The sequence below is a fragment of the Diadema setosum genome, chromosome 5 (genome assembly GCF_964275005.1).
Source record: "Diadema setosum chromosome 5, eeDiaSeto1, whole genome shotgun sequence".
Taxonomy (NCBI): Eukaryota; Metazoa; Echinodermata; class Echinoidea; order Diadematoida; family Diadematidae; genus Diadema; species Diadema setosum.
Window position 1 is genome coordinate 10,402,904 of NC_092689.1, and position 144,179 is coordinate 10,547,082.

At 38.4% G+C, this 144,179-nt stretch overlaps 2 protein-coding genes across 2 annotated transcripts; both read right to left on the reverse strand.

The window, feature by feature from the left end:
* Nucleotides 1–13,087: 13,087 nt before the first annotated feature.
* On the reverse strand, nt 13,088–46,390 carry LOC140229075 (uncharacterized). The gene is made up of 12 exons (XM_072309334.1): nt 46,340–46,390; nt 40,319–40,632; nt 39,818–39,872; nt 35,153–35,232; nt 25,643–25,783; nt 24,264–24,361; nt 21,645–21,786; nt 20,614–20,678; nt 20,028–20,062; nt 16,117–16,161; nt 15,361–15,453; nt 13,088–13,669 (listed from the first exon to the last, which is right to left on the reverse strand). The coding sequence occupies exons 2-12, from the start codon at nt 40,468–40,470 to the stop codon at nt 13,481–13,483; spliced, it is 1,095 nt and encodes a 364-aa protein (XP_072165435.1). The 5' UTR covers nt 40,471–40,632; nt 46,340–46,390; the 3' UTR covers nt 13,088–13,480.
* Nucleotides 46,391–63,267: 16,877 nt separating this feature from the next.
* Nucleotides 63,268–100,947, reverse strand: LOC140229076 (NACHT domain- and WD repeat-containing protein 1-like). Its single transcript, XM_072309335.1, has 22 exons — nt 100,836–100,947; nt 97,329–97,414; nt 90,209–90,325; nt 83,349–83,448; nt 82,444–82,546; nt 80,245–80,396; nt 77,366–78,644; nt 76,369–76,523; nt 75,378–75,539; nt 74,366–74,515; nt 73,361–73,594; nt 71,033–71,628; nt 70,500–70,602; nt 69,939–70,018; nt 68,681–68,951; nt 68,024–68,182; nt 67,075–67,247; nt 66,453–66,596; nt 65,711–65,815; nt 64,899–65,094; nt 64,222–64,443; nt 63,268–63,503 (listed from the first exon to the last, which is right to left on the reverse strand). Exons 1-22 carry the CDS (start codon nt 100,945–100,947, stop codon nt 63,268–63,270), a joined length of 4,935 nt encoding a protein of 1,644 aa, XP_072165436.1.
* Nucleotides 100,948–144,179: the final 43,232 nt, after the last annotated feature.

Below are 144,179 nucleotides of genomic sequence, written 5' to 3' on the forward strand. Positions count from 1 at the left end.
ACCAATCTAGAGTGGAGTCTCAAGGTTGCAACATTTACTTGAACTGGAACTGGGTCTTTATTTCACTCTCTTCCCCCCCCCCCCCTTTTCCTCTCCTCTCCCCTCTTTTTCTCTCTGTCTCCTGTTAGATTATGTTCACCTTTGACGATCCTCCCTATTGCATAATATAAAAGTACATGTTTCATCACCAACAGTTGGGTCCGTATGCTGGCTTTATGCTATGTGCATATGAATAAGGTGACCTCGCACACCAACGCTCAACATACAAACGTTAAAGGCCCGGTCCCACTGCACTTACGGATGCAAAGAGGATGTAAAGCGTACAAAAAATCTTGCCATCCGTTGGAAAACGCTACGAATCCACGGTGTACCCATCGCATACTTGTTTCATCCGCTCTATCCATCGAGCATCCGTCCACTGTGACTTCATCCGCACAAAAAGTTTTAAGCTGCTTCAAACTTTTAGAACGGATGAACTTTCCGCTGTGTACGATGTAAATCCACGACATACGAGCAACAAACGTTGTATGTCCGTGCGGCATCCCTTAAACGTCCGCTGTATCCTCTCTGCATCCTCTGGGCATCCTCGCAACTCACATCCGCTACAGCTAAAAACGGAAAGAGGGAGGAAAGATATGGTACGTGGAACGTCTTTACATCGTCAATAGCACGTTAATAGAAAGGATGTAAGCGTATGCATCTCGTATATAAAGCATTTCGAAAGCACCCCCCCTGCATCCGCTCTGCATCCACTCTGCATCCACTCTGCATCCGCTTTTTCTGCTATGCGTCCGTTTCGCAATTATCTCCGGTAACCCCTTCGGAGCTGTCATCCCCTTCCATCCGCTTTCATCCGCTAGGCTTCCGATGAACATCCGTTTAACATCCCCGCTACATACTACCCACATCCGTTCTATTTCCGTTCTGTTACCGCCAATTTTCGCCAATTTTGTCAATTTCTGGAGCGGATGAAGCCATCCTCAAAATTTTGCTCGTCCGCTGTGTCCTTTCTGCATACGCTTTGGCCCGAATTCACGAAGGTGGTACAAATGAAACCATGGTTTAAACCATGGACAAAAACCATGGAATGCCAAGTGTTGCATGCGATATTTCGCTACGAAATCAGTCATTTCGTCGATGAAATGATTATTTTGTTAAGAAATGACAACTTTTTGTAACTAAATGAACATTTCGTCCACGAAATGATAATTTCGTTAACGAAGCAGTCATTTTGTCGACGAAATGACCAATTTCGTAACGAAATATTCTGTTTGACACTTGGCGCTCCATGGTTTTTGTCCATGGTTTAGACCATGGTTTTGTTTGTACCACCTTCGTGAATTCGGGCCTTTGTGTCCGTCGGCCAGTGGGACCGGGCCTTAAACGGGGTCACACTTTTAGTGTTGACTTGTGCACTTCCAGTAATGCGGCGTTACTGTGCAGTAGGTATGAGCAGAGCACATACTACATAATGTGGTACAGTATGCGGTAACTGCATCTAATTTTCCCTTATTATCATTATTATAGAGGCATTGCTAATTCATAATAGAAATGCATTTTCAGAACTTTGTATTGGTTTTCCCAGTACATGTATGTAACAGTTGCTGGGAGAAATTACAAAACTATGGTAGACTGGAGAAAGAGACAGTGCTCCATGTTTCGCGTGCATGATCAGATAGAGCTTGCCCTGTGCACTGGCACAGCGTTATTGACACATTATTACTGAAATCAAAGGACAAGTCCACCTTCGTATACATGTGAATTGAGTGAATGCAGCAATATTTGAAGAACACATCAGTGAAAGTTTGGGGAAATTTGGACAATTCGTTCAAAAGTTATGGATTTTGAAAGTATCTGCACAGTCACTGCTGGATGAGAAGACTACTAGAGTGTGTGATGTCACATGCGTACAACGATATAAAGAAAATATAAAGAGAATTTCACAAAACGTTACTTTTTTTAAAAAAAGTACACATTTCCTCGACTCGTCACTGATGTATGTTAGGGCATTGCTGCATTCACTCGATCCATATGTCTAGGAAGATGAAATTGTCCTTCGAATAGCACTGCTGCTATTTACAGCTCTATGGGTTAGAGAGAATTCTGTTTATATTTTCTCCTTTTGCTCTGGTCCTTCAACAATAAATGTACAAGTATTTCCCTCCTTGTTGAAATTACACATCTTACTTTCTCTTCAGTCATGACACAGTTTTGACAGCAGACTCCTTGCTTTAAAGAGATTGAGTATCTTGTTTTTATTGTATACATACATTTACATATACATTTATATATATATATATATATATATCATAAAACATGTAATGTATATTTCAGCGAGTACACGTCGAACCATGAAACATGACTATCTAAACTCTGATCACTCTTTTCATGGGAAGGAAGGCTCTTACGGCAATTCAAATGATGAATCATATATATAAATATATATATATACATCAAGCCACTCCCATTAACATGCCAAAAAGGGCAAACTTCATAGGGTCTTTATTGAGTTCACATTAAATAATTTACCGAGGATTTTAGTGTCCACAAAGAACCCAAGGGACATTACATGACGTGACGTGTAATATGAAACACACAATACATAGAGAGAGATTGTGACACATATATATCATACTGGCATTGATTGAACCAATTTTCATGTTAAAAAAATTATAAATACATTCATATGAGCAATATAGTAGTATCTTCTTATATACATGGAAAAAGATAAAATGGATTTTGTACAAGTCTATCTCTCTTGCTACTTCTGAAACTTTATAATCTATTTTTGTTCATAGTGAATATCAGGGCATACATATACTTTTGTTCCTTATTCAAAATATGACAGTACTTTGCGAGGGGGAGGGGGTGGGTGGTCATGCACTGTAAGGGCACAGCAGCTGCCTTTAGAATGAAGCTAATGCTATGGGGAGGAACAGCCTCAAATTCACACACGGGTCAACGGTTACTCAAGATCTGCACAAGACAAATCGGCTAGGTCAGGATTCGGGGGCTCTGCGAGTTCAGTGGAAGCACGGACACCTTGTTATTCTAACGATCATCCAGGTTTTTAAAAAAAAGTATCAAAAATGTGCAGTCCATAAAACAACTGACAATTCTTTTTACCCATTAGACATTACAAAGGAGAAGCAGAAACAGCAAAAAGAAGGCTTTCAATTTCAATAATAAGGCCTGGACAATAATGTACCTAAAGGTCTGGAAAACTTTTGACGCCATAACACTGCACTCTTTCATCTATGTTAACACAGTCCCAGCCGTGCGTACCTGTACAGGCCTGGGGTCGTCATGCTTCACAGCTCAAAGCTCAATTGACTGGGTCGGGCAGCTCGCCACATACAAAATCCTAGCTAAATTTACTGAACCTTTTACTGACTGCTGCACATCAATCAGACCAATTCCCACAACAGACCTGGGACTTGGCACCCTACAATGCCATGAAATGCCTCTCGAGTTATTCAGGCATCTCTCACAACTGGGAAGCAAACACCAACATGCCAATATCAGGGCGGATCCAGGAATTCCGTGAAGAATTAAAAGGGGGGGGGGTGCAGGCGCCCCCATTTTTTTCTTTTTATTTCTTTTGTTTTCACAAAAAAATAAAGAGGGGTCGCATGCCCAGTGTGCCCCCCCTGAATATACATTGTACTATGAGAACCCATCCCTCAGTTGGCAATTTTTGTCATTGGGGTCATTTCTTGTGTCTAGTACATTAATACACAAGGTCATTTCAAACACAATACAGCATTACTATTCCTGGTAACACAGAACTGCACACATTATTTTCCTCACCTACACGCCGAATACATACATACACACATACATACATACATACACAAATACATAAATATACAGTATACATTTCTCTCAGAAGCTGCAGATAAACAGTACTCCACATGTACATTAAAAAAAATGTATACACTTTTGCAGTATAATATGATACAGGTCAGACTTAAAAACCAATTATGACAGTCTACTGACAAAGCTTGAAGATGAAATGAGGTGATAGCTATACGACGTGTCAAACTTGACATCACACACTACAGAGCAAAGGAGTCATTTTACACCTGACTTATGGACTAATAATTAGATAAAAGACAACACACATATAACATGTAGACACTGGTTAACCCATCCAAGTCCATGGCCTAAAAACACTATTGACATTGTGCACAAATAAGTTGCTTGCAGTCAGTAACAGGATTGGCCAATAATATTACAGCATATGGTATACAAATCTATTACACATCATGTGCATTACATGTACATATAGCTTGTATTGCATTGCATTTGCATACATCAGTTTTCTACAAAGCTCTTGAGAGGCTGGTATTATCTTTCTTTCTTCTTTAATTCAGAACATAGCGCTGAAAATGGCGCACAAGATGCGCTTCATTTGATTTGTTTTTTTTTTTCCAGTTTGGCATTCAACAACATTGATTCTAAGATTGTGCTTTCTGGACTTGTGATTCTGTTCTGAGCATATTTTGATTGCAGTTAAAGGGAAGGTAAACCCAAAGAACAATGTGGATTGAGTGAACGCAGCAACATTAGTAGAACACATTAGTGAAAGTTTGAGGAAAATCGGACAATCGATGCAAAAGTTATGAATTTTTAAAGTTTTGGTGTTGGAACCGCTGGAGGAGGAGACTACTAGAGGATATGACGTATGAGTGGACAACAATACAAAGAAAATATAAAGGAAATTCAACAAAAATTCACTTTTCTAGAATTATGAAAGAGCAATGGACCAACCGCTTTCAGAAAGCAGGGGGAATAATTGCTACCCTTAACATATGTCAACATCAAGTTGATGGAATTTGTAATTTTCATGAAAAAATGGATTTTTGCAGAATTTTCTTTATATTTTCTTGGTATTGTTGTCCACTCATACGTCATAACCTCTAGTAGTCTCCTCATCCAGCGGTTCCAACATCAAAACTTTAAAAATTCATAACTTTTGCATCGATTGTCCAATTTTCTTCAAACTTTCACTGATGTGTTCTACTAATGTTGTTGCTTTCACTCAATCCACATTGCTCTGGGGTTTATCTTCCCTTGAAGCTTTTTTTCCCCTCTCTCATTGGCATTTTCATTAAACAACTGATAACATTGACATACACATTTGCATATTGGACATTTTTTTTGTTGTTGTAAACAAATCACCACTTATAATCATTTCCCACCATATATTGTCACTGTCCAAAGGTAAAATGATGCACCACCACACTCGCCATTACAGCTTAACAGCTGGTCAAAAAATATAGAAAAACAAATTAACAGCAAAACCCAGGAAATATTTTGCACAAATCACATAGAAGTGCTGCAAGCACAGAGACCAACGACTATTATCAACAACAATGCATTCTATATATTGTGACAATATCCACACATTCACTTATTTGTTGTACTCCAAACCTCAAAATGCCTGAAGTCACTATTTCCCAATTAGTCAAAATACTGATCAACTATTCCTCCACAACCACTACAACATTTCTGCTACAACTGCAACTAACAACGTTGCATGAAACTCTTCTTGTTTCTCTCATACAGTGGCTGGTACATTTTGTATGCCTGCACGGGCTACTCTGCCACATAATCTGTGATCTGTGACTCTGCAACTAAAGAAACACCTTTGGCACACAACACAATGGAAGACTCGGTAGCAAAATGTATAATCAGAAGAATTTCTGTTTTTGAAGAAAATAAAGACAGAAAGAGGACAAAAACTTCACTCTGTACAATGTGGTGAGAGATCACACAGCACCAATGATATATCTGCATAATTCACTTCTTTCAAAAAAGAAAAATGCAAGAAGTGGCACGCCTTGAAAGTTCTCGGTCACTCGCATGCATGCATGAAGGGATGAGACTTCTCACTTGGTTTGGCTCACTTGTATTTAAAAGCATACATATGATCAACTTTGAGTACCAGATGGATGATCAGTATTCTAAAGAAGGGTAGGTAGGGAAGCGTAGACCAAAAGCAACGGATCATTGACAGCAATTCATAGTGCTTGGTCTCTTTTACATTGGAACAGTGATCTAATATTACACTGTACTTCATTTCTGCACTAATCAGTTGAAAGGAACTGCTGGACCAAAAGGGGCTCCAGCCAAGAAGGGGGGGGGGGGGGGGGCACTCAATGCTATAGGTTTCTGCACATTGAAATGGATCTGGTGGGAGCATATGGACAAAGGTGTTCAGTGGGCATCATCCACTGATAATTGTACATGCCATTAGAAAGCTATTGATTCTCATACTCTGATGATTCCAGCACCAAGCGCCCATAGACGTAAAGGATCATTAAAAATAAAAAGAAGCAAAATGGAGATAGATCCAATGAGTTTTGCTTTCCTTTTGTTTGCATTGTTTAGCCTTGAGACCAGTCTTTGGCACTATTGATTGGCACTTTCACACAAACACTATTTTGAGAACTATGTCTGGGTGACTTCAGTCACACCAGGGAGGTGTCTCATCTCCCTGGTCACACATAGCCAGCACACAATGCTCCTCAAGGCAACAGGTCACGACAGATTAACCACCACTTACGATCTGAGTCGACAGAGAGAATTTTCCCCTCCAAACTCCCCGAGATTCTCCAAAGTTAGCATTGCTCCTGCCCTTTGATGAGGTGCAGTCAGTCACACGTTTCTCCAGGGAGGTGAGTGTCTCACCTCCCTGGTTTCTCACATCACATGATTTCTGTCATACCAGGCATGGGTGACATACGACCTAGAAATAATGCCGAGATTTATGTGCTAGATCTCAGAGGTCCTAAATCTTCATTAGAGAGCAGAACTGAATTGGTCTCAACGGAGAAATGGAAACAAACAAGCAAGCACAAAATGCACACATTTGAAAGCAAGCCAAGATCACCAGTCAAGCTTGTCCAATAGAGGCCTAAAGGTGTGTTCATGAGGATGGTGATTCACAGCATTCTTACAGCATCACATATCTGTTTTTAGAAAGATTAGAAAACACACACACACAATGCTCAATGCTTTCTACTGCATGTCCACAACAGTTAACCTCGCTGATTGCCAGATCACACCAGCATTTGAAAATCACATGAACTCATGACATTACCTAGATAACTACGGTAACTTAATATTGAGGTAGAACTCAAGTCGTGACAATGGAAGATGAGCTGTGGCACAATGTCAAATTAAACACATACTGCACTCTCCCACAAGCACATGAAATAGCGACTCTCTTGCGGATACTTCCTAATCCATTTCTGCAATCAGCAGTATATCATGAAACTCTTGCTTTGTTTGCCGCTTTCCAAGCAAAATGCCTTATGTCATTATGTGACCTTGAACAACGCCTTATGTCATTATGTGACCTTGAACAATGCCTTATGTCATTATGTGACCTTGCACGATTTATGGTATCATTCCATTCACACTTTTGATTTATGCTTGACTTTTTGTCATTTATACACACTTACAGGAAACATCACGCTCCTCTGCTGCCCCCAAGTATATGTCACTTTCACTGGATTGAAATGAAAAGCAATTCAGACTGCTTTTCCAAAATCTGACAGAAAACAAAAATGTCGAGTGTCAACTAAAAGAAGTGGATGACCTCTTTAACCCGTTGAGGACCAGTCCCGAGTACACTCAGGTAGGTGTCTACGGGAAATGCATGTTGTAGCAAAATCAGCCCGTCCTGAACGGGTTAATGCTCACAATGTATTAAAAACAATTAATGTCACCTAAAGGGCACAGTCGCTGCCTTAGTGGCAATTGCAAAATCCCATTAATCATATCTTTGAAGAACCACAACCAAGAACACATGCAGATGTATTTTTGCAACGAACAGTCACATTTTTTTAGATAAGAGTGTGTATAATACAGTGTGTACGTCGCAAGCTGTGTATACAACATACACACACACACACACACAAATAAAAAGTTTTCAAGACACAAAAAAAAACAAACAAACTTTACAATCCTTATACGGCTTTTTGCGATGGCAATACTTTCATTCTTTGCTGTGATGCTAAATAAGATCAGTGATTGTCATTGCAATCATTGCAATTTATATCAACTGTTGTGGTAGCACAAAATTTGCAAAAATCATTGTAATTTTTGCAGAGGTTAATTGGTAAAATGAACATTTGAGCGAGTGTCGATAGGGTTTTGGAGAGGCAGTTACTCTGTGAAGGCTGGTGCATTTTGTGTGTATGGCAGGGCTACCAATATTCATCCACCAAAATTTGAGGGATTCCAAAAGCCATCAGGGATATACTCGTGTGTTACATGCCACTCCATTGACACAAATAATCCAACAAAACAAGGAGATTTTGATATTCTCTTTTCTCGACGCGAAGATAAATATTGAAGTTTTCCGGTAGTTTTCTGCAGAATCAGGAAGACTTGGCTGCTCTCTGCCTTTGCAATGGACTCTCTATTCCTGTAGTCTCTTTCTGACTTGCAATATTTTGATGCCAATATATTTTTGTCTTTCAAGCACTCTACACATTTCTCAACACCTTTTTTTTTTTTTTTTTACAAAACACACCACCCACTGTGCCTTTGCACTGTACTTCAGACGACGGCAATAATAAAAAGGGAACAAACAATTGGCTGGAAATCGATAATCCTGTATCACAGGAAACTTGCAAAAGAATTCATCAAAAGAGAGGGGTTGATTCTTTGTGTGTGTGTGTGTGTGTGTGTGTGTGTTTGTTACATTGCTGACCTATGCAGGTTTCAGATTTGTCAAAGTGAGTCTTGTCATATGGAAATTCCCACAGTGGTCATCCTTCAACACATCCAAATAATTAGTTGACCTTCTTACCACAGAATATGAGGCCCACACAATCACGGTTTTTACAAACTAGTAACATCAGCATAGTAGCGTGTACATGTGCCGTCTTGGCGTCGTACTTCACAAATTTTTTGGCAGACTGGATTCTATCATATACTTCTTGCGAGAGCATGAGCATAGTCGTTGGTATTAGCAGGTGTGATCTGAGGCTTTGCTTTCATATTAACACATGAAAGATGAGGTCACATGAATGTTCGGATGAGAAATAAGCATAGGTTTGACATATTCATATCTCAAAAATTCTGTCTTAAAAGTAGTGGGCATGCAACACAAGAACTGAGGATTTGTGGCTTAAGAAAATGGCTGCATAATAAATGCTTCTCTTGAAAGCCTAAGTATAGTCGTCTGTATTTGCAAGTATGATCCGAAGCTCAATTTGCTTTTGTATCATCACATAAAGGAAATCACCTGCTGCGTGCACACGTATGCTCAGACGAGAAATAAGCAGATTGTTTTGCATTTTCACATCTAGCATATTCTGTCTTTAAAAACACACATTCTGTAGTGAAAAACACACAAACTGAGAATTTGTGGACTACCAACATGACTGCATAATGTCTTGAGTGGAGGCTATCAGCAGCTCATTGGAGTGGCAGGGAATAACGTAAATCTCTCAACTTTTGTCTCCATAGCAGTGGGTACCACACAAACTTGAGTATATGTGGGTTAATAACATGGCTTCAAAACGCCTTGAGTGGAGGCTATCTGCAGCTCATTGGGGTGGCGGGTTATTAACCGACATCTTGCAACTTCCTTTACAATCAAAACAGTGGGCAACACACAAGCTGCGGCTTATCAAGAGGAACCGTCAAGGACACTGATTGTTTACCTATTAAGCTCCACTGTACAGCACCACCACCACCGGCAACACACACAGCTTCAGATACACTGCACTGACTTTGTTTTGCCCATTCCAAAGTTTGCACATGCAGAACTAAAAATGTAGAGAAGACTTCAGTATGGAGGATGGAGCATGCATTTGAGGGAGGCTGTTCTCTCTCGCAGATTAAAACTGGTGAGGATTGGACATGGTGGTATTGCACTACAGAGGGTAGAATTGATGGTCTGATTGTCTGCTTACCAAGCAGCAAGAAAATAATTAAGATTCGTCATTAATTCTACAATCACCTTAAAATTCTTTCTAGCGCTGACCTCAAGATTCTCTCATCCTATAGTAGTGAATATGAAAATTACCAGAGTACATGATTAATGAACGACTGTACAGTCTGAACCCATAACTCTCCCTTTCAATGAATATCAAAATCAGTAGAATACATGATTTAAGCACTACAACTTAAAAGGCTCTCCCTCCCTATCCCTTCCTCTCTTGTAGCTACAGAGTGTACTACAGTGTTGTCATTCATGCGAGAATCTGTCACTCCATTGTACTGTATGCCATTCTCTATTTGGCATAGACTGTAGTGCTCAGGCTTTCGACAGAATGATGTGGATAGCACCTTTGGGGTGGCAGCATTAAAATCTTGATGGGAACTGCTTCAACAATTTGCATAAGCCATATTACATGGCCTGCATGCCAACCCAGGCAATCATTTTTGGTGAACGGGGTAGTCAAGTATGAATATTGTAAAAGGCAATGCCTTCATTCAGACCAGAAAGGTATGTGAAATCATTAAATAAACATCAGATATTGTGACCTTAATCAAAATTGTATTTTCAGATGCCTACACAAATGTCCACACGACATGAAAGTACAGGTAGTTATACTCCAGAAATTCCACATCCCATTCACACTCGCAATCTTTGACACATCTTCTGTGCAAGCGCTCTAATGTGAGTGCGAACACACCCTCAGTCTTTCTGGGAAAGGTTTCCCTGGGTGTGCTTCTCTGAGTCATGTTGAGGGCGGGGCCCAGCAGTGAGGTACATCACTAAAGACCCCTCTACCACATAGTGTGCAGAAAAGAGCAATCTACCCCTGGTCTGATCCCGTCGCCATAACAACCACACTCTAGCTCTCACACTTGATCTCATTGTAGTGAGAAAAAAAATGCACAAGTGCTTTAGGGTAATCCTTAACCACAAAACTTAAAGTTGTACATCACTATTGTAAACAGGGACTGCTCCTTAAATCTTTCTTTTTTAAACGCACATTTTCATTAAATACAATCTTACGGCAGTATAAATATATATCACTCCAAATTTTAAACTATAATATAGGACAAAAGACACTCTCTTTAACAGGCAACACCAGACAGAATGCAGTTTTACTGCTATGAATAAAAACATCAAGATTTATGAATGTGCACAGAATATCAAATTTGTACTGTAAAATTTGCATGAAACTGATTTGTCTATTCTCATGCCTTAAGAACAGGGGCGGACGACAGCTGCAACATTTAGTTTTGTTTCTCTTCATCAAGACTTTTTAAAATTTATATTTAAATTATACTCTACCACTTCTGTCTGCATCATTGCTTCACAAAATCAGCTGCTCCGTACGATTATCATCTCTGTGTCAATCAACTTGCCTTAAATGCTATAAGAAAAATGTATAACAGTGGCCTACTTGATTTTGAGGTTAGTCTTTTACCAAGAACACAATCAGCTACCTTACAACATTTTTACTGTCACCACTGAAAGCTTTTGTTCTGGGAAATCACCATCAAAGTATTGCCAAACTTCCCTATTCTTTTCCATTTTGTCTGTCACCCGTACGTAAAGAAGATTCATGGTATGCTAACAATTCAGATATGGACATATCACAGCTGCTGTAGGGCTTTATACATATCTTTTGTTTTTCTTTTCATTTGAAAAAACAAAACAAAACATCATACAAGCTCTGTATATCCAAAAAGTTTGGTACATTTGCTTTTAACACAATTGGAAGGAAGCCTTTCAAAGCTTGTTGTACAGAGTCACACAAGATTGAGAGGTACTGGTAAGTCTCTCTAAAACCGTTATTTCATTTGCGAAGACACACCAGATATCTAACGAAGAGTCCTGCCCATGAATCCAAGAGGAGAACTGGTGTGACTGTTATGAGAAGGAGAGAAAAGAGGAAATCTGATGCACGTTCAAGGAGCTTGAGATCATTGCTCGACCAGTTTCCAAGATCAACATCTTGAAGATATTTCGACAGGAAGCACAATTTGCTCTATAGTTGATAGACAATGTACACATTGTGATACCTTTTCACAAGGAACAATCATGAAATATCTTTGTCATAGAATATGACTATATAACTGAGATTACATAATCTCAGCCTCGGCGAGGAGCCTACTGCTGCAATTCACATTTTGTTTAGATCTACATAGTGTTTTTTTAATCCGTTTTATTTTTGGCACGTTTTGCTTTTTGGTGGGGAGAGATTGACTTTGATGCATACGGAATCAAACCAGTACATTAGACCGCATGAATGAAAGTATGGATGGAAATAAGAAAGTATGCTGTTCAAAGTGTTGAATGAATCAATGATATAATGAATGTGAGTTAATGAATAGATGAATGATATGATGTACATGAGTTTATGAATAGATAAATGACATAAAGAATGGATGAGGGATGGTTCAATCTCTCCCATCCTGATATAAAGTACTAGGGAGTGAGTTTTCCTCACCAGTTCAGGACTTTCAATCATTTTGAGGAACACCATTACAGTCACACAGTTGGAATGTACTTCACCGAAGTTTTTTCTTCTTTTTTTTTTTAATCCTTAGTAAGGAATTTGCTGTTGTTGTTGTCTACAATGAGCTTTTCTGCAAGCTTTTTTTTTACTTTCCCATTTCTTCTCTTTGCACAATTGTATTGCTGTAAAGGATGAACAGATTTGATTCTAGCTAGTTTCTCAAGCTAGTGGAACAGGTATGCTACAGGTCACGACATGCAGGTGCAAGGAAGAAAGAAAACTCGATACATTAATCATTTTCCCACTCCAGCAGCTACACTGCAACAAAATTGTAGCACCATTTCTGTGTTCTTTTTTATGGTTTTCATTTTATGAAACAATCGTTAAAATCTATCGTTAAAATCTACCACAGCAAAGCTGCTCAAAAGAACCATGTAGATGTAGATGAAAGTTCTTCATTCTGTTGTTTCACGTCCATTTGATGAACACCATCGCATACAAACCAGCATTTTGTCTTTATTCTTCATGCCAGAGCCTGGGCTACTCTGGTAAGCTAACGAGTCAAGGACATTAGACCATGTATTGCTCCTCAACACTAGGACACTTGTACTTTCCCCATCTCACCACTTCTTTCTGGTGGTGCCGTATCGTAAAACTTTGTAGCTGAACAATCATGGTACTATGCTGTCACAGATAAGGAATTCTCGCTCCATCCTGATCCACTTGCTGCAACAAGCGCTTGCCAAGGCGTGGTCCTGTTGGGGCATTCCTATGGTGATCATCTACCAGGTCAGTTGTGACCGAAGGAGGATCGTCCCATCTGCCTCCGGACGATCCATACATTTGGCGGAGGAAGCACTGCCCACTTAATATGCCACTGAGAGATTCTCCACAGCCAGGGAAGGAGGGACTCCAACCGAGCTCAACAAGCTGAAATCAGCTGTCTGACACATGTATGACCTCCAACAGTTGCGTGCGCCCCAGTGTGTGCTGGAGACCCGAGGTCATGCCCTGAGATGAAAGAACGCCCGCCATGGTTACGCCGACACTGGGAGTCCGTTAACGGGGGGTGGCTCCGCTTCCTCCTTGATGATGGGCATCCTGGGAAAAGACTGGGACCGTCTGGCAGGGCTCCGGCTGGCGTGCTGGATGGAGTTCTGCGGGTCTGGCCCTGAGGGGTAGAGCCTTCTGTAGGGGTGCGTGGGACTGAAGGTCGACGAGAACGACTGCGGGAGGTAACGAGAAACAAATACATAAATCATACTGTTCCAATCTATGAATGAATGTTCCAGAAAACAATCGGGGAAAATAAATGGGGGAAATTATGTAACTTGTCAAAAAGTATCATCACATGTCATCCGCTGCAATCTGGTTAAACTCCGGCTTCTACTGTAAGATTGCTGAATGCATTCTTTTGATGGTGAACGTCGGAAGGGGTTTGGCGGCAAAGGCTCAAAAATATATACCGGCTACGTTACTCGAAAAGATTGTGATAAAAAGATGGACACAACATTTACAGCCTTGTACTTGCTGCTTTCAACATCTGCTCCATCTCAAAAGGATAATGTGCCAACGCTGAGAGTAAACTACTTTCATCAAGTTCATCCCATTTGTTATGTTTCCATATGTAGCAGTTTCCTAGCAACAAGAATTCTGGTGATTCATGTCGGCTGACTAAAAGCCGTTGCTGACACAACAGGAAGGAAGGGAAACATCATCATGCAGTCATATCTGTCAAGATGTAGTCATAAATGTCTCCTTTTCTCCTTCTTCCTTCACATCCCCCTTATTATCGCCTACCTGATCCGTCGACATTCATTTTCCCCAAAGCTATACACCAGGGGGGTGTTTCATCAACGTTTGTCGGCGCTGACAACTTGAATCACCATAGTAACAGTCAGTGACCAGAGCATCTCAGCGAATCAAAACCAAGGATTTTGCTGAAATTGGTCAGCGCCGACAAGCGTTGATGAAACACCCCCCTGGAAGCTCTTTCAGACACTTCACCCGACCTTCCACTTTTCGCCGTCCGAGATCACAAGCCTAAAACCTGATCATGACATTTTCATTGTTTGTTTGTTTTCATTTTCCATCTGACAGGATGGCGGGATAGCCCATAATCAACTGCACTAGCTGGTCTTCCATGGGGTCTAGTTGTGAGCACTTGGGGCAATTATGCACCCGACTGTACTCAGCTTTTATCAAGAGTTAAATGTAGTGACCTTCGACATCGACCTTACCCAGTACCCTATAACTCCTCACAAAAAGCACAAAAACCCACTAAATTTCAATGGCTGTATTCAATTCAATTATATTCGATTCAATGTGTTTATTCATTTCATTTTCTGATAAAACAATACAACAGCACTAAATTTTACAATACAACACAATCATAATCAATTATTTCACTTATAATAATTGTGAAAATGGAAAAAAAAAAATTGAATAAAGCCAAACAGGTCTTTTAAAGTAAGTTCCCTTAAAAAAGTGTATACACAAAATAATTGACACAATAAATACAAAATGTAGTATCTCCTTACACAAATGTCACTGAATCCTACCAATACGAGTATAAATCCCTTTAGTATTGTAACTGTAGCATTTCACAGTTCATAATTTGACACTGACCTTAGGTCTTTTCGTTAGAGTGAAAATGTCAACCTCTTTTGCTATATCAATATGAATGTAATATTCTCTGTCATATCTATACTTACACTGTATTTCAAAACATTAGAACAGGGTAACAACAGCATTTCACTTTGACATTCTTCAGACCAATGCAAAATCAAATCAATGAAGAACCGCTTGAGCATTCGATAGTTTACTGTTGCAAAAAAAAAAAATGCTGTTGAATGTCTATGACCTTGACCATTATGGTAATGTGTGTACTGTGCTACTGCACTAATGTCAAACTCACGCTGTAGTCTGTCACGAGATCGCCGTCGGGGTCTCTGTCCACGGGGTGAAACACTATCAGTAGAGTTAGGATCGGCACAATGATTTTGAAGAACTGACGGGAGGCAAGAAAGCAGGGGCAAAACACAAGATCATGTTCAACTCTTTGTAACAATGATTATTTTTTTTTTCTAATTAATTAGTAAAGCAATAATATTAATTTGATGCAGGGCTGCCAAACTTCTCCAGGTTTACCCCCTAGAAAGTCACCAAATTTTTTTGTTGTTGTTAAGGCCTCTATAATTGATGAACAGTATACCCCCCTCCAAAAAAAAAAATAATAATAATAAAATAGATAGATAGATAAACAGATATACAAAACATATTTTGAAGGATAAACATTTTCATTCATACATGTATCAAGCATACTTAATCAAATTTATCAAAAGCACTAAATATTGTTTAAAAAAAACATACACACAAAACAGCTCTGCTGATGGTAAGCTGTATGCAATGTCTGGTGTGTATTTCTGACCAAACTGCAAGTAACTCTTCAATGAATACATGTATATGTATAATGGATTCTTCAATCATTTCATGACCATAACCTGATTTTGCCATTGACATTATATACAGGATACTTGATATGGGTATGACAGGGTGAGGGTTAGGCCTCTGGCCTGGCATGGCCCCTAGAGGGCGCTCATACCTAAATGGACACATGCTGTGGGGAGATGTACATGTATGTAAAATATTGCATCACACACATTCTACTCACCATTAGTACCAGGTAGACTATACTGTACGACACGTTGCTGTCATGCTGTGGTACAAGAATTAGTGGGGAAAAAGATGAAAACGTTGTAAGCACGACATTAAAAAATTTTGGATCACCATTATTCAATTGCACGGTGTGCATTGTAGTATTTGTACATTATTATGTACATTCCATGTACATTCATTCATCCATGTACACTTATGTCGGCTATAACTGGGGGGGGGGGGGGGGCTTCCATGGTGAACTAGAAATGTCGCTTTGGCGACTGGTATGCCTCCGCCATAATGCATGATTTTCCCAATAGGTCTAGATAGTACATGTGGACACTGTGTGATTACATTTTCACAAAATTGACAAAATATTGGAATGACAAGTTTGTCACAAATGTGTTAAATGTTCACCTTCCTTGACGTAGGTTTAATTGGAAGAATAGGAGAGCATGTATCTAGGGATTTAAGGACTTTAACTTGACTTTGAACCATTCATACATTTAGGCATTTAGTAATTTTCAAGGTACAGGTGTGGAGAAAAAGTGCAATTTCTGAATTGAATAGTAAATTGTTACCATTTTCATCTGGCCCTTGACCCTAAAATTCATGAGATAATTACTTTCAGGCAGAACATGCATAATATGTACTAAGTTTCAAGGTAACTTGAGCCACTTCCGAGATATGGAAGAAAAAGTTAGTTCAGCACTTTCAATTGATCTTTGACCTTTTGACCTTTGACAAAAAGAGAAAAAAAAAACTTTCCAGAGAATTTCTATTAGGTTACACACGCATACACCAAGTGTAAAAAAATAACCCTGCTGGCATTGCATAAATATGAGGGTAATAGTAAAATTTTGAAGTGTTGCACTTGACCTTTGACCCCTGACCTTTGACCCCACGAACCCTACATTCTCTAGATAATCACTTCCAGTCAGTACATGTATATACTATGTTCCATGAAGATACCTTGAACAATTTTCCAAGGTACAGAGAAAAAAAAAAGAAGTTTTAATATTTCTACGTGACCTTTTGACCTTTGACCTTTAACCTCATGACCCAAACTTTCACCAGAGAATCTTAATTGGGTAATACATGTATACACAAAGTTCCAAGAAAATATCTTCAGGCATTCAATAGATATGGTGGAAATAGTGAAATTTTATGTATTTGACCCTGACCTTTTGACCTTTGACCTCATGACCCAAACTTTCAGCAGAGAATCTTAACTGGGTAATACATGTATACACTAAGTTTCAAGAAAATATCTTCAGGCATTCAATAGATATGGTAGAAATAGTGAAATTTTATGTATTTGACCCTGACCTTTTGACCTTTGACCTTTGACCTCATGACCCAAACTTTCACCAGAGAATCTTAATTGGGTAATACATGTATACACTAAGTTTCAAGAAAATATCTTCAGGCATTCAATAGATATGGTGGAAATAGTGAAATTTTATGTATTTGACCTTGACCTTTTGACCTTTGACCTTGAGCATGTGCACCCAAAAGTTGATAGGCACAACTTCACCCCCTAATACACATACATGCCAAGTTTCATTAGAATACCTCAACAGGTTTCGATAGTTACCTTGTCCACAAAATTCATTACGGACGGACGGAAGGACGGACGGACGGACGGACGGACGGAAGGACGGACGGACAACCCGAAAACATAATGCCTCTGGCACCACTTCGTGGCGGAGGCATAAAAAAAAAGAAGATGATTCAATGGGTTGTGCAATGAGTCATGTGCATTACTGTTAGTGGATTTCTACTATTATAAAGCATACTTGGCAGCCCCCCCCCCCCCCCCAATTATGGCTGAAAAACACATAAACGTAAAAACAAAACAAAACAAAACAAAACAGCACCCAGATCGAACCAGACTAGAGAACAATAGTGACTTTAGAGCCTTGGTTTTCAACGTAAATGGGAAGAGCTCATCTTCTTGTAATTGGCAAGTGACATGGCAAATTTAGAATAAACCCTGGTGACCTCAAAATTCCCCTGCCCTGGGATCCTACCATATCGCTCTCCCTCTCTCTCCAGTGATTTGTGGTCTCTTAATTTTGTTGACAGAACAAATAGCGATTAAAAAACCCCACTACCTGAGGGGTGCTAGTAATAAGGAATGAGCAGCCATTCTGTCATTCAACCAAACAGACATGTCTGCAATGATTGAGGCACACAACTGATAACGGATAGTTCCCAAAGGTGAATAATCAGTTGAAAGTCTCTGTTAAAAGACCTCAACAAAAAGACATATTGAGAGCAATTTGCTCTGAAAGTTGTTTATCTTTTTGAATTTAGAGGCCTGGTAGTGTGGGCGTCTGTGTAAATGGGAGGGTTTGTTTGACTGAATCAATCTTTATTTGTCAATCTGCCAATCTGACAGAGAAACATGAACATGAATCTTCAAAATTGCACTGCCTTTCTACAAATAAGTTATGAATCTAACAATTAAGAGGTGTATTAAATATATTGGGGGGGGGGGGATTTTTCCCCAATAAATTATATTAATTTCTGGTCGGTTTTCTTCTGTTTGCATTTGTTAAATCAAGAGGTGTATAAAAATTCTGCAAACCAGAAACAAATACTTGCGTACAAACATACACATACAAGTACATATGAAGCTCACACACAAGATGATTTTTCATTATCATCTTATTGTACTCTACCTTATACCTGAAATTAATCTTAACTAGAAATGTCGCTATGGCGACTGATGCCTCCGCCATAATGCATGATTCGCCCAATAGGTGTATAGTGCAATATCTTCACAATGTGTGATGACAGTGTCACATAACTGGCAAAGCACTGAAATGACAGGTTTGTCAGAAATATCTTGAATGTTCGCTTTCCTTGAACTAGGTTTGCTATAATTGTCTAAGAGGGCAGGTACATGTATTTGGGGAATTGAGGATTTTTACTTGACTTCTGACTGACCCTTTTATAAGTTTATGCATTGAGTAATTTTCAAGGTATGAAGAAAGAGTGTAATTACAGTATAAAATAATTTTTTTTTTTTTTTTTTTGCATTAAAACCTGGCGGAGGCATAAAAATCAATAGTACACAGATACAGCACTAAACCATAAAATCTTGGACCACATGGACTACAGTTGTTCCATGCTCCCGATAAGTACAGGATTGATACTGACTGATACCGAATCTCTGTCCTTGGGATGGAGGTCAACGAAGAGGCAATCCATGTCAATTTACATGTATGACTAAAATCTATCTCATACAATCTAAAGAAACTCACATAGTCAGGGTTCACAGCATTTAAAGAAAACAAAATTCCCTGATTTTACCCTGATGAAGTATCAAATGTCCATGATAACTATTTCAACTCATTTCCAGTTTCACATCCAATTTTCATCCAGTTTCATCCAATGTCATCCCATGGATGTTGTTTTGATATGCAACAAAATATAACAGAGTCTTACTGACTACTTTCAATTTTTGGGCCAATCAAAATCCCCTGACTTTTACCTAATTTGAGGCATTTTTATCAAATTCCCTGACTTTTTCCCGACTTGAAAAGAGTAAAATGATTCTCCCTGATTTTCCTGATGGGCTGGGAACCCTGATAGTTCTACATACCAGAAACAACAGTTATCACAGCATAGCACAAACAAAACATGTTCTTTCATCGTCATGTCATGGTGCTCATAGCAGAGTGCAATATAACATCTTGAAGGACTCTGTTATATAACAGTTATGAAAATAATGGCCTTCTGCTTCTGAAACTGCTTCACGGCTGACCTTTGAGAAACTCATATTGTGCTCTGTGACATACATTTTTTAACCTTGATACAAAATTCTACTGCAAGCTGATATACATTTACTGCTAGGTTGTTCGGCATCATTAGACAATAAAATGTACAATAAAACCTCTATTAGCATGATTTACTCACGTAGACATCACTACATTTCAGAAGCCCGTCCATACCTGCAACAAAAAGAGAATGGGAAAATGGAAAACTTTTTTAACACCCTGCTGTACTAGAAATACCAAAGCCACAGATCTCAAAACCAGTACTCAACCTGCAGATTACAACTAATGACTGACTCTATACTATGACAGTTCTACAAACCACAGACAGTTCCATTTCAATATGACAAGAAAACTACAATAAGCTGTTGCAAAATTGCATGTTTTGACAAAAGAGCAAAGTTGGTGTGCCACTTGGTAACAAATGATAAAATCTAGCGATAATTGTAGCTAATGTTGAAATGAAAAATACTGTGTTCATATGATAGTGGTCTGTTTTTGTTTTTCTTTTTCTTTTCTGGTGTAAATTTAGGAGAGAGAAGTATAGGAGGAGGGGATGGGTTGGGGAAACAGCATCCAAAAATAGCCAAACTTGAAAGAGTACAAATGATCATGAAACAACAACTGTAATAAAGAAGTTTATCTATTGGATAGCTCATAGCACACCAATAAAAAAAAAATCAGCAACCAAAATATAACGGTTCAGGCTCTTAGCTGGTAATACTTACTTCCGAGCATATAGCTGTCGTAGATCAGCGTTGCTATCGATGACAGTTCAAAGGCAATTATAATGCTGTGTGAATGTGAAAGGCAGTGGGATGAAAGGTGGTTAGACTATGGTGGGCGAAGGTGAAGGATTTATCATAACTGGCCTCTGTTCTCGGAACACTGGGCCCCATTTCATGAAAAGCTGATATGATAGCAACTCTTGCTGGAATGGCAATTGTCATGGTAATGACAAGAATCCAGCTTCCTGATTGGCTGTTGCTATTGGAAGTTGCCATTCCGGCAAGAGTTGCCATCCTAACTTCTTTTATGAAATGGGGCCCTGAGAAATTTGTCTGAATCAAATCCAGGGCATCTGAGGACAAAAGCAACCAGCTTGCTTGCCACCAATGGGCGATATTATCGGCAAGGTAGTTCTGAAGCACTGACACAATTAGAAACATTGCGGTGACTCATAACCACTAAATGAACTTTCCTGATTTTAAAGAACATGGGTGTCTTCCTATCCCTTAGCACATATTCTGACCAAAAACTTCTTTCTATTCCTTCATGAATGTAGTCTGCCATCATGTACACTTTGAAGTTTGTATTGTTACATTGTACATGTGCTTGCATGTCTGGTATCTAAACCTGTCCACTCTAGCAAATTCTGCACTGGCAGACTGATGTACATGTATGTTTAAAACTGTAATACTCATGGTTTTTGTGTACCATCAAATCACAAACTATTAAACATAATTCTTCCATAATTGTGAAATGCGTTTGTATATATTCTTTCCTTTCACTCAAGAGAAAACCAATTACCAATAGCTTTATACAAACGTAGTCTGTTGGGCCTCCTTCCGGGCAGTATTCCCAAGATGCCTTTGACATTGTTCACACACAAGCTACTAAAAGTAGTATGAAGGTCAAATTGATTGTGTATTTCTCTCTTTTTGGGGTGGGGGGGGGGTGGGAGGAAACCACTTATTCTCCCCTCTATTAGCATCAAAACTGAAAGTCCTAACAGGAAAAAAGATCGATGTTACTGTACCTCCATAAATCTCTCTTCTGCTTCCGTCTCGTACTCCTGAGCGTCGTGACCTCGTTGAGTTTCTTGGTGATGTAGATGCCGCAGCACATGAACATCTGGACAAGCACGCACTCCATTGCAGACAGCATCACCCAAAAAGGGTCTGAAATTCATCACAGGAGAGTAAAGTTTCATAAGTACAACAGATATCTGTTGATCCATCATATCTCTGAAATAACATTTCTGTGTCTTGGTCTCTTTTTTTTAATGGTAATGCATTCATGCAATATACTTGTTAGCATTTCATGAGGTAGAGTAAAAAAAAAAAAATTCATTCTGTATATTGGAAACCACTTGTCATTCATATATCATTTTCAAAAGCCCCTGAAATGCAAACTGATTACTTGATTCTCGAATTTGAAACACATTGTAGAAGATCAGCGTTCCTGTTTTCTCTTCAAACTGGCAAACATATGCAAAATGTCTTTTTGATTTAATCACTTTGTGCAAATTTGTAACGAATTAAACCACTTCCATCTCATTTTTCTCCAATATAAGGCCTGCATTGACAACTTAATGAAGAAAAAGCAATAATAATCTGTGGCAAAATTACGCCCAGGACTTGACAGCTTAATTAGGCAATGTACATGTATATGTTCCTGTCTATCTGTATCTATGTGGAAAACCGCTAAAGGCAATAACAGAAGATTGAGTGCTAGTACTCCATACTGCTCGTGTACTACACGTATGTACAAGTACGCTGACAAACAGACATGTACAAGAGTGTTGTCTTCAGTTGAAACAGTTGCCATTTGCATGGTTGACTGTTATAGGTTGAAGGCTCAGAAGAGCACAAACATACATAATGTGCAAGAATCACATGCTGTATGACTTTTTATTTACATATATGTGACCCGCTACAACAAAAGGATCCGAAAGTCCGGGGAGGACAATTTTCTGAAAGTTGCATGACATTATTCCCTTACTCTTCTACTTTAATTTCATATATAAAACACAACTCATAAAAGTACTTAGTTGCGGAGATAGTGATGGTTTTATTAGCGCATTTCAAGTGGTTGAGGAAATCAGAGTTTTGAGAAAAACCTCCTTCAAAATTTTCCTTCCGACACTATCATGATCAAGGGGAGGTGAGACAGTTTCAACTCTTGACAATAGAAGGTATGCTCCTAGCAACACCCGCGATGTTCATTCAAGCTTAGCGCCAGTGGTCTACGCACGACCAATCAGTAATCAGGATGTCACACATTGACCAATAAGATCACTCCCTCATTGCTAGGGGCGGAGTCTAGTTGCGGCGTTAAATCCAAATCTTCAGACACGTTTCTGTTACGTTGAAAGTCGGAAAATCATGGCCCAGAAAAATGCTGATTTCTTGCCTTTCCTTTAATCATTTAGCTTCGAAATTTCGGCAGATGATAGACAAAACATTAGAGTACAGATTTATGCCAAAAACAGAAATCCGATTGTACCATCCAATTGCTCTTTGAGATGGGACATAATATCATATTGGTGTACCAAAGCTCAACACTAACTTTTTCTTTGAGTGGACCAGCAATGAACTTTGCTGGCCCGATTGGGCCATCAACACATTGTATCTTTCCTAAAGAAGTGGTGGCCCGGCTGTATTTCTGGTGGCCCAGGGCCACTGGGATACCAGTAATGTCGAGCCCTGTGTATACATAATATCTAGATCAACTACATTAATGCTGAGAAGTTAAAGGGACTGTACAGTACTGGTTGAGGTGGGGATTCATGTTTTGAACATTCCTAAGTGAGATAATGAGATACCTCTTATGAAATATGAAAGAGTATGTAATTTTAAGAAGGATTCAACGTTTATTTGATGAAAATTGGTTTTTAAATGGCCGAAATATCCAAAAAAGTGATAATAATAAAAGACTACAGGCCACGCCTTTTATTAGGATCTCTTTGTTTTACCATGTTTTTGGATATCTCAGCCATTTCAAAACCGATTTTCATCAAATAAACTTTTGATACCCCTTCGAATTGCATGCTCTTTGACATTTCATAGAGTGGTTACAGAATTTCTCGCAAAACGTTAAAAGCTAAATCCTCACCTCGGCCAGAACTGTCCACACCCTTTAACATTAGTTTTAATCAGACCATACTGCACAAACACGCAATATGTTCAAAGTTTAATACAAGAGTGCTCTACGACATGCCTCAACATGGATGCCACACATGGACGGTGTCATTGATAAATCCCCCATACCATGAACAGTTCACGACTATCTGGGATTTAGACTGCTTTATCAGGTACATACTGGCTTGTTGTGTAAATAGTCTTATCAGTTGACCTGGGTAACTATGAATAGCTCATATGTGAACTGATGCTGTGCCTATGAACAATGTCCACATAATTGAGATTATGATTTCCAGGAAAAGACTGATTATAAAAAACAGCCCCTCCCCCCCCCCCCCCCCCCCCCCCACAAAGAGAAAAAACAGAAAAGAATTGGGAAGACCAGTTAAACCTTGTAAGAAAACATTTACATACAGAGTAGGGACTTCCACTTGTTTGTAGTGGTTGATCTGGATGAAATTTATAAGAAAAACCATCCAGATTTATAACTGAAAGATATCCACAAGGATACAAACCTCCACAGGTATTTGACAGTGACTTCGTAAATATAATGCCAGCAACCGTGACAGCAAGAAAATATAGACCAAACAGCAGTAGTACTGGTAGGACAACTCTAAATGGAAAGATACAAGAATGTAAATATGAAAATAAAAATGTAAATATTATTCTAAGAACATACATATCCCTCACTTGAGTACGATTTTATGTGTAAAATGTACCAATGATGTGGAATCATAACTGATTTGATTGGTTTGACTGGGTTTCCTCATCATGGTAGGTAGATGAAGTACATTTATAGTGTTATGTGTGATCACAACACAATGAAGGCAAGTATACAAATCCAATGTGTATCACACACAATTATTCACAATGCATTACATATAAGAGAGCTCCTGCTTAAACAAAATCTTGATGTGCTTGCACCACTTTCATAGATTGAAAATTACATAATGACGCTAAATGAGGGTGATAGACGAATCAAAATTCAATTCAATTCAATTTATTTTCATATTTCTCAATGGTGGAATGTACATCAAATATAATAAAATGAATTGAATCATAATATCCGGCTTGGATGCACAGTAAATTAATGTAAACATAATATAAAAAATAGCGATCAATCTTCATAGGTTTGGCTCTATGTATAACGCTAAAGAAATATGATGGAACCTACTGTGATTCACAAAATGTGATTGTCAACTCTGTGTGACATAGCTGTTTGAGCAGCTTGCCATGCGGTTTGTACACAAAAATTCATCAATTCGATGTCTATTTTTCTCCGCAGAAAATTTTCTTCAGACCTGTTCTCATTACGTAACAGGAGTAATATATGTGCAACGGTGGGTCCGGGAATTCCGTACAGGGGGCGCCAACAGTATTTCTGGTGCTACTTCAGGGTTTCATTTCATTTTTTTTTTTCTTTTCATTTCTTTTGTTTTAACAAAAAATAAAGGGGAGGGGGTGCACGCCCAATGCGCCTTCCTCTGGATCCGCCACTGATGTGTTTGTATGTCCTCCTTAATGGTAATGGATAAGTTTTAACCTGTCAATCAGTTGCAATACTGTCTGTGCTCACATATTTGTGAAAAATAGAAATTAGTAAAATTGTGTGTACAAAACAAATGTAGAAGTGCTCAACACACTATAGATCACACAGTTGCCAATTTGTCTTACTCTCCAAACTTTTATAACTCATGACTTTTTGTCTGCTGTCTCCTTTTCTCCCAAAATTTTAATCTAATTCTTCTTTTTTTTTTACTTTGATAATTATGACACTACTTGTTTGATTTTTCTATTATCCTACACAAAAAAAAATCATGATATCAAGATGGAATTTCCCTTGAAGTCTTTCAAACAGTCTGATCCAGGAGGGAATGATGTGGTGTGTACTCACAGCTTATTGAGGTACTCCTTCCTCAGTAGACGCATTGAGCGGGCAAGATAGAAGTGGCAGACCATGACCAGCTGGGTCATCTTCAGGAACTGAGTGGCCAGCTCCATCCATGGGTAGCTCATGAACAGCCAGTGGAACATTCTGAAACATAGTACAGCAAATATGGGGGAAAATTTTCGTTATTTGTTTCAACGAGCCGAAAAGAAACAAACAAAATGAATCACATGATAAAAACAAAACATGAAGAAAATGAACACACACACAAACACATTAATCACACCAAGGAGGTATACCTCCTTGATCACACACATCTCACACACATCAGTTACACAATCATCATAAAAGCATGCGTGTGATTTGGGGTAGCAAATACATACCCTTAACCTACAGCTTCACCTCTCCTATCCGGCCTCCCTTATCAAAATCAGGATCCCTCTATTATCTGGATGCGATCTTGCCGTGATTTTGTTTGTTTGTTTGTTTTTTTTGTTTGTTTTTGGTTGTTGGTTTTTTTTTTGGGGGGGGGGTGTTTTGTTGGGGCTTTTTTTCTATCTAATGATCACAGGAAAAGGGGGGATTTCAAGCTCAAGCAAAATTCTTACACAAACTCACATTAATTCAGGGTATGGTACATGAGATCGTTCTACGGCAGCTGCATGTACGTACACTAAACATCAAGTCTCCCATATCCGGCCAAATCCTTTATCCGGATTGGCACCGGTCATAACATGTCCGGATAGGAGAGGTTGGACTGTACACACAGGAATCTGCATACAGCCATCTGCAATCTCCTCCTCAAAAAAGACACATGCCCCTTTAATTTTCATGAAATTCTACTTTCAGATTGCTCAATTTTGACCATAAATCCCTACATAAAGGCTGTATGGCCCAATCAGTTTTGATGATTAATTTTGTTATTGGAGGGTAAATGTGGGCAGTTTCTCTGCTCATGCGATTGACTATCACTTTCTACTTTTGTATAGTTTAATATGGAGCACAGATTATGCACTTGCTATGAAGCACTATATATCAAGACAATTATAAATCAGTTTTGATGTTTTTGCTTTGACAGAAACTGAGTATAATTTCTCTGCTTATTACTCACGACCGACTCTCACTTCCCACACCTTTTTAATACAAATTCATATGCAGCATAGATTATTCATTAACAATGAATGTCAACACGGCTCTAATAAGAGATACATACATGTTTACCAAAATGCTAAATAAAGACTACAAACACTTGTTGAAATTTGTTAAAAACAGGATGGATGCTGGTGGGTGTAACAATACATTTTGAAAACTTTGTAAAGGATCTTGTAAGTGTGAATACATGTATCGATCCCTTGTATGACCATTACCATGTTTGTTGGGTTCTTCAGTATTAATTCCTACCTACCAAGATCCTGGTTTTAAAAGACTGTAGTTACTTTTTTTTTCCCCCTTGCCTAGGGAGATGAGATATTCTGGAAGATCTGACTTTCCAAACAAAATCTCACCTGAACGCATTAATACAATTCACATACATAGTCATTATGAGCTAAAATCAAAATTTTTAGTTGAGACTCCCACCAAAATGCCAAAATTACATCATAAATGACAGCTCATGTGTTTGACTACCAGAATACATACAATGAAATGTAGAAAAACACAAATATCAATGTGAAAAACAGGAAATATAATCATACCTGATCATGATCAGAAGACTTAGATCAGTATACATATGTACCTCTGTAAAACATTACTGGGTAAAATTAGAACTGCTGAATTCTCACGGTAACACGGTAACAAAAATTTTTCCCAAGAAAATATCTGACCACAAAAATCCCTAAATGCATGATTTGCAAATCTGCATCTGTGCACATGCTTTGATTATTAAAAACATGGTACTATAGTATTCAGTAGGTGTTTTTCTCCCCTTCCTGTTTTTGTTTTCATAAATTTCACTTCACAGGATGCAGAATATATGTCAGGATGCACAGTGTGCAAACCAAGTAAAAAAAGAATTCTGGATCTACTCTTTCATCTTTTCATTTCCTCTGAACTTTAAGAAAAAAAAAACATAATGAGAGATTACAAACTCTTTTTAGAATAAGAATACCAACTCACAAATGTGAGTAAGAAAATCATGGGTACCAGTCATGAATATATTCTTTCATCTTGCCATTTCCTCTAAACTTAAAAAAAAAGCAGAATATAAACTCTTTTTAGAATAAGGATACTAACTCATGAAGGTGAGTAATAATACCATGGGTACCAGTCATGAATGTCTCACAGGAGGAGGAAGAACTGACTGACTCTAGAAATCAAATCTGCACATGTCATGTTCAATTTGTTATGCTTTATTCTCTGGTATTCCCCAGGAATGGAATGCTTGCGGTCTGTAGTTATTTGAGTCTGAGGAACACAAACATCCTCATTGGCAGGTGCCTTGACTCCAGTGCTTCTACCGCCACCCCCCCCCCCCCCCTTTGAAGAGAATACATCAAATAAAATATCTACTGGGATGTACGTTATGGGAGTGGCAACTCTTCGTAATAGAATGCAAACAAATGTTTGAGTTCAAAGAGTTACAATAGGATGTCTACAAACATTCCACTACACTTATAAGTCATGCTCGCCACTGCTCTAGTTGCAAGAAGCAGTTTGGAGATGAAAAACGCATTGAATTATGATCTTCATCTCACCATAAAATCTTAGAAATGCTTGAACTAATTTAGAATAATTTAAGGAAGAATTCAATATTATAAACAGCTTCTTTGTAATGCACACATCGAAATAAAATGAAAATTAGGTCCTCTTAAAATGAATAAAAACCTTATATTTTTCTATGATATGCACATTTGAGCATGTTAGGAGGGATCAAGTACTTTGCTAAAGCCTGTTCCAGCATGCTTTTGAACTTTTTGCTGTTAAAATTGACAGTTTTACACTGAATTTTGATTTGCTGCTCCAAGTCAAGGCAAACACACATTGCAAGAGAGAGCAAACTGCAGCAGGGGGAAGTCTTTCCTGATGTGAGAGCACTAATCCCAACTACTGATACTCTCCTTTGTCAAAGCACATGGGTAACACAGTGTCTGCAGTTAAACGTAGAACTTCTCGGCAGTTGCCAACCATGACTTCAAGGAGAGCAGTACAATGTACATGATTGTCTCTCCCTCTCTACAATGTACAATGTAACACCTCCCTATTGAAACCCTGTGGGCATGCAATGACTGATGCACTGTCAGGCAAGCCTTAGGCAAGCTTTCTGGTAGCCTGTGACATTTTTTTCTCCTCATGGTATGCACAGAATTTCAAGGTAAATCTAGTCTAATGAGCACTACTGCACAAACTTGGCAACATCTTCAGAAGATGCTGCCTGGCATGAAAGACTGAATACAGTTTGTACGTGGTGGACACAAGTGGCCCTAAGTGCTCTATCAGTAATCAATCACCTACAACTACAAGTACAGTACATGTATATAATACTGGGGAATGTTTCACTGAGAGGTGCCACAGTTGCAGTTGCTGCAGTAACGATATTCAAACACTCATAACTGATTAGTTGCTTCCATGACGCTGCTGCACTATACAGTGACAGCAATGATTGTTTCAGTTTACCAGGTATTATCATGGCAAATCTCTAAATTGGACCCCTAGCCACAGAACGATTGCCAAATTAAGGAATGACACTGCTTGCATTTCTTATCTCCGCCAAGGAGGTTACGTTTTTTTTTTTTTTTTTTCAGTGCCGCTTTGTTTCTTTGTCTGTCTGTCTATCTGTTTGGAAAAAAAAAATGTGAACGGATTTGGATGAAACTTCCAAAGGTGAAAAAAAAAGCACTTTCAATAAGTTATACAATGAGCCAGGTGCATTGTTATGTCAGTGCATAAATTTTTGTTTTGCTAGGCACTCTTGAAGCCCCCAGTTAGAAATTACCATAAAAAAAAAAGCAGTATCCAAACTGACGCATGCATTTCTTGCCCAATTTGCACTGTAGGCTGGGGTTTCCCCAGGCTTGAAATGACACAAGAGCTGGTATTCAGCAGACATTCAGAGAGGAATGATGGGGATACCTGCTTCATACTAAACCCACAAAGTAAGATGAGTAGGAAATTGGATGATGAGCACAACCCTGTACACATGCCAGATAATATCAGTACCAGAAATCATGTTTCCTGGAACTATGATACCTCCCAGGACACACAACACAATTATAATGTACACCTTGTCTAATGTTTGCGCAATGACAACACAAACCCGAGCTTTGTCCCAGGTAACCATTTTATACTGAAAACAGGGCAATACATAGAGTATATCCTACATAATACAATATACAGAGTATATCCTACATAAATGTACAAAATTTTCTACGATCAAATATAAGTTTTGGTTGAGATGGGGATTCAGATTTTAACTTTTTGCTAGACAATTACAAACCAATTATGAAAACATTAAAGAGCATACAATTCTAAAGGAATTCAAGGTTTATTTAATGAAAATAAGTTACAAACTGACTGAGATATCCAAAAAGAAGGAGGTCCCATTTCAAAACCAATTTTCATCAAATAAATTCTGAAGTCCTCTTCAAATTGTATGCTCTTTAATATTTATTACTAATGAACTACATCAGGTGTAAAACAGTGAAGCAAAGAACACCTGGGACACTGCAGAAACACTATGAAGGATGTATCCTACATGCTTACTCTATAGGCCCTACATTTATGTCATCACCAGCAACAGACAGGTCATACAAAGTGGTGTTCAAAGTTTATGTAAACTTCCTCCACGGAGAAAAAACCATAGCAACCTAATATCTTCATCAAGGTTTGAACACACTGCATGTGACACAATGTGGGGCCTGCTAAATCTGGCTGCACGAATGTGCAAAATGTACACAATATGCAAAACTTTGTCATGTACAATTGCAAGATCAGGTGAATTGAGTAAGTTATCCTAATTCCTAGGTACACATATGATGCATTTTAGCCAAAAATAGCTTAAGATCTGATCGTATTGTTGTGGCCTAATAGTTCAGTTTGTTTTGGGTTGTTGTTGTTTTTTTTTTCTGCTAAAAGAAAAGAGAAATGCACAAGCTACTCTCAGAATTCACCACTGCATGGATCTTCCACCTAATACAAGGATGCCTCAATTTAAATCTAGACCCATTTTCACGTTCATAAACATTGTGCCCAGTATTAAATATCTCCTGTGTTTTGTTTTCCAAGTTCACATGGTGGACATGCTGGTCTCTCCCTTTGTGGCACAAATATGTTCACGTGTACTGCATGTGGGAGACACACCCGATAACAGATAACCTTTGCACCCATATTTTAAGTATGCTATGCAAGCGTTATGGACATAGGCATTCAAGGTATGAATGCACAATTTTGCACTCTGGTATCGTCAGATACCAAAATCACAGCAATATTATGGATGAGGAAGGTGAATCGAATGCTGCACCTGAACTACGTAGGAAGTTAGTGTCTAACCACAATCCATGGAATTTTCTCTTTTGTTATACTTGCAGTTGCATAGATGTAGGGCCAGTGACATGTCTCGTTATGTTTCCTGTACCCCATACAGGATTTGTGCTTTATTTTCTCAAGGCAGACTTGCTGAATTTTAACATTTACATTTCTGTAACATATAAACATATCATAGAGCCAGCTTCATTTGATACTGTCCTTGAATTTCTATAAATCTGTATGATTAAATAACTATGATGGAAATACTTAGCACTGACGTTGCCAAGTTTAGCACCTTTCAGTATTTGTTAGCTGACTTTAGCAACTGAAGATTCCGTACACAATGGCCTATTGTTGCTTGGAAAGTACAGCAATATTACTATCATTTCCACAACTTTCTACATAATGTAAAATAGATTACTGCATGTTTATTTTTATCAGTCATAAGTTATGTTTATTTGAAAGCCTACATGTATAAGACTTTACCAAGAGACTTGTGTGTCACAGAAATAATTATGACATAGTTACCTCTTTCAAATAATGAAATTATATATTCTATACGAAAACAATAAAAACAGCTCGCATAAAACTATTCTAAAAAGCCAATGGGCCGTGTCAGGCGGTTTCGGGTAGTTCAGTTACTTTAATGGGTTAAAAGGCACTGACAGACAGATACTGTATTTTCAATATAAACAAATTTTGTATTCTCTCTGGAAAGGTAACCCAAAGCAACCTCATACATGTAACTTGCCTGGGCTGCAACTTAGACTTCCCTCACCTAGCAACAGCGTAATGTACACAAAACAAATGCAAGCTGCAGAGGAAGACAATACAAACTGGTAGGCAAGAAGAATAGTCCTTCAGTGGAAACTTTACATAATTTCTGTTGTATTACCTTTATGGATTCTTGCTAGAACTACAAAAAGATGCAGAAATGTCCCATCAGCAAACCTTGTCAATCTTAAGAAAAATCACTCTAGAACTATTTGAAGAAAATTTCTCATGCAGTATGCAGCAGATGGAACTGGTGAGTAGGTTCTCAGAATATCCCTAGAGCTACAATGTTGAATACAATTTCAGTGGTGACATTTAAAAATCACAAAAGTAAATACAAGTCAAATCCAAAAAAGGAAACATAGAATATTATCAACCTTAAAAAGAAAAAAAACATTCTTTTTTTTTTTCAGGTGGCCAGTTCATGCCGCTAAAACTTTTTAATTTAAAATTTTGGTGGCTCTAAAAAAAGGCAAATGTAATTAACCATTTTGAATCTTAGTTGCCCGATCTGACCACCAAAAGAGAGTACTTTTTTTTTTTTTATTTGGTTTCCCAACATCAACATTAATGTTGAGCTCTGATGTCAAGAATATGTTTTGTCATGTCTCCCTCAACGCAAAAAGTACTGTCTGTGCCAAAATATTTAGGAAAATGAAAATTTGTTAAATTTTGTACACAAAACAAATGGAGTTACACTCAACACCTAAGTCACACAGATTTGCCAATTTCAACTTCCTCTCTATACTATATCTGTTCATAACCTTTTTGTGTGTCTAATTTTTCCCCCACAAAATTTCACTGATCTGCATAGATTCTGATTTTTCTGTTTTTATAAAAAGCAACACAAAGTCAGGATGGACTTTACCCTTTAAAAGCAATGGCTGAATGAAGAATCAAAATGCATTCAATCTACTATTGACATCGAATACAAGGAACAAAAACACGGGCATAATGTCTGTGAACTAAGATGTTAAAATGGGTCAGAGTACTGGGGATCAAAGTCTCTATGGCAGTCAGTACCCTCGGCTTCGAGCAGCACACCTTGGTCGCATGACACATGTAAACTATCATTTCAAAAAGCAAACAAAACAAAAATATCACACTGATCTAGTCTCTCCTTCAGTCACAAGTATAGAAAAGCAGATGGAGACATTTAAAGCACTACATTGTGTACCTCGACCAAACACTGTCTTCAAGCAAAAAGACTGCCATTTTGTCAAATATTGCATATCACTTTTAAAGGGGGAAGATTATATCAATTGTGGAGTCAGCTATGAACTACTTACACAGAAAGATTCGGTGAAACACCTCAAGAAAAGAGGACAGACCCTATAGTTTTGTTTCCTTCCAATTTTCCTCAATGCCAATGGAAAGATATGTGCAGGATCACCAAATGAAAAGATTGAAAATATAAAGCACTTTCTGTGGTTTTACATTGCACATGGAGCAATGCTTCAAGGACACTTTTGGTCAGCTTTCGTTCGATAGCAGAGGCAGTATAGAAACAAAAGACATCCGTGCACATGTGCCACTTTGATGTTTGACTGTGACATACATATGATTTCCTTCAAAACTGAGACAAAGGATATCATCTGTACATCACTTTCCGGTCACAATCATGATCTCTTAACCCGTTGAGGATGAGTCTCGTGGATACTCGGGCAGGAGTCTATGGGAAATGCGTGTCGTAGCAAATCAGCCCGTCCTCAACGGGCTAAACTGCAAACAGCAGGATACCAAGCATATATAACCACACAGTATGCCTGGTATCTGAATAAATATACAATGTAGTTGTTTTCCAAACACCCCCCCCCCCCAAAAAAAAAAAAACAAAAAAAAACAAAAAAAAACAACCAACAATAATGGATGTTGATCTACCAAAATAACTGGACTGTGAAACAACTTTAAGAGAAAAAAACTCACTTGCGTCACAAAGTGTAAATAGTAGGAGGCTCTAGAGTAAATACAAAGTTCTGTAGTGAGAGGCCCTACTTCCACCTAGACGTGATCCCAAACTTAGCTTTGATGTTTTGAGACAGAACGACAGAAAAGGAAAAGCCAGGACACAAAAAATATTACAGATTTTCCTCAAAATATTAAACTTGTCAGCTTTGTTTGTCTTTTCCAGCAATAATTGCTTGGCAAATTAATACCCTAAAACTTTCAGGCAAAACAAAGGGCACAACCTGCACTGAGAACCACAACATAATGATAAAAGTTCACAGAGTTCATATATTGAATGTTGGGTTTTCAGTTATCAGCTAACACACTCAATGATGCTGCTTGTTCAACTTGATAGCTGTGTGGTAAAATGAGAATAGCATGCAGCCAGATTCTTCTACCACTCCTTCAGGATATCAGAAAATGTGTCTTTGTCATTCCGCACAACATATTACTTCCTGTATAGACCTTTTAATGTTTTTCTCTGTGACAGATATAGATGATCAGGGTATCTACTACATAATTTACTTAAGCCTGAAGGGAAAGTGGGCCATGTCAGAAAACATTGGCAAAACATTCTAATATGTATCCATTGCACGCAAGGAATGCACTTTATCTCTAACATTCTGTGTTTCTGACAATTACAATACTTCCCAGCCATGGCAAAAAGGAGTGAAACGTTGTTTCTATCTGACTTAATTTATATTTTGTCTTGTTGTTGTTGTTTTTAAATAGGATTTTAGCATGCTCTCCTTGACATCACCACGTTTTAAGCAGAAACACTAGTCTTATCTCTGCCCAACTGTCATAAACCATGTTCTGATGTCAATATAAAGGGAAGATAAAGTTGCCCGTCTATTCAGAAGGGCATTCTATCACTCGCTTGTATCAGCCAAAGTACGGCAGACTGTTACACCAACGCAGTAACAAGGAGCACCATGGTATTTACCCTGAACGGAAACACAGAGCACAAGGTGTCTAGCATATGGGTTTTAGAGTATCAACTATTTGACAATCGCCAGATATTTCAAGAACGTAATACTTCACAAGTTGAGCTTCTGCAACAATTTGAGGAAGAATTTGCACTTGAGTATCGCAGCATTGAAATAAAATGAGGAACAGACGTCATTTCCTTCACAAGAGAAAAACTTACCACATAACCACATTCAAGACAATAAACATAATTATCATTTGTTGCCATAGACAGTAGGTTTACAAATTGCTGATATCAAGAATATCAGTCAAAATGCAAACTTTGCGAAAATGAAAACATAAGACAAGCAAAATTTATATGGTGTACACAGTATGAGGGACATATTATATGAAATATATGCTTACATCACCAGGCATTCCACTGCTGCTAGCGAGAAGACGGCAACCTGGTGATATCGTCTCCCAATGTCAATCAACTTCGCCACCTAGTTTGGATAAGGGAAAACAAGATAAAACACATATGCATGTAGATCACCAAGAGTTTCACTGAAGTACAAATGTCTGTATAGATTCTTTGTCAAGAAATCACTAAATCTTTAGTACAATACCAGTAGCAAAGTGTTACACATAGGTTGCTGTTCTTAAAGGACACATCACTTGATAACATACACGTGTCACTGGTCCATGCTTGCGCTGATCTGAATGCACTACATCGTGTATCACATAATTTCAGGTGCCTATCTAGCTATACTGTCTGCTTGGGAAAGGCTTTTATACCAACTCCTGTGTAATTTAAGTCACAGGACAGGCCCATGGTACCCTGTCGATACATGTAGATGTGATCAAGCCAATAAAAAATGTTCCATGAAGAGAAACAAAGCACAGCTTGTGAGAGGAAATTCAGGAAATTCAAGGAATATACATTTGTACTGATCAAACTGCACTTTTATCTGAATTTTTACATGGTACACCCCACTCTATGAATTAGTGGATTAAAAAAACAACAGCAGAAAACAGACAAAGAAAAGACAGCAGCTGCCACAAAGAAAGTCAAGTACAGTATAAAGATAAACATCCAGGTGAAAATCAAAGGTGACAACAGAAAAATTCACAACCTTCAAGAGTGCAGTCAACTTTAACCCATAAGTTTGTTACATTATGAGTAAATTGTCCTCAAAACATCTATACACTGATCTTATACAAGCACAATTATGCAACTACTAGTAATAATGGATTTCTCCCTCATTTGAAATCAGCCCGCCTGCCTGCTGTGCACTCTACAATCACACCCAAAAGATAATCATTACTGCCATGAATTCAGCTCCATTTGGACACAAAATGTACTCGTGAGATATAATGATAGATGTGAAAGGGTTCACAGGAAATGCGTGACTCATGTCAAGAGATGGAATCCCCAGATTTAACCACACTTATTGAGGAGGAGGTTACTGGATGCTGGTGATTAACTCTTTCGAGTCCCAAGGACAACATTTTTATGTACAATATCAATATGAAAATAAGTTGACGGTTCTCAAAAGCTTAACATATCCATAATGAAAGAAAGGTGATCTAATATAAACAGTATATTTTTTTTTTGGGGGGGGGGGAGGGGGGGGTTTGAAGAGAACAACCTTACACATCTTACATAACTTTTAATATTCCCTGATGTAAACACATTGGCTTGGGAGGAGGTTGCTTGATTCTGGTCATTAAGATTCTGGTCATTAAGATGGTCCTGAAGATGACATTTTTTTTTTTTTAATACACAATATCAATATGAAAATATGGTCCTCATAATGAAAGAAAAATTTGTTGATGATATACATTTTTTTTCTGGGGGAGGTAAAGAGAAAATAACACCTTACACAACTTTGTTTAATGCAGCATTTTTTTTTTTTTTTTATAAATGCAATTTCAAAAGGCTTTACATAACAGAAAGCAAAACTGAAACAAGTACTGATGTGATACAATTTGTTGCACTACGTATGGATGCCTACAGATATATGAATCACTGAGTATGTTTCATACTACAAACTACTGTATACTCGTGACACATAACTAGACATCGATCACAACAGTTCACACCTTATTGCTGTTATCGCAAAATTTGTTAAAATACCCTCCCCCCTGGTGCGCCAAGTCTGTAATTAATCCCAGGATTTCTCGGCTGACTGACTAATGATACTGGCGAACGGAACATGCGGAAGGACAGAGACGGCCCGGTTTCCTCGATCCTCTGAAATGCCAACTGGATTTCCCCTAAACGTTTCCTTCAACTGCCATCAACCCCTAACTACAAGGCTACACTCCTGGCATTTGAATTCAAAAACTATATAAGATCTAGTGTGCATTGTATGGTAGGGAACGCATACACCCCTCCTGGGGTTTTTGCGGACATGTCTTGTCTAGATTTCACGCTCATTGTGACGTGACCTTCGCTCAAGAGTTCAAATCATATCTTGTAAAAAGAAAAAAGAACAACAAGTCCCATCCATGGTTACACAGGTTTTGTAAATAAATGCTTTGAAGAAAGGCTTGGCACGCTAACAATGTTCCATTATGACAAACGGTACGTAGTGTACAGTATAATAACCTGCACCAATGTTGTTCATAACGAGAAAGTGAGATTGTGAGCAAGAGAGTGAGATTGTGAGCGGGTTCACCGGATGTGGGGGTGGGGGGGGGGTAGGGTGTCTTGTTCCCTTCTGTTTGATGTGTTTCTTTTCCTTTTTTGCATACAGAATTATTTCTTTTCATTCGTTAAAATAGTGACAATGTGGAATTTAGGTTGTTAATATGCAATTTGTGTTATCTTGTCACTAATTAATTTGTACATTATTTATATGAAAAAGAAAGTAAAATAAAAGAATTGAAAAAACAACAAAAAAAAAGTGCTCTCTCACTGCTCAGCAGGGTTTCACACACATTTATAATGAAATGTTACTTTAGCCGGAAATGACTTGGTCTTGGCACAAGAGCATGTTTCATTTTTATAACACAATGCACCCCCCCCCCCCAAACACACACGCAAGCACACACACACACACATAAACATATCTACAGAATAGCTACACTGCGCAAGTACAAACAATATTGCCTATATGCTTCAGTCCCAAACAATACTGTTCATATCACAACTTTCCATTTTCCACATAGTTTTGTAATTGCCAACCCGAGAAAACCTTCCTAAAACTTTCCATTGCACAGTATAAATAAACTAACTCTGGAAAACAGGCCAGGTCAATGACAACTGAAAGTGTGTTTTAAATGTTTAGATATCTTATCTCCAACTCAATTTACCATAAAATGGCCATCATCTGGACATAATCTCCTTCTACCTTTGACCCACTTTGTAGGGATGCAGACAAATCTAGAGCAGAGTGTAATAACCTCTTCTTAAATTAATTTCTCATGGCAGGGATCAACACCGGTACCCTTCCTGTGAATCTATTCAAACTTTGATCATGTTTTGAAGAGTCTTTTAATAGTGTATCATATACACACGTAGCCACAGCTGTCAAGTCCTTATAAAAATCTTACACCATGGCAAATGAAACAAACATTGAAGTAAATCAAGCATATTTGTCAGGGCTCGACACTGTTCTCTGGTGGGCCAATAAAATCTTTAGATTTGAAATTTTGGTGGCAAAAAAAAATGTATTTGCCTAAAATAATAGGAAACATAACAATCCACTTTGAATCGAAGTTGCCCGATTGGCCTCCATTGGGCCCAATCGAGCCAATAAAATCTACAGATTTTAAATTTTGGAGGCCCAAAAAGAAATATATTTGCTTGGGTCCTGTTTCGTAAAACTTAATATCAGTAACAACTGCCACATTTCTGTGACAAATTTGCTCTCAGTCAATCAGATGCAAGTATTTCAGTAGCTTCATAACTATCTAACTTGTTATTGATAACAAGTTTTATGAAACAGAGCCCAGATATAATAAGAAACACAACAATCCATTTTGTAATATAAGTTGTCCTATCGGGCCACCAAAAGATAATCTTGTTGGAAATTTGGTGACCCAACATCAATTTTTAATGACCCTGGGCCACAGGCCACCACTGATGTCGAGCCCTGTTTGTATCCCCAATGACTTTGCTACACCCCGCGTTCACATTGGTCCCCGCGACGCGGGGACAGCCACTAGAGATCTTATCTTTTTTACGACTGACCGTTCACATTGGTATCTCATCTGTCCCCGAGCTGTGGGGGCATTTTGGGGCTTGGAGCGAGCTCTGCCACTTGAATCCAGGCATAGCGCATGCGTACATTTGATGACCACAGCTGGACGCTATCAATTGCGCCCCAAGGTCACTCTCCCCTCCAAATCTTGTCCCCGTACCCGACTTGCTTCGCGGGGACGAGGGGACAAGTCCCAGCGAGCGTTCACATTATGGTTTTTGAGGAGAAAGTCCCACAGCTCGGGACTTTCCCCGCGTCACGGGGACCAATGTGAACGCGGGGACAGGCACAGTAAAGTATTATGTAATCTGGGCCTCAATGCAACTGGGTCTCCATGTATGAAAAGTAACAGTAGAGTGATGTAATAGTGGAAATTTTCACAGCGTTGAAATTTTCATACATTTCATGCAACCAGAAACTAACGCGTAAATTTGAAAAACCACACGAATATGTTTGCTTGCCATACTTTCTAGTTGATGATGTCTTGATTCCGCAGAATTAAAAACACGTGAAACTCATATTACCTAGTTCAGTGTGAAATATTACTCACACAAAAATATCCCCTTTTACAGTAGGGCCTACATATTTGGTATGGCTCAATCTACCAAGTTTCACTACACTTTATCTGTATTAAGATTTTATCATTTGTTTCCCTTTGGAATATACATAGGTGTGTACTGAAATGCAAAAAAAAAACAAAAACAACAAACAAACAAACAACCTGAAAGCACTTCTCCAATTTTCACATTATTGTTGATCTAAATTCCTCCAAAAAAGAGAGCATGATCTTCTGAGAGACTTCTCATATTTTCCAGAGATGATCATATCACATCTTTTATCTCCACATAACTTTGTGTCCGAGTATTATATGAATACTCACCCTCACTAAGCACAATACGCCCATGATGACTACGACCAGCGACAGAATGCCATTTCTGAAACAGAGAATACAGCGAAATATTGCGGATATTTTAGTGTGACAGATTGGGAGGCAGGATATATTTCATGCATTTTATACTTGTTTATACATCAACAACATTAAATGAAACAAACAACAGAAATTTACACAGCATTGCCTATACCGATACAGATTGAGGGATGTTTTGCAAGAATAATTAGCAGCAAGCTCTTTGGAGGGGAACAATGTTACTTGCTTTCGAAAGCCTCAGGCAATCTTGGGCAATCTTTGGCAATACCGAAGGTAACACTTTTGTATTATTAAAGGAAAGAATGCACAAGATTTTTAAATATTTGCAAGCGATCATAAACAGGTCTGTAGCAGAGATAAAGCACACTCCCCGCTTTTAGCAGAAAATCTATTTGAACAATGTCAGTCAGAAACTTCATTGGCACAGGATTGTGTAGTCTGATGTTTCCATACCTGGCACAGGCCAGACGATCAAATTGACAGATGCACCCGAGCACCGCGACATCCACGGTTTTCGTGCTATTGTTGGCCATCACTGTCATCGCAGAGACAGCCTCGGTTACCAGCGGTTTGAAGACCTCCATGAAGTCTGACTGGGTTACCATGGCAACAAACTCTGGTTCCTAATCTCTCGTTCCGACTGGTGGGCAAAACTCCAGCTTAAACCCTTGGCTCCTTTCTTCTCTGGTTGTGCTCATTTGCGAGGACAATGCACAAGGCTTGGATGAAGGAACGCTGGACATACTGTGTGGCTACATCTTGAAAATCTACATACTGTATGCAATATGGAAATGAGAGAGAGAGGAAAAAAACAAGATACACAATTTTACCAGAATACACATCAAATAGGCTCATTATCGCTCTTTATAATCACTGTCCCATAAAGATACTGCATTGCACTGGTGTGCCAGTTTTATTCAAGGAAGCTGCCACAAATATCTGACAACTCGTTTTACTAAGTATGTGTACACTTGAGTACACCTTCTTGTATTACCCTTAACTCAAGTTTGTCCACATTTGGGTTGAAAATTGCCTGTTCCAAGATACATTGTGCATCTTACAATCCAAACAGATGCATGTACATGTGTACAGCATACATCTATTGCACTCTCGTCAAATCTGAACTCAGAACATACACATTGTACATGTACGTGTATTTCATCAGTCTTTTCAAGAAAAACTCCTTGAATCAATCTAGCCAGCCTCTGAGGTTTAAAGAAAGGTGACAAGTGTTTGAATGACGAAGACAAGTGTTAATTTCCCCCGTTACATACACCCTCTTTAAACAAACACTGTCATAGATAGCACTTGGCACGGCGCCCAGGAGACTTTCAACCCAACCACGATCTCTGGCGAAGAAAATATTGATGTAATCTTTAATAACTCTTTATTTACTGGCATAACGCTTGTGTTTAACTTCTCAATGCTTACACGTAAGTTGTGCCTTAAAGTACACAACTAATTTTATCATCAGAGCACCAATTGTGTGTTTGACAAGCTCCTGTCACTGACAGGTTTTAATGAATACATGTACCTGTGTCTCACACACGAGAATCCCATCCAGTCTACAAAGTACATACCGTACACATTTCTATCAAGTACCCATGCACAATTACAAGTAGGTCCTAGTATTACTGGTACAGTACTTGTACTACAAACACACAATGTTCAGTATGCATTTTCACCTTTGAAATTGTAAAGTAATTGATGTTAGTTATCAATGACCGGTGGAGTTTTAGAATTGTAATTACAGATCTTCACTTCTTTGGATTACGCACAACGTACCATTTCCTCGGGTGGAAGGTAAAGGAAATAATCCTTTGGGAAGCTGATCCCTGAGATTGTAAAAAGGTTTATATGCACGACTTATACACAGTACAAGCTATCAAGAACTGGGAATTGTCTTTTTTTTCTGTTGTGTGCTGTAAAGTACAGATGGTAATTTACAGTACTATGTTATGGTTGGTACAGCTGTAGGTCTTAGCATGTTTACAAATAGAGGATCTGCTAACTTTTCTGAAATTATTCTTTTCCCAGGAATGATATGTCCAATCATAACTTACTGGTACTTACAATGGAAAATCACTCAGCCATTACTGCCGTGCAATGCTCCTCATGTGACATGAAACATCACAACATCACTACTGGTGATATTAGAGGGGCGCTGATTTTCTTGAACAACACATGTGACAGTTACAGATGGACAATGAATGTGACACATACATGTACTGCACATCCTAAACAAACAGTTCAGCAAATTCTTACTGTAGAATTTTATCATGAATGGCAATATCTGCCCCCCCCCCCCCCGTCAGCTTGTAGTACACGCACAAGTACCACAGGTGTACAGTAACGTACATTGTACATGTACTACTTTACAGCTTGCTCAGCAACATTGACATCAACAGATAACAAGACTGTAGAGACGGCTGAATTTTTCCAGGTCCCTACAATGTACAGTAGGACACCTGACCGACATTCAAACCAAAACAGTAACTTACGGGAATCTGTTGCCTTGATATTCTCTCAGTACACCAAAAAAAGCAAAACAAACAAACAAACAAATCACAAAACAAAACAAAACTCCACTGCAACAACAACAGTAACAAACACAGATTAAAAATCAAGATTGAAGAACTACACATACATTGTAAACAGCCTTCGGTCTGAGGGATTTGGTGAATATCAACTTTTAGCACAAACAGTAGCTTGTACTACAAGTACATACAAAATTTGTAGTCTTAAAAAAAAAAAATCTCATGTGTCCAAGGAGCAATAAAATTGTACTTGCAAAAATTGTACTACATACGTAGGTCTTGGACAGGGAAATATGATACAGGATGCTGCCAGCTATACCAGCTAAATTCCTCACTGTGTACAATACTTTATGAAAATGTAAGATTAATTGAATACAGAATATTTCTCTTTATTATCTTTAGAAGGGGATCTTAACCCATTGAGGACGAGTCCAGAGTACACTTGGACAGGTGTCTCAGATAGAAAATGCATGTTTTAGCAAAATCAGTCCATCATCAATGGGTTAAAAATTAAGAATAATTGACTTAATCTTTCTCATACACAAGTACCATTAAACACTCATAATGTTTTGTACATGTTCACATCAACATGCAGTGTATGTACATCATGTACCACCTATGAACTATCATCCCCCCCCCCATCCCCCATCCCCCCCCCCCCCCCCCCCCCCCCGGCTAAAATACACCGTACACCTGAAAGAAAAGCCAGTCCAACTGGTAAGATGGAGGTGGAAGAAACAAATTATACTAACTACAGTGTAGTACTGCAGAACAAGACAGACACAAGGAAAATTACTACAAATACACTGATGCACAGAACATGTACAACTGTACAAGGCATTTCTTTCTACCAACAGCGGTTCCAGATTGCAATGTGCCTTGAGTCACCGTGAAGTGCAGCGCGGTACATCCCAAGCCATGTGATTGTATTGTACGTGCAATGAATGCAGTCCTTTGTACATAATTTACATTTTGATGGGTAGCCTGGGAATTCAGGGGATAAATGTCATCATGAGCAGACTGCCAAGCACTTCATGCAATGCAATACAAGAACATTCCTGTTAAAAAGATCACTGTACATAGGTGCATCCCATTACGTATTTTGTGCTCTTTTGAGCAGAACGCTAAATTGCATTTATAAACACACATTGTTGCTATTGGTAATCACAGCAGAATTTATAAATCACGTGGAGATTCAGAGTTAATAGTGGAGATTTTCAAGAGTGTGACCTTTCAACTCCAACAGATCTTGTTTTTTATGTAGGACATCATTAAGTTACCGTAGTGTGCTACAATGTGTTTCCGGTCATATAGTAATGTTACTTGTACAGAGGGAGGTACTGTAGTCATTTAAGTACATCCTCGAGTTATGCCAACTTTATGCACAAACCAGGTTTATCATCGCGACAGAAATATCAACTCTAATAAGATTCAATTGAAAAATACAATGCAAAATAAAACCCTACACAACATGCAATATGATAATACAACCCATGATCTTCCTATTTTATTAATCCTGCAGCTAACAGGGCTTGCTGAAATCTACCATGAAGTTACAGATCAAACCAAAACAAACACTGTAGTGTACTGTACAATTTCTGGTTGACATTAAGTACCGGTACACTTGTATTGGTATTAAACCACTGTGATGTTGCTATTAGACAAGTCTTTCTTTATATCTCACACAAATAACAAACTCTTTTGAAGTAATCAAAGCAGAAATCCTATTCGTATATCATACAAAACTGTAAGATATGCTTAGTATTCAGTACAAGATACAATGTACACTTGTAGATCTACAAGTTGTACATTTAGTGCAGTACATACTGTACACTAGGTACAAAATGTGTAGATTCATCATGAAAAAACATGTCAAAGAATTATTACTGTACATGTACAATGTATGTGAAATTACAGACTTTAACCGTAGAAACTAGAATTTCCTGTAACAATGGCCAAATCTCACTAGCCTGTGCTGATGAGAACTTTAAGCTGCAGATTTGAAGGCAGTACAGTTATGTACAGTATCCTTTGTGGTTCGAGTCATTTTCCCAGCTACTAAAATGTACAGTAGTGCAAAACACTATGCACAATGTATACATGCAGTTCAATGATGATGGACTCTACAGACAAACAAATCAACGCCGGCAAAAACATGAGCTCCTTGGTGGAGGTTATAGAGTGTAACATGTCAGCATTCATGACTTGTGTAGTAGAGTATGCACTGACATTGACATCGTGTAGTGAGGCTCCATTAGGTTTACAACAAAAGTCATACTGTACATGCCAACAGAAGCACTCTGCTTCCATTCCATTGGCCTAGTGTCTGTGTGTTCCATACCCCATTCCCTGCAATAACCAAGTCAGTGGCTGCAGTTGCATTATGCAAAGCTACGCGTAGTTTACTTCCCAATGACTTCCACAAGTTTGAGCAGACGGTCACACTACAGACAAACTACATACCAATATGCGTAGTTTCAGTGATAAGAAACTATCTATACCTTCAGTCTCTCCCAGGAAAAAAAGAAAAAAAAAAGCAAAAGCAGAACACACACAGCATTCAAAATAATGCACAAAATGCGTAAACAACATGAATAAATCTATTATGGCATCTCAAACTTTTTGATGTTTCAGCCGCAAATCTGTTCACACTGCCCCTCCCCCCCCCCCCTAAAAAAAAAAAAGTGCATGGTTAATTTTGTAAGAAGTGAGAAACTTCCCAGTGTTTGCACAAATTTTCGCGAGAACAACAAATCAACAAATCAGAAAATACCCATTGCACTCTAATACAACAATAACAAATCTAGTTAACGAATGTATTCCATGTATTTGAGGAAAAACTTGTGCACACCATGCACCCGGTCTATATTTCATGCCCAGAATGGTTATGGAGAGCTGTTGACCTGTAATTAAAATGACTGATGATTTTATCTACAACCATTTCAGAACCCTATCAATTAGGTACAAAGTATGCAGAATAGTTTAAAGAGCAAGAATAGGGTCTAGGCTACTGTAAAAGTGGACATTTCCGCACGAGTAATTTTTCGCGCTTGGCTGGGTTACATGAATTTTGCATGGTCTTAATTTTGCAGAATCAGGACATTAATTACAGGAAGGTATTACATGCAAAAATATTCACAAGCTTTTATTTTCGCACTGGAAGCGCGAAACGTGTGAAAAATTTCCACATTGGGAAAATTTTCACTTCTACCGACTGGAAAGTATAGGCTAGAGACAGAGTATTAGTAGATCCATCACTAGTACAGAAAAATCTGTCTGTCCGGAAGAGTGTTTTTATCATTTTTAAACATTTACGGCTCTCAAAGGGGATTCCATGGTAAGGCAGACGCAGTCTCCGCGGAACATATCCCTGACAAGATACAGACCACCCCTTCGGTCAACTGGAGTTTACCTTGAACATACCCAGTCAGGTACAACTAACAAATAATAGACAGTCCGAGCCTATATTAATCTGTGTTCATCATTTACTAGCAGTAAATAAAGCACTCTCTGGTAATCAAGAGCCAAGTAGGCCTATTATATGAGAAGTATCATGGTTTAAGTCTGCGCTCCACGTCATATCCATGCACTGCTGTCCATGCCATATAATTTATTCGTTTTAATTTTAGACTGGTTAGGAATTATGGTGACACAGCACAGCTCAGGCCACTGCACAGTAGCTGTACAGACTTTGTTCATTCATTCATTCATGGTTGCACGTAGTATATATCATATGGCGAGGGGAGAGACACCGGCGTGGCAGAATGCATGCATGCATGCATGGTGACATTTCATGACTGGACCGCTGTGCCCTGGAGATAGGTAAGCTCAGGTGGTCAGATTACTATGCTAAAAACAATTACTGAATTAGAATATAGAAAATTCATAATTTCACGATAATAAATAGCTTCTAGACGACTATCTCGTTGATACTCACTAGTGAAATCTACGTTGGTTTTTTCCTACGGTAATAGTTTAGATGGCAGACGTGTCTGGAACCACCACGGGTACAGAACAAGTAAATTTACATCTGTAGCTTCTACTGTTGTACTAGGCTGACTAGGTCGACAGTCTGTTGGCAGGATCAAGAAAGCTCCCGATCAAGAACCCAGAGACACGCAGGCCAGGTGCAATTTGTCTCAAGTGGCAATTCCTCGACAAACGGGCAAAACAACAGCCTGTTTCTTTGCGATCGTATGGCACTTTTCCGCGATTCCAATCGCTGCTCCGCCGCTGCTAAACACACGACTGTATCACTATCAGTGTGTGTGTTTTGTAAACAGTATTGTTGCGCATGCGTGTTACAGACTGGTGGGCTTCATGCATGCAGTAGTAGAGAAGATGCCGCCTCCAGCCTACTCACTGGCGCCGCGCCGGCCGGCAAATTATATATCCATGTAGATTATTATCTCAAAACTATGGCATGGCATATATGGCCCATTTATAGACTATAAAAAATCACAAATGTCACGTATTGCAAAAGAAAGCTTACAAGAAACACAAATATGGCTGTTTTCATGGTCTCAGTATTTTGATAAAGGATAATCTTTTCCTGGATTCACAAACAAAGCTTAATGACAAACAATAATTCATCAGAATCAGATTATGTAATCTATGTATATATTAAAATGAATGAAGATATATACACTGTGTAGGCCTTACATTAAGGCTTCTGATTTGAATTCATTCTTGCTGCAGTATCATATCCCATGATGCTAAGGTTCTATTCATCTAGACTGATTTGACAACCTTATTAATAATCATCGTTTATTTAGTAAGTAAGTGTCATGCAATCTTGCATTTTACATAGTGTGGGATTTTAATGTTCAAACTGGTCATTTATAGATGGTTTTGATATGGTACTAATATTGAAAAGTATTAAGCTAGCCTATATAATTAATCGAAAACCTCGGGATTCTGTGCATCAAACAACATATTCGGCACACTTTGAAATCATACGATTTTGTAACAGGTAAATTTGATTTTAACGCTGTTTGTCAACAATAGTGGTAGGCAGCTCGTTGATATTCGTAGAAGTTTTGATTGAAACATTTTGAGAACGAAAGATTTGGAAATGATTCTCAGATTGGCTGCCTCACTTAATTTATAATGTTGTTGATTATGCTTATAAGACATTAAGACATTAATTAAAGTTGACTCGTTCAATAACTGTTTATCGGATGTTCAGTACCTCATTGTCATAAGTCTCAGTCTCTTTCTTCGGGGCATTATAGTAAATGATGAAAATGATTTTCTAGACCCTCACTACCAGATGGATGGAAAAACGGGAACTCAAACTCGATATGTTTCAAGGGCCGGAGACCGGGTTGGGGGGGGGGGGGCTGCAACTGCATAATAGGGGGTGTCATCCTGCCCATGATTATCGTGGCTAACTATCATACTATATATTAAACACTGATTAATTTTGTGTTTTTCTGACCTCGACACAGTACAGGGCGGTAATTTGTCAATCAGTTGCAAAGTTTTGTTTTCATAGGTCAACTGCATGCTCAATAGCTCTGAAATTATCAGTGTTTTCTGACACCGCACTATATATAAAGGTTTAACGGTATATGAGCATGTGAGGTAATAGGGTTACAGCTTCTAATTTAGAGAATAACCCATGGTGTGATATCGATTATAAAATTGTTACAGTGTCTTACCATTTGAACTCACAGTTCATTCGTCTAGATTAGGCTGTTTGCACATGAACCACCCAAAAAGAAATATGGCGTAGGAAATGGGATAACGTAAAAATCGCTGGTTACTGTGAAGTTAAACCATACATCAGTGGCGGATCCAGGGAGCCCACCGGGCGTCCCCCTTTAATTTTTCTTAAAACAAAAGAAATAAAAAGAAAGTAAAATAAAAGGGGCGCTTGCAAATTGATTGGGAGCCATCCCACCCTTTTTTTTTGTGTGTTGTTGTTGTTCTTTTTTTTATCAAATCATGATATTGAAGTTAGGGAAGTGAATTTTGCAATAAGAAAAATGAAAAAAAAAGAAAGAAAGTGGGGTTAAGATTTGATAAGAAATGAATTCGTGAAGAATTGGGAAAAGTTTTTATAAGAAATGAAATTGTGAAGAATATTGTCCACCTAGGCCTGGGAACATTATAGCCTATATAGCGCTTTTAGATAGTGGAATTATTGTCCCATGATCAGACTGGTTAACCTTAAAGGAAATCATTTTATTTTGATTTACGTCGACAAATCAGCATTAAGTCCCGTGATGTAATGAGTGTTGGACTCATGAATGGAACTGAAATAAGGAAATAAGAATCGTCATTACGAAGATTCGTTAGTATAGTTCTAAAGTGAAACAAGGATCATTGTTCAAAAGATTCGTTAGTCCGAAAATGAAAAAAAAAAGTTTCGATGTTGCGAAGTAGGTATAATGATCTAGGCATTTAATGACATTGTTCAACGTAAAGAACACATAATATTTAAACGTATAGAGGCCTAAATGAACTTACTGTATAGTTCTTGAACATTACAGCGATGCATGCATGAACATAATGGCCCGAATTCACGAAGGTAGTATTAATGAAACCATGGTTTAAACCATGGACAAAAACCATGGAGCGCCAAGTGTCGCATGGAATATTTCGTTACGAAATCAGTCATTTCGTCGGTGAAATTATTATTTTGTAACGAAATGACAACATTTTGTAACTAAATGAACATTTCGTCCACGAAATGATAATTTCGTTATGAAAACGATTGGTCAACGAAATGACCAATTTCATAATGAAATATTCCGTGCGACACTTGGTGCTCCATGGTTTTTGTCCATGGTTTAAACCATGGTTTTATTTGTACCACCTTCGTGAATTCGGGCCTATGTGACACACACGAAATGTCGGATAACTTGTCTATTGTGGCCACCTGTATATAAAGACCACTTTTTTTTTTCGTTTCCCTTGCAAGTGGCTGTCATAAACGGTGACATGACATTTTGTGCTCCTGCGACAAAAATTATTGCTCCGGTCTTATTTTCTCCAAGGACTTAGGGTTAGGGTTGTGATATACAGTTTTAGGTCTAGTTTGATGTGAGGATTAGGATTAGGGTTTGGGTTATGTTTGTGGGTACCATTTACCAATTACGTTTGGCGTAGCTTGCAGATATTTCATGGGAGCAATATTGTCGCAGGAGCAAATGTCGGGGAACCGTTATAAACAGGTTTGACTGTATTTGACAATGCTGCAATATGGGTTTATGATTAGTAGAGCCTACAAGCGATAAGCAATATTAATTTTTGATGAGATTCCCCCCTCCCCTCGCGCAATACTTATACTTATCATATACTTAGCATAATTTGTGTAGATTTGGCACAATTTAAGTCAACACAGCAGCAACTTCAACAACAGCATCAAATCATAATCATCATTGTTGACGTCACCATCTATCATCTCTATCATCATCAATAGTTTGCTTTGAACAGAGCAACTGTCGACATCTGAAGTTTCAAATAAGGTTTCACTTTAATTCCTCAGCAAATGTGGTCGTCTTTGAAGTGAAGAAAAAAAAAATTTTTTTTCCGGGGGGTTGTTTGTTTGTTTGTTTGCTTGTTTGTTTGTTTGTTTGTTTGTTTGTTTGTTTGTTTGTTTATTTGTTTGCTTGTTTGTTTGTTTGTTTGGTTTTTGTTTGGTTTAATCCCCATCAGATGAAAAGGTAGAATTCTCACCATGTTCACTATACCCAATAGCCCCGGTCGCACATAGTTACGAAAAATATGACACAGATGATTACATTAATGGAAACTCAAAGAGGGAGGGCAGCAAGACATCGACTGGTTCGCATGACACTTTAGAATACCCACATCTAATAGGCATACTGCCGTATCAAAAAACTTTCTTATTGCCATGATGGTATATGAAACCTCTCACAGTGCTTTTGAATTGCAACAATTAAATTAACTCTTCGGGCTTACATGCATTTTTATTTAATTGATGGACAATAACGGACCTCATCCCCTATACATTACAGCCATTCAATGTTTGACATAGATCTATAATTGGGATATCAATTCCTCAGCTTGCAGGTGTCTTTCTTACTTAAAGCAAGTTATAAGTGGAAACTGAAAAAAAAAAAAAAACTTGTTTTCGATCAAAGGCTTTCGGGCATGTATATTCCAGATTTCAGATTCTGGATTCAATTCTGTCGGGTGATGTTCGTTATTCCGAAGGTTGATTATTCGAAAATGAAATATGGTTCGTAATTCCGAAGGTCCGTTCTTTCGAAACGCACAAAATCCTTATATAGATGTTCGTTAATCCGAAAATGAAGTAGGGTTCAATAAACCGAACGTTCGTGGCTTTATTCGGAAGATTCGTTAATCCGAAAATTAACATAAAGTTCGTTATTCCGAAGGCTTGTTAATCTGAAAAAATCATAAAAAAGATTCGTTAATCTGACAAAAAAAAACCCAACACACAACAACAACAACAACAACAGAGAGAAAGAAAAAAAAAATGATGCGTACCAACGAACCTCCGGAATGACAACCATTGGAATAACAGATCTTTTCGTTTGTTTTTTGTTTGTAACAAACTTTCAGAAGGGCAAACCGCATTTCAATTTCGGAATACCGAATCTTTGGAATAAGGCACCTTATTTTATTTTTCTGAATAACGAACCTACGGAAAAACGAAACGTCGGAATAGCGAAAATTTAAAAAGAATCGACGAACTGGGACTGCCAATACACCCGAAAGGATTTGGTTTAGTTGCAGTTACCTGTAGTGTGTACGGCCAAGTTTTTAAAGAAGTCAATACATGCCAATCCGCTACCATGGTTTGACGAGTCTGGCAGTGTGCACTGTAAATCTAGGTTTCCTTCTTGCAATTTTCATGATAAAGTTTGTCTTAGACAGAAACTCTTACAGCAACATACTCAAGATTTGTCTGATTCAGCTAATGTGCACAAAACAAAAAGCTGGAACGATCTTGAGGACAAACTTATAAGTGTATGTATTATTCCTCTCATTGAAAGCACTACGCACAATGGACGACAGAGATCTGTTGGCCATCCATGTCAAAAATATTGTCTCTATGACAGTGTAGTCTCCCCATCCCCTCTCTCTTTTAGCCTAGCTAAATGGACGTAAGCTACAAATACACAAATATCAGTACTCTTGAATAAATGAAACTGAGGCTGTCACACATCATGCTTTAGTTGTATTGCAGGGATATGTATTAAAAAGAAGCTTGATTGTAAAACCATTCCGAGCTTTTGAAATAATAATGGTAACAACAACAACGACGACGACGACAACATTAACAATAATAATAATAATAATAATAATAATAATAATAATAATAATAATAATAATAATAATAATAACAATAATAATGATAATAATAATGATAATGATACTACTACTACTACTACTACTACTACTACTACTACTACTAATAATAATAATAATAATAATAATAATAACAATAAGTACTGCATTTGTAATGCGCAATCGATCTGGTGGCTTATTCTGGGTCGCAGAGGGACATTATAAAGCGAATTAATATTTGTAAATAAAATGAAAGTGGAGAGGGCAAAAAAAAAAAAATGAGAAGAGATAGAAATAAGAATACACAATCCAGCAGTATATTCAACCATAACAATATGACTTCAGATGTTTTTAAAATGTTTTAATGGATCTGCTGATCGAATCCTCAGTGGAAGAGAAATCCAGAGAGACGGGGCTGCAGAAATAAAAGTGTTTTTTTTTTTCTCCAAGAGTCAAAATTGTTCTTTTAACTGTTAATTGTTTACCATTGCAAGAGCGGAGATTTTTGCCAGAACATGATTATTTTGAGACCAGGTGTTGCAAATATTTTGGAGCCGAAGAATGTATTACTACTTTTCATGTGTGCAGAAGAATCTTAAACTCCATCCTTTTGGACACTTATAGAAGCCAGAGAAGAAACTTGATTTTCACTAGGGGGGGGGGGGGGGAGAGAAATGACTTGGTATTTTGAAAATATGTTTGAATAGCTGCTTACCTGTCCGCTAATCTGGTTTCCAGACCCTTTAATTGCCAACATTAGCTCTTCCCATACAGGTACAGCTTGACCATACAAGTCAAGCTGTTTTCTGCTTTCGTCGTTTGAGGGCGTTAATATTCTGAGAGGCAAAATTAGGATGCGATCAAGGCAGATGGTCGGGTGGGGGGGGGGGGGGCATTTCAGGAAGCATTTTGGTCAGATATTTTTCTGACAAATTGACAAAATGCTTCATGAAATGCCCCACAGGAAGCCACACTACCTCTCCCCTTTCTTCTGTTAACTCATCATTTGACTTATATACTATGCTGGTACCTTCCATGCCCGTATTTCTGTATGGCTGTCGACCTGCAGTGTAGCTACACATGGGCCAGGCTGCCACGCAGTATATGCCATACATATTTTCAGGAGCATAACAAATTTGGGAATAAAGAAACAAGGGCATTGCCAGGGTCAGGCTGATTTCTCTGTCATTGCCATGCAATTGTAAATGTTTACAATGATTTTATTATGCATGTAGTATATTAAACTGCACTATTGTATTGCTCATTTGTCATTTGGTTACATTTCGTTTAAATGTGTCACATCGATGTTGTTTGTTTTGATTTGATTTGAGAAGCAGAATAAATACGAACAAACAAACAAACAAATGAGATGTCTTGTCTCTTGAACAGAAGAGAATGAGAAAGAGGCAGAAGAGAACTAGAAATGTCGCTTTGGCGACTGGTATGCCTCCGCCATAATGCATGATTTTCCCAATAGGTATAGATAGTACATGTAGACAATGTGCGATTACATTTTCACAAAATTGGCAAAATATTGATATGACAAGTTTGTCACAAATGTGTTGAATGTTCACCTTCCTTGACCTAGGTTTAATTGGATGAATAGGAGAGCATGTATCTAGGGATTTAAGGACTTTAACTCGACTTTGACCCATTCATACATTTAGGCATTGAGTAATTTTCAAGGTACAGGTGTGGAGAAAAAGTGCAATTTCTGAATTGAATAGTAAATTGTTACCATTTTCATCTGGCCCTTGACCCTAAAATTCATAAGATAATCACTTTCAGGTAGAACATGCATAATATGTACTAAGTTTCAAGATAACTTGAGCCACTTCCGAGATATGGAGAAAAAGTTAGTTCAGCACTTTCACTTGATCTTTGACCTTTTGACCTTTGAGGCAAAAAAAAGAAGAAAAAAAAATTCTAGAGAATTTCTATTAGGTTACACATGTATGCATACACCAAGTGTAAAAAAAAATAAATAACCCTGCTGGCATTGCATGATAGGAGGGAAATAGTAAAATTTTGAAGTGTTGCACTTGACCTTTGACCCCTGACCTTTGACCCCATGAACCCTACATTCTCTAGATAATCACTTCCAGTCAGTATATGTATATACTATGTTCCATGAAGATACCTTGAACAATTTTCCAAGGTATGGAGAAAAAAAAAGAAGTTTTAATATTTTTACTTGACCTTTTGACCTTTGACCTTTGACCTCAGGACCCAAACTTTCACCAGAGAATCTTAATTGGGTAATACATGTATACACTAAGTTTCAAGAAAATATCTTCAGGCATTCAATAGATATGGTGGAAATAGTGAAATTTTATGTATTTGACCCTGACCTTTTGACCTTTGACCTTTGACCTCATGACCCAAACTTTCACCAGAGAATTTTAATTGGGTAATACATGTACACACTAAGTTTCAAGAAAATATCTTCAGGCATTCAATAGATATGGTGGAAATAGTGAAGTTTTATGTATTTGACCTTGATCTTTTGACCTTTGACCTTGAGCATGTGCACCCAAAAGTTGATAGGCACAACTTCACCCCCTAATACACATACATGCCAAGTTTCATTAGGATACCTCAACAGGTTTTGATAGTTACCTTGTCCACAAAATTCATTACGGACGGACGGAAGGACGGACGGATGGACGGACGGAAGAACGGACGGACGGACGGACGGACAACCCGAAAACATAATGCCTCCGGCACCACTTCGTGGCGGAGGCATAAAAAGAAGAAAAACATAAGAAGGAAGAAGAGAATTGGAAGAGAAGGAAGAAGAAGAAGAAAAGGAAAATAACACTACTGTGTTAGCAGCACAATGGGCAATGATTAGATACAGAAAAACTCATGTCAATGTAATATAATTTCTGAGGCAAAAATGCATTTCCTCACTGAGAGACTTTCTTGCAATAAAAGGAAAAGAATTGCAACAACGTGAGACACATTTTTGTTGTTAATGTTGTCTTCATGGAAATTCACTCACTGAAATAAATGTTACTTTAAAGGACAAGTTCACCTTTATTAACATAAGGATTGAGATAATGTAGCAATATTAGTAGAACACATCATTGAAAGTTTGAGGAAAATCGGACAATCCGTTCAAAAGTTGTGAATTTTTGAAGTTTTTGTGGAGTCACCGCTGGATGAGAAGACTACTGCAGTGTATGATGTCACATGCATACAACAATATAAGGAAAATATAAAGAGAATTTCACAAAATTTCATCTTTTGAAAAAAGTACACATTCCCTTGGCTCGTTACTGACATAACGTTATGGGTAATATTATTCCCATTGCTTTTAGAAAAAGGCAAGTCAAGTGCTCTTTTATTATGCGAAAAAAAGTGAAAATATGTTGAATTTTCTTTACATTTTCTTTATACTGTTGTACTCATATGATATCACGAGCCTTAGTAGTCTCCTCATCCAGCGGTTCCAACACAAAAGATTTAAAAATTCATAACTTTTGCATCGATTGTCCAATTTTCCTAAAACTTTCACTGATGTGTTCTACTAATATTGCTGCATTCTCTCAATCCTTATGTTAATGAAGGTGAACTTGTCCTTTAAGCTTAAAAATTACAACACCTTGGCTGTAAAGCACTCTTTTCTCTGAAATGCATAAATATTTTCAGTGGATCAAAATTAATGCACTAAGGATATATTTCCCATATCATGTGTGCATGTATCTATAAATCTCTCTTCCTATCATTCTCTTTCTCTCTCTTTATATATATATATGTATATATATTCATTCATATATATTACACACACATATATAATCAAGTGCACATACAGGTGTATATAATATGCAGTTGTATTATATATGTATGTGTATATGAATATATATTTATATTTATATAAATACACACATATATAATATTGTAGCTACAATATTTACAAGAAAAAAAATTATTAAATAGAAATTAAATGAATACAAAGCAGTTGTGGATATACAAGAAATGAATATCTCATCTTCTTCTGCATGTAGCATAGGTTCTTTTTAATGATTTATTCTGATACATCAGTTGCCACAAAGAGTCACACATTTAAAAAGATAAGCCAAATACACAATATTAATGGAGATATTTTTGACCGTGATTTTTTTTTTTCTCTCATAAGACTCGTACATATTACTCCATACACATATCGTTTAGTGAAGAAGTATATTACATCAAAGTATGTGATCACATACACTTAATATGATTAGCGACACGAGTACTGTACTAAACAATGATATCTGAACAAGTATGTACAATGACATCCCATTGGTAGTGAAAACTGCATGCAGGGTACGATCCATGCATCGGATGCGTTAGCATAGTAGTTGTTGAGATCATGTGGTGTACCGGAGTCCATTTGACCTACGAATGATGACCTGGATATAAAGTGTAGAGATATACGTTTTGTTTTGTTTTGTTTTGGTTTCTTTTCTTTTTTTTCACAAGAAGGGGGAGGGGGTCATTTTCATGACTGCCCGCTGCCCCCTGAACCATGACCATTGAGGATGAATAATGAGCTCCAAAATAGTCTTCACACTGAAAATACTACCATAACTTACGATAGAGAAATGTACAATACTAATCAAGATCAAGACCAGACCAAAAAAAAAAAAAAAAATTCTCTCCTCTTTCATTGGTTGTTTCATGGCAGGTGACTCTCAACAACTGAACAATCCCTAAATTGGCAACAACATCAACAATAACAAAAATAATACATGTAAACAAAATGGAAAAAAAAAGACGAAGAAGAATGACATATTACAGTCTATGTACAGTATAAAGATTGCATCAGGAAGAGATATGGTAAGGTGCATACTGCGTAATACCAGTTGAAAAATTAATTAACTTAAAAATCAGGAGCTGATCCGCATTGTACATTAGTTATCCTACAGAGTACTATTGATTGAATTGTGTGACTCCACAGGTTATTTCCCTTTGATTGGCATCTATATTACTCTTTTATTTTATCATACATTGCAAACACTTTACACTAGTTACACATACAGCGGGTAGAGATATGGCTTTGGAAAGGAAGTTCAGAAGATTATGTACTTGTACTTTATGAAACGCAATAGACATGCAGGATTGTATCCTACCACAGTTGATTAATCAATTTCGGTGACTGAATTTAATCAAACATATCATTTCTATTCATCTGTAGGTCTGCTAATCTAGATGCAAAAAGCCTGAAGGTTGATTAGTGTGCACTAAACAGCAAACAACATTCAAACAAAATTTTGCATTTGGAACAAACAAAAATCATCAAAATATATGTTCACTTCTTTTGTTTTCTTAGCAGCAAATATAAAGTATAAAAATAAGTCAAGTTTGAGTTGAAGATCTGTTCAGTATACACTCACAGATATGAAATATATTACCATCATTTATTAAGCAACATCAAAATACACTGTATCCAAGATAATTGTAATAGACATGAACTTGGCAATCAATACTCAAGTGCATTTAGTACAAAGGTTTCGTTTTAATCACATGCATCTAAATTGTCTTATTTGTCCACAGTACAAACTCACATAATATATGCACAATCAGTGCAGTTTTGATACAAATATGGTTGCTTTACACTCAAATAATTAAAACTGCACATCTGTTTTGATACTGAAATGAGTACAGTGAAATAATTGGTACACAAACACCATCAGAGTGAGCGAGAAAAGGAAAAAAAAGATATTGCACAATCCTTGTCGTAATTTCACCAAACAATTTGCAGGGAAACACGTCAAGAGTATCAGCCATTCCAGAATAGCGCGGCGGTAAGTTAACTTCAAGACAACCATACACACTCATATTAATATTTCTTCAACTCCTGTCATTTTAAATATAAAAATACGTCTGTAGGTAACACAAGTTGTCAATCCATGAGAGGTTCTTAAAGCAAATATTCCCCTCTCGACATTTGTCCATGGAACTAATTTGGTGACTTCTCATATATTTATATATATATATGCCAAGCTCTTGATGTACACAAAGATGTACACATAATTCCCACATGTAGATATAGCAGCCAAAATGGAACATCCACATTTACACGCATAGCTGTCATGAGTATAAGCAGCTATCTAGACAAATGACACCGGGCCTATGTAACTGATTTGAAATCACCTGTTGTTCCACCTGTCCACAACGCATGCTTTCAATTTTACGAGTGTATCCAACAGTTTTTCGTTCGGAGCACGTACATGTACGTCCTCTGATGTGATCTGTCATCTGATGTGGTGATGCTACCCAGATATCTCCAGCACATGCACATACAAAACTTGAAAATGTACTCTGTGATGACTCTCACTGTGGTGCGAACATCATCTACACACACACAACCCTCATGGAATGTGTTCCGAACATTTTTAGTTTTACTATATCCGTCATATGCCTATTAGAATAGAACATAATCCTGCCTGAGTTGGCTGCCTTCTGGTAAAACAGCAAAGAGGCTTGTGCCGCCTTCAAGCTTCTGCTCATATCTTCTATGGGTGTTTTTCTCTCATCATTACCAAACTGGCAATAAAAAAAAACAGAAACTTCAAATTTGAAAAGAAATTGAATAGAGGGACGGGGACCCACATACTACATGGGTAATCCCGCATCTACCACAGGTGAATTCATGTATTAGACTGACCAGTGCTACATCAAATAAGTAACAACATCACATAGTAAGATATAATATTGCCTGTATGAATCTTGGATCATGATCCATACACATTGTTCAAATTCATGGTATAATTACGCTCATAAAATAACCATAGAAAAAAGGAAAAAGAACAATGGTCTTACAGTCCATTGTATATGATTTTTCTGCATGATTATTTACAATTGGGGTAGATTTCTCGCATGTATCCACTAAAAAAACGATTGTTATCTCAACTTGGGCGAAGAAAAACACTGTACAATTACCTCTGATGAATATTCTTTTACACGATAATGTAAACGGCATGACAAAAAACATAACATACGAAAAAGATCGCTGCACATTACTCTGTCTTCTTGGCTTGTGTCCACCATTGAGCGAAGTTGCACACGTTGAACATGGAATGTCTCACGAAGAAAAAAAAAAAAAAAATCTTGTGGCATTACACCATAAAAATCCATTCATCTTAAATGTAACAAAGGTCTTATGCTTCCGTATCACCAATAAAACCGTTGATAAATTCCAAACACAGGTATATGCCTCACACCCTTGATATATATATATAAAAAAAAGAAGAAAACAACAAGTGAGGACGATGGCAAACCCAGTCACATCTGAAATGAGATACATTCAACCCATTTACTTCCAAATATTGCAACTCTTAAAGTGGCTTTTACATGGCATGCATAATTTTCGCAACCTGATGGGTTATTTGTAAACCTGATTACATGGTACTGAGGAGCATCGCGGCAAAGTTGCAAATGAGAAACATGATCATTGGCACTCACTCTTTTGTTACTTAATTTTCCCTCAAGAGGAGATGTCAAATGCTAAACATGATGAACACTTCCTTCAAAACATAGGAAGGCTGTCTTGCTCTGTGATTAAATTTGTTGTTTATTTTCCTATTGTGTGACTGATTTTACCGTGAGTTTGACACAAGTGTTCCACTCCTGCCTAGCACTGAGTAGCGTATGTTTGTGAATTCTTTTTAATTGCATTTCACTGCCATGTCTTTTGCTAGATGCGATTGTCTATCTTCTAGTTAAGGAGGGAAGATTTGCTTCCACTTTTTCATTATTTTTCTTTTAAACAACTGATGATAAGCATGAAAATATTAAAAGGAATAATGGTCATTGAGAACGTTGAGAAGTATGGCTCGTAAAAGTGTCATGCGCACCATCTGTATTCATTCGATTCTAAGGTATATGTGAGTGATTTTGTAGAGTTCAAAATACAACACACGGCATAAAGAGTGCTTGCAAAAGAAAGGAAGGATTGAATAAATGTTGGCAAAATGGGCAACCAACTCCTAGCTCCGTACACTAATCACACATGCATTGATAATTTGTTGCATCATTACCCCTAGACTTGTGAAATTCGAGACACCAGGTACCAACAAGGCAAGTTTTTTTTTTGCAGTAATACTTTCAAACTTCCAGCAATATTGCACAGTTATGAGGGATGAACATTAAAAAGAAAAAAAAAAAACTGTTAAAAAATACAGAAGAAAGAAGACAATATGAAAAAAGCAAATGGAAGAGGTAGTCTTTGTTGCTATTAAGTAGACATAACCACATAATATCAAGCTGCAGTGGTGCTGTGTTCTGCATTATCTATGATCCTTACCGCTATTTCTTGCCCCTGTAATTTTTTTTGTGAGACGTGAATTTTGGGCTAACATGTCACCAAATGTACAAATGACAAATAGTTCACGTATGTCATGATGCAGAAATAGCAAAAATTGCACAGCTTCTTTGCCAACTACGAGGTACTGTTTTGCGAGAACAATTAACCAGTAAGAAGCCACTACGCTCCTCGGTGCAATCCACACACTTGCAATGTTGCACAATGGAATATTCTCCCTGACACCAGTTTGTCTCTCTCATTGCAAATTTAAAAAGCGCTGAAGCTTCGAGGGCATCGCTCATGGTGCATCTCTTTGCACAAAATAATCATTTAAAAAATGAAGCCTTTCCGTACTTCTATCCATTCATCATATTAATGGCATTTCTATTGAAGCTCTTTACTGACTACTGATAACTGGTGTTCATAAATATAGGATACATTCATGGGAACAAAGAGCACATTCATAGCTCACATGACACACCAATGATAATTATATTTGTTACCCATACACGTTTCCAAGTTCAAATAAATTCACAAGTTGAACATTTTTGTTAAGTATGTCACTCCAGGTAGTTCACACGAAACTTCTCTCTCTCTCTCTCTATCTTTCATATTTCATTTCATATGAAATGTTAAATTAAAAAAAAAAAAAGAGAAGAAGCAATAATTGATATATTGCATGTCATCTTGAAAGGAATCTCTCCGTAACTTTGCTTTATCAACAAACGTTTTTCCCCCACACACTGATATCTTAACCAGTCGAGGACGAGTGGATGTTGCTATAACATATACTGCCCATAGACAACTGCTTGAGTATACTCGGGACTAGTCTTCAACGGGTTTATTAGAGTGTGGGGCTTCCGTATGGGCACATATTCCAACATTTTGACAGCACCTGCCCACGAGTTCAGCTTCCGCATCAGCAGATCGAAAGATGCGGAGCATTGTTGAAACACTTCATCTAAAACAGCGCCGAGATGGCCCATACATACAAATTCAAATCAACACAGGGTCTTCCTTCAGGCTGCGTGCTGGGGTGCTTGCATCAGCACATGTCATCAACGGGATATTTTCTCGCGTTCTCGAAAGCGAGGCAAATTTCAGATTGGCAAGAGGAATGCAAATGTCTTGAGGAGAAACAAAGATTGCACAGAAATATTGCCAATGAAGGTGCATAGTTTACAGACACGTGTCCATCATTTCCAAGCTGGTCTTTTCTGTCAAACATCTATCAAGTTTAGGTATATTGTTATTTATCATTTTTCAGCATTACTACATTCATCCCTCCCCCCCCCCCCCCCATATTTTTAGGTCTGGTGTCGAATGCCTGTGAAATCTGACACAAGAATTCTGGCAGCAAAAGGATACAGAATGATATTGGTACTGCTATCTAAATCTGCTGATGTACTTTACAACTACAAATGTGGAAACTAACTTCCGATAATTTTTGTTTTTTTACTGTGCTGGGCTACTTTCTGTGAACTTTGCATGTTCTTAATTATGTGAATGACAGAGGTTTTGTACATGATGTAGTACATATGAAAACCTACTTTGTGTGTGACTATCTTTGCAGCGGTTCTGCGGAGTGGGAACTTTGCCTAAAATTTTAATGCTGAAAAATAGGTCATGTTCATAGAGCAGTGAAACTTTGAAGCAGCAGCAGCGATCACCTCTCGTGGTTTAATAGCAAGGTGATCGCATACTTTACCCTGGATTTCACACCTATTTCAGTGACAGCGGCTGCTTGAGAAGGTACAGTCCGACCTCTATTATCAGGCCCTCTCTCATCCCGACTTCTCTATGATCTGGATGCCTCAAAGCAGTGAAGGCCAGAGAAAAAGTGACTTTAAACACAATTAAAACTCCTACAAAACTCACAGAATTTACCTTTGATATTCCCTACAGAAACATGTGATGAATTTTACAGTAAGATGTTTCGATTTCATGACTATGATTTTAAGTAGACAAGCATAAATTACGATTTTGTTGCAGTGTGCACTACCTGCGTAGCTACTAGTAGATTGGCAGCCTACTTTTACTTATTGTTTCTTCCATATCCAAATAGTTCATCAGGATGGGAGGCGGTTCCAACATATGGCCGGATAACAGAGGTTGGACTGTAGATGGCTAAGTTAGTATTGCATGTAGTGTGCTTTTGTAAACCCTGGTTCTATCTCTCCATGTTGTATCAATGCATGCACACTGGCATGGCAGCACTATTGACCTAGATCATGCATGACTTATTTATCACAATAACCCTCTGACAGATGTTGAGAGTACAGTAAGCCCCTAATAACAAAATTAAATGCACATCGTCGATGTAGGGCAATTTGTCAATCAGTTGCAAATTAAATGCAGCTGTCATGAAAAACATGACAAGTCAGCTAAGAGATATATCTCAGCATTCACCTCTCTGATGACAGGGTAAGCTGACACTTTGTCAGGCTTGCAACTGATCACAACATTGGCAGCAAGCTCCCCCTCCCTCAAAAAAAAAAAAAAAAAAAAAAAAAAGGAGAAAGAAATCAAATGATGTTTTGCATTCTGGGATTATGAAAACGTCACTGACAAAAACAAGCCACTGGGAGGCTAAACATATTTGAGTTAATGGATCAAATGACACCAAAAAAAAAGTGTAACCAGACAATGACAGCTCAGAAAAAGTCCACCAATATCAGCCCTAAACATCACAGTTCGTCCATCTAAAATGTTTGCATTGCCCCTTCTCTATACACATGATACTAAGTCCTTGTTTCTCGTTTTCTAGTTTTTCTTCTACCTTCACAGGCACTGAGCATGTCATCCTTTCTACAAGCCCACAGACAATCAGCCTTGTGAATTGCAACACGCATCCTGCAATTGTGTGGTATTGCTGCTCTTATAAAATAAAAAGGACAACTGCATATTTTGCAGATGCTTCAGTTTCTATTGTTGATTCCAAAACCACTGTGACATCAAACTCACCATTCAAGTTTTGCTTCCATTACCATGTATTTTTACCACTGTACCATCCTGCCATAAAAAGGAATCACACTTGCATTGTCGAGTACTACAAGTACGGCATTCATGTTCTGCCCTATGAAATCTGGCAGTTCCCTACTTCTCCATTCAGCCTGGTAAAGGATTAACACGTAAAATCTTGACAATGCCTTGAATTGAACAATCATCAATTCACAGTGAAATGATGCACGTTCCCCTTCGACGACTCAAAGTCTCACAGTGAGTTCAAGCTACCAACGCTTGTTCATCCCCTCTGGGAGCGGTGGGGGTGGCAAGAGGGCCGGCTATACGATGCGACACACCCCTGACCGCTTGTTGCGCTTCATCTTGCCCGTGGAGCCGTTGCTGGAGCTGTTGTCCGAGTAGCTCTGGTTGCGCCCCTTCTGGTTGTTGGCCGCCTTGATTCGGTTGGTGTCCGGCGCTGAGCTGGTGGACTTGCGGCCCACGGCGGGCATGTGTACGGAGGTCTGCTTGTGGAGGAGGGGTGGGTGGGGCTTGATTGGCAGAACTGTCTGGGACTCTGTAGGGGAAGTAGTAAGAAAACTGTATTACAACTCTGTGGTGGACCTCCTCAAAGCCTAAAGAAAAACCACCTCACTATACTCATGTTTTTACTGTCACAATGAAATCAAGACATCTATGTGCTTCTTTTAATTACAAAAATGAAATTCAAATGCTTTGAAAGACATACATCATATATAAATCTCTAAATATTTTGGTAGTACAGAAAAAAGAAAGTATTTTTGACAGAGGTCACTGACAGCCATCCAACCAGAATTTTAGGCTTGTTGAAGAGAGGTAAAAGTCAACGGGGAGAAACAAAGAATTAAATCAATTCAAGCTAAAAGGCAAGACGTTGAGCACTAACTCAAAAAGCCCATTCAAAATCCCTCCCAACTGCATGGCGTGCACAGCATTGGTCAGCTGTGCTTAACATACTGTAAAGCAATAAATTCCAAGGTGCATTAAACTTTTCCCAATTTGCAAGGAGCCGAGTAAAATGCATATTAAATATTATAGTCTACACAATGCATTGAATACCAGCATAATGCTGTACACCATCATGGTCAGCAATTCGTGAAAGTTACGTGCCACAAAAAAGGGCGTTGGCTCCAATTCAGTGTCTCGCACTGTACGTTTCTGGTTTCACAGTATAAAGACAGTGACTGATGCAGCAAGTCTTCTTGAGACACGCAAAATACAAATATTCCACGACCACTTGGTCACTCTTCACTGACCTTCTTTGAGGTCAATGTCCACCTGGCTCTGGCTCTTGATGTCCGAGGCGGGGCTGTTGTGGAGGCAGAGCAGCGGGGTGTTGCCCCCCTCCACCAGCTGCAGGACGATGAAGCTGGCGTCGAAGGACATGTCCAGTCCGGCCACCGCCTGCCTGATGTGGAAGGAGGTGATGAGGACCCCAGTCTGCACCAGCCACACCCGTATCGTCCCATCGTGGGAACCTGCCAAACAACGATACATAAAATTACATACAGTACACTCCCATTACAACAAACATGGTTAAAAAACAAAACTCTTGTTGCAATAAGGTGAAAATTAAGGGCCTCAAAATTACTGTGTTTATTATATGTACATACACTTTTTTTGTTCGGCTGTACGGAAATTTGATATGATGAAAGAAAAGAAATTTTTGCACAAGTGATTTTTCACACTCTGCTGCGGAAATGAAAACATTAAATAGTGCTTCAAATAACAAGCAAAAATATTTGTGTACTCTTATTCTTTCGCTAGTTCCCGGTTGAGCGAAATGCACAAAAAAAGATTAATCGCTTTTACAGTATCACATTTCCAAAACTAGAAAAAGAATAATTTCAAACATTGAGATACCCCCTTCCCTAGCCCCCGCCCCTTCAATTTCACCCCTCTGCTCCCCCTCCCCCTTCTCCTCTTTGCCCACCTGACACACAAATGCTGCCATCGCTGGTCATCTTGCAGCAGGTGACGATGCCCGTGTGTCCCTGCAGCGTCTTCTCAATCTCCCCCGTTGACATGTTCCACACTATGAGGGTGGAGTCCTCCGAGCCCGATATCACGTGCCGGTTGTGATCCGCCGTTGTCACGCACGTGACCTTGTCGTCATGGCCCGCCAAAATCTGTTCCACCAGCAAAAAAGAAGAAGAAAAAAAGATTAGATAAGAGTCTTGTTCATTAGTATGGAATTTTTTTTTTTTTTTTAATGGAAAAGATTACTATGTGGGAGATATGATATGATGCTAATGTTTACCATCTTTTGTAGACATCTACTTGATAGACAAATGACTTTTAATACACAATAACCTCCATCAACAACAAATTTCTGTTTCTTCTTTCTTTAACTTTCTTTTCTTTCTAATTTGTTCTTTTCTTCCATTTTTGCTTTCGCACCCTATGTGGTTGTTAGCTTTGTAATGCTTTTTTTCTTTCTTTTTTACGAGGGACCTATATATTTAACATACTGCAGCTGAATGTCTTCAAGGCTTCTATAGGAGGCTCTGGAACCATCCCTTGTAGGTGGTTTTAGAACCTGATGGGATCAGATTGCCTTTCTCATATTTTGTCTGTTTATACTGAGCTGAAAGACTGCTTAGGGCTTCTTGAGAAGACTTCAGAAACCAACTAGTAAAATGGGGTATTAATCAACTGCAGCCTAAAGGGCTGCTTGGTAGGGACATCTATCATTAGAAACATTACGGAAGAGTTCCGTGCTCTGCATAGCCGGCTGCACTGTACCTGGGTCAGTTTCCCCGTCTTGGTCTCCCAGATCTTCAGGGACATGTCCTCTGACCCCGTGATGGTGAACTGACCGTCCCTCGTCACCGTCACACATGTGATGACCTGTGGTGCCACAACAGGGGGAAGGAAACAAAGAAAAACGTTGACTGGTCAATCGAGGTCACTCGAGGAGCGTTTGCTGGCTGGCTTGTGTGCATTCTGAACTGTCATCCTACAATATTTCAGACGTAATCTTTCTGCAAATACCACCAGCCCATATCCCTATGAGTTTCTAAAATCCCCAAAGACTTTCTGCAGACCCACCAGGTTTCAGCCAGTAATGAGTTATATAAAACATAGGACTAAATAAACCATCCTAGATACAAACACTGACTCAACAAATGGTCTGGTGGAAATGTGGAATCTAACAGATGACAAACTGTTCTAACCGGTGGAACATACAATGTAAATTGGACAACTAACAAACGGTCCTACGACAATCACAATAAAACTGTCATGGGCACTTGACTATGCTTTCTCTTGCAAAGTAATTTCCTATTGCATCTTTATGAAACAATGTACTGATAGCATACTTGCTCAATCAAGCCATTTTTTACATTTACTTTGCCAAAGTTGTATGAAGGATATGAAAGCTCATTACCCACTCTTAAAAGTTCAGGTAGTATATCAATCCTATCATGACTTCCTGAGGCGGTTTTGACAGAATTAAATCATCATCATGCCTCAAATGGTCACTCACTTGCACATGGTTGATGGTCTTCACAGACTCCCCACTGCCCGTCGTCCAGATCTTCATCAGCTCGTTGCGGTCACCGCTGATGGCGTAGGTGTCGTCCGGCGTCAGAATGACCATGGCCGAAGGACCCATGCAGGACAGGAGCACCTGGTCAGAGAAGAAGAGACGACAAGTGTATGCTCCGTTCTTGCACCCCGTAAAAATGTGAAAATTCATTTTGTATCAATTGCAAGACAGCAAGACACTATGGGATCCTGTCTTTAAATAAAAGATGATGTTCGAGATCAATGCTTGTGAATAAAGGGAGGGCATGGACACGATAATCAAGTCCATGCGTAACCTTGATTTTCCAACATTGAACATTGGTGCTTGTATGTTGGGTCTAGGTTTATCTAGCATTCTCTGGCCTAGGACAACTGATTTCCAATTAATCTAGATGCCTCAAGCTAAGATTTGCAATTTTTGGTCTTTCATGCAGGCAGTCATCGAATAGAGATTGCAGGTTGTGGGGCCCACATGAACAGGTTATACCGTCAAAGATGGGCAAGCACAATTATTGACTGTCTGCCTTCTGACTGACAAGCTTATTCCCTTGGAACTACAAACTCTCATCATGAAGACCTACCTCACCGGTGGCAGCTACCCACAGCTTCATGTAGTTGCTGAAGTCGGCGGAGAGGATCCGCTTGCTGTCCGACGTGATGAGAACGGAGGAGATTGCGTCCTCATGTTCGGTGAACGTGACGACGACCACGCCACTGTCCGTGCTCCACACATTGACGGTGCCATCCTCAGAGCCTGTAAATCAAGGCCAGAGTACTTCTAAATTCAGATTATTCAACAGTTTATAGAATGAAGCATGTGTATTCTGCTGACTATCATTCCCAGCAAATGTTCTTGTCCCATGAAATTGAGATGCTTTTATTTTTTAGACTTCTATGACCTCAACACAAAATATAAATAGAACTGGTAGCAACAAAATGTCACAACTGTTTTTCTACTTTAATATCTATATCCAATCCTTCTCCACCTCATAAAATATCCTCCTCTACCCTCAGTCCTAAAATCATTATCATTGATGCAATTGTCAAACTCATGCTCCCAGTCCTGATCTAAACCAATACTTCAACGATGGCAATCACTATCCTCACCATCATCGTCACCATCACCTTTGCCACCATCACCATCACTGTCATCATCATCATCAGCATCATTATCATTGTCATCTTCGTCATCACCATTATCATCACCATTATCATCATCATTACCATCATCATCATCACCACCACTCATCATCACTACCATCATCATCATCACCACATCCTCATCATCATCACTGCCATCATCACCATTATCATCATCATCATCATCACTACCATCATCATCATCACCACCATCATCCTCATCATCATCACTGCCATCATCGCCACCATCATCATCATCACCTCACCAATATATATCATCATCATCATATCAACACTACCATCATCTTCATCACCGTCATCTTTATCATCATCGCCATTATCACCGTCATCATCATTACTAATAGCATCAATATCATCATGATCTCTCACCTGAAACAGCAAAGCTGCCATTGTCTGCCATGGCAACGCATGAAATTGGTTTAGTGTGGTCACTGAAGGCATGGATGATCTGGCAGAGGTCAATGTTCCACAGTTTCAGGCTGAAGTCGGCCGATCCTGTGATGGCGAAGTTTGCATCCTTTGACATGGCTGAAATGACCAAAATCAAAGACAAAGAAAATCAGTAAGTCTGACATTTGTGAGTTCTCACTGGGTATTCCTGGATAGACATGTCCCATTGACAGTGAAGATGGCTCTGGAAATGAAATGAAGACCAGAAATTATATTGTTGTCTAAGTTTTGATGAAGCAAAATATTAATACATAATACATTACTGCTCAGCAGCAACTGCACGTATGTGTGCTTTATTTTGAAGGTTAGGAGTCAATAATTCTAGAATAAGCAAAGATATAGTCTCATATACAGAAATCAATTACCAGAATGTGTTACATGATTATCTTATCCCAAAACGTGTAATCTTGACAAATGTTGCTTATTATAATCAATGTCATTAATAGATTTCCCCTGATTTGTGAAGATATTATTAGTATCTAACCTTCTAAACCCAAAACTTTCTGTACCCATCTCATCACAGGCATAATCCCTAAGACCCTCAAGTCTGTATTAAAGGAACTATGGCCCACTTACCTATACAGGTGACCTTGTCTGTGTGTGCCGACTTGCCCTCCCCTTCTTTCGCCTTGGGCTTGGGCAGCAGCCACACCCTGACGTTGCCGTCTGCCGAAGCGGTCACCAAGAAGTGACCGTTCGGGGTGATGGTCACCCGTCGGATGGGGGCCGAGTGACCGGTCAGCGTCTGCAGGAGCTCCTGGGAGCGGATGTTGTAGACGTAGACGACCTGCTCCGACGTGGCCACTCCGGCATACAGGCCCTCGGGGCAGAGACAGATGTCAACAATCTGGGGAGGGGGTGGGGGCAGGGTGGACCAGAGGGGTGATGGGGAAGGGAGGGATAGAGAAGTTGGTACAAATATCTTGTGATTTGTCTCTAACAAATTCATACTTCTGTCTTCTTTGTGAAATGTCTCTCTTAAAAAGGCATCACCACTTTGAAATATTCATTGGAATTAAAACAAATACATACTTTGCATTGCATACAGAAATACATCAAAGTTGTCACATGCTTACTGCATAACAAAAAAAAAACTGTAGGCCTATGGATATTTCTTGATTACATTAAAGGGACTGTACAGTACTGGTTGTGGTGGGATTCATGTTTTGAACATTCCTAAGTGAGATAATGAGAAACCTCTTATGAAATATGAAAGAGCATGTAATTTTAAGAAGGATTCAATGTTTATTTGATGAAAATTGGTTTTCAAATGGCTGAGATATCCAAAAAAGTGATAATAATAAAAGGCGACAGGCCACGCTTTTATTAGGATATCTTTGTTTCACCTTGTTTTTGGATATCTAAGCCATTTCAAAACTGATTTTCATCAAATAAACTTTTGATACCCCTTAGAATTGCATGCTCTTTGACATCTCATAGAGTGGTTTCTGAATATCTCGCAAAACATTAAATGCTAAATCCTCACCTCAACCAGAACTGTACACACCCTTTAAAGGCAAATTACTTCATCAACTGTATTAAGGGATCTCTCCATTAATGTATAAAGCTGTCCACAATTCAATGCTTTGAGAAAGAGTAGTCTGTCATACATCTTAACAGCTATCAAATCTGATATAACTTATCTTTTTCTCTGAGAGGGTGATTTTTTTTTTTTCCTGCAAATAACCACAGGGCATTTGTTTCCTCTTGATATTTGTTTGACCTCATTGCAATGTCAGGTAAATGCCAAATCTACACACCTCATATACATGTTTATCCACAGTGTCAACATACTGAAGTAAATGAAGTACACACAAAAATGGCTCACACCAACCTTTCCTTTGTGACCCTCCAGTGGGTGGACAAATGTTCCCGTCACCAAGCAAGACAGGTTCAACCGGGAATCTTCGTACGCTGTAGGGCACAAAAAAGAAGATCATAATAATTATGAAATAATATAAATTGGGGAATATTTCATGATGATAAAAGCTATATCATAATATCTCCTATCATTTCACTTTTACTGCTTCATGGTGAAGACAGACTATGAATCTAAATTATCACAAATCTGTCTTGATCACTTAATTCTTTCCTCACCTTGGACAGAGCACAATATTCACACTGCATAGTAGTTACCCTTTTGATCAACAGTGTGCACACAGAATGACTTTGTGAAGCCTACTAAACATTGTTTCTAAGGGCATTGCTAGGGGGAAGAAACAGATATCACAAGGTTTTGGTGACAGAAAGAAACTAGCACACATGTCAATAGTTGTAACAGGCAAGCAGATCTCTCACAGATAGTAACAAAGCCGGATAGGGGAGTGAGCCATGTGTATACACGAGTAATGAAAATACGATGTAGGATGTAGGGATGGTGAGACATGGCACTTACCCCTCAGGAAGAACATGTCGTCCCCAGATAAGGCCATTTGAGACATGACCCCTCCTTGACCTTCAATCACGTTCAGCTGTGAGAAATCCCGTAGACTCCACATCTGGGGGTAAGGGGTGGAACAGAGAAACAACCCTTTAGAACCAATCACACCCTCTTCATGTACTTGTTTTCTAATGAAATGAAAAAAAAAAACAAACCTCACTGTCTTCTAAACTGCCCTTTCTATTTCTCATGTGTCCCTCCACTAGCAAGCTTGTGAAGACTGACATTTGTCCTAAAACGAGCTGTTTTTATGAGAATTTTAAATCTTATGTATGTCCTCTTTTGCAGCAGGAAGCTGTATATCAGCACAAAATATACATTTACAAGTGTGTATGATTTTGTTTGATGATTATACAGTACTAATGCATTGACTGAGTATGGAGTGAAATATGTCCCTGCAGCTATGGAAATGGAAAGCATTGTTTCCCCCATCAAGACAATTCAACTTTCTGTTTTTCAACCAGAGAGAAAGAAAGATGTTAACCTACCCGCACTTTGCAGTCTGCCGAAGCAGCAATGAGGATATCGCTGTACTTGTTGGATGTGACTGCCACGACTGAGTCCATTGATCCGGTAAGACTCCACACGAGCTCACCATCCTCTATGTTGAACACCCTCACCATCCCATCCAGCGTGCCGCTGACTACCCGTTGGCAATCCGGCGTCATGGCAACGCAGGAGATGGCGCCCTCGTGCTTCTGGATCGTCTTGAGGAGCTTGCCGCCGTCTGCTGTCCAGAGCTTCAGGGTCTTGTCCGCTGATCCCGTCACGATGATGCGGTCGTCCTTGGAGACAGCGATGCAGGTCACGTCCTCCCCATGGATGGCCTTGCAGGACCAAAGCTTCTCGCTGGAGGCCAGCTTGTAGCAGGCTAGCGTCCTGTCGTTGGTCGTGACGAAGATCTGCTGGTTGTCATATGACACTGCCATCTTGACAATCTCGCTGCCGCACTGGACCGTGGAGATGAGAGAGTCGTGTTGGGTGGGCAACCAGGAGGTAAGTGGAACCAGCAAGGGGCGAGTGAACTGGTCACACCATTCCATGGCCTGGGTCACCAGTGAGTCCAAGTCACGTGGATATTGACCTATCAAATGAAGGGTATATGCAAGGTCAAGTGTTCTTTTCGTAAGCAACTACAGTGCACATAAAGCATTCCCAAATTTGCCTGGCATATGATAGATGTCACAACTTGGTGATAACAGAAAAGTTGGATGAAAACAAAAGTTTTGAGAGAATTTGTAGTCTTTTACCACAGTGACAAAATAACTACTGCCATCAAAATGGATTTTATCTTCATCACCTACCCAAACTTCAATGACTGGTTTTCAGCACAGTATAACAAAACAACTACTGCCGTCAAAATGGATTTCATCTTCATCACCTTCATCTTCATCACCTACCCAAACTTAAATTACTGGTTCAACGTCATGACATTGGCTCATTACATTTGAAGCCTGAACTTATTGATGCTGCACCACTCTAGATGAACTCAACATAGAGTTAGTACATGTCAATAAAGAGTTGTGGAATACGGAACCAATCAGAAGACAATACAATGTTTCACTTGAAACACTTTTAATACAAATATTGGCATACAGTTTCCGATAGCCAGTTACATTCACAAGAACATAATTAACTTTTACAGTGGAAACGCCACTTCTCGATGTCATTCAATAGTACTGGAGTGTCCTATTTCATCACAAGAGGAAGTACAAAGAGAGAAATATTGATGTACATCATGTCGAGTTGCAAGGAAAGAGAGATTTCCGCCAAGCGAGATGTTTGGCCCATAAAAAAAGACAATATCAGAGTCAACATGACTCTTTCTGGAAGCTGACTTCAGAATGATAGCAGTTCAGTACAGGGAACAAATGTGCTGACTTGCTGACTTGAAATTTCCAAATTTGTTAAGCAAAAATAATGACAAAATGAATGAAACTTGGGATCCAGTGATGAGGAGATGTGACTTATTTTAAGAATGAAAATGAAATCTGTTTTAATTATGAAACAAAGGTACAGATATAATGTCATCAATCTAGAGTGTTTAGACAAACTAATGCGACAAACAAAGTGGTAAGACCACTCTTATTACATAAACTGCAAAAACAATGAATTTAGGATGTCTTTAATTTTGCGGAAAGTCAAACGGATTGAACAGGCACTTTCAACAACTCACTGCTGCCAGGGCAATTACCCTCTTTGGCAACAGATACTTTGGTATAAGGTAACTGGTATTAAAAAGCAAGTTCAGTCATGCTACAGAAATAGTAAATGCAGAAAAAAACAACTACAAACAACATACCAGTTGATAGCACTAAAATATAAGCTAAGTACCTCAGTGAAAGAAAGGGATAAGTGTCTGGGCATAAAAAGGATTAATCAGCTTTATGTCCTATTGTTTGTAATGTCATCTGTTTTTGTTATCTGTGTCTTAATATAGAAGTGTTAAAAGAACAAAACCTTGACTCGATAGCTCAACTTAAAGTGATGATGACCTGGGGATTTGAGAGCTGCTTTCATGCTAGCATACTGTAAAAGTGGATATTTTTGTGTGACTAATTTTTCGCGCTTGTTCGGGTAAGAAGAGTTTTGCATGTTTTTTATTCCGCAGAATCACGATGCACAGGAGTATATGGCTAGCAAAAATATTTGTGTGCTTTTATTTTCGCGGTAGTTTCTGGTTGCGCGAAATGCGCGAAAACTTCAACACTGCGAAAATTTCCACTTTTACAGTACCTGAGTAAAGGGTGAAGATGAAACGGAAGGGTGTGGGGGAGGAGGGGAGGGTGTATAGAAAGAGGAATGGGTCACACTACCTTTGAGTGGAAGGAGCCGCCCGATTAGCTCCGCCGCTAGCTGAAGCGGATCAGCCATCAGCGCCTCCGCTGACTTGGCCAGCGCCGCAAAGACCAGGTCTATCTCCAGGTCCAGGACCAGGCAGCGGATGGTGGCCAGCTCCTGCAGCACGTGATGGACAGACGAGGCGTGCGTCTTGGCCAGCAGGTATTCAAAGTTGCAGACCACCGAGGACTTGAGGGTCTTCAAGTCGCCTGGAATTTACCAGCACAAAAATGCATGCATGGGGTCAGGGCCAGAGCAGGGTCAAATGTTTTTATTGTGTGACTGGTGGCTGGCAAACAAGCGTGTTCTCATGCTAATATTTTGCCTCCCTCTAAATGATTTCAGATGGATGACTACATTGGCAATAATGATGATAACGACAATTATGATGGTGTAAATCAAACTCTGTGGTTATTTCTGAGTAGGACCACATCCCTCCTCAAAACAAACATGCAGGTTAAATTCATCTTTGTGATAGCTACAAGCTGCATAGCCCCTTGAAGATTAGAAAAAGAAATCATTCCTTCCACCTAAATACATTTACCTCCCATCAACACTCTCAATGGTATTGTTCCCCTTTGTCATTATGTACGATATGAAACTATATCATTTTTACTTTCTAGCTTCTCCATTTAGTATTGATACAAGTCAGATCATAAATCAAATGTCATTTGCCTTGTTGCTGTGGTTTTCTGGTCATAAGCACGTATGAGCTTATAGTGACAGAAATGATGCTGAACATTTCTTTTGGTCAATGAATGCAAGCAATATCAACTTGCCCTCTCACATGATTCCAACACATAATTACAAGTGTAGGTACACTAATTGTATCTATCCTAAGATCATTCAAGAAGCATTTCTAACACTGAAGGACCAAACACGCCACACGCTGTAGCTAGCCCCTCCTAATGAGCAAAAAAATCCATATGAGCAATTTGTAGCTCTCCACCAGCACAATCAATGAGGGTGCAATGACGTACCTGCATTCGCCAGGTGGTACCACAGCTCACTCAGTCGGCGCAGGTTGTACTGTGTCTTGCCGTACAGCAGGGGCTGCAGCGAGATGTACCGGCACCCATCCACCTCTTCTGAATCTTCCATCTTCCTGTCCTCCCTCTCCCATTTCTTTCCTGTAAGGGGGATGATACCACCGGTGTCAAGGGGAATTAGGGGGACTTATGATTCTATTTAAAGTACCTACACATGCATGGCAGACTGGAATACGTGGCACAGTGCACTTTGTTACAACAAACACGGTTGTCAAAATCACGGTTAACAAAATTCCACGTACAACGAAATTAAAATTCAGGCCTCAATATTATCCACTCCATCTTCTTTTATTGTCAGTTTGTTTGGTTATGATGAAATTGCGATATAACAAAAGAAAACAGCCGGTCCCGAGGACTTTGTTATAATGGGAGTCCACTGTATACGTGTTGTAGATATATTGAAGGTATCATGTCATTCTACATGATTTATGAGTAGAAAGAGAAATATGAGCATAAACAGGATGTCGAAAGTTTACTTCACACATTAATGTAAAGCCGACACCTGTTAGCGAAACTGCTTTCCCACCATGCATGATTCTTGTTTGCTCCTTACAAGCTACACGATGTAACTCTCATGTATACAAGTAGGGGATTAACCAAAATACTATTATGTTGCATGGTTATACTCCATTACGATCTCCTCGGACCTTGCCACACTTGGTGATAATGTAAAAATTAACACCATACTTTGATGCTGATGGTTTCAGGACCTGAAAAAAAAAGACACTTTTTGTATTCGAAATGTAAATTCACATCTCCATAATCCTGTCTCTTCTCTTTTCATGCTAACACATTTCCTCAGAACTCCAGCCTGTGTAGTGTCTGATCAAGGCTCTTGGACATATAAATACACGAGTTGAGCATTGTGAATGGGAAGCTGTAAACAACAAAGGAAGGATCTTTTGTATTCCATGTCAGACTAGAGGAGGGGGTTATGTTGTACCTTTTGTCCAGGTCTCCAGGAAAAGACTGGCAAGGTGTTTGTGTGCCTTGATGCTCTCTGAGTTGGAGCTAAGGTAGCGTTGCTGGGCAACCTTCTGTATCACGGAACTGGACCAGCTCATGAGTGTCTTGTTGTCAAGGTTACGAATGGCTATCAGTGGACCTGGATGGAGCAACAAAAAAAAAAAAAAATCAAAGACATCAAAATCATAAATTCACTCTGCAAACATCCAGAGATATGCACTTATACAATACAAAATGAAAATACATCTTCTTTCTCAAATCTGATGAATTCTTAAAGTGGAGATATCTAAGTTATAACAAGAAACTGCAAATTGAAGTATGATATTTAAGTGTCTCCAAGTCAATATCTGTTACATATTCTCTAAGAATGAGTACATTATGGTTAACACTCATGCTCAGTAATTTCAAATTGCTTCCATTTTTCCTACTGACAGAAGAAAAACAATCATCCAGCATTTACAAGTCTCAAATTTTCCCTCGATGAGTTGACATAACCATTAAACTAACCCTTGGGATGCCATCCCCCCCCCCCCACACACACACACAAAAGTTGTCATCAAACAAATACAGATAAAGAGAAGTAGATTGTTCTGTAACTATGCAACATTAAGCTATGCGTGATCATAAGGAATGATGTTAATTGTCAGAGTGATTATGATGGCCATTTAAGATGATGGCAACTACAAAAAAAAACCCAACAACAACACAACAACCAAAAAAAAAAAAAAACCAACAACACACAAACAAACAAACAAACAAACAAACACCCCCTTAATACCCACATCCAAAACAGCAAGTAGTCCATGGCAAATGAATCTTATCAATCACAGGAACATTTAATGATGAAAATTTGTAGTTTGTATTATGTTGAGAGGAATGTGTGCTACACTTTCGTGTCATCACTTTCTGATCTTGGTGTGATTTGAGACATGAGGTTTTTGATTGTTTAATTTTTTTTTCTGACTGACCAAGGTCGATCCTGATGTTGATCCAGACCCTGTGTGGGAACCGGAGGACCCGGGGCAAGGTGTGGGGATAGACCAGGGCCAGGAGCTCATCGTCACATGAGAGGAGGTCCATCAGTTCGGCTTCCGTCAGGCCGTAGCGGGCCGCAGACAGGTACCTGGATAGGTAGGGCAGGGAAGGGAGGCAACTGACTATCGCATCACTTTGCATGGAATGCCGTCTCTCTTTCCCAGTTACATCTGATGGCAGCGTCACCTTTGATAAGAAACTGTTCTTACTGCTCACTTTTGTATTGCTTCAATTAGATTTCTCCTCCTTTTTAGAACCAGTGATACCGCTGGTTAAATAAAATGATTATGTTTTTCATAAATTTTTCACTTTTGCAATTATTCCTGTTTGCTTTTCAATAATCATAAGAAATCGTGGCTCTGAGTGGAAATGACAGATTTTTGAGTTTTATGCAGTCATGATAGAAGAAGTTTTTGCCTGAGGGTAACACCCGACTCTCACATTCTGAACTGAAAATGAGGAGCAGTGCCCTTTTCTGGACAACCTTGCATTCATTTCAATTATCAGAGCTACTACGAACTCAAAGCAAGCAAAAAGGATAGAAACTCATAAGAATAAAGACATAAAAAATGAACAACCTTAATAGCAAGGTGTGCCAGAGAGGGACAACATTACTCTATACACCATACTGTATATTTCATGAGTGTAATATTTCATGAATTGAGACCGGTACCATAATAACTCGAACTCTGAACTTGTGATCGAGAATCACAGTGCAGGGATTTGAAATATTTATTATCCCTTTACGGGAGAAAAGTTACTGTTTCCCCCACCCCCCCATGGTGACAATATTTTTTAAAGAGTCGTTAATAAAAAAAAAAAATATCGGTCAACTTGCAGAATTGGCACAAATAAAAAAAACACCATGAACTATACCATGTGTGCTGTAGTTGACTTTGAAAAACCTGATTAAAAAAGTGAAGCACTGACCTTAAAATTCGAGAGGTGACCTCAGGGCCATTTCTCTCTTCAACATGTTGGAGCAGAATGCTGGCTGCATCCACAGGGGAGGAGATGGGGTCTTTCCCGTTCCCGGACGGGTTGATGAATTGAGTTTCCCGGCAGAGGAGCTTGGCAAAGATGGGCAGTGGATGCCTGGCGCCCGCCCTTGTCACAATCTTGACTTGCTCAGGAACGAGGAGCCGGCTGTTGTCAGTGAGAAAGAGCCTCACCATCTCGGAGAGCTCGCGGTCGTTGAGCGACGTGACGCGGATCAGGTTCGCCTCGTCTGCGATGCGCTCTCGAAACAGCTTTAACGCCGGGCTGTCGGTGAGGGCGATGACGATCGTCGTTGATGCTTGAAAGTTTGTCGGCAGCCAGTCTAGATTATCGCCTTCGAGCTCCTCGACAAATTCTGCTGGGAAATCCAGCACAATGCACAGTGGTCGGTTGGGGGAGGGCAGTTTGTCAATCAAGTTCTTGAAGTACGGGATGAGCTTCTCCAAGTCTTGCGGAATGTCGCCAAATTTACTCTTCTTGGGTTTGTACACCTCATATACCTGGTGGCACACCGATTCCAGCATGTCACGCACAGTTCTACAGGTAGTGGTGGCCCCAAGGAATCTTGGCACAACAATGACAGAGTCCCCTAACCATGTGGGCATCATCTTGACAATCTGGGACGTGACCACCGTCTTGCCGCTCCCTGGTTCACCGTGCAATAAGATGGCATTGTGCGCTTTGTCCGACTTCCCCTGTGCTTGTTTAACAAGTCTCTCAACCTGGTTCACGACCGAGTCGCGTGACACAAACCTCTTGGTGTAGCTATCGGCCACTTGCAGGTGGGACAGGACCTCGCTGGTCAGGCCCGCCCCCTCCTGCATCTGAAGGTTTGACTTCTCCTTGACCACAAACTTGTCCACGAGCTCCTTGACCTTTGTGGTGAACTGCCCGCAGAACTCCTTTAAGTACTGTTCGTGCTCCTCGCAGGTGGCAGGGTCGATGCCGTTGGCCATCCAGGGGATGCAAAACTTGAGGATGTTTTCCTCTGGCAGCATCGAGGGAATCTTCGTGTCCTTCAGTGCCTTGATGCGCTCCTGGGCCTTCTTGTAGATCTTTGGACGGTTGGGTTTGCGGATGTCGACGTAGTTGTGCATCTCCAGCGACTCCACGTTCTGCGGGAGGTCCTCGAAGGAGCGGTACATGCAGATGCATCGCTCGGCGGAGCCCTCAGTCTGGTACACAGCACTGGTCAACTCATTCTCAAGGGCTGAGCACAAAGATCAGAGAAATAATTCATGCATAATAATCTTATCTCCATGAGGACATATTAAGCGTATTTGTAGCATGTGAGAGGAATAGAATACTGGATGGTTTATTTTTATGCCCACTATTTCCGCAAGTACCCCTGGACCAATGCGCATTAAAGGACAAGTTCACCCTCATTAACATATGGATTGAGAGAATGTAGCAATATTAGTAGAACACATCGGTGAAAGTTTGGGGAAAATCCGACAATCCATTCAGGAGTTATGAATTTTTAAAGCATCTGCGCAATCACTGCTGAATGAGGAGACTACTACAGTGTATGATGTCACATGCGTATAACGGTATAAGGAAAATAAAAAGAGAATTTCATAAAACTTTTTTTTTTGAATAAAGTGCACATTTCTTCGACTCGTTACTGACATATGTTAAGGGAAATATTATTCCCCTTGCCTTCTGAAAGAGAGAAGTCGAGTGTTCTTTTGTTATGTAAGAAAATTGAAAAATATGTTGAATTTTCTTTATACTTTCTTTATATCGTTGTACTCATGTGACATCACGAGCTATAGTAGTCTTCTCATCCAGCCGTGACTGAGCAGAAACTTCAAAAATTCATAACTTTTGAACGGATTGTCCGATTTTCCTCAAACTCTCAGTGATGTGCTCTACTAATATTGCTGCATTCACTCAACCCACATGTCTATGAAGGTGAACTTGTCCTTTAATTTGTAAGCTAGTGCGTTTACCCCAAAGAGTACAGATCATTATTTTGTTTTCTTCTCACAATGTGCAAATAAATGAAATGAAAATGACATGAAAAACCAGCAGATTTACACACTGAGTTAAAGGGTGACAAGTCTATTCAATAGACCTTTAAGCCTTCAATAAATCTTACATTGTTTATTGAAAATAAAATACAAAAATGTTTAAACATACTTTAGATTTTGTAGAATAAATTTAACACAGCAAAGTTTCTACAAAAGTTATTCGAAAAAAAAAAAAAAACAATTTAACTCTAATATGTTACCCCTTCACTTTTGTGTCCTAAGACATATCCTTTGTTTACCTGCACATTTCTTAACCCAAGTGACAAAGTAGTTCTGACAAAATACAACATGGTAGGAAAATAATAGGAGACTCACAGCCATTTGACAGGCAGAAGATATATAACTACCTTGGCCGTGTAATTATGTTTTCATCTACTTCGTTCTTACTTCACTTTTACTTCAACCTACTTCACTTCTATTACAAAATGTATGCAAGCATATAGGCAAACACAAATATCATTTTGAGGCATCTGTAGGTTGTTTCAAGAGATAATCTACATGTAGGAGCAATAAAAACTGACAGATTATCGACTGTTCTGGCATTTGTCAGATATTCAAAATTCTCTAGCTGCTCCCTTTAAAGTCTTTCTCAAGTAAAGGAAATATTAGTAAACTTTCCCTTTCACCAGCATTGTTCCTAAGAACCACACGGTATTTACACACTGACTGTATACAAATTTACGGTTCTGGTTTTTAAATGGCTACAAGGTCCTGCCTAGAAACATCCAGGGATGGACTTTGGACTTGAGACTTTGAACTCTTGAGACATTGGCCAACCTGACATGTGGTATTTGTGGAGCTGTTCCTCATTGAGGAGTCCTTCGTCGTGGACGTACTCCGCACACTGCTGGAGGATCTCCAGCAACGCATCGTGGGCCTTCTTCCACTTCAGCAGGTCCTTCTCGTTGAGTTCTTTGTTCTCTGGGCTCCTGACAATCGTAGAATATACAAATAATGAATGTTTATGAGCGCAATGAACAGAATATTTCATGAGGTGAAAGATGAAATGATCCATTCAATGAGGCGCAGCCGAGTGGAATGGATCGAACATTTCATCTTTCACCTCATGAAATATTCTGTCCATTGCACGAATGAGAAACATTCCCTATTTGTTTTATATAATGCCTAAAATAGATCCTTGTCGTCTGATGTTTTATTAATCTAGAAACAAGAGGGAATCTGAGATCGAGAGAATGCTCACTGAGTGCTCTACGCTAGCGTGCTGTATCATAGCATAACCTTACACACTGCAAACACAAGCATTTTACATGCCTAGTGTGCCAGGCTCTCGGCATGTGTGCAATGGAGCTAATCGTATGGATCCAAGATTGCACAGTAAATGGAGCCACAATTGCACGGATGATGATGTCATAGTGAAATGGGCTAAATGATCAATGTCAAACAACCAATCAAATGACAAGGATCTACTAAGGCATTATATAAATTGTGATAATGATGATGAAAAAAATTTGTGTTAATGTTGATTAAAGGGGTCGTATAGTTTTGGTTGAGACCTACATTGTACTTTCAGGTTTCTAACGTTTTTTTGGTGAGATAATGAGAAATCTCTTATAGAATATGAAAGAGCATGTAATTCTATGAGGAATTCAAAGTTTATTTGATGAAAATTGGTTTTGAAATGGCTGAGATATCCAAAAAAGAGCGATTCTAATAATGTGTGGGACCCACACTTTATCACGATCACTTTGTTTTACTTTGTTTTTGGATGTTTCTGTCATTCCAAGCCCGATTTCCAACAAGTAAACTTTGAATTCCTCTTAGAATGGTATGCTCTGTACTATATCACGAGTGTTTTCTTTGTATCTCGCAAAAAGTTAAAAGCTCATTTCTCATCTCCACCAATACTGTACCATCCCTTTAACTTTAATATGAAAACAGAACAAAATAATGATAAAAAGAAACATAATTGCAGCTACAACACTACAATAACAATAACAGTAATGATGATAATAATAATAATCATCATCATCGTCATATTTATAATGACAATATTGATGAATGTCACCACCATTATGAGTGATGATGGCTCAATAATAAATCAAGTGTGTAATTCAACACCATCACAATGATGCATGATAAACCATTAGAAAAACACTCTTAAGGTGTCATCTATTGATAATTTGATACATTCATGTATTTGTACAGTAAACATAGAGGAGCAGTAACTGTGTACACACAGGCAGACAAATGTATCTTTTACATCGTATATTTATATAACAATAGTACATGTACATTTATGTGAAAAGATCTGATGGCATACAGCTTGAATAGCTTGAAACTAAAAGTAAGACTGTGGGGATATGAATTTAGATACATTATTAGATACCAGCAATTCGAAACATAGGAAAATGCACAATGCTCAATAAATTTTTATTACCGGTACACATAAAGATGAGTACATGTATGTAGCGATGATATGAAACATGAGTATGGCACTCAAGATTTCCATGTGTACGGGAATGCAGTTGTTTTCTTCTTCTTTGAGGACATGTAGTTAGTGAAGACTAAGTAATTCAAGTGAGTTTCAAAGATGTGAAAGTGTTATAAAATAGAATGGACACATACGTTGTACATATGTTGCCGACTCAGCAGTGATCTCACAAAACTGGTGCTGGACGTATCATGGACTCATTGACGAGCATCACTCATATTCACATAGCCTGCCCACCAATGCTTTAAAGATATCACACATAAACTCAAGAGGATTAAATAATTGTAAATGCATTTGCAATCACTTTCCCCACATACATACACACAGGCTTATTTCTATTTCCATTATACCCACTTCACAAAGTCACACAGCCTGACAAAATATCGTTTAAACTGCACAGACGTAGCGCACTCATTCTCCCATTCTTGTGTTTTTCTCCTTCCTTTGTTTCTGCTACAAAAAAGGTCACGTGGGCACTAGTTGCCCTCGCGAAAGAACACTCGACCGAGATTCGGTGCACTCACGAGTCGTAGTAGTATTTGAGTTTGGACGAGATTGGCTGAAGTACGTAGACCTGTTCCACTCCATCTCCTTCCTGGACGTACCACTCGTCCAAGACGTTGATATCTTGGAGGAAAATAGAGATATAGATTACAAATAACCTGCATTCAACATCTCACGTCTGATTGGAGTAAGGGCTGAACCCGTTTTTTTAAATGCCATCCATACATCCTTCAAATTTATGACAGGAGGACAGGTGATAGACTGTACCCAATGTTGGAGATTGACATTTTTAGAAAATTACAGGGTGTTCATTGAATTTCCAATCTACTCGGTAGGAATGCAAAAGGTATCTTCCAAGTTCCTTTCTGGAGGCCACTGTGTAATTTGACATAGTTGTGTACATTTTCCTTGGAAGTTGTTTCTTCAAACCAACATGACATAATTTCTGTTCAATACTTCCATTGCTGTTTTGCTCTCACAGGCTGCATGCACACAGTTTGTTAGTGTTCGTAGTAGCTCCCCTTTTGTAAATGCCTTCAAAATGTTCATGACATTTTTTTTTTTTTTGTGAAATTGTTCATTATTTCCATCATAAAAGTTTTTCAATCAATGTATTTCTCTGTTATGCACAAAGAAAGCAAAAGGTTTTCTGACTTTTGAAAGCCATTTCATTCAATCACATTAGGCATTCACCTTCAATTTGCCCTCCTAAAAACATGTAGGCCTACCTGTTTAAAAGATTTGAAACATACCCTACTTAATCACACTGCAAACACTGACAATTCTCTTGGTGGGGGTCAAGGGTCAGTTTAATATCTCCCCCCCCCCCCACCCCCATGCCCCTCCTCTCCCGCCAAGTGATGAGGTAAATGAGGCATGATATTCAACATCCCAGTTGTATATATATATATGCCATGGTCCTCACCTTTTCCAGCCTCAAATGCACAGTCCCTTATGTGGCTGAACTCTGTCGCGTCTATCCTCGAGGGCAGTACATAGTCTCCGTACTTGTTGCCGATGATTGACTGGGGAAAGAGGACATAAGGAGCAACATATTATATATTATGGGAAACTCATCAGTGGCAGCAGCCTTATAATTTCACACACTTGTGAAGTGTTTTTGTCTCCCTTGTTAATTGCATAGTACTTTGAAATTTACACATGAGGCGCGGTCAGACCGGCAAAAGATCGAGAAGTTTAAGATCGCAAGGTTTGGGCCATTGGTACGCGCGCAAGCAAGAGTGCGCCATCCGATGGCTAGTGATTGTGATGTAACAATGCCCATCTGTACATGACAATGGCCTCGCGCTTAGGAGGCACCGCCCGCAAACAGATCGAGAAGTTTCGCGGGAAGTTTGTGGTCACACTGGCAAAACTTCGAGATCTTAAAGATCACGATCTTAAACTTCGCGATCTTTTGCCACTCTGACCACGCCTATGCACATATTTTCTTTAAAATTTCGTATTTCATTCATAGATGGAACAAAAAAAATGAATGAATGAATGTACATACATCATTTTGATTTTTGTGAAACTGTGATGTTTTTGCTTTCAAGAGGCAGATTTGCTGCAATTTGGATCATGGAATTATTTGACAACCAGCACCTTGCAAACACTCGCACTTTCAATGCTCAATTGTACCTTCACAGATTTTAATAGTCAATATCTACTTGTAGTAACAGCAAACTGTCAGATCACACACAGTGTTCCTGCCAGTTTTGATATTGATTTTCTTTCTTCTTTTGTTGTTGTTGTTCTGTCACTGTCATTGGTAATTGTAATGATAAAAGACCAAAGAGTTATTGATTATTGGTTATGAGAGGAATAAGCTAAACAAACAACATCCGCAAGCTACATTGATACACAGACATGAAGTACATTGTACACTGTAGTAGTCCTGCAATATTTCAGACATACCTTGTAGTGAGGATGTTTCTATACATTTCATGCAAGTTTGCCATTAATCAAAAGTCAGGGCATTGTTGATGCTTTGAAGGAAAAATAATGTATTATGCAGCAGTCTGTTTCACAGGCTAGTCTTGTGAAAGTAATGAAAAAGATATAAAGACTTGCAAAAGGACGATGCCCTGACCATAAAAATTTGCAAATGATCTGAAAACAGGGAGTGAGTTATCCTCATGGAGTTTTACTACCAAGACTTTAATGAGTTTATAGCTGGTTAGAAAATATTAAGGGGAAATTCAGTCCAACTATAGTTCTAAGTCTGTTAAGAAAGAGTAAAATATTACAAGTTCAATGGTAAAATTTTGATCAAAATCAGGTGAAAAATAACGAAATTACGGCATTTTGAAGTTTCGCTAATTTTTCAGGAAACAGTTCTGTTGGTCAACATTAACATGCAAATGGAAAGTGAGCATGCCATACCCTCACATCTTGTCATATACAATTGTAGTTTGTACATACAATTGTGAAATTTTCATTAAAATACAATTATGCTTGAGGCTCAAATCATGGTACACGTACATTGTGTATATCCAATCAATAACCATTCTGAAGTTATACAACCAGTAATAACATCATTTTTCATACTTAAACGACAGAAACATTGCATTTTCGTCATTTTGTACAGGATCAATGGAAAACTGTGAGGTTATGACGTGGTTAGCTCACTCATCTGCATATTCATATCCACTGTACAAAAACTGTTTTGCAGAAATTAGCAAAACTTCAAAACGTCATAACTTCCTTATTATTCAGGCAATTTCAGTCAAATTTCTACCGTTGCACTTGCATGATTTTACTCTTTTTTATCAGACCAACATATATTTGGACTGAATTTTGCCTTTAAGCATGTTACAATACATTTATGGGTATCTAATGAACTCATAAACATCTTCTACACTGATCCCCCTCATGCCTGCCTTGAATCACATAAATCATGGCATAATATACGATGTCTCTACTGCTGCATAAATTTTTCACCATTTCCTTAAAACCGTCCATTATACTAATACAAAACCTTGATTCCAGATGTCCAGCTAACAGCTCACAGATTACTTTAAAATTGTAAAGGCGAGGCCATTAAAGCCATGTGGCACGACTTGTATTTTTGTTTTTCTTTAGTATGCACTGACTTCAATACCCGACAGGATATACAGTGTACACCTCATCATTCACATGCCTTAAAGTACTTTTGTTGAGAAGCAGAAGGTGAAATGAAGGGAAATGAAAAGAAAGCTACTTTATGAAATGCATTAAAGGACAAGTTCACCTTCATAGACATTTGGATTGAGTGAATGCAGCAATATTAATAGAACACATCAGCAAGAGTTTGAGGAAAATTGGACAATCCGTTTAAAAGTCATGAATTATTGAAGTTTTTGCTTAGTCACTGCTGGATGCGAAGACTACTACAGCTTGTGATGTCACATGAGTACAATGATATAAAGAAAGTATAAGGAAAATTAAAGATATTTTCACTTTTCTCGCATACTATAAGAACACTTGACTTCCCTCTTTCAGAAGGCAAGGGGGAATAATATTTCCCTTAACATACGTCAGTGACAAGTCAGAGAAATGTGCACCTTTTTGAAAAAGTAAAATTTTATGAAATTCTCTTTATATTTTCTTTGTATCCTTGTACGCATGTGACATCATACACTCTAGTACGTAGTCTTCTCATCCACCAGTGACTATGCAGATACTTTAAAAATTCATAACTTTTAAACGGATTGTCCGATTTTCCCCAAACTTTCACAGATGTGTTCTACAAATATTGCTGCATTCACTCAATCTAGATGTATATGAAGGTGGACTTGTCCTTTAATGAAGATTATAACTAGGAAGGACATAAAAAAAACCACACAAAAACTAAGCATGAGAATCAGCTTCCCTTCCTGCCTCAAATGCACACGTCATATTTAACGGTGCAATGTAAAGTACAGTATATAATAAGTGTGGGGAAACTATCCAAGTTTCGTCTTTGGTTTAAAAAAAAAGTCTTGATAAATACATCTTGTAGTGGATATATGTCATGGGTCAGCTAGCATGACAATCCATCGGTCAGTCTGCCCCATACCCTGATCAGAATTGTCTGAATTACAATTTCTCGCAGATAAAGAAGGTGCAACCCATCCACGGCAATTTTGATACGAGAATCTGCCAAACTTTCTCTCACATATTCAGTTGGCAGTTTTAGGAGAACATGTTGTCCTTCATCGGGTTTTATGTAGTTTCGCTTGCCGCAAACAGCCAGAGTGAGGTGTGTCATTAGCAAAACCAAACCTACGACTTAAGGAGCATGTCTTGCACTGCAATGTCATGTACCATGAACACAAATATATGCAATTAAGGAGCAAATGCTTGGAGTAAGTAGATCAAGAACAATGGCATTAAAGGGAAATTTCAGTGCAGTTGAAAGTTAGTCTGAAAAGAAGGAGCAAAATTTTCTTAGCACAGCAATATAAACTTGATCAAAATTGGCTGAAAAATAAGGCAGTTTTGAAACTTTGAAAATCCACTAATCTTTTTCTAAATGTTATAACAGTCAATGTGAATGTGCAAATGGCGAAAAGATGATGTCATCCCCTCACATTTTGCCATAACGTTTGTCGATAAAATTTTGAAATTGTTAGCTTTTCATTCAAATGCGACTATGCCCCAGTCTCAAATCCTGATATATCTGACTGATCATTATTTTAAAGTAGAATGTTCAGCATAGAACAACATTATGTTTTACACTACTATAACCAAAAAATTAGATTTTCATTATTTTTTGTACACAGTCAATGGAAAATTATGAGGTAATGACATCATCAGCTCACTCATTTACAAGTGCATGTATTCATTTCAATTGCTCAAGAACCGTTACTTTTAGGCCACTTTTTGACCAAATTTCGTTGTTGTGCTTGTCATAATATTCTTCCTTGTCAAACTAACTTCCACCTGGCCAGGAATTCCCATTTAATGGAATGACAAAGCTGCAGTTAAAAAGAAGAAGTAACATATTCAGTCTTTAAAGAATGTGTGATAATACAAAATTCTTAACATTTTTAATGTGTGAGTCACAAGGGCTACACTTCTTTTGAGAAAACATGTAACATGTTGGCTTTCTCATTAAAAAAAAAAAAAATGTACACACTGTCATTGGTGCAGTAATATATTATGGGAAACTCTACTTTTGTATCAGTGGAACTGGAACTTTTTTTTTTGTGGGGGGGGGGGGGAGTGATTGCTGTGAAGCCAATAAAAAGATTCACATGTCAGTACATGTGGATGTCAGCAGACGAGGCTACACTGCATGAAAACATGTCGGGAGGAGACAAATAAAGAACGAAGAAGAAGACATAGCCCACAACCTCTTTGCGTGGGTACCCATCAATTTCCTGCATCTCTACCTGCTTCTTCATTTTTTTTTTTTTTTTATAGTGTTCTCTCCACGTAATTACATGCCCGAAGTGAAGCTGAGTGGACCGCAAGAATGAATACGCGGACATCTGTTACTGAAAATGCGACGGAAGAGAACGCATCACCCACCATCAACGTATGGACGACATGCTACAAATCAAAAAAAAAAAAGGGTCAGGAGAGATGTCTCATGTTTTTACATCTCGCAGCCTGCTGTCTCCTCTCCTAAACTGCTCAGGATTGGCAAGGGCCATTTTGCATACTCCTGACAATAAGGTTGGGTGCATGAATTTTCATCCCCCCCCCCAAGTTCTGTTCATCTCCTTGACATCTTTGAGATGGGGAATCGCGACCTTGAGGGTGGCCATTAAGTTAAGTCGTCCCCTGACATATAGGTATGGCGTACATGATGTACATGCATACAAACATTTATCCAACGTATGTTGCATACCGGTACTAACTCTAACCTAGAAGCGTTAACATACACTGTACTGTTTCCATCTGCATTTACAGCGTATTGTTAATGCTTCAGTACCATGTGATGTTTACAAAAAAAGAAAGAAAAGAAGTGGTACGAGAGATCAAATAAATCTGCATGTTTTTTACAACAGGAAGGTGTCCTATCATATTACATGGGTCTCCTGATCGGATCAATAAAAGATATAAGTTTATATTTTGTCATATCAAAGACAAAGGTTTAAGACAGACTATTAAACAAAACATAATTATATTGACCTTGCTTACATCTACTGTATGAAGGAACTTACTGCAGGGTGACTGCGTGTGGCAGTGTACTACAATGTGTTGGTCCCCATTTCTTCATGCTGTAGTTTTCATGATGTGAATTAATCATCATAATTGAAGCCTAAAATAACTTGTTTTGCATTTTCTGGTTTGTTTGAGGTGTTTTTTCCGTCGTGTTTTGCATTAAGTTCAGTTTACGCATGTTGTACATATTACGGTACTATATGTGACCGTGCATCACAAAACGAACAAAAAGTCGCACACACTGATTTTCTGTGAGGACTGAAAATAGGTGAAATGGGTCAACCTAGCCGATCTTGACTTTTTCATATTTTCTGAAAGAGCAAGTCTTCTTCTACATAATGCTAAAATTTGGGATCATAAAATGGGCAGGAAAGTGTGCTTGTTAGCAGTTTATCTCGAACAATTTTTTGGTAGAATAGTGTGATTAGGTGTGTCTTTAGAGTCCCCTTTTCATTTCTTAAAAACCTTATTCACACTCCTCACTTTCAACTCTAATAACTTTTGAAAGGATAATGCTACTGCTTTGAAAGTTGGCATTAATTACGGACAGAATGTGTTAATAAGGCATGCTCAATTTCAGTTTAATCTGATAATCCCTTCATTGTTGTTACTCTGGTGGTCTACATCCTGTTTTTTGTCCCATTCATTGTACAGCCAGCACGGCTTGGTAAAGATTTAGCGCTTGAATATACATGAGCCTCTTTTCTCAGTTCACACTTTTCCTGAGTGTGTGCTTTCTTTCCAATATTTAGATAGGTTAGGAGAGTCCATTTGATTTGAGTTACACATCATTTTAAAGCTTAAAGTCTGCTCTTTCAGAATATGCTCTTAGCTAAAATTTCATGTTTGGTGACTTTCTGTTCGTTTTGTGATGCAGGGTCACATATGATTATTATTGTCTATGGACAGCAATCATTTGCAGAGAAATCTATGATTAATTTCCTTCTCTGTACCCATTGATGACGTCACATCTGAATGCATGCTGTTTGTTTTTCATCATATGAAGGATGTTAGCTTCATGAATAGTATGTGTACTGGCTTTACAGGTAAACAGACAAATAATTAATGAAATGACTGTAGGGCAAGGCTGAACAAATAATTATCACGAATGAAAACAAACCATCAATAGCTTTCAGGACTCTTAAAAAAAAAAAAAAAAAAAAACCTGACCACAAATTGAAGAGTGTGATTATTCAGCATCTAAATTGTAACTTATTTGTATTTTATGACTGATGATATATTTTCAATTATCCAGCATTACATTTCCTGTTTTTCTCTCCTTGCCGGATATAATTTCACTCAGTTTTCTCTCCAACATCCTCCAACATTGACTCTTCTTCCATCTCTTCTATCTCCATATGCTCCCTGCTCTCATTGTCTTCTTTCTTTCTTCTTTCTAAATCTCAAGGCCCACTTCAGAAAGATGTCTAAAATTATGGCAAGTCGCACAATAAAAAAGTGTCGTTGCCACAGCAACAGTTGAAAGGCTTGCATCAGATAGCCTGTTTTCCTGCCGACTGCGATGATGACGGCAATCATAGCAACTCACAATAATTGCAGACATCTTCGGGTAAATGGGCCTCCGACTAAAACCGATCACTTTATATCACCCACACACATCCCTCGTGCCCCACCCACGCCCGGCCTTACCACAAAGAACGGTCCAAGGGACATCTTGTGCGCATCGCTGATTTCCTGGATGCGCAGTCCGGCCATCTCGTGGTCATTGGTGGACGTGTTGGACGGTCCCTGGTGCATGTCCACCAACTGGTCAGCACAAACAAGAAGAGGGGAGGGAAAAAAAGAACAAAATTAGGAGACCATCTTACAGGGTTGATATCAAGGACAGCCATGATGAAAAATGATGACAGATGCAAAACACAAGTTCCTGATTACCCGGTTGCAGCATTAACCTTGAAGAGTATTAGATAACTGTGTTCTGCAGTGTATGTCATCTTCAGCCTACGTAGATCACCAGGTGGAGCTTCTTCATAAATCCAAGCTTGGGACAAGCTTGTGTAGGCAGGCAATTGCAAGCTGGTCGTAATCTCCACAAGCTTGCCTGCTAACAAATGCCAGATGCAACACTTTGTTGCAAGCTGACAGGCTCGGTGAAACCTGCAATTTTACATCAAAATTTCATCTACACATCAGACATTTGGTTTTGAAATGAACAAAATCCCCTTTTACAAAGTGCACAGCAATACGATGTATAATTTGCATTGAGAGTATTAAAAGGAACACACTCTGAGCTCATTGTTATGCATAAATTTGCAGAGTTCAAAAACTTCCTGTAATTTTACTGCTTATGAGCAATGCTCGCTCATTACACCTGTTTCAGTAGCTTGTTACATTTGCACTGCTTACTAAAACACAAACATTGATTATAATACAAACCAAGATCACACCCTGAAAGAGGTGAAGATGTGGCGTAGCAGGTACTGCACACATAGAAATTTTCACACAAGTTACTTTTGGTGCTTTGTCAAGTACGATGAATTTTCATATGCACTTTTGATTTTGTGGATTCAAAATATGAATTCACAATATATGTATGCAATGAGCAAAAAGAATTGCGTGCTTTTATTTTTGTATTACAGTTTCATGTCGCATGAATTTTCCACACTGCAAATATGTTCAACTTTTACAGTAATTTGCCATTGACCAGGCTATCCCCCTGCATGCTATGCATGTGATCTACTTTTGAATATCTGTGGAATAGCAAAGTTTGGCAAGTCTTGTACAACCCACAATTTCCCCAGCTCATGGCATCCAGATCTAAGATTAGCATAAAAAGCGAGAGCTTCAGAAACAGCACTCAATCAAGTAGAGTACTGTTTGTCAGCCCTAAATGGTAAGCCTCTCTACTTTAATATGCAATGTCTGTCTTTCTACATACTTTATCAACCTACCGTCCTGATTAGGGACTAGAAACACAATTGATCGATGGCAGGTTCATACAAAAGTGATCTGGGCGCTCAAAGTAAACGTCATGAATATGGTGACTGTGATTTATGAAGCCATAGCAAGGATACACAAATAGTTCATCATTCACGGCAGATGGCACATGTCCCATCTAACGTTCACTGAAATGATTAAATCACGTAACTCAATCAGATTTTGCTTCCTTTTTCTTCAATACCAAATCAGAATATTTCTAATTTTTCATATATTGCGCAGTTAGGGTAGCAACGATCTAATGCAAAAATCCTGTGCAATTTTGCTTTCTTTTTTTGCCTTATAACTATCATCAATACACTATAGTAATCACTGAAATGCAACTCTAAGAATTTGATTTTGCACACGAAGCTCAAATGAAGCACAGTAGTATTGATGTACATGTGATAAAACTGTAGCCCTCTTGAATCTTCAGAAAGCTCTGACATTCAATGATAGTCCCACAGGCAACAGAATACACATGCCTAAAGCACGCATGTTAAAAAATAATAATAAACAATTGCTCTATGAGTTTATTTTTGCATGCAGCAAAGTCATGCAGCTGCATGTTTATAGAACATTCACGCACACAATCGTGTAATGTACAGGAATAACAGCTCATAGTTTTTTGGTAATGGCTAATCCATTAAGAGCAGTTCGCTCTTTATCTCATTTTCGCCATGTCTCCCTAGCACTCGCCCACTGATTCATTACGCACTTGCCGCAGAAGACTGCCTATATGATGTTAATTTCACACGCTTCTGCATACCAATCAATTAAGGATGTGTTCGTTCGTGCTTGTTGCTCGCACTTCAGGCTGAAAATGATTGAGTGCCAGAATGGCGCTATTGATTCATTCTTGATATAACATAGGCTGACAGCAAAAGTTGGGATTTTAAAGGTATTGTCACAATTTTTGCAAGCTCCCGAGACATCCACATGGATTTTACACACACACAAATACTTTCAGGTTGCCTGTAAAGGTCCTGTTTACCTATGGGAGCAGTGATTCTCCTTTTAAAAACCCTTTCTTAAATTGCTGTCTGTTAAATACGACGTTCATCTCACAAAAATGTTTCACCATCACAATCACCAAACTTAAATGTTTTACACATTCACTGTGGGCAATTCAGACTATTCCTGCTTTAAAGTGGCAATGATATTTGTCTTGCTCCGTAATGTGCCAATCAAGTTCAATGATAACACTGATAGCATGCAATAACACTATGCATGACAAATGAGCTCATTATATCATGAGCATAATTTTCTCACTGAGGTAGATTAAGACTGGGATGATGTTTTTAATATGTGTCGGTGATGATTAACCCGCTGAGGACGAGTCCCGAGTATACTCGGGCAGGTGTCTATGGGGAATGTGTGCTGTAGCAAATTCAGTCCGTCCTCGACGGGTTAATCACTTCAGCCATCTTTGGCACCTGGATGAACTTGGCACTGAAATAAAAAGCATGACAGCACCAAGCACTATCACCCTTGGGGCAGGCTGAGGGGCTTCAAGGTTGTATATCAAATCTCTTTTGCAAACATCGACGAAAGTTTGCACGGTTGAAAAATACAATGTAATGTCTCTCAACATTGTCTATCAAATCCTATAGAAATGCACAACAGAGTTTGAAAAAAAAAAAAAAAACCCTATGTCAATAAAAAAGAGCTAACTTTTGTACCAAAAAATGATGGCAAGATTTTTTTTTTATTTATTCATTTATTTATCTATCTATCTATCTATCTATCTATCTATCTATCTATCTATCTATTCATTTATCTTTTTTTTTGGGAGGGGGTCCAAATACATAATTTGTATATCAAGTGGAAAACCAATTGTATTGTTCCCTCCTTCCCATCATCAAGAAGTTTCTAGCTCTTAATATTATTCTGAGGAAAAGTCTGAACTTACTTATCTCAACAATACACCAGCCTGTGAAAGGAATTTAAGTTTCAAGGTTGCAAAAAGGGACATACATACTTTAACCCTGCCTCTGCAAATGTTGACTATGCTATGTACAGTACCACAGTATTCTTACACTTAATTTAATAGTCACGGATGGGTTAAACGATGAGTTGCCTTTCCCTGACAGAGGATTGACTTTGCATGATCACCTTGTAATAAAACTTGCTGCATGATGCGCACTGTTCCCACTCACTTCATCACCAAATCATGATCAGGTACATGTATGTATGGCTTTGTTTAGCCATAAAACATTTACTTGTTTGTTATTCTTCCATGCCCCCTGGCAGGGCCGTTCAAGAATAAAATTCATTGTCATTGTCATTGTCATTGTATGTGAGAAATAAACCACCAAAGCCTGATAAATCACTCAATATAGGTTTCCCACTTATATGATGTTATGAAGGATCCCAGATTCTGAGCTTTCTACGGGCATGATTATCAGTGTCATTTCAAATAAATTAGTCCATTGAGGATGGGCTGATTTTGTTACAACTCACATTTCCAACAGACACCTGCACAAGTATACTCGGGACTAGTCTTCAACAAGTTAAAACTACCACAGCAATGACCAGAAAACCTTGGGACAAGTTTTGAGAAAATAGACTTTGAAGTTCAGAAGCAGGAGATATATAGATAGAGTAGGATATCAAACTTCTGGTTTCTGAACACTTCTTGATTAGCTTTTTAGAGCTAAAATTTACCTTAGATGTAAACAAATATGTGTGCAAGTGTTTGACTAGGGTCAGTGTTTCAAAAACATTCTGTGTTAAATCTGATGCAAAAATACTGAAAAAAAGTCCCTGATCCCATTAAAGGCATAATTTATCATTTGTAGATGAAACAAAAACTCAGTTTCAGTGCTTAAAAATAGTTCTAAAATGTAAGTTAGGGGTAGAAACAACCAATGTAAAAATTTGAATGAGTATAATTAATGTTAAGTATTGTTAAATGTACAAAATGTGAACAATAGTTTAAAAGTTTCTAGACTGAACCATCTGCAGTTATGGTTTACTGAGAAAAATTGAGTTTTCTCCTTATATTTTAGGATTTGTTGCAAGATTTCTACATGGTAGGAATTTTTGTGATACAACTGACCTGCACATAGTATGCATTAAATGTGATAATTCAAAAATTTTAAAAATTACTGCTCCCAAAGGCAAACTGTACCTTTAAGGTTTGAAAATCAACCCTGCCTATGGAGGCCACAGGCAAATGGAAGTAATTTTGAGACAGCACAGAAAAAATGTGTCATATTACAGGCATGAATAACCCTGACCCAGTACTGTGAGTAGTTCATACTGGTTGCCATGGATTTCTTTATTCATTCTTGCATGAAGTTGCAAAATACTTCACACTCCTGGAGATTTTTCCATTAAAATTTTGAAGCTCGAAAGATATAAGCAATGTGTTTTTGTCCTGTTTTTCTGGGTCATTTCTTGTTTTTATTTGACACAAAGTAATCCTGAAGCAATGAATCAAAAAAAAAGTCTGTATTTTGCTCAGAGTCTGCCTGACAAAAAAAAAATTGCACACCGAGGAGTGAGATAATTGAAAGTAATTTTCAGAAACAAGCGAAACATTTCCCAGTATCGGCCACATTAAACTTCAACCGCATAATGTGAGAAGTTCACGCTCATTGCCTGAGAATTTCTCACTCCCTCTTCCACACAGTTGAACAACAAAATTCATTTATGATCATACTGGAATCCTGAAGCTCAAAACAAATGAGAAAACCTCATTTCTTTGGCAGGTTTTCTGGGTCTTTTCTCTCTTCCTCTTTTTAACAAGGTATAACATATTGGAAATGAATATAAACAACTGCTGTTGCCACGGTCTACCCAACAATTTTGCCTTTGGAAAAGAGCAAGGCGACTGAAAAAGTCACTGAGGTCATTTATACGGAAACGAGTGGTATAACCAGTATGCTGAATTTTGATTGAATGTTGTTAAATTGTTCAGTTCACGCCGGTTGCAACATTTTTTCTCATTTCCTTGTTTCATGCATAATGCTGCAATTGTATTCCATGTATTTTAATAATGACATCACACATCCAAGTCACAAACCCTTGAACTTATTCTGTATTCTATGCCCAATGCTTTTTCGCTACAGCTACTGGTATTTTCTTTGAATGCTATGCTAATACCCTATATCACAAAAGACCCACAAAAAGTTTTTCAAATTGGAAATTTTAGTTACGGTCAAATTCTGAAAAAGGAAGTACTATGCTCTGAAAAGATTATATATGACTAGATAAGATTGGATGTTCATAATCCATCAAAGCAAATGACACAAACATATGCATGGATGAAGGTTACTTTGGATAAAAAGAGCTCTAACTGGAGTTCAGGGTCTGCTCAGATGCACAAGGTCATCCATTATTGTGTGTGGAACAACAAGGGGATTTAAACTCAAAGGCAACCACTTTGAAGGGATGATCAGATTAATGTAAGATTCGGTATACTCATTAACAACATTTCATTCATGATCTTGACTTAAAGCTACCAAAAGCTGTATAATCAAAAATTCTGTAAGCCTTTTCAGGCACACTTTCAAACAATTCAAAGGTGGAAAATGGAGAAAAACAACTTGAGACAAAAAAATACATCAGTCTAAAAAAAAAATAAAAAAAAATTAAAGACACCATTTATACGTCACCTGATACATTCAAATTTTGAGTTTTGATAGAAAGAAAGGGCAGCTCCTGTATGCCAGAAAACATCAAAATAACAAAATAATTTGAGGTGCTCCAAACTGATTTTTTTTTTTCAGGCCTACTAGAAAATTAATCATTGCGATGGATATCATTTTCATCATCGATGTTCATGGGTCTTTCTGCTTCTCCAGAGGTGACAGAGAACCACCACTGTACTGTCTTGCCCAATGATGTGAGCTACGAAAGGGGACTATTGTGAGTCTGCTGTAATGATGCTTACTCTACTGTTGAAGAGTTTGTTTGCAAAAACCGATAAGTCCATTTTTGAAGATTTTGAAGTACGGTTCCTGTCATAAAGTACAAAATAATACCTTTAAAATGATATATTGGTCACTACATATAAAGGTACATTTTTGAAGTTATGGTCAAAAGAAGCAAATTTTTTTTTTATTATTCTCTTTATTTTTCTTGACCTTTAATCGCAAATATCTCCCTTTGGCAAATATGGACTTATCGGTTTTTGCAAACAAACTCTTCTGTTGTTACTCAGTGGTTCATTTCAGCTCCATGGATAGAATATATGCTTTAGAAAGTGTGTTTCCTTAGGTTGAAAATAATAAATGAATTAAACATTCCAAGAATCATAACTTAATGATATGTCCAAAATGTACACCTCATACAAAACGAGTATGGTCCTATGACATACAATTATGACAATGAAACTGTAATGAAAAATAAACAATGTAAATTATCAGAATTCTTTCACCCCACTAGCGATGTACTTCATACTGCGCGAAACATTTAGAGTAGAGTGCTCAGTGTCAACGAAGAAATACTGACGTCAATGGGTCGGGTAATGAACGCACTCGGCATGATCATTGTCGGCCAATTTGCATATCAGACCAACAAATGGCCTCTGGAGGGAATTCTGCCGGGAAACAAGATACTGAGCGGTTTTCCGAGAATACAATCAAACAAATACTCGACAATGGATTCCCAGCAATATTCCTAAAATGCAAATTTCCGAGGAAAAGAGGAAGTTAGAATGAGATATAGAGAAAGAAAGAAAGAAAAAAAAAGAAGACCAAACAAACCACAGTAATAGGTTTTAATTGCACAGTTGCAAGAAGAGTAAGGACAGGAAATTTATGAAGTAGGATATCATGTGTGGCTTCTGTAGGAAAAATTTGAAAAAATGAAATTGTCTACTTACCTGGAAGTCGAGACCATACTGCTGACAAAATCTTTGCAATTCTGGAACGGCATCACGAAGGAGTGTCAGCCTCTCCTGTATGGTATCTGTAGAGGTCAAAATAAGAATAAGAGCAGAAAAACTTGGAGCATCGATGCCACACACAATAAAAGAAATAAAAAAGAAAACAATGAAAGAGTACTTCAACTGCAGCACCCCTTCCCCCGCAACAGGCAACGGTTGAGGATAACATCACAAAATGTAATTTTGAATTCCAACTTTCATTTCAAGTTGTCATTTTTGAAATCCCTGAAATTATGCTTTGAAGATTGTAAGCAGGCTGCAATTTTCTCTGACAAGTTATCTCATGAAATGAAAAAAAAAAAACATCCAAAAACTTATATTACAAACACTTGTTCACATCACTAGTACAAAATAAGCTTAGACTTTAAACTGCTTGAAGACAACACTTGATCTAAATCACTTTTTTTTTTCCCTGAACAATCTTTAATCAATGCAGTTCCTGAATTAAGTATTAATGGTGCCTTTCTTCAAATTCTTCAACAACAAAAAAACAACCACAAAAAAACCCCCACAAAAACCAAAGGGGGAGACAACTAGACACAAAGACGATATCAACAGCAACACTGTGAAGATAGTACCCTCGTTGCACTCACAGGGTTAGGCTGGCAAACAATAACTGATCTCTTTTCAGCAGACATGCAGTGGTGCCACACTCCAGCTTGATTAGATTGGAAATATACATGTAATTGTTGTCATGGGATTTGGGTCATGTTCCTGGAATAGCAGCCAAATTATAGGAAAATATACAGACAGCATTGTTCTTCAGCATACCATGCACATACACACACACAGACAAACACACAAACATACACACATGCACACACGCAAACGACAACTCAAGCTTGACTTTGTACAGAAAGAGAAAGCAGCAAGATGAGAATGCTGGAACTGACGGAGAAACAGAAATATGGAAATACATAGAGTGAAAGTGAAAGAAAAAGTGACAGAGACAAGGGCTGCGTTTATCAACTTTCCCACGTTTCAACACATGTCAATCCCACTATCAGAACGCGTTTGCAAATGCCTTTCGGATCGTGTTTCTCGAGTTGTTGCATTCATCAACTCTGTCGTGAGTCAATTGGGAGGTCTTGTCACTGCGCAGCTCCATTGCGCAGTTTGACCCGAGGAGTGGAGATGTGTAGTTGACAGTGGCTGGTGAGGGCAGGTCCCAGCTATAAACGCGTTTCAAAAAGACTTTGTGTTTATCATCTCTCCAGAAATGAGCTCCTAATGCCATAATCAAAACAGCTTTGTAAAAATCAACTCCCTGAAAAATGTGAAGCGAGTTGATAAATGCACCAAAGAAAGAGAATAATAAGAAGGAAGGAAGGAAGGAATAGAAGAAAACAGATTTTTGTGCTCCATTTCTATTTACGGTGCTGCAATCATTGGATTTTTGCATGTAGAAACCAATGGAGGAGACAACACAGTCTGACTGCAGAGTAGAAATTCTGGGATCACGAGAAGACATACAATGTACAACGGACGATGACAACAGAAGAGAGATGGACAGAGAGAGAGGGGAGAGAAAGAAGAGAGAGAGAGAGAAGGGAGAGAGGGATAGAAAGAGAGGAGAAAGAGAGAGAAGAAAATGAAGAAAAAAGGGGGATGAAGGGAGAAGGGGTAAACAGCTGTTATAAAATGGCAGCAGAAATCCCAAGTCTTCCTGGAGGCGACAAGGAGTGAAGAGTCACAAAGGATGGGATCTTCAGATGCTGGTGATAAAAAGAAACATATTTAAAAGAGATAACGAGGGAAAGATGAAGGTGAAGTTAGACTACCAGCCACTGCCCTGACAGCAAACCATCCCAGCTTGTCAGTGAGGCACCGTTTAGCCAGCAGCGAGATCAGACCAGGCTGCGACATCACTCGACATCCACCATCCTATCAAAGATGGCGAGATTCTAAACCTGCTCATCCAGAAATCTTCCTCCATACAATGCACATCAATCCATTAAGCTCACTCCGGATTATTGAACACAATGATATCACAATTGAGCAAGAACAAGCAGCAAACATGCACACAAACAAACAAACAAACATAAGCATTACAAAAACTAAAGAGAATTGCTTCAAAAGCCAGAAATACAGTTCAAAAGAAGAATACAGGAATATTACATGCAGCCATATTGGAAAGATACCATATAGATGAATACACTAAAAAAGAAAGAAAAAGAGAAAAAGAACAGAAAAAACACCTCAAGGAAATGTTACATTGACAGCTCAAAAGAAGAATGTGAATCTATTGTATTATATTAAAACAAAATGAAAGATAAACATAGAAAAGATGATAATCCTCCAAAAAGCCAGAAAGAAAGCACCAGGGAATTTTTAGGATGATACCACATTTGGAGACATCATGAGAGATATAATACATGATTATGTCATATGAAAATCCTTTAAAATCTTTACACAGACCAAGACCTATCAGGGACACAAATGTTTCAGGCTCTGCTCTGCAGTGGCAATGATTTGGCACTTTCCACTACCATGAAGTTTCATCTTCCAATGAGAGAATGTTTGGTGCTATGCTTTGTCAACACCCATAACCAATCCCCACATTTGTTGATTATATGCCTCAAAACGGGCTAAAAATAATCTCATCGAAAAGACAGAAAGTCATGATTGATGGCATGCAATTAAACAAATGTCCACTTACACAGACCTCAGACTGAGAAATTGAAATGCAGTTTGATGTGGACATTGCCAATAAAATCCATAAGTTTCCTCAAAAACAAAACAGCTGCTAGCACACAAGCACACGTAGCGGTGTGTGTGCCACCACTAGCTTTTTGTCCAATTCACATCAATTAATTCGTGTTGTATGCTACACTTAAGGAAATTTATACTCTTAAAGAAGTTCATCACCTGAAAGAAGTTTATACTATTCATTGCAGGACAGGTGAAAGTTCAGACTTGAAACTTCATTTTAAACACTGCAATATTTTTGTCCAACAGTCTGAAAGTCCCCTCTCCCATTGTCATTTTACTCTTCTTGATTAAACTGACCACCAGAATCTGCAACAGCTAGACTGACCCATGAATAAGTGAATGAAAACTCATTACCTCCGGCACCCCTTGGGATAGTGTCAAAAATTTAAAACTAAACAAGACACCCTGAGCATCCCTGCTGAAAATCCCACGCAGATCAAAAGCCTACTTTAGATAATTATGATATTGAAAAATTTAAACTCTGTTTATTTTATTTAACATCCCTGGGGAAGGGTGCCAATTAAGGGTTCTATCCCTGCTAAGAAAAAAGAAAGGTGTCAAATTAAAGCCAACAAACCCACCGAAAAAAATTCTGCAATATACAGACAAAAAAAAAAAAAATGACCAAAAAAAAAACCCTCCAAAAGGAATGACTAATCTAATTGACTATAAATAAAAATATAAAGTTGGTACAATTACATGTATATGATATACCACTTGGTCACTACTCACCTGACTTGCAGCAGCTGAGAATGACCTTGACTACCTTTGAGGTCAAAGGTGGCAGGCTGGTCAGCCGGCCAGTGAAGATGTTGTCCATCTCTTTTGCCTTTGACAGCGTCATTTGGTCGGGGCCAAATCGGCTGCCTGACTAGCTCCGCATGAATAAACAGTCCGTGAGAGGTCTAGAAGTGCCGAGGTCACCGAGTCTACTCGTGTGGCAGTAAAGCTGCTCCCTTTTATTTTTTTTTTTGGAACAAAATGTGATCATATGAGGATATCCTTGGAGAAATGCAAATTTGAGACCTGTGCGTAATCCTCAAAACAAGCAAGAAGCCGAGTGCCAAGATTGATCCTCTTGTTGGTTTCGTGAAATCTTAACATGCTCGCGTGATGCACGAGACGGTGTATCATGTGACTCTGCCTGCGATGTCTACGATCTCTCGGATGCGTCCAAAGAGGGCGCCCATTTGGCCGAATCTCCACATGTGAACTCGTCTCCGGGTGTCACATGTCCTACGTCCATGGATGAAAGGTTGTTGGCGTCCGCAGGACAGGGGTCAAAGCGTCGCACGCACGTAATCCAAATATCCAACAGCATTCGATCTTCCTGCCAAGATGCAGAAATATTGACTCCCTCCAAGTTTAGCAGAAGAGGCTCGAAAAAATTCCTTTTATTCCTGGTAGAGAATCTGCTCTTGCATGTAAGCAGCCAAGAACTTATTCCCCGAGTTGAGCCTTGGTCCGGGTCAAACAGCTCCAAATATTTGTCTTCATATGATCCAATTATTTCCTGGGAGCAGGGCTCAGTCAGTACACGTAACGCATCTCTCCTCCATCCAACTGTTGATAATGAGAACTTGGCTGCAGATGCTCTCCGCAGAATACTACCGTGCTGCCGTCCCGCGAGGCCGTCCACAACATCGCAGGCTCATCGACGCGCGCCCGGCAAATTATCTCGGCAGGTCGGGCGGCTGCGGCAATTTGGTCGTGTGTGCGTTGGAGCCTGCAAGAATGGGAAGGACAAAAAATCAATCCATTAGTGCTCTTAATACTGGCGAAGTGGATTCCAATGAGTACCTGCCAAAGTATGAAAAGATGGAGACTGGATGGACGACAACAAGTACTCAAAGAGATAATGATGTCCGTGACACCAGGCCCTCATTAAGCATTTTATCACTCTTACAAAACATCACATGCTAAAGGCATTCAGTATTTGCTGGAAGACAACATCTCGGGTGTAACTGCGCCAAAATATCGAACACACACACACACAAAATACGCTAAATGAAGAGCGTGGGGACCGGGAGAACCATCCGTTGTTTCTTGATCAAGTAAATGAAGCCTACATGGACGTGGACATCCTCACGTCAGGCCCTCAGAAGGAGATGAATCGGGGAAGAGCAAGGGAGAGAGGAACTAGTAGTCCATCTCCATCAAGTATTCATCGACACAAGTAATTGCCTTGCAGAATTGCGTGAGGCTGAGGCCATAAATCCTGTCCCCCGGAATGATGTCCACGAGGGGATGCAATGATGACAGTTAATGACAGATAACCTTTGCACGAACAAACTTTTTTTTTTTTCACCCTCATCCTCCCTCTAAAAAAAAAAAAGAAAAGATGAATCAGACAAAGAAAGGAAATCTAAGACAGTATGGGCTACTCTACATTTACATATTAAGGTCCCTACAGCAATAATAACCCTTACCTCCTACCCTCACGAGTGCATATAAATATATGTGTGTTTTCATCTGCTGTCTGAAAACAAGTTTGTCGCCATGGCGATTGAGAGAGTTGCACAAATTAATTGCGCTAGTGTCCGCCAAATTGTGTGCGCATTGTGCTGATACGGACCTGTGCAAGTCTTTTTATGGGCAGCACAATAGCACACAGCTATTTGATACCTAATGGTTGTGTACGCTATATGTATGGTCATGTGTGTGCATATTTAAATGTACAATGTATGTATGTGTGTGGGTGGGTGTGTATGTATGTGAGTCCATGTGTGGCCTTTATTTGCTAAGCAGCCAACGCAATATTACGTCATAGATGCTGGTGAATGAAGCAAAAAACAACAACAACAACAACAACAACAACAACAACAACAACAACAACAGAAAATGCTCTCCACACTCATCGAAAGACCTATGCAAAACTGAATCGGCATAAAGAAATTAATATGACATAACAACTCTTTTCCAAATCACTCCCAACTATTCAAATTGAAACACTTTCTTAAAGACCTTTTGAAAATCGGGAATTATTATTTAGGCTATCTGTTTCTAAACTCACTGTATCAGTGACGTTGACATGGTAACAAATTTTTCAGCAACAAGACGTTCCAGAATGAAGAAATGTGCTTCTGCCGGAGCGTGTAATACAAGTACATGTCTTTTCATCCGTCAAACAACAATGACAAAATATATCCCTGTAATGTTTGTTTGTGCAAGTCACAGCAGGCTAGCAGAAAGGAAATAGGAAGGAGCCTATGATGTACATCCAAGTCTCAAAAAAGGCAAAAGAAATCAGTGCATGTGACGCAATAAGATAAGGAAAAGACGACACCGGGTAATCGTTTGCAACATCAAATGAAAACATGAAAGTGATAATTTTTGGTTATGTTAGCTGCACTAATTCATCCATGTTCACAATGCTCATAATTTTTGCCGCATTCTGCTTTCCTTGAATACAGAGAAAATCAATACTTTTCTGCCTGAATTCAGGATAAATCAGGTTTACCATGATACTTCCACATTTTTGCACTAACATTGTACAAACTCTGGCAGGAAAAGAAAATCACCAACAATAACATGACCACATAATTTTAGATATTCTCATTAAAAAAAAAAAACCCACTTAAGATTCAAATATTTTGGATAATCTTGATATCATTCTGATTTATAAGGAAACACTTGACTTTTAAAACAATTTTTTTTTTGACATCATTGACTTTCCCCTTATGCAACTATTCTCAGTGAATGACATGTGTGACTTATTCAAATATAAAATGTTTACTCTAAAAGACTAGCAATCTGTGAAATGTTCATATTTCCAAAATGTGACTAATACAAACTTATGTGACTCTTTTCTTTGGCCTGAAATAAAATAGCATATCACATTAAAAGTGACAATGCAACACACCTGCATGATTGGACATTATTTTCCCACATGCTAAAGAAATCAAACGATAGTAGTACCTCATTTATCCGGCCACATCGCGAACGGTCGGCCTCCGGATAATCAATATACATGTATACTTAATATAAGGTTATCAAAAAGTACTTGTACTGGAAATCTCCAATTCAATTCTAAATAAACATTCAGCAGTCTTGCACAGTCTTGATATGATCCATTTTAATTTGAGTAAAAAAAAAAAAAAAACGATATAATTTTTTTACATTGTATCTGTGTTTAACATTATTTTCTTATTTTCTTTAGCCCTTTTTTACACTGTAAATCATCCTCAATCTTGCATGCTGTCCATTACAGCCTTTTAGCTGCAATGGACAGCAATGATCTACTGTATTGCATGGATGAGGATACTTGTGGCTCAAAATAAAATGCAATAATGCCCTTCTACTTCTGAGTAAATCTATGCCTCAATGAGTGTCTCCCTTTTCTTCGAAAACAGGTTTGATATGTTCATGAAAATAACTACAGATATGCCTCTAAGTACAGCGGAGATGTATTAGTGGGTTGGTGTCTAAAACGCCAACCTTCTAAAAAGGCAAAGAAGTTACAACTTTCTGATTCTAAATAGCCAATGTAAATATATCTTCCTCTCTTTTGATGATTAAAGAACAGAACAGAAGGGGGAAAAAAAAAAACTTGCATGTAGTCTTATAACTCCCTGATTCTTTTATTTTTACATAATACTGAGAAAAAAAAACCCACAAGGAAAACATGGCTAATGATTATCAGATGGTTCATTTATGCTGCATACCCTCACAAATTCTTGCTCTCATAATTTCTTACATCCTGCATATTAAACAGTGTGGTGGTGGTTAATTCAGGTGTAAATAATTGATTTGCTAGTCAGAACATAATTTGTTGGAAGTCTGTAATGAAATGGGGGCCCTGTCATTACATTGTCACGTCTCATTGATCCAGTACACGAACATTGTGTACGTGCACGCATAGTTGAATCTGTTGGCCACAAATCAGCATCGTGAATTGCAACTGAGCAAGAACTCAGCTCCATGTTTTTGCATCATTATGACTTTCAAGGAAATTAATGTCCAGCTTGACTGCTTAAATCACCGGGAGAAGTCGGGCTGCATTGCTACCTTGGATGACACAAAATGCTGAAAACTGGACAGCTTCCTTTTTTTCACGTATTTTTTGAAGTATACAAGATGTAAATCCAGAAACAACAAACATGCATGCAGTCACTATGGCAACTACAAGACAACATACATGTACATGCCTGCATGCATACTTCCTTCCTTATACCAACATATTCCTACACACACACACACACACACACACACACACACACCTGTATATGCACATACATACATACATAATATATACATATATACATATATGCATATATGCATATATACATATACATATATACATATATACATATATACATTACATACATGTATATACATATATACATATAAACATCCAATATACGCATGTACCAGTACATAATGACGTGTTATGTCACTGCATGTTTCACCGGAAGATTCATCAATACTTAGACTGCAGATCTTTCCTAATGTCTGTCACCCTCTGTGATTTCAGTTTTCATACGCATGATCAAAATGCGTCATTTGAATCATGATTTTAGTGATGTATCATTAGACTTGTGATTCAAATTTACACTCTTGGTACACGTGAAATGAGCCTTACATACAAATGACAATCGTTTCAACTTAAATCGATGCAGTGACATCACATCCAATCATCTTGCGGCAGACAATCCTCTATCCTCAAACCATGCTTTCCTCACTTCTCAAATTGTTTCCTGCTGGTTTCGACAGATACCGGTAACTCTGCCAAGTTGGTAGGTACCAGTGCATTTGCCGCAATCATGAAACGCGGACTTTCCCATTCCGCAAGCACTCACGGCCAAATCTCTGGCACAGGCAGTGAGGCAGGGGGAAAAAAAAAAAAAAAAGATGACACTTTGTTTTCCGGTCAAGTGCCAGAAACTGGGTTTGAAAGTACATTGTATTCTACGTTCTAAATCACTACAATAAAAATACAATATAAGGTTACAAGTCAGGAAAATAATAACAAAAGCGGGATCCTACATGTGATGTAACAGCAAAGGGTATATCAGTTGACTGGAAGAGGCAGCATTTCTTCTTCTTTTTTTCACATAAAACAGTTGTAAACAACAATTCACCCCTACATACAAACATAATTAAAGTTCATTAGCAAGTGACACAAAACAAATTTCTTGCCTGAAGTTGGTGCTAAATTCTCAAAACAGCCAACAAAGGGAATAATGGCAAATGCTCCATTGCAGGAGGCTGCAGGCCAAATTTGACATTTAATTCTGTGCACAAAGTTTCAGAATTTGCCTTAGATTTGCTCAATAACCGCCATTAACGTGCCCTCATTCGCTGAGTCAGCTTGAAAAATTTGATTACCTCGAAAATACAATTAAGATGCCCTACATGTGCATTTAATACATTTTGTCTGCCTACATACTCTTTTTCTCTTTCTTGCTCTTAATTCCTTCCCCCTCTCTTGCTCTCTGGTTTTTTTTTTTTTTCAAAGCTATTTCTTGGAATAATGATCTCTGTACATCCCACCATCACTGTCTTAAAGGGAAAGTTCATTCTGATGTCATGTAGCTTTGTATGAAAAATAGAAACAATCCGAGAAGTATACTGTAGACCAGCAAAAATTTGGAAAAGAAAATATCCTGGACACATTAAACAAGTTATGAAATGTTACAAGTTTAGTGCAAAACAAGACAAATTGGCAACTCTAAGTGTCTTGGTGTTGAGCAGGTCTCCATAATTTCTTTTTCCTTTTTTCGTTTTTTACAGACCCATTCTTGGTATAAAGCTAGAGAGCAATACATTTTTGTGTGTTGTCCTCAGCAGATACTATCCATCTGTGAACAAATATTTGAGAAAAGATGAAAATAAGAGAATTTTTATGTATGAAACAAAAAGGAAAGATGCTCAACAGCAGTACTATAAAATCTGCCAAAATCTCCTTCTATAAACTAGCACAAAATACATAAGTTTTGCAGTATGCACTTGATTTTCTTCATTCATTCACTAATCTGCTTCTCTGACTTTTCTACTTCAAGATCCAAGATTTTTTATTGTCTGATAATACAGAAAATCACATTCCACAGGCAAAAGAAAGGAAAAAGTAGCATACTGACAAAAACATTAATATGCAAATGACCGATAAAGGTCACATAGACGATATTATACATATATGTCTCTTTATATCAGACAGCTATACAGAATGTAGTGATTAAAATCCTCAGTAAACTTGTATCTAATACATGTATTTCATTTTCAAATTTAATACCAACTTGTCAACTTGCTCTTGGTGCCCCCCCCCCATGTTTCCCTAGATATCTAAAGAGGAAATAGACAAAAGGGACAAGATGTGAAGGTAAGAAAAGATGCAGCAAGGGAAAAGAAGAAAAGGCTGAGAGCAGTGACGGGAGGGGGGGGGGGGAAGGAGTGGTATGGAGGAAGAGCAAGGAGTGGCTGACTGTTGACCTGTTGAGGATGAGTCCCAAGTATACTCAGGTAAGTGTCTATGGGAAATGTGTGTTGTAGCAACATCAGCCCATCCTCAGCGGGTTAAAAATGTTCATACCTTATCAGGCAACACAATGCTAGGTTGGTCTTGCTCCTTAACTCAAATCCTACTGGATTCTGAAAGTCCCGTAGATTATGCACAACTCGGATCCATCTGGTCTGGGGCTACGAGTTGATGTTGTCGTAACATGGAGAGGAAGGGAGGTAGTCATGGCAACCGCCTCCAAGGAATGACAATCTCCATCTTCATCTAGAAAGTCAATGCTGCCATGTATCACCATTCAAGGGTGCTGTAAGATCCTCTCACACACAAAGGTACGGATGCATAAGGGTCCTACGACCTTTGTTGTATACCATCAGCTCTATGCAATGCCATGGTCTGAAACCCCCTGTGCTCCACATTATTCTGAGACTGCAATGCATGAGAACTTCTTGAAAACATTCAACCTTTTAGAGCCATGTGCTTTTTACAGAGGTGTTTGTGCTAGAAATGCTGTACACTAAAGTCGTGAAGAAAATTGTGGGGCTTCATTGCGACGTAAATACGTGTGAGGAATGGAATCGCATGGGATGCTTTCCATGCACTGCAACATGGCATATTGCAATTTAGGATGTATTGGTTTGTGTGTGGTTGTGCGTTTGAGCAAATTTCAAAATGCATGAGGAAATATTGTCTATGCAAGGAAGCCTTCTAAATTCAGGATGATGCTCATTGTCGACAAACATGGTACCAGCATTTACATAAAGTTTTGTAACTAATATGCAATCATTTCATTTTTAGCATGATGTCCACAATGGTTCTGAGTGTACAACATTTTTTAAGGTCAACATTTTATAGGTCATACAATAGCATTTCCATCTAAAACTAGCCTTCTTCCAGATTATTTATGGTTCTAAGTCTGTTACTGATGTTTTTCCACTGAGCAATGCATAATCACTGAACAAGGCAGAACACTATTCAAAGAGTGGAAATCTACATTATAGAAGGCTGTAGATGGTGTAAACCAAAACAGGGATGAAAAAAAAAATGGAATAATTACACCAACTTCCTCTATAACAACCAAACTTCAGTCATAAAAAGGTATTAAGATTTGTCATTCAGGTCCTTTAATCTCCTACAGATGGGACAAAGTGAGAATATCTCTTGCAATACCAGGGGAAATCTATAAAATAATGCATGTTTTTTTCTTTAACCCTTTGGGTGCTTTGAGTGTCAACAGGCAAAGAAAACCTCATACCATCATACACACTGTTCAAAGTGTCTGGCATGGAAAGGGTTAACAGCATGGCAGTATGATAGGATGTTGAACTGGCCTGTCAGCAGTTAGATTGGTTCCTTTGATGCCCTTAAAATCCACTCAGCATTTGTGATACAAACAGATCGATCTTATAAAATCCATGCATGTTTACCAATCAGCAAGAGAGTGCAAGCAAAGCAATACATACAGCAAAACAAACAACAAAAAGGCTGTCAATCAAGTCACATCATCATGACATATTCATATATCATAGTGTTACATCAAATGTGAATAAAATCCAGCAAAAAAAAAAAAAAGAAAGAACATAATCATCACTGGAAAACACTCAATTCAGATGAAATACAATAAACTAGATATTAATATATTGATTGAGATCAATAATGGGGGACAGGAGGGAGGGAATTCCATTCATGAATAAATGCAACATAAGTTTTGTTTTAGCATTTCATGGTGGAAGACCATGATATTCATCAGAACTCAATGTGTTACATTATATCACCACGCAAAATATTGCCAGATGAATATTACACAACAGCACAAAATAAACAGCATGAAATTTGGTAGTGATTTAAATACAAAATAATTCAAATCATCTGCTGTGAAGCAAAAAAAAAAAAAGAAGCTATGATACTTACAATTATAAAGACGTGTCTTAACCTACTTTCTTTTTTTCTGTGGGAGTTGATTTGAACAGCATGTTAGTCACTAGACATGCATTCTGCAAATGTTTGACGGGAACGTGCGGGAATTAATCTTGAAGATTGCGGGGAAGTATGACGAGGACAACAGCATGTTTTGCAGGAATTCTCCTTGAAAGCTCCTCTGCGGATTCCCCACGGCAAAGGGGAAAAAAGTCGAAGATATCCCCGCGGGAAATGACAACTAATAAGGGCAACACTTGAGGATCTGAGAAAATACTCCAAATTGCAGCACGCATTTCTCCTTCGTATCGCCCGCCTTGTGCTCGATATGAAGTTCACAGTGTCCCTGACATTCCTGGAGGATTTGTCGATCTCTACTTATCTTCAGGCTAATATCACGACTGTTATTTCTAATCAGAGCCTCGCATCAAAAACCATTAATCGTCCCAATTCCACACATGCATCATTTATAGACACTGCCAGGCTTTTGATAGACAGTCGCATTTCTCACGGAATTACTTCGCAGACAGAAGTGATTATGAAATAATACACCTTCTCCTCTTGCGAGGAGCTTGTAAGTTGACAGCACTGAAAATTCTTACGATGGTCGTAAATAAAGCAAAGCTATCGACAGCACATGGAGACACGATCTTGCCACAGATTAATTTACATTGCATGAACAGCGTCTTAGGTAAGCAGGGCTGAGAAAAAAAAAAATAGTATGCTTCTGATTTCTATCCAGCGTTTCCTGAGAGAATTAGTCCTTGGCTGACTGATGACAGAGCACCAATACAATGGAGACGAGGAATGAAAAATAAAATGAAGCCCAAGAACCGAACGTGACTTGAATTTGAGGTCACGGCATGAAAAAACCTTGCCCTTACCGAGTATTTCAGCAATGGCGGCTCTCATAATACTTCTCAAGTTTAAACCACCACTGTGTGTTATATAAATGTGCCAAATCTGATCAGATTTTGGTGGGACTGTTCTCACGAAGAGGCGGGCTAATCCAAATAGGTAAATTGCCCGGGGTTAGCATGACAGATAAAGCACAAAATCCGTAAAAGTGACTTGACTTATTACAAGACCTTTGCAGAGAGAGATGGATGAATACAGCGATAATTCTTTTTTTTCCATGTTACAGCAAACATTTCGAAAGCATTTTGAAAGCATTTGAAAACAAATTGCTCTATGGAAATCATGGCATTTTTTTTCTTTCTTTTTTTTTCTGTTGTGGTGATTATCATTTTCCAACCACACAGTTTACCACTAGTCAGCTTATTCTAGTGAATATGGAGATAAACAGAGTACCACAGAGTATTCATAACTTAAATTTAGGGGCAAAACATATAGATGCGTATTTGCCCTGTATATATTTCCCTTCCTTCTTTCATTCTTTTTCTTTTTAAATGACAGTTTTGCTGCAACTTCTGTCCACTTGAAATGATTCAATTACAAATTGCGCAGTTTTCTCCAGCTCCATTCGAGATGCCACGCCAGAATTGTGTCAAGGAGGCACATGTATGCAAAACAGCAGTGCTGGAAATGTCAAATTGATGCCCAAGAGAGGGACACTTTTTTTTTTCTATTGGCACGTCCACAATATGACTGCGTCCACGTCGTAACTGTCCCGACGCGTGTAATTTATCTCTCGGTTTATCAAGGCAAACCTCACAAGGGTATGTGTCGTTACAACACACATCCTTCTATGCTCGACGACTGCCTCATTAATTAATCTGATTGTCATTTGCAGTTAAATCAGAATTGGTTTTTGTGGGTCATCACTTTTACTATTACCATTACTGTCATTACTTTCTTCATATCAAATTATTATTATCATTGATTGTACAATGGATATTACTGGATTTGTGATATTGTCCTCAATTATCATAACAGCATGGAATGTGTAACATTCTAAATGAAATGTGAGAAAAAAATGTCATGCTTCATTGCCAGACATAAAACAGACAGACAAACAAGGACAAAAAAAAAAAAAAATCAGCCCCTACATAATTCATCTACCTAAGATATGAACATGGCAAATCATCATACATGAATGTATTTTTGTTATCCTTACAGTACACCAAACTCTTCTCTCTCTCAATATGTTTTGTGTTGATTGTCTGTTAAAGATTTGATACCAGCTTATTAAATTATGTTGTGATTTGAATGTACTTGATGTCTCCCTTCATTTTACATTGTTTCCCTTTTTGTTTCTGTGTTTTTATTGCTTTGCTGCATGACCCGCCATTACACAATACTAGGTGTCATAACCTGTTAGCTTTTTGAAGTACAGCAAAGAAAATATAGGCGAGACAAAAAGGGGTTACCCTGGTAATTAGCAAAAGTGCATATATTACAAATACAAACTCAGTCGGTACGGTTCATTTGGAAATGGCACTTGCATTGCGGCATTCTCAACAGCACCCATCACCCTGCATCACAAGCTCATTTGTTTTCCCAGTGATCGGCAGATTATTAACCCTTTGAAGATGGAATTGAGTTCATCATTGTAAATCCCCATGGAAACGGTCCTGAGTACACAATTAGAATGGACCCCTGGAGGGTTATAGAAGTACAGCCATGCAAAAAAAAAAAAATAAATAAATAGTAATAATGATAAATAAAATAAGTGAATAAGAATATGAAGGCTGTAGCTCCGAGAAGTCTGCACTCCATTCACGTGCTCTGATGTCAAACTTTCAAAAGCCAAAAATACAAACAAAGAATGATTTTCCTGTATGTCTGTGCACAAGGAATGATTGATCATCAGGTTTTTCAAAATCTGGCATGTAGCATGACTGAATTCAGTGACATTCTAACTTCACAATATTTGGCCATCAGCCAACAACCAAACAACAAACAAACAAATCTGAAGCACAAGATGATAATCACCATGTCAGACAATTGATGACTAAAGATAGAGTGGAGGTTCCAAATTTGAAGACGGTCTGGAAGACTTCTGCATGCGTAGATTTTTTTTTTTTCACTCTTTCATGCTGTAAATCTTACTATGAGATGGTGGGACGATCGTGACAGGTCCCTAGGTTTCGTGTGATACACCTGATGATGCAATTCTCCCTATCGCACATATATAGCTGACATTATATATATACATATATATATATATATATATATATATATATATATATATATATATATATAGTTGATATCAGGTGAGATGTCACCTCGCAATAACGATAACAAAAAATTGCTGAACTTTGCTGACTCAGCTGTATGATGGTATATGAACATATGAAAAAGCATATGCAGCATGACAAAAGGTTTTGATACTTCTGTTGTCATTATCAAGAGATCTACAAACAATTATAACCATGCTTCTTTTTCATTGTGTTTTTACTTTTTGAATGGTTTATTTGAAACAGCTGTCTATAAAGAGATTATAGAATATGGTAATTGTCTTTTGTAGATTTTCACTAATTTGAAGGTATTAGCATTAAATCATTTTAAATCTTTATCATTTATAGTTCCATGTTTCAACAGCTGAGAGTCTGGAAGCGCTTAGGGTCATGCAACTCAGATTATGTAAAATTGGAACTGAAACTGTGCCTTTAAAGGGATCGTACAGTTTTGGTTGAGACCTAACTTCTCTTTTCTAACATTTTTTTTTTTTTGGTAAAATAATGAAAAACTTCCCATGAAATATGAATCAGCATGTAATTCCAAGAGGAATTGCTGAGAAATCCAAAACAGAGCGATCGTAATAAAAGGTGGGACCCACCTTTTATTAGGATTGCTTTGTTTTTGTTACTTTGTTTTTTCAATGTCTCAGCCATTTCAAAACCGATTTTCATCAAATAAACATTTAATTCCTCTTAGGATGGCATGCTCTGTATTATTCCATTAGTGGTTTCTTGGTATCTCACAAAAAGTTAAAAGCCCAATCCTCATCTCCACCAATACCATACCATCCCTTTAAATGACAGGATTGGAGACAATGTTAACAGTGTCAAGAGGTCTTCTGGCACACAAAACCAATGGTGTCAGTAAAACCTTCAAAATTATATTTAATCAAGCCTGTCACACTTCCTGCCTACCTCTTATCTTTACAATGTAATTGCTCCTACCCTGGAACACACCTATCAGGTTTCCAATTCACTAGACCTTGAATTTCATGAAGTATGTGTTTATCTATTAAACAACACGCAATAGAAAGTGTCTAGACATAAGAGGACAAGTACCTTCAAACGATATTAAAGGGTTCATACTATCTAAACTAATTCAACAGATAAATCTTTTCCAAAGTTAATGAGACAACATGCGTGAATGGTCACGAGTGTGATGGTACCAGATTTTGCACAAGGTGAAAGATATAGGCGCTCTAGTCAACGAGATGAGTTGTATAGTGTGCATCATTTTTCACTTAATGCGAAATCCTGTTCCACTGCACGAGTAAAGATCATACACTATTTGTTTTATACAACACCTCGAATGTCAACAGATGTGGTCCACACAGATTCTTGAATTTAGCACAGAAATTGGCAACCATTTTTTTGTGAAAGATGAATGAGTAGCCGCACAGTCACAGTCACTGTACATATGTACGCAAACCTGATTAGTTGAAGTTGTTTACAAAATTGAGTGACAAAAGTATGCGCTTCTAAGCAAGCGTGTAATTGTTGAGTGTGCGCGGCAAATGTTTGTTTACTGTGACATCAGAGCCGTGCGATGGAACAAAAACTAAAAGTCAATCGTGAGTTTAACAAGGGAGTCAATGGAAATGGGTGACGTCAGCCATGCGCTATCCATTTTTGCTCAGACAAAATTGCACGGCTGACAGCCACAGTGTGCTATGGAACTTTTAACTAAATGTCACATGATGGGCAATCAACAAATCTGATGGCTACATTCTTTTTTCTAATAGGTGTTGTATAAAGTTCCATATTAGTAGATCAAGTCCATTAAAAGTTTTGAAGAGTCACCTCTCTGCTTGGTCCTTTCAACAGTCTTACTCCAAGATGGACGTACTGAAAGTCTCATAAATAAAAAAAAAAAAAAAAAAAACAAACCTGCACTGTCAACAGCCCAGACATCTTTTATGGTTTCTCTGCTGTAAAGCCATGATCTACACGTAATCAAACCCATTTCTGGGAGAGTTAGGGAAAAACCCATCTGAAAATGCATATTGTTTGCACTGACCCAAACTCAAGGGGTAATACACATTCTTATATTAAAACTATAATAATATCTATTGATCAGGAATAGAAGAAAACCGTTCAAATGGAAAGTACTATCCCCCCCCCCCCCCCGGAAAAAAAGAAAGAGAGAAAACAACAACAACAGGGAATAATGTGCAATGCCTAGGTTGCAACGTGTGACTTTTTGTGCATCTGCTCCCTGGCCCAGTATAATTTACCGCACAAATGGTGGAACAATACACACAAGTGTTTCCGGTTATTGCGATGTAAGTGTATGTACTGTAAAACACGATATTTTAGCGGCATGAAATTTTTTGCAAATTGGAGCCGACGGCCTTTTTCACGGAATGAAATTATCACAAAGTGCCTCTGGCATTCAATGCATATAGTGTAGACGAGAGCCTTCGCATGCATTTTAATTTCATGAATCTTGGCTCTCGCGAAATTCGCAGAATTAAAATGCATGCGAACATTCATCGTTTTACAGTATACACTGCAAACATTCACACAACACAAACACAGTTTCTAATTTGTATTCTTTTAAAAATTCTATTTACAAGAAATCTAAATTACATTCACAATATACACACTCATCTGTATACCATTTATGCACAAACACAGCAAACATGCACAGGATAACAAATTTAAGATTACTCAAGTGAGAGGGTTAGGCAGAATTTATGGTCTTACGCACAAGACCAGAGGTTTCATGTCAACATCTACTTTGACAATATCATAAAGCATAGTACCGGTACTTGACATTCATGTGTTTAACAAAGTGTATGATTTATGTTCACAGTACCTTCACTTTCGGCGCAAACTGTACATACTCGTAACACAAACCAACTACGAAACTACTTTGCAGCGTCAGAGTGTACCATTACGACGGTTCAGATTTGAGAAACTATATACTCATAACTAAAGCTGGAAATTTTTGCAGAGCAAACCAATAACATTTGACAGTTCAAGGCTTACAGCAAACACAGAAAATTCAAAAAGAAAATTTACACCCAGAAACAAATACCAATCTCCAGCTGCTCACACCAAGAGATAGGTATAGATCTAAAATTTGAGGCAAATAAATCTTGAGGAGAATTTAGAAGCTTGAAAATTAAGATACTACCACAATGCAATGAGAATATGAAAAATAGTCAGGCTAACATTGCTGTAACTGACTGCAAAGGTTTTTTTTTTTTTTTTTTTAATTCTTCGCTTGTATAGTACCACATAACTTCACACAAAATGCTGCGATGATCAGCAACACATCTGCCCCACCCCAAGCCCACCACCATACCGTATATCGTAGATCACAGTCATGCATCAAAGCATGTTTAATTACTCATGAAATGCCAAGACAGAGTGTTTCACTACATGAATCAGTGCCACTTAATGAAAACAGGGGCCCCTCTTCTGACTACTGAAGTAAGTAGGTGACCCCGGGCAACGCAGTGAGACATGGAGCTCATAAATTCTCATCCAGCAGTTCTCTTAAGAACAACAACAGCAAAAACAATGAGTGATACGATAAAAAAAAAAAACTCAAAGAGAAGCAGACCTGCAAGGAATGGTAAAAAAAAAGAGAGAAAAAGATTCAGAGTGAAGGCTGACATTAACCTATTCAGGTCCACCATGTCAAAATGTCACTGACGCTTTGAGAGAGCACTTGCATGCGGCCGTGATTTGGCAGAACTAAGTATCTTGATTTTTTGACATTTTTTGTTTTTTGGCTTATTGAGTTTTTTTTTATAAATGATGTTATAACTCTTCGTCATTTTTAAAATAAGATTCTCAAATATCAAGGTTTTGGGGTAAAAATGACGTCATTGAGCTGGCAGAACTATGTAACTGCTAAAGTTAAGTGGTTTTGCCTGATCGTACTCCTTCATTGAGGCAGCTTGAGTGGCTGGCAGAACTAAACTTTGTACGTATCTCAAGTTCCGATCTGTACGTGTGTGTCACATTTGTACACAATCTATGGGATTCTCATGATCAAGCAGAACTACGTATCTTTTAATAAACTTAGATATGTGGCAATGAGCATTTATTTTGAGTTAGATAAAACATAAAAGTTTCCTTTTTGTTATAGAACACAATTCTAAGTTATGTAAATCACTCTACATGTATGTTAAACGGCAGGCATTTAAACTTTAAACATGAATATCTCAAAATTGCTTCAAATGAGATATGTAGTTTTGCCAGCACGGCTGACCCAGCACGGCTGACCCAGCACGGCTGACACAGAAGTGACAGGGTTTGTTTGTTTGTTTTATTTATTTAAACACGGGTAAAAATACTTGCACTCAGCAGGTTAATCCTCAACATGATAGAAAGAAATATGGGCCTCAGGTATTTTATTCCTCAACAAAGAAAGAGATTTGGGACCTATAAAACAACTGATAAATACAGCTGGCCAAGCTTATAGTATCACTCACAGACAGACAGACAGACAGACAAAAGTCTTTTAATGCCAACATAGAAAAGCAATGACATACATGTAAAAGCCTGGGGTACGTTCGCAAGTCTGTAACAGGAAAAAAAAAAAGTGAGAAGGAGCGGCTGTACAGATGGGGCTCCTTCGAGATATACTATCACTGTTGCAAAAAGCTACACAGCTGAATGTAATGGTGTGACTCTGCGTGCGTGTGTGCTGTATAGTTAGGATGCCCAAGGGATCACGTCCAACAGGTGAGGAGAAAGGGGGAAAAAAAACGACAACAAAAGGATCCACCACAACAGAACATATTGCACGCTGGTGCCCTAATATAAAAAGGGGCCACACACCCCAGAAATGTCACCATTCCCCAAAGTCTCGCCCACTCTGATCAGAGCTGAGTTTTGAGGTGCAAGAAGCTACGTAGATGGAGTGCATCGTTCGCGAGATGACGTCACAGTGCCTTTATAGCCTCCACAGCACACTGTTCTTGTCTCATCTTTCATGCTCCATCTCTCCCCCTCTTTCCTCTCTCTCACTTTTGTGTCTATCTTTCCAGAGCTGTCACCCTCCCCCCCTTTTTTTTCTATTTGCATGACTTTTAGTATGACGTCATGAAACTCGTCCAAGCTCGTGTAAGAAATTAAAGCAAGACTACAGCAGTGCCTTCGGTAACTCACTGTTGATTGCTAAAATTACTCTTCCGTCAGATAGTCTGTATAATGCTGCTTAAATGCAATACATTTTGCAAGCATATCTTGTAAATCGTGACAGGGAAAGCATTTATTCAAGTGATGAAGTTCAATTCAATTCTATTCAATTCAATTCAATTCAATTCAATTCAATTCAATTCAATTCAATTCAATTCAATTCAATTCAATTCAATTCAATTCAATTCAATGCAAACGAAATTTTATTTCCCATAACAATTGTTGTTTTAAAGGAAGAACCATTGTGATGAAAGACAATATGAATATTAATCCTCTTTAAGCAGCAAACTACATTTTTCTACAATTCAACTTTGCACAGAATAGTTGTTATGATGGTGCTTGGAATTTAATTGCCTGTTGTTTTCAAATACCTAATCTCTTGCATACCCTCATGCATCTTAAATACAGTTGTATTCAGTGTAACGCATTCTTAAATCTGCACTTTCTCTGGTGGCTTTCCTCCTTATTGTTAGTGTGGAAAGTTGTGAAAAAATCATATGGGGAAATTGTACGCTATTGGAAAGAATAAAGATACCAGAAGCAGGATTTTAATAATCAACAATTAAATCAAGCTCCTATAGTGACCACTCATGTAAGAGCTAAATGTGACACATAAAACCTGAACCCTCCCTTAATATTATTGTTTACATACTAGGTTTCTCAGAATTTGTCTGTAAAGAAAAATGTCTGTCAGCAAATACACAAAGCAATTAAAAGCAGACAGGGTGTAATAGAACCCAGACAATACCCAGTTTGGACACTTGAATTCTATTTTGTACCTTCTTTAAAATGATTCAACAATTCTTCAATTAAAAACTGATTTTTGATTCCGTCTAGGACAGTTGAGATTATACACAGTTCATAAAGACATGCAGCAAACAGTATGCAGCACACCAACTGCATGCGAACCATGACAACTCACTATGTACAAAGGGGCTATACATCACTCCACGCACTGCCCGCTCTGTATTAAAAAAAAAAAAAAAAACAGCACCGGGACAACGCTGAGAAGAGATGCATGAATACGAGAAACATTGCATTATGAAGATTCGCCGAGCCGTTAGGGCACATCTCGCGACATTCGCCTGTCCAAATTCTTCCCGTCCTCCTTCTCTATTCCCCCTCTCCTCTCGCTCTCTCGCACTCTCTCTCTCTCCGTGAAAGCTCGCGGGTGTAACCGAAGCAGTCGGTAGTATTCATTATTCAATGAGAGACGCAGAAATGAACGCCGACAATGCCCGCATCCCGGCCTCCGTTTCCAGCGGTGCCTCTGGCAAATCTCATTTACATGTTTCCAAAGCAGGCATGGCTCGCGTTACCCCTCCCGTCAACAGACCATGTAATTTTGTCGCCAAATTTCCAAAATTGCATATCCACCTCCTCCCTCTTGCATAGCTGGTCATAATCAGTCCCTTGTCATCACTGGCCATTTTTCAAACATGGGACATATTATGATGTGTGTGTTTCTATTTTTTTTTTTTTTTTTTGTAACCTGGGGTACCAAATAAAAATGTGCCATTTTGTTGAGTTCTTATATATTTGTTTGTTAGTGCTGCATCCTGGGTTATCAGAAAATTGGCTAAAAGTATTTTTACGGAAGAAAATTTTGTGGCAACAATGATCTCAGCAGTGGAGCAGCATCATAAAATCAGCGCTCATGACCCACACTACACACCAAGTGATCTCAGTGTCACACACACAGATAGCTGCATCACACTATGCATTACCAGTCCATAGAAAACATAAAATAAAAATAAATCATAAGATGAGTTTGTAGATTACACTGATCTTATTCTCAAATACTATTCAAATTGTATTAACATGTTAAAAAAAAAATGTTGTAGTGCTGTTATTAATTGTTTTCTTTATTATCATCATTTCTACTGTTCTTTTATCATGAAAATGAAATTAACATTATTATAATCATCACCAGCCACATCAATAGTAGTGGTCAAAGTATTAGTTTTTATACAAACTTTATCGACATTATCTTTACTATCTTGTTATTGTATCAACATTATCATTACTACATGTACTATCACAGCTGTAACTTGTATCTTCCGGTTTACAACATTATCATCATGACAGCCTACACAACGTATCATTTCCGGTCATAATTCTTTCCATCTATTCTGCTGTTTTTTTTTGTTGTTGTTGTTGTTGTTTTTTTTTTTCCATTTGCGAAATCTGAAAGTGCAGTTCCGGCCCCTTGAAGCACGAAATGCCATGAAGTAACCCATGGATGACACTTGTCAGATGGTTGGATGGATTTGCGTCAAATGCTGAATTAAACATCTCACTAGTCCTTGTCATAAGCACTGCAGATGATGATACTGAGATAAATGCAATTTCCAAACGACCATAGAGACAATCATGCACTGATAAAACCCTGCATTTATTTACCAGTCCTAAGCAAAGTATTTAACCACATTTCTCACTGGCAATTTAATTGAAATCTATTTCTGCTTTGATCGGAAATGAATTTGCTTGCTTCCTGCATCGTACACAACACCACTTGCCATTGAGGAAATAATAGAAATCGCAGCAAGTGCTCAATATCCCAACGGAGGTCAGGCCTAATGAATACGGATGATGGTTTTATCGGCTCCCCTTTAAAATGCATTACACGCTGGACTGCAGGTGGTGCACATGCGTGCAGCTTCAATTCTTTTTTTTTTTTTTTTTACAACATGTGATAACATCATCACTAATGGATGGGACTGATGAGAGTCAGCGCGCCACCGTAAAATGGCCCATGACATGTCTGATAACATCATTATGAGTACATGGGACTGATGAAATAAATATTGGGGACTGGGTAGAGAAGAGCGGAGTTCACTGGCAGGCAATGAAATGTCACCAGAGGCTTGATGATGAGCGTCCGCCTGCCTGTGTCACTCCGTTCATCAGACAATCAGAATAAATTCCCCATGGGGAAACAGAAATAATTAGGTGGAGTCAACCTTAGTTAACCCTAAGCGATATTAGCCCTAAATGTGCAGGCCATCGTCCAGGAAAAGATCACGAAATGGGCTCTATAGATGCAAATAGAATTTACTAAACCATCTAGTACACCCAACCAAACTTTCTGCCTTTTGTTTAACCAATAGCACAGATGATGAAGAAGACAAAAAAGTACTGTTCACATGCATAATTTCTGACATGTCTACAATGTATAAGACGTAAGCAAGAAAAAGTATCAACTCAAACAAATAAGTCCATAACAACTTGTAGTCACAGCTACAGTGTATAATTTGTCATATATACCAGTCATTATCACTGTTTTGTAACATTCAGTGACAAATTAGTAGATCATGAAAGTGAAGTCAATATACTACCACAAGGCCACAGTAACTGTAAAACCATCAGATTACTTTCCAAACTTTTCTCCAGTTGCTCAAAACCAAGAGGATGAACTGAGGCTGATACACAATAATCTGCAGATTTTTTTAAATGACATTCCAAAAATACTCAAATACTGTATATGCCCCACATTTCATGGCATTTTTATTTGTGTGAATTACATGTGTGGACTGATATTTGTGAAAGTAATATATTCAATATTGCCTCCAGTAAACAGAAATGCAATGTTTGGCATCTCCAAGATGGGACACTGCTAAAGATTTTTTTTTTTTTTTTTTTTGTCTTCCAGAGGGCTGATATGTTATTCCATCTCTGTGGTTTTAAATTGTGAATCCCAACTCTCGCAAAATTGTTTTACAATTAAGTCCATAGTTGTAAACTCCATGGTATACATATATGCACAGTATTGACTTATTGCATATGATATCTAAGATGACTTAGGTCTCGAGGTGAAACATCACATCATTCAAGTGGATCTGTGAGGTTAAAGGTGGATTTGGAGCTTTACAAATTTAAACCTTATGTCATATGCTGCATAGGGAATTGGCCCTGAGTGTTCAGAGCAAATTATACCATTAGACATTTAAAAAAAAATCAATCAGATGAATAGATGAATGCATGACTGAAGGAAAGGACAAATAAATCAGTTGGTCAAACAGGAAAGCGGCTGATAACATGATCAAATAAAGAATAAATAGATACATAAATGACAAACTTATGAATGCAGTACACCCAGCTGCACAAACTACAAAAACAACAAGAACAACAACATCCACACAACACAATCAATCACGCTTTTCATTTCTCACTCCCAAACCTGCAGATGGTTTTGAACGGAATGCACTGCACGCCACCAAATTACGAGCATTCCTTGGATGGAACTTGAAAGAAAGGGCTTTTAGGAGGATTTGCGCACCCACTCACATGCTCGTGCGGGCATACAGGATGGAAATTTAAGGCTCTCCGGCGGCTAGTCCTCAAAGCGTCGTAAAACTTGTTGCGAGAGCTGCAGCCCACACGTGATTGGACGGCGAGGCGATTTGGCATGAACGACAATAAATGTCAGCTCTCTTGATAAAAATCAATCCACCATCACATTCGTTGTTTGTAAACATTCCCCCTGGGTAATGAGCATCGCCAAATGGATCAATCAAACAGCTTGCCATCACCTATTGATCCTGCCCTCTATCAAACCGAAATGACGAGAACACTCAAGTACACAATACGTAAAGCAGCAAATCGCTGTGGTCTCCAAGAATACATGCCAATAAAGAGAACACTGCAAATCCTGTGAGTATTGTTGATCCTTTCTTGGTAAAATAGAAGCACTGCATGTCACCAAACTACACTCTTTACAGTTTTGCCACATTGCAATTGGGTTGTGTATGGATACTTATCATGTGAATGATATAAAGAATAGGAGGAATCAAGGAACTACAAATGTATTGATGCCATAAAATTGATCTTTTTTTAAAGCACTTCTTCTGACTGCGTTTACATACATATAGTCATATATACATACATACAAACATTCATCTGTGTGCATAAATATCTATCACTATCATTATGCCTACATACATGTAGACATACATTATGCTTATCCATACTAGAAATCAGTTAAAAAGTCAGCTCTTAGGAGAACTTATTTATGCTCAGTAGCTCTGGAAATGTCCAATTTTCATTCCACTTCATCTTATCATTTCAAAGACTTTTAATCTTACCATGTCTAGATCATGATTAATACCCTAAGTAATGTGCATTCCTTGTTTCATAAATGTTTCATATACAGGCATACATGCACGATCAAAATCAAATGCAGCGATATTTTGAGTATCGTGCTAACAAGTCCATGGAACTCTCGATTCCTCATTGCAAAATCAGCAGCTGTCGTTGCTGGGAGACATCTGGCTGCAAATCGTACAGACTTGGCTGGTTAACTCGTCCCTTTAAATGACGATGTCCTGAATGTTTGAATCAGGGGAGCTCCTCGACAAATTGGCAACATGCTGCTATATTAGCCTGCCAGTTGCTTAATTCATGGCAACGGGACGACATTGCAGCACAAGCCGTCTTCCCCCTCCCCCCCCCCCCCCCATGCCGATCTACCCCGCAGGGGACAGACTGATCAAGGCAAGAATTATTACCTTCCCTGAATACGGTGATCAGTCACTCCTGTTTTTCCTTCTTGCCCTTGGTCACCTTCAAATGCATTTCTCTCTCTTTCTATTCTACTGCCCATATTTTTCAAAGTTTGCCAGTGTATCTGCCACTTCATCTCTGCTTAGTGTCAGAATTTGTCTTGGGTGTTTGTTTAGGGCTAGCAGTTAGGTTTCTATTCTTAGCTCGTCCATGCAATTGAGTTTTGCAATCCTGCTTTTTATGTATAACAGCACATCAATTATGCAATTTGTATCATCATGTGGGGGTGCATTATACAAGCACTGCTTTTTTTTATATCATTACCTCCTCTTTCTAGCATTTTCATAATACTGTTTTGCAAACTTAATCTTTTTTTGCTGTACATGTAATGTTGATATATGCACTTATTTTCTGTAAAAATGCACATTTATGTTCCAATTGGAAATGAAAAAAAAAAGAATTAATGAATGTATGTAAAAACCACACAGTATCTATTCCCACCTGTATATATCACTCTCTTTCTATTCATATCCTTTCTCCCTATATATTATGTTTCTGTCCATATGTTCCAAAGTCTGCCTGTCTGTCTGCCCTATCTATATGTGTTTATAATTCCAACTGTATGTATATATATGTACATTATACACATAAACACTATTTGCATGTCACAGAAGAATTCAGCCACACACATGATCATGAAGTTGCTCTCATTCCAACAGTAAGTAAAGAGTATAATTACAGAGCATTATACCAATATGATTAAAGGGGAATTCCTGATGATTTTCATATTTTCACATCATGTAGTACATAAATAGACAGTTCCACGTATAGATTTGTGAAATTTATTGTGATCCTTGAACAGAGAAACAATACTTTGAAAAAACCTTAAACAAATTACGCTGAGCAATGTTGATGACATAGGAGCCTCACATATTTCAGAAATGTAGCCGTGTAATTCCATTACAATACCACTTGCTTGCAAGCAGTTAAACTGATATATAGTTGTTCAAATGTAAAAATCTGAAAATCATCTGGAGGTCTCTTTTAATTCCTGCTCATTATCACTGACAAACACAACAGCAAAGTGCATATACATAGCTTCTATCATTATAAAAACAATGATTTTGCATAAGAATATTGGAACTGCACTATCTACTTCTGATGTGAAACTGTTGATATCATGAAGGGAAAATAACTCTTTTCTCTTGTACTAGAGTGCAAAAATGTGTGAACATCAAATAATCCTTTTTTCTGTTTATGCCTAAAATAATAGCAAGTCATGCAAAATGCGGACTTTTAACAGGGTTTCTTGCAAACATTTGCGATTTTATGGCTACAGAATAACAATGAATATGAACGAGTAATGGAAAGAAATAGCGACATGTAATGACATATTATTGACGTGAGAAATGATTGCACTGATTAAGTGTCCTCATCATTCCAAGTTTGGGAATGTTACCTTTTGATTTTAAATCAAATGTTGACAGATGTTTTTGAATGAATGAAAAATAATGAATGCACAGACGTGTGTATATCATGCTCACATACATACATACAGACTTTGTGCTAACTGCACCATAAACTTACTTCTCTGTTTAAACTCGGAGGTCTGACACAAAATGGCTACATTTCAACCCCCTTTTTTTTCTTTCATTTTACTTTCTTTTGAGAAAAAAAAAGACATTTTAATATGAAAAAGCCTGAATGCACTATGCATCTATTCATTCATTTACTCACATTCATGCAACCCTCAGATGGTAACATAGCTTTTTGTTTTTCAAACGACTAGAATTCCCTGTCACATGAACTCCGCAGGATATTACTATTCTTACTGTAAGATCAAATCATTACCACTCTGAAATATCGAGGGGCAGACTTGAGCAAGAAAGACAAGAAAGCACTAGCACAGGGGGAAAAACTATGTGATAAAGCGGGTGACAGCGGGGAAAATTGCTCTTGGATATGGATAAAGAAGGAGTGAAATAAATGATAACGGATACAAAATTTGTTTATGCAAGTTGTTTATGCAACCATGTATGCACTTGCGTCATCCAGTGCAGTGGAAATTATGGCACTCTGCAAAGCGTGAAGGAGCGAGAGAGAAAAATATTATGCCTTGCCATCACCCGGGCCGAACGGAAGATGGGGGGGGGGGGAATTGAGACAAAAATAGTACCGCTAAAATCAATACATGCCTCTTCTTCCCATAGTTGTAGAATCGGTTTCTGTGAAAATGGAAAGGAAGGAAGGGGGTAGGGGACTATGGCAAAAAAAGGGGGGAAATGGTTGGGTAGGAATAAAACATGTGGGTATGGTGGGGGTGGAAGAGGGGGGGGCAGAAAGTGGGCTTAGGTGAACTACCACAAGAATTGAGGAGGCAGAAGTGTAGGGGAAAATGAGAAAAGGGGGAGGAGCAGAAAGGGGAATATGATAGTAAATGAGGGGGTGCAATAACAAGGGGGAATAAGAAGGGAGATCTGGAGCCTGGGTAGGAGCCAGGGGAGAAAGTTAAGGGCTTTAGGAGCGGAAGGTGTGAACGAGTGGTAGGAGATGGGCGGTAGTAGGGAGGAGGGAAGAGTGGATGGGGAGAGGGAGATGGGGATGGGGGGGGGGGGAGAGGGGGTAAGGAGCAGAGACAGATGATGACAAAGCTGTGAAGGACTAGACAGAAAGGGGTCTACACAAGAGACCAATAGCCGTGTTGGGACGAACGGAATGAGAAGGGAGGGAGAGGATAAGGGGTTGGAAAAGAGTTTGGAAGAAACGTAGAGGAGGAGAAATAGGATACCTTCTGACGTGGAAAAGAGGGGTTGGAGAAGGAAATGGAGAGGAGGAGTATGAAAGGGATAGATGGCCCCCTGATGATATTTCTTTTTGATTCTCAAGGGAAGATATTCATGAGAGCCAACCACTAGACAGTCCCTGGATCTCACTTGAATATTAAAGAAGATTTTGCTTTGTGCTGGCAGAAACACAGTCAAGTTTAGCTATACAGCATGGACCTTTTGCAGAGGAACATGGCGGATAAAATTGTTTATCTACTAGAATCAGAGATATCTAAACATCCACAACAGCACACAGGAAATAAGTGATTTTTTTCTTAGAAAGGTCATTATCGCAAAGTCGAAAGAGAAAAAGACAGAGAATCAGTGCAGTTCAGAGGCTTGAAATCAGGAGTGAAGAGACTGGCATATGGAATTCTAATCCACAGACTGATGACAGAAAGCCCATCGCTTGGTGTCTTACTGAGCGCTAACATTTGGAAACATAACACAGTCAGTTGAGCCGCGAAAATAGGCTCCTCCACCGGCACGATGACAGAGTGCATTGCAAATATCAATTGAGGCTCAATGTACCGACATCGGTGCATTCAACCTTGTACAGGGCCAGATGACTTGCAGCACTCTTTTGTGTCCTAGGTGCGTTCCAAGCTTGGTTTAACGGGTAATAATTACGGTATATCCAAGGTTGCACACTGGCAGTGGTCCAACGTTCCCTGACCAGTAAAAATTACTGTCAGACCAGTAACTTTTTTAGGAATGGAGCAGTAAAAAAAAAAATGGAAAAACTGGGTACGTACTGGTCCAACAGAGAGGTTGGACCTGTAGAATAAATGGGTTAGTGTGTAGCCTGGTGTATCACAGAGATTCCAACTCCCCCACTTTCGGCCAAAAAGATCTCCTGCTCTACCTTGCTCATGCCATCAAAGGAAAGTAGTAGAGCTTCCATTCAAAGTTGCCCAGGAAGAGCTACATGACCATCACGACACACTTTCTTTGCAAGTTCACTGATTATTTTTGGCATTGCGAGTTGATTCTTCTCGATACCGCTGTGTTGAGGACTTTAATAAGCAGGATTTCAACTTTCACATTTATAGGCAACATACAGGATGGATGGCAGAGTGTAACCTAAATTACAGTGACATTGTAAGGATACCCCAGTCATGTGGTCATTAACACAAGAAACTATCTACTTGCACAGCTCGCTAAAGCAATAATAGATACCCTCAGGTCATGTATTGGGTGACAGAACATAATTATTTGCTTTGAATTTCTGTTTGCTGACTGTGGAAGCACTGCAAAACATGCAGCATGTGTTAAAACCTTTATGTTACATGTACGTTTACACCTTGTTCACAGCGGCCACGGCAATCACATTTCATGCCACCGTAGACAAAATTGGATGGATGTGAGACAACATGAGGGGACTGGATGGGCAAATGTGACAGGCCATGATTACCATGGATTTTGCGTCGGATTTTCAAATTATCAAAAAATTTGCCACAGCAGTCCTGGCACTGTTGAAAAACCCAGCAGGCTGTAGTTAAACGGGGTGAATGCAACAAAATGTGATAGCACGTAATACGCTATAATAGAACTTGGAGGCTGTCCGTAGAGGGATGCGACAGAAAAAAATTGTAGTCTAACCTGACCACACGCCATGTGAATTTCGTCTCATATTTACATGTTCACTGTGGTGAGGACTGGCATGAACAAGACTAGAATGCGGCACAATACCTTTTGGGCAAATGGGGCTGCCAGGAACATGGAGTAAACGTAGCATTAGACCTATCATGGATATCTTTAGTACGAATACCAGTAGCTGATTTACATCAGGATTTGCATATCGCTGTGCTTCAAAACATTAGATAGGAGTTGGTCTTCCGAAAACCAAGAACATCTCAAAGCATAGCGTCTATGCTCTGATATCCTTTCTTTGCACAGAAACTGGACGCTGCCCTTATCAAACAACATGTGGCTCTAGTGCATGGACTGGAAGTGTAATTCAAATAAGGACTGAGACAGAACATGATCAGGAGCTTATATGGAAGACGTCTGTGGTATATATAGTCCTCACTCTTTAACCCCCCCCCCTTTCTATCAACAACAAGCAGAGGTTTTGAAAGTTTGTTAAGTGCAGAGTGGCGCCTACAGCTCCTCCAATCTGATTACAGTCTGAGACATACCAGTCTACAGGGGAAACTCCCAAAGACATAAGTAGATTCAGGTAATGTAGAAGACGTAAATCCTGAAACATACCAGTAAAATGTTAAAAAAAAAGCAAATACACACAAAAAAAAATTCTTAATCATAATTCTAGACGTTTCATGCAGTCAATAATTTGTTTCATTTTGCTTTGTGTTCAGAAGGTCCATGACACACACACACACACACAAATTATAAATCCAAAAGCTACAAAGACTGAAAAGAGTTTAAAGCCAAAGATTTTTATCAGTTCCCTCTAGGACACCTATCAAAGCAAAATTAAACATGAAAGTTTTACAAGCTTGCTAATATCCTCTTTCAAAAGTTTCAAAATGAATGCTGTATTTTGATTTAATTTTTTTCAGTATTAATGCATTTAGAGACATCAGTATTACGTACTATATGAGTATTATTTATTATTATTATTATCATTATCATTATTATTATTATTATTATTATTATTATTATTATTATTATTATTATTATTATTATTATTATTATTATTATTATTAATGTTATTATTATCATTACTGGTACTACTATTACTATCTGCAGAATTGATGCTGTCAAACTTTTTTTCCTTCAGAATAAAATGTGCACAGCTATTGGTAGATTGGGTATTTCAGGGTTCAGTGTAGCTGTCACATGCGTCAACCAGATTCTGTGATACTTTTAAAACATAGCTTGAATGAGAAGGCATGCAATTTTGACAACAGAATGCCTTGCATGATGGATTACTTTCTCCATGCAGTAATGGATGGTTTGTGCCCAGGTGGCTGGAAAGAAGGCTATTGACTCTCAGGACGTCAAACACAAAATTTACCCCAACATTCTCAGGAGCGCATCATTAAGGAAATAGGAAAACAAATATTCAGGCGACAAAGCCTCCCAAAACCAAACCAAAAGAAAAAAAAATACAGGTCCAGAGTTTGTTTACTGTCTCAATCTAATTCTGTCTCGGTCTGGTCATTGCGCTCGGTTCCCTTATAAATATAACAGCATGTCTGGTCAATCTTTCAGTTTTCGGAAGGGCACCCAGAGGAGATAAAGAGAGGCGATCGGGATGAAAACGCGTGATGGATGGGGGTGCATTCAGCCCCCCAAACAGACTGACACTGGCAATGAATCATGATGACGGGGTAAATGAATGGGCGAAGAGGAGTCGGCCAGCGAGACAGGGATGGGTGGTTCTCTTACGAAATTGCACTCGCCACACACACAAAAAAAATCACACAAAGAAAATCACCTATGTTCATTAATGCTTGCCACCTTCATTAGCAAATCATTATTCGGGTCTAAAAACACTTTCTAGTCGAGGGCAGAATAACATCCCAAGTGGTAAACATAATGATAATGCTCCATATTCAAGTCTGAAGTATGTGAAAAACAAATGCCTTCGACTGGATTCTCTTTTGTCTTTCGCTGACAGGAAAACATGTCTCATGCATCGACGAGATAGTGAAGGGCACTCTGAGAAGTCGATAGGCCTATTTTCTCATTATCCAACTGGAGGACACTTTGATAGCATACATATGGAAGATGCTTTCCTGTTGGTCATGGGAGTTTACAAATAAAGATGTAAACATTTTGAGTGTGGCATGGTTGATAACTTGAAACAAAAATAAATTGTGAGATACCCACTCTATTTGCCAGTATAGGAAGATGCACATAGAAACACACGGACCCCGCATAGGGAAAAGTGATATTGTTGTTCTTGATGCATCACACTCATCCATAAGTTTGAATCATTTGCCAGAAAGCAACATGCATTTAAAGGTGCAACAAAACAAAACAAAACAAAACAAAACAAAACAAAACAAAACAGAAGTGTTCTGTACCATCAGGTAAATATTGGGAATGGCATTTCTCCTCTATCACTTTGAGGAACAATTGCTCTTATCTTTCTCCATGCACTTTGTCAAAGAGGTACCTGTCTCACTTACTATGAATCAAAACACTCACTATTATTGTATCATGTCGTGGTGTTTGATTCAAGGTTAGGATTGATCAATGACAATTGATGAAAACCCATTTTCATTTCATCTAATTCAATTTCTTGGTTTTTGCTCTTTTTAGTGTGTGAAATCTTACAACGAAAATATATATTCAAGATATGAAAATCAATGACAATGCTTAAAAAATGCATGCAAATCAATGATAGTCTTTACAACAACAGCAACAAAAAACTCTACCTCGAAGTTATTAATTTCTAAATATCTCAGGGGCAGATACTGTAATCAGAGACATGAATGACTTCTTGACTTAAAGGTAGGGGATACCTTTTACAGAACTTCCAAAATGCAGCAAAACATTGAATATGAACCTCAGGGGACTTGTTTAGTGGCCACTGCTTAGAAATTTGGAAGTCAACAGTTATCTACAATTTGAATAATGCACAAAACTCAACTACTCAGTACTCTGTGTGTCAGCCACACTTAAGCCTTTTTGTTGCAGTCTTCTGTATTTTTTATCTATAAACACGAATCTAAAAGTATAAGAGCTGATGTAATAACATATAGAGTGTGTGGCAAGAATGTATATAGAAATGTTTGTAAGTTTTGATGAACTTTATTCACAAAATATACATGATGGACACACATGCAGTGCATGGGTCTGCAAAGGTAGCCTAGTAATGTACTGGAATTTACAGTGAGCCCCGAAAAGAATTCAATTCAAAATCTAACGGTCAATAAAAATGTACTAAATGTTACCTTCCACTTTCAATACTTTATGGGAGTTTCTAAAATGATACTCTCTTCAACATACCACTGTGTTTATACAACTCTTCATTTAAGGCATGCAAATGGGATTCCCTACCTTTAAAATAGCTTAATCCAACAGTTATTACATCTGACACATACAACATCAATATCACCACCAAACATTGACAAAAAAAATCCCTCCTCAGTCTTGAGCTGAAGCTATGGACAAGGAATAAAACAGGCTTTAAAAATGCTCCCTTCAGTCTTGTACTGTAACTATAACAGAGGAAAAAAACAAAAACGGACAGGACAGATCACACACACACACCCACACAATACTGAGATCATTTTCCCTTTCTGTGCAGAGCGCCAATAAGCAAATAGGTTATGTAAGATTGCGGGGCGCCATGGCGACGGCTAATGAGCCCATCATCCAGGATGATTTAGGAGCAAGAGCAGCCTCACGCGGTTAATCATCTGTCAACATAATATCTCCTTCGGCGAAGAAGAAGACAAGGACAGCAGAGAGCGCAAACCAAATCATCCCTAATTTCTTTGTTGTTTCAGCATCTTGCTAACACTTCTAAGGGGCAGGTGGAAGAAGACACGTTCTGGCATTTTGGTTCTTTTCTTCATTCTTTCTATTTGTCTTCTTCTTCCTGTCAACCCTCCCATCGTGACCAAAAAAGAAAACCCCACATTTTCTGTGGTTTGGTGGTGCACCTGCATTTGCTTAAAAAAAAAAATACTTCTGTTCAAACTACTTATTAGTAGTGTTTAATAGGGTGGAGTAGAAAATTCTGCTTCAATTGAGTGCTTTATCAGTAATCTATAATTGTGTGCTTTGGTTGCGGAATTTTCAGCAGTCTCCCATTTGCCAATTTTGTTTACTTAGTCTCAAATTGCTAAGATATTTAAAAGATCTGAGTTGCTGCTTCTCTCTTAAAGTAGCAAATTTTTGGAAACTTCTTCATTTTGCGCAGATTTTATGAATTTACACAATTCTACCTAATCGTTTTTGTTTTCTAATGAAGATATATAGTAAAATAGATACACCTCTTTAACGCTGATCGCTTGTGACGTTAGCCTCATTATTTTGCACATCATCTGAGTTAAAAAAGATACAGTTGCCAAATTAATTTTGTAACCAGTATGCATTCTTCTTTCATTTACTAATGAATGAAAAAACAATGAATAACATAAGTTTTTACCAAGGTTTTGATGAATAGAATGACATCTGATTGATAGGCAACACTGCTCTTATTCAGCCTTTTGATATTGTAACTGCAGTATTCTTGTGTCTAATAAGAGTCTGCCATGTAAATCTGTCTGTCTGTCTATCTGTCTGTCTGTCTGTCTGTCTGTCTATCTGTCTATCTGTCTGTCTGGCTGTCTGTCTCTAAGTCTTGCCTGGTCCAGAAGCCGAAGTGTACTTCTTTGTATAACTGCTTGGCAACAGAGGTCTAGTTTTTGAAAGGCCAGGCTGGCAGAATCATAATCTTTACCAACTGCTTACAAGAAAAGGTACTGCCACAAAATTACCCCATGGAAATAAAAAAAAAAAAGATCCAAGTGCACTGGGTTAAATAAAAAACCTTTTAGTTGTTCAAAGCTGAGAACATTTTCTCTCTTTCCATTATTTTCTTCTTCTTTTTGTTTTGCTAACATCTTGGAATCCTCTTCCCCTGCCTTTTGAGGAGGTATTGATATACCGGTAGTCTACAGCAGCCTTTTTCCAACCACCTCCCCCTTTACCCCCTCCCAAATGTCTTTGGAGACAGTGGGTACACACTGGTGTGGGATCATTGATCAATTTTAATGAAAAGAAGGCAGAGGGTCTCCGAGAAAATTAGGTTAGTATTGACAAATGGTGAAATAAAACCCCTCAACAGCGGCATCTTAAAATGGCATCCCCCCTGCAAATAGTACAAAAGGCATGTGTGGATAATGGCAAATTAAAAGCCAGCAAGCAATTCCCTGTTGTACAATTGCCAAATTTGCACTGGATCCTCACTTTATATCTGCAGATGATGCAAGGGCTCTGGTTTTATCTTTGTTTTTAAAGATAGTCCAAAAGTCTAACGGCATTTTGGCTAACTCCTGCTCAGAGAAGAAACATGCACCAGCAAATGTTTTCGCATGAGTACATAGTACTCATTTAGGTTTAGTTCCGATAGCTTAATGATAGTGGTACACAAGAACCTTTTAAGAACTACTTAGTTAAACTGAACTTAAAACAAGACAGCTTTTGAGAGAGTCTTGTGTATCTTTAGATCCTGACCATTTTTGGTCAGTATACATGCAATGTAACATCCCAAACAAGATAATTTCTCTGAAATAATCTTCTAAATCTGAATACTTGAAATGATACACAGTGGTGTCCTATTACAGTGGTCATACAAGAGTACTTTGATATACAAGTAACTATAGTTCATTAAACAAACATGTCAGAATTGCCATCTGTAAAGATATGTTTTTGAATTTTACACAATATACTGTAGAACTCTGATTGTAATTGTTACACAGTGAGCTTTAGAGTTTATTCCTTTTGAATGTCAAGATGTTACATCTATACTGCAATGCTGTTCAACGTAACTACTGTAAAAGTGGATATTTTCGCGCGAATAAGTTTTCGTGCTCGGCGCGGTAAGAAGAGTTTCACACGTTTTTAATTCCGCAGAATTAAGACAGTAAGTACTGGACCATATGTCATGCAAAAATATTCATGTGCTTTTATTTTTGCACTAGTTTCTGGTTGCGCGAAATGCGCGAAAATTTCAACACCGTGAAAATTTCCACTTTTACAGTAGTTTACTGGTAAACATGTATGTTTGTCATTAAGGGCATCCATGGAAAATTACCTGCTGAGGATTTGAATGCCCTAGCAGGCCTTGAACTCAAACCTGGGACAACTGCTCTCTACATCTATATCTACATCTACATCTACAAAAGCACTTCACACTGTTAAATTTGTCTGATATCTAGACCAGTTAGGAGAGATGAAATCTGTACCCCATATATATCAAATGGGAAGTGGTCAATAGTTTCGATGTGCCATCAAAAGTTTTGAATGAGTGGTCAAGAGTTTCAACAAGCAATCACAGGTCAAGTAGTTTTGAAAGTTTTTGTTACATACATGTACACCTGAAAGATGGAAGCCTTGCTAATGTGTTGGAAGAACTTGTGTAAGATGCTGCGAATCTTGTATCTGAATTATCACTGTTTTACAGCTCTGTAGCTGAATGATCAGTGTAGCACACCGCACTGTGAACAAGATCAAATTATCAAGCTCTCAGGAAATAAGAATCATGCAATTGGTGACTCATAGATGATCAATTACAAAGACAAGGCTCTATTTAACTGAGAATCACATGAGCAGATTACATTCATTAAAAAAAAAAAAAAATCTATCTCCTCAGATACTGACAGGTTGGTCAGTGCCCTCCAGGAATGAGAATTACAAGCTAAGGTCATACACTTGTGATATACTTTTAATCATTCGGGTGCCTGTTTAACCCATTGAGGACGGGCTGATTTTGCTACAACACGCATTTCCCATAGACACCTGTCTGAGTATACTCGGGACTCATCCTCAACGAGTTAAATGTTGGTGCCCTAACAGATAGGTTTAAAAATACTCTTTCCTGTATCTACTACAGTGTTCAATGCTGTATGAATTACACCATGGCAGGTTGTTTTGCAATCACTCTTTTTTTTTTCTTTCTCTTGAAAGAAGTAATAAAATTCACCAAGAAGCAGTGACTTTCACAATGGGGGGAGAAGACCTCACACTCCATTTGACTGTAACACAAGTTATTATGCTCTCAAGCAAATGGTATGGACTCGTAATCGACTGCGGATGTATAAGTGCAACGCGAAGAGGTGTGACAACTACAATGTGACAACAACCAAACCCAGATTCGACCACAGAGTCCGGATCTACCCTGGATATGCGGAAGGCAGAAACTTCCTGCCCCAGCTAGCCTCGCTTCCAGATGTTTGCTGCTTTTTGAAATCCATTCAAAATCCCACAAAGGTGCCATTGTACTATCTCACGGTCACACACAGAGGTAAGAAGCCGCCTGGAAGGGACTCCATCACATGAAAAGGACATTTCCGCCATATAATCTCTTTTGTCGGTTACCCTCAAAACGGCAATAGGATACAAATCGGTGTGGAACCAAGAATAGGTAATCCCGGATGTCACCTTCAAAAATTGTTGGTATTGAACAAGACTTTTCAGATTACTCTACGTGTGAATGCCATCACCCATTTGCTTGTGTGTGCATATCTATATAAATGTCAGCCTTTACGCCGCCACAACGATGTTCAGTCGTATGTGCAAAGTTTCCAAGTCCACGCCAACCTCAAATATCAAGTCAATGTCAAATCTTGGTCTTCTGGAATGGAATAAATTATACGCATGAGTAGGTGCACATACACAAACTTCTCCTCAAATTTGGCTGTTTCTCTCCATTAAAGATCAAACTTTAATTCAAAATAAAAAATCAGTCATGCAAAACTAGCATTTAATGGGAATCTACATGCTTAAAAAGTGTGTGGACAAGTCCATCAAAAGCTTTCCCCAAGCATATTAGGTTTCAGTTCCATCATATACAATACTTGTACTTACAAAAAGATTAAAACTTATAATACTGTGGCATTGTTACTCTGTCTATGTGAGTTAGAAGCCTTTGTGTTAAGATGCTCCTTGTTGGCATTGAAACCTTTAAGATGAGTGGAGGAATCAGCGTTGACAAAGCCATCCCCCCCCCCCAACAAAAAAGAAGCTTCTCTGTATATCTCCTATCCAAAGGAAGGATATTCCATACTCAAATGGGAAGAGGAAGAAATGGAGCTCATAAGAGGAGGCAGTATAATTATATACAACCATGATACCCAACATTTTGCAGTTATTGTCACACAAAATAAGATATTTCTACTGGGGAAAAAAAAAACCCCAACAACCTGTAACCTTTTCAGGTTTCTGTGTCCAGGAAATTTCTGCAAAAAAAAAAAAGAAAAGTTATACTACACACAGTAAGGACCGGAGACATTATTTTGTGCAGTTTTGTTCACCTTTGGCCAAACCATGCCATTGTAGGTATAGACCTAATCGGTTTTAAAAAATGGTAACTTATGTCGGCCATAAATGGGGGCTTCCAAGAAAGACGAACAGACAATTCAGCAGGATATGAAATGAGTCAGGTGCATTGTTACATGTACGTGAGTGCATAAATTAACTATTGTTAGGCATACTATTAATTTCATTTAATTAGGCTTCAACCCCTTTACAATCAAATTTGTATGAGCATTCCAAGCGTACCATTTACTTTGATGAGCATCTCATCCATAAATTTGCATTTCAACAGACAATGTGACCTTCTTTCTTCGATCTGACAGCCAAACTTTTTCTTGAGACTAAGAGAGACATGTTTAGTCTCCACCACACAGTGTCGTTTACTTTCCTTCCCAGCACTAATTTGCAAAAAATCGCCCTTCTCAGCAATTTCTTTCAGCATATAGGATGGCTTGTAGAGATTCTGCAGAAGGGACACGGAAAGACAGAAGAGATTGCAAATCTATCTTCCTCATCTTTCCCGCATCACTGACGTCAGATGCTGCGGACAACCGCAAACATTGCATCATTGGGCAAAGACTTTTCAAAGCGTCGGAGAGACGACAGATGCAACCATCTCAGTTTTTTTTTTTCAATGACACTGAGCTCATGACTGAGGAGAAATAACCATCGTGATAAGGAGTCAGATATAGGCAAACACATTAAAAGTGCAGGCATTGTGTGGGGGTAAGAGGGAATGGGATGGAGAGGGAAGAGGAAAGGGAGGATGAGGAGGAGGAGGAGGAGGAGGAGGGACAACATTCAGGGTGTGTCAATGACTCCTCTGAAAGTACACGTTTGCTGAGGAAGCTCACAATCTGACAACTCCCTGAAGTATCTTCTCTGGTTCACTCCTGCATGACGATACGCCATCTTGCCAATATCCCTTTTTTTTGTGGGCAAAGTGTGGTGGCAGGGGCGTGGAGGAAGGGGGTGGAAAGAAACAAGTGGGGGGCTGGGGAGGGGGTTGGGAGAGGGAGGGGGAATGTGAGTAAACTTTCTCTATTAGAGGCCCAGGTGAAATTTACCTTCCAACAGAGCACTTGGCATCTTTAATCTTCGGCTCCCGAGAGGAAAAGTGCGATGGCTATAAAACGCGAGGGGCCTATATCACATGACGTACAATGTTCCCGCTGCCAACGCGAGCATTCCGATTAAACAATCCATCATGCTGAGCAAAAGATTTACCTCACTCCAAGGGCCCTCGCCTCATCTCTCGTGTAAGTGCCCATCACACGCTGAATGAACATCACATCTCATATCACGGGCACACCCATCATCTGAACGGATCTTCCGAAAAATGTTGGGAGTCCCTGTGGCGACGCGTCAATGAACGCTTGTCATCTCGCTCCTGGAAGAGTGATGTAACTCCTCCCAGTTGCAGATGGAAATGCTCAAGGTACTGTTTAAACAGCCTGGTGTGGTTTACTTTGTGGTTAACTTTGCCATGAAGCACAATGTTCACGAAAGTTTGACTGCAACAATCAGTACAATTTGGTTTACACACATCCAATGTTCTGGCAATTCCATTGGATGGTGCAAACTTTGAAATTCTGTAAAGTTACTTTCAACTTGTCCATTAGTGAATCGACATACGTAATCTGCTTTGGGCATCTGATGGCAATTGTTCATAAAGTCATGTTGATGGAATTAAAAATTATGCTTACCACAATGGTCGATTTTATTGCCACAGGGAGGCGTATGGGCACTCAGCAGCATGCATATCAAAGTCTACATAAAAATTAATCATACAGCAACAATGTTCTATTTCCCAATAAGATTCTACACATAATAATCCTGATGACATCACAATACATAGGATGATTAAATCATGAGAGGGATGATGATAGAATTTATTTTTGCTAAGATATAATGAAGGATGTTGAAGAGACTTGATATATGATTTGATACAATAAGTTGCACATATGAATTTGAGATTGTAATTTGTACAAAAGGTTTCATCATCCTGGCATGGTGTGTTTCTTTATCTGAAAGCTGAATAATTTTTTTTTGAATAGAGTTTCTAGACAAATTGATTGCTATTTCTATTTGTTCAAGCAGTTGCAAAAAAAAAAATGTTGCCCCAAATTCACATGTACATGAGGTATGGCTAAAACTGGAATGCATTTCAACCCATCATCATTACACTGGCAACTCAGAGTGTCACTTCATTTGTAATATTGGATAAGGATGAAATGGGACTTGTTGAAATCATTAAATCTGCTGAAAACCACAAAGAAAATGTTCAAGCTGAGAGAGAACAGAAAATTTACTCTGTTAAAAGCAGTAATAAAATAAGTCACTGATTCAGCAGTAAATAGGCTTCCAAAAAGATTGTACCTGAAACCAAGTATGGATGATTAACACAGGACTTCAAAGGAAGATAACTTTTTAGCATACACGGTGAAACACTGACATTGCATGGTAAACATTTTAATTGAAAGATGAAGCACCAAACCAAAGAATATGGTTTGGGAGACTCAATGGTTTAAACCAGCTAAGAATTAAGCAAAAAGAAAAGTGATGTTTCAACCTGTGACCTTGTCATCACTGCTCATAAAATATAATCTTTTTCACTGCTGCCAAGGCACACTGCCAAGGCACACTGCCAACAACACTCATGCATCAAAAATCAGGGAGGTTTTAAATTAGAGCAATTGGGGAGATACTTAGGTGATACATGCCACCTCAATAGCTGACAGAAAATTCCCAAATCACAGACTCCGAGGCATTTATTCTCTCCTGTCAGGGCAGGAAGAGATGATGTTATCCGCGAGCCTTCTCCAGAATAAGGAAGACTTGGCAGCTTTGCCAAAGTCACTTTGATCCCGCTGCAACGTAGGATAAATGCTCTGCTAGCATCACCTTTGTACTCTACCATTCCTCTGTTTTAACAAATGATATCAGGACGGAGCCATAACAACAACAAGAGGAATGATGCAGGTTTCCATGGCAACATGCATGGCAATCAGAACCTGACGGGATGCCCCCCAAACGTCTCTCACTCTCTCCACATCGCAGCAACGCACTCTGTTGACAAGGACAAATGTTCGAACGGCATGCGTGTGCCCAAGCTGGGTAAATCGGAAGACCTGTTGGCAAGGTGAAATATTGGGCTGGTGCGCTCGCAAGCGGTTGCAAAATATGGCTCTTCTTCCCTGACTACGATTGATGGCGATGCCACTAGGTTATGGGGCTAAAGATGGGAAGAGAAGTAGCCTTTGCTCTTTCTTTTCCCACCTACAAATGCACCGTGCAGTGGTTTCAACTTTGGTTGCCCATGACACTGATTACAGTTTGTAATTCCTGTATCACCATGCAAATAAGAAAAAAAAAAAATGAATTTTTTAATCCCGCCAACGGCAAATGCATTTTCATCCTCCCCCCCCCCCCCAAAAAAAAGTATCAAACAAAACCTGACATGTGTTACTGACAAATTGGAGAAGGTAAACGTTGTTACACTGTTTGTTATATTACATTTGCCCCATATGTCATCATAGTCCTCCTATATGGATGGCCACGGATGCCCACATTGTAACTAGTATTTAAATATTCTGAGGCCTGACGAGGCCTATTTAGAGGCCTGACAAGGCCTATTTAGATATTCTGAGGCCTGACAACGCCTATTTTTTTTTTGTGTGTAAAAATAGTATTTTTACCTACCATGCAATATACATAATGTTTAGTAATACAATTTGGGGAAAACAGTATTTCCATGACACCAGTCCTCAGTTATAATCTTCGCCCAAAAAAAAAAAAAGAAAAAAAAATGGTACAAATTACTGCAAATATGCAACAGTTGGCAGTGAGAGTCACAATTTCGTACTCCTGATTTGACACCTCTTCACAAACACGTAAATTGGGCATGAAATAGACAGCTGCGACTTGATTCTCAGTCCAGGTGATGTGGAAAATATTCAGAGGGAGATCACGACACTGTCTAAACCTGTGTTTGATACAAACTGGTCACTCCAATGAGAGGACAAAGTGGAAATGTTCATAAGGAATTTAATGATTTTTTTTTTAATACTTCATCAACTCTCTTCTTCATTCAGAAAAAAACAAACAAACATAAGTACACAATAAAAATGTATGAGCATCGTTCTACTGGAATTGTTTACTGTCATTGAATTCTGTAAAAGTGGAAATTTTTCGTGCATTATGTGTGCCATTAAAATGTGAGAAAATAAAAACACAATTTGTTGCTTCTTGTATGCAATAGCCATTTTACATTTTGATTCTACAAAATAAAGAATGTGCGATATTCACCTTATTTGAACAAATGTCACAAATTACTCATGTGGAAATATCAATTTTCACATGTTTTATCTGTGTGGGAAATGAACTAAAGATAGATTTGACTACATGTTCCAGTTGACTTTATAAAATAAATATGAGTTATATAAAATATCATGGGGGGGGGGGGGGAGGGTTGAATCAACCCCCACTCCAGAGAACTTGGCTGTCAATCGTGCAATCACTGTGAAAATTGGCACATACTCTGCTTGTAGCGTAATCTACCAAACTATTGAAAAAAGAAAATTGAAATCTTTGTTTTTTATATCTTATATAACTTAATAATGCCAATAAATGCATGAAATTATGCTTCTTTCTAAATTACAGAACAAAGTTCCTAGAATCCTAATTTTTTGTTTTAATATTCTTTGTAGCATTTCCAACTTTATACTTGAAAAAAAAAAACCAGGTATCTAAATTAATTTCTGTCAATGCATTTTATTGTTTTATGAATTTCTTATGAATTTCCAGAAAATTGTACATTTCTAAATAAATGATTAATGTGCTATTTTACTACAACCTAACACAATAATTTGAGGTGGTTACCCCCCCCCCCCAAAAAAAAAGAAACTGCGTGCAAGTTTTTATCAGCAAGCAAGCACATAGCATATTGCATATACTTTTATCATTACTTCAGGATGTAGAATGTCTGATGGTTGAAACCTAACTCTTCCAAAAAAAAAAAAAAAAAAAAAAAAAACATTAACAAAAAACCACAGCAGGATATATGGGATATACACCTGTCATGAGGTAAAGAGTACTACCTGTGCAAATGTATGGAAAACTCATCATGATATAGAATATGACTTTGGAGAGAGAGGAAAAAAAAAATCCCTCAGGGCCATACTTTTAGCGAGATATTAATCTCTTTCACAGCTATGGTAGACGGTACAGAAACAAGCCACTATACCATTGCTGCTACCAATCATGATTAAGGAACTGAATATTTAATTCCTGCTCACTACATAACAAGTACAACGTAAAATGTTTTAAGATCAATGTTAAACTCGAATGAAAGCCTGCAATCCTACATCAGAAAGCATTAGAATGCTTTCTGTTAATAGATTATTGTGCTTCCCATAGAATTCTAGAGATGGATCGCATGCACATGTAATCTAACCGACAAAATGAGACACACACATACACACACACACACACACACACACACACACACACACACACACACACACATACACATATGCACAAAAGATATATATTTCATGGACTACGCACAGAAACAAGCCATATTATATGCTTTCAGCACCCTAAAGTCTATAGGGATACCAAAGGTAATCTCTAAAAGGAAAACATATGAATCAAAATCTGACTATTCAGACTGCATTCCAGCTTGTCCAAAAACACACATGAGGACACAGCTTCACATCATACCTCCATCATTTTTTGTTTAGTCTGCCATATACAATGCAAAGAAAAAAAAGAAGGAAAGCTAGACACTTTTACCATCACATCATGTGATTCAAAGGCCAATAAAACGTTTAACCTCAGATAGTTTGATATGGATGTATCATGTATCATCATCACATGTTGCATACTCCTGTCAATATTATTACAAGATGTGTACAGTTACAAAATCATACACACACTTTGTATTACCATTCTAAACACGTGTGTGTGTGTGTGTGTGTGTGTGTGTGTGTGTGTGTGTGTGTGTGTGTTTATATGAGAATGTGTGTATGCTGGTTCATATCATCTGTTTATATTATCCTCTAGTTGTTGCCTCCTCTCCTTTCAGTCCATGTCTATTAGCTTTAAAGGGATGGAACAGTTTTGGTTGAGATGGGAGATTGTAACTTTTTGTGAGATAATTAGATACCACTTCATGTGCAATATGAAAGAGCATACAATTCTAAGAGGAATTCAAAGTTTTCTTGATGAAAATTGGGTTTGAAATGGCTGAGATATCAAGAAACAAAGAAAAACAAAGTGGCCCTAGTAAAAGGTGGGTCCCACCTGTTATTAAAGACCTCTTCGTTCTTGGATATCTCAACCATTTTAAAGCCAATTTTTATCAAATAAACTTTGGATTCCTCTTAGAATTGCAGGCTCCTTCATATTTCATAAGAGGTTTCTCATTATCTCACTAAAAAGTTGGAAACCTGAAGTCCCATCTCAACCAAACTAAACCATCTCTATAGTTTGCATGTTTGGGGTATGAGGAGTAGTAAACTGCATGGAAACGATACTTTATTTGACATTGAGGAAGAGTTGATTTTGCTATACATAATCTTAGATAACACACATTTCCCAAAGACACCTGCCCATGTAATACTCGGGGGACTAAATTTTGGTGGGTTATCAGAGAAAAAAGATGGCCTCTCCCAGCTGCACTTTTGAAGCCCACACATTAGCAACATGCCAAAAACAGTCCATAACAAAGACTACATGGAGCATTTAATGGGACGTCCTACAGGAAGAACATTTCCACATCCTTTCAGGATCTCCTGTGAGGTCATCATTGATGAATCGGCAGCCAAAACTTTGATCATCAGAAAATTGAAAAATCAAAAATGTACGTTCTCAAATGCTGAATTCAACATGTGTATGTGTGCATGTGTATTTTGTCAGTATTACCAACTTGGAAATCGTCACCTTCCCTGCAGAAGGGCCTCAGGTTGTGCACGCTTGCAAAATTGCAACAACAACAACAACAACAAAATTATGGTTACATCGTAAGAAAGAGCTTTCAAAACTCTATCGAATTACTAGGCTGCCAACTTGTCTGTGGACAATTTACTGATCATTCTTATCAAAATCACTAACAGTGGGTTGTTTTGCATAGAAGAACAAAATATATTCATTAAAAAAATCACTAATATGTAGAATTATATGAGACCAAAACAATCAGTCAAAAGCTGAAATGACTAATAATTACCAGGTTTAACTAATAATGGGCAGCTATGGAATGATGTCACAATAAAAAATTTGATCTTGGGGTCGAAATTTCATGCTAGGGCCCTTCTACTAGGCAGGCAACAAAATTCTGTATGCGATGCATCCACATTGAGAGAGAATATAGAACGAGGAAGGATATGGGGGAATATGCGTACATGTAGGTAACCGAGGTATAGAGTGAGTAGAAAGTGCCTGTACAGGATTAAAGTCTTGAAAGAAGAGATGATTGCCTGTGTGCATTTGATTCTACTTGTTCATGTTGATAAAAATGCATGGACATACATAAATGAATGAATGAATATAAACTTCTCATAAACATACATAAATGCATTTAATGCACTGATAAATATTCATGGAAAATACAAACATACTATATGTATAAAGATTCGTGTGTATGTATTACAGTTGTAAATATATACAATATAAACACATACAATACATATTATGTTTGTCTTTATAGATGCACACATGAATTTAAGCATACACAAACTAATGTATCATAGATTCTATAGATTCCAATTTTCTTTGTCTTTTTTTTCAATGAACAGTGAATAGTATCACACAATGTATTGGTGAATATCAGCTATTCTTCTCTTCCTTAGGCTCCAAGTCATTAACAGAGTGGAAGTAGTTGTGGTCGCATTAGCGACAAAAATCAGGGAAATACCTCCGAGCCTGTCACGCAGTTTAGATTTTGGCCTCCAAACGGTTGTATCATTTTAATCAGATGAGGAAATTACTCGGGGTGCCAATATCCTTAAACAAAAACTGAACAGATGAAACAGGATTGATATGTTTAATAGGACTTTTTGCTAATCTTGCCGATGGTTACCAATTTGCGCAAACGTAGTATGACTTTTACTCTCCACCGCTCAGCTAGACTGATGGA

Excerpts from the sequence above, each read along its gene's own strand:
- LOC140229075 (XM_072309334.1), bottom strand. The coding sequence starts at position 40,470 with ATGGTAACCCAGTCAGACTTCATGGAGGTCTTCAAACCGCTGGTAACC. Across the intron at positions 35,233-39,817 it reads GCGTATTGTGCTTAGTGAGG|GTGGCGAAGTTGATTGACAT; the intron begins GTGAGTATTCAT and ends TATCCAAACTAG. Across the intron at positions 20,063-20,613 it reads CGACAGCTATATGCTCGGAA|GTATGGACGGGCTTCTGAAA; the intron begins GTAAGTATTACC and ends TTTTTGTTGCAG.
- LOC140229076 (XM_072309335.1), bottom strand. The coding sequence starts at position 100,947 with ATGACGCTGTCAAAGGCAAAAGAGATGGACAACATCTTCACTGGCCGG. Across the intron at positions 66,597-67,074 it reads GGGTAGCTGCCACCGGTGAG|GTGCTCCTGTCCTGCATGGG; the intron begins GTAGGTCTTCAT and ends TTCTCTGACCAG. Across the intron at positions 65,095-65,710 it reads AGACGGGGAAACTGACCCAG|ATTTTGGCGGGCCATGACGA; the intron begins GTACAGTGCAGC and ends CTGGTGGAACAG.